The sequence below is a fragment of the Mastigoproctus giganteus genome, chromosome 6, assembly GCF_048544385.1.
Source record: "Mastigoproctus giganteus isolate SK-2022 chromosome 6, ASM4854438v1, whole genome shotgun sequence".
In the NCBI taxonomy this organism is placed as follows: Eukaryota; Metazoa; Arthropoda; class Arachnida; order Uropygi; family Thelyphonidae; genus Mastigoproctus; species Mastigoproctus giganteus.
Window position 1 is genome coordinate 109,130,741 of NC_143580.1, and position 121,896 is coordinate 109,252,636.

At 39.1% G+C, this 121,896-nt stretch overlaps 1 protein-coding gene across 1 annotated transcript; it reads right to left on the reverse strand.

The window, feature by feature from the left end:
* Positions 1–7,961: 7,961 nt before the first annotated feature.
* Positions 7,962–118,464, reverse strand: LOC150084503 (uridine phosphorylase 2-like). Its single transcript, XM_090376267.1, has 9 exons — positions 118,358–118,464; positions 79,391–79,574; positions 78,038–78,096; positions 73,346–73,463; positions 60,048–60,162; positions 42,792–42,862; positions 31,378–31,522; positions 19,272–19,418; positions 7,962–8,119 (listed from the first exon to the last, which is right to left on the reverse strand). The coding sequence occupies exons 1-9, from the start codon at positions 118,462–118,464 to the stop codon at positions 7,962–7,964; spliced, it is 1,104 nt and encodes a 367-aa protein (XP_090232393.1).
* Between the last annotated feature and the right edge of the window lie 3,432 nt (positions 118,465–121,896).

Below are 121,896 nucleotides of genomic sequence, written 5' to 3' on the forward strand. Positions count from 1 at the left end.
TAGACCTCACGGAGGGAGGAGTTAAAAGTAGTTCAGTACAAAAATAACTTAGGAATTATTTTTGTACTGACATTTTGTATTGACTTTATTTTTGTAATGGCATCCTTCTCCCTACTTTACAAGTAGGGAGAAGGATGCCATTGTTCAGCTGTATAAAACTGTGATGATACTGCACTTAAGACAATGTATTGAGGTCTGGAGGCTGTACCTAAAAAAGGGCACATAGCTCTAAGAGAAGGTTCAAAGAAGAACGAACAGATTGGCGAGGGGTACATATCTATGTCAACATGAAGAACTTAAAGGTACAGCTGCAAAGCTTGCCAACCGGACATTACAGGGTGGGGGTGACCTGACTGAGATATATGGTCTTGAGGAGTAAAATGAATTTGGAAGGTGTTTTTTATTTTCGCCAATAGGAGAGGTAAGATAACGTCTTATTTAAATCAAATATAAACTCTTACGGAGTAAGTGATGGCTGGACCTTATTAAGTTTACTTTTAAGCGGTCAGCTGTAGTTTGTTGTACACTAATATGGAAATTTCTGTTTGCACAGCAAAATATTGTTGATTTTGAATAAACAGTTCATACCGCCTCTAGGAATATTTTATCTTCCACCGATATTAGAGGCTGACATTTCTACCTGACCTGACGTGGAGTACATTCAACAGTTGAACATTTCTTAAGAGTTCAAAAGACCATTTTTAATATTCTTATGTAATTTGAAACTGGCTAAGGCAGATGTCTGCTCTTTCACTTTTGAATCCTGCAGAAGTATCAGAAGTTTCATGACTGAATAGAGCGCTACTTTGGTGGAACATGAGTCTACCAAATTACCTCTACCATATACTACTACTGCTCCACAAAATGTTAAAAGATCATTGCTGACTACAAGTTCTACTCATTTAGCCCATTACAACGTATTTGTGTATGTATTTATTTAAATAACAAGAGTAGAAAATTAAGTCTGGAAACAAAAGGAGAGCTAAGGGGAGAACTGAAGCAGTAAAAGATAGTTCTGCGAGAGTTAAGAAACAATATATATACATATACACACGCACAAACAATATATATATACATATACACACACAAACAACATATAGACATTACATCATATCTATATCTATATATATATATATATATATATATATATAATATTAAGGATAATAGAGAATGATAGAAAAAGTAAATCAATCAAATAATAACACTTTCAGGGACTTAAGAAAACGCAAAAAAAAAAAAAAAAAAAAAAAAAAAATTATTATCGCTTTTTACCCACAATCTGGATGACTTCAACTGGGGCCAACCACCCAGACTGAAGGCAAAAAGCGACAAGAGGTTCTCTGTTTCTGTAATGATCAATATATGCTAAGTAATTTAAAACTAAACCAAATATAAACCAATATAGGCCAAATATAGTAAATAGAAATGTAAGAAATATTAGAATCAAAAGTAGGAAAATATAAGTAAAATATAAATGTAAGCATATATTAATCATCGTTGACCCGACAGAGAACGTATTTGATGCAAGAAAGCAAGCTTATGCAGCATCAGCCAAAAAAAAAAAAAAAAGTAACATAAATAAATAAAAATAACCACTTCCACTTCACCCCTCTGTTCGTTCGAAATACCTGTCCAGCTGAGCCTTAAACTTATTTAGGCTATCAACTTCCACGACAAGGGATGGAAGTCTGTTCCACCCACCAACCACCCGCTGGCTAAAGGCAAATTTCCGCACATCTATCCTACATCTGTCTTTCCTCAATTTGAATTTATGCCCTCTCAGGTGATTTTTCTGAGCTAGAGGAAGAATCCCATCAGCATTGAGCATGCTCAAACCATTCAAGGCTTTGTACACCTCTATCAGATCACCCCGCTGGTGCCTAGTTTCCAGACACTGTAATTTGCAAAACTTAAGCCTTTCTTCGTAAGAGAACCCCTTTGTCCCATTCACCAATCTAGTTGCCCTTCTCTGTACTCGTTCCAGCAGCTCTACATCCTTCCTGAAATGAGGCCTCCAGGCCTGTATACAGTACTCTAGGTGTGGCCTGACCATTGCCTTATACAAGGGAATAATCACCTCCTTATCCCTGCTAGAAAAATTCCTATATATCATTGACAATACACCATGAGCTACTCTTGCAGCTCGTCTGCACTGCTCAGAGAACTTCATATCTGCCTGCACCACCACCCCCAGGTCCCTTTCATTCTCTACCACTGTCAGTGTAGTACCACAGAGTTGATACGTTGCTCTGGGGTTGCTGTTTCCCATATGTAGTACTTTACATTTGTCAATGTTAAACTTCATTTGCCACCTCGAAGCCCATCTGCTCAACCTTTCCAAATCCTGTTGCAGCAGCATAGTGTCAGTAGTGTCCTTGACAACCCTGCCAACCTTCGTATCGTCTGCAAACTTGGACATTAAGCCTGATATACCATCATCAATATCATTTATAAATACAGAAAACAATAAAGGCCCCAATACTGAACCCTGAGGGACTCCACTAATAACATTAGTCCACGATGAGCAGTGTCCATTGATTACCACTCTCTGTCTTCTCCCCCTCAACCACCCCTTTATCCATAGCAGCAACTTGCCTCCAATGCCACACTGCTCCAATTTGTGCAGCAGTCTTCCATGTGCAACAGTATCAAAAGCCTTTCTAAGATCCAAGTATATAATATCAAAGTTATTCCCTGCATCCAGTTCTTTTGTGACTGCATCATAGTATCCAATCAAATTGGTCAGGCAAGACTTCCCCTTAACAAAACCATGCTGTGTCCTAGCTATAACTGAAGTCTTGTCTAGATGATCCTGCAGTGCTTCTTTCACCAGTGCCTCCATTAATTTTCCGGGAACAGAAGTTAAACTCACAGGTCTATAATTACTTGTGTCAGCCTTTGATCCCCCTTTGTGAATTGGGGTCACATTTGCACATCTCCAGTCAATGGGTACCTCCCCTGAGTCCAAGGAAGCTCTCATAATTATGGCTAAGGGTTTGCTTACCTCCTTTGCTGCCTCCTTTAATATAACTGGATAGATCCCATCCACCCCAGGTGCCTTTCTTGTGTTTATCTTCAACAATTTCTCCTCCACTTTGCTCTCAGTTATTACAAGATTCTCTAGCTTACTGCTAGAGTTGAATACACCTCTGGCATCCCCCTCGCTGAATAACTCCTCATGTGTGAATGTCGATGCAAAATATTCATTTAGTTTGTTAGCTACCCGAGCAGGGTCATCAACAGTTGACCCATCGATCTCAAGTGGACCAATCTGATTCATCCCCTTCCTTCTAGAGTTTACATAAGTAAAGAACTCTTTGCTGTTTTTCTTCGCATCCCTTGCCAAGGATCTCTCGTAATCTGCCTTCGCCTGCCTAACCTCCTTTGTAACTTGGTTACAGATCAACTTGTATCTATCATAGGCGTCCGTGTCACGTGTTAATTTGTATGTATCCCATGCATTTTTCTTCTCTGCCATATGCCTCATTAGTTCATCTGACAACCATTTAGGCCTAAACCTTGAACAATATTTCTTAGTTGGTATGTAAAGCCTAGTAGCTTCCACGATAAGTTCTTTGAATGCTTCCCATTTTGAATTTGCTGTTGGCAATATCATCAGTTGATCCCACTGTATAGAATTTAAATACTGTCTCAGTCCATTGTAGTCGCCTTTACGAAAGCAATACCCCTTCCCTTTACCCCTAATGGTAGTTACCTCTTTGAGTAACTCCCACTTCAGCACACTGTGATCACTGCCACCAAGTGGTTCATTTATCTGCAGATTCTTAATGCATGAAGAATCACTACTGATAATCAAATCAAGAGTATTACTCCCTCTAGTTGCCTCCCGAACATGCTGATGTAGAAAACAATCATCCAATAAATCCACAAAAGCCTTGCTACTGTGTGAGTGACCAGCCCCCAAATTCCAGTCAATATCTGGGAAATTAAAATCCCCCATTATAAGACTCTCTGATTTACTGGCCCACTCTATTTCTCCGAACAGTTTCTTAATATACTCATCAGAGTCATTAGGCCTATAGCACACTCCTACTCTCAATTTTGATCTCCCAATGCTTATGTCACATAGGATACACTTTGCATCTTGGTGTCTTACGGCGTAGAAAACTTGTACCCACCGGCTTGCAAATTACAGTGTATCATTTAAAATTTTTTTATTTTTTTATTTTATATATAGTTAAATTCATTTAAATTTACTTAAGTTCACGCTGAGGTAACATGCAAATTCAGCTCAGGGTCCTACTATAGGAACGGGTTTGCGATCCCGGGCATACCCGAGCCACAACTTATATCTTGTAATGTCTTTAAACTGTCCTACACTCTTTATTTTTATTTCTCCGAAATTATTAGGGCAATCTGAGGACGTAGGAGAAACTATTTCTTATCTATACTACTATTTTTCGCCTTTGTGGAGTTCAGGTTCTATTATTCCTACTCCTTTAGTTTTTCTTCTTACTATCTGCATGTTTCTCTTTGCGTTAACTTAAATTTGATTGGCTATTTGATTAGCTAATTGATTAATTATTTATTTATATTTATTTTTACCGTATCCATCACATTGGGGGCACCACATATTATTTTGACGACTATTACATTATGTCCTAGATACGGTAAATATGTAGTGTGTATTATATATTTAATCTTATTTTAATCATTAAATTACGTTCTTTGTGGTTAACGATGCTTATATTTTCTTACTTTTGATTCTAAAATTTCTTAAATTTCTTAAAGTGTTATTATTTGACTGATTTACTTTTTCTATCATTTTCTATTATCCTTAATATTTTATATACATTATGGGTGTATCGCATGATTGCTTGTAACTGCATTTGACCCATAAACATTAGTTATAGTTGCTGTCGTTATAGCTATTGACTTTTTTTTTTATCACTAATATGTATATATATTATGTGTGTGCGTACTTGCATGTACAACTCATACAAGGTTTTTTTTTTTTTTCCTTGAGAAACTTCTGCAAAAGAGAGAACAAATCCAATTCTGTGAATCTGGCGCCATCTATCGACCATACGCATAGTTATTTTAATATGTATCAAATTATAGACTTATTAACTATAAGGGTTATGATACGAGAGACAGGATTGAAATGGATCATAACGGATCTGAACGACGTCACACGCATCAGTAATGTCACGTACATATTTGATTATTAAAAATAAGATATTTTATTAGCATGTATTTCTTTCGAAAAATTTTCCATTTCGATCCCTTCTTAAAAAGCTTATAATTTAAATCATTATTGCAGTTAATGATTTTGAATCTGAAATCAGTTAATGATTTGAAATTTTCCATAACTCGGTCTCTGACTTCTGCAGAGAAAGTAAAGTACTGATACCAAAAAAAAAAAAAAAACGGTTTCTTTTAGAAATCTTTTCTCAACGAACTTTCAATTGGCAACGAGCTACCGCATACTCTGAAGGCGGTAGAAAATATTCAGCCCAAATTTGTTAAATAGCTATGTTTAAAGCGCCATTTGATCTACCATCTTATTTCCATAAATCTAAAGTTAAGCTCTCCTTATATGCTTTCTGTACTGCTGATATTTTTACAAGTTTAACGAAGGTAAACGTGTTACTTTTGATATTCTGTATTTATAAATGATATTGATGATGGTATATCGGGCTTAATGTCCAAGTTTGCAGACGATACAAAGGTTGGCAGGGTTGTCAAGGACACTACTGACACTATGCTGCTGCAACAGGATCTGGAAAGGTTGAGCAGATGGGCTGAGAGGTGGCAAATGAAGTTTAACATTGACAAATGTAAAGTACTACACATGGGAAACAGCAACCCCAGAGCAACGTATCAACTCTGTGGTACAACACTGACAGTGGTAGAGAATGAAAGGGACTTGGGGGTGGTTGTGCAGGCAGATATGAAGTTCTCTGAGCAGTGCAGACGGGCTGCAAGAGTAGCTCATGGAGTATTGTCAATGATATACAGGAATTTTTCCAGTAGGGATAAGGAGGTGATTATTCCATTGTATAAGGCGATGGTCAGGCCACACCTAGAGTACTGTATACAGGTCTGGAGGCCTCATTTCAAGAAGGATGTAGAGCTGCTGGAACGAGTACAGAGAAGGGCAACAAGATTAGTGAATGGAACAAAGGGGTGCTCTTACGAAGAAAGGCTTAAGTTTTGCAAATTACAGTGTCTGGAGACTAGGCACCGGCGAGGTGATCTGACAGAGGTGTATAAAGCCTTGAATGGTTTAAGCATGCTCAATGCTGATGGGATTCTTCCTCTAGCTCAGAAAAATCACCTGAGAGGGCATAAATTCAAATTGAGGAAAGACAGATGTAGGATAGACGTGCGGAAATTTGCCTTTAGCCAGCGGGTGGTTGGTTGGTGGAACAGACTTCCATCCCTTGTGGTGGAGGTTGATAGCCTAAATAAGTTTAAGGCTCAGCTGGACAGGTATTTTGAACGAACAGAGGGGTGAAGTGTTTTTTTTTTTTTTTTTTTTTTTTTGGCTGATGCTGCATAAGCTTGCTTTCTTGCATCAAATGCCTCTACTAATGCTAATGCTAATATTCCAGTTTATCACACCCAACTCTTTCTTCAAGATACGGTGATTCACGATGTAGAACTAATCGGAATTTATGATATCATCGTGCATGGCCTTTATGTCACTTCAGGCTATTAATATTACGCAGTTGAAGTAGTTAAATCTTCCTTTTTTATTTCTCAGGGTTATCATTTTTGTGTTTTCTTTTTTATTAGTTTATATTTGATTATTTTCTCGTATCTCTAATCATAAGTGTTATTCTCCGCTTTTAATGAATACTACTACTTCAAATTTTATGATGAAAAGGCTCATAATTTTATTGTATTGGCGCATATTTGAATATTCATCACTACTACCTGTTTAACTGTATTTTGTTATCATGCATTTTCTTGCAGACACCTTAATTTATATAAATAAATTGATTTTCATAAAATACTGTATATCAGGAACATGTTTTAGAAGGTTATAGTTAAAACTTCTAATATCAGTACAGTAATAAAAGTTTAATATTAACAAGTATCGAAGCTCTAATTTTGTTCTACTTTTGGATCTGTACTTGTTTGTCTATTTTGCATTTTCGGACTTAACGAATATATTGCAGTAGCAAAAAAAAAAAAAAAAAAACGCCTTCCCATTTTACCTATTCATCCTTTCCAGTAGTTTGTTTACTTCTTCCTTGAACTGCTTCACGCTCTCAGCCTTCACAAGAAGATATAGAAGTTGGTTCTAACAATCAACCACTCGCTGGCTGAAGGCAAACTTCCACACATTTGTTCTGCAACCATCCTTCCTCAATTTGAATTACCACCCCCCCTCATGTGCGTAGTCTGAGTATGCGGAAGAATCCCATCAGCATCAAGGCCTCCAGACCTGTATGCAGTACTCAAGATGTGGCCTGATATAATGAAAAAAATCCTGTATATCATTGACAAAAAAGAAAAAAAAAAAAAAAACCGCATGTGCTGGCCTGTCAGCTTAGAAATTATGCATCTTGAAAATTAACTGACAAAGTCGTTTCCATATTTTTTTTCACTGTAAATAAAGCAATCAGTCGATTACGATCTCTAAAAGTCTCTTGGTGTTTAAACTCAACTCTTTGAATCCCATAAGAATTATTTAAAGAAAACTAAAGTGGCGCATTAATTGAAACTGCATCAAACAGTTTAGAACTTCGCTTTATTCCAGCTAGAACTTAATAAAATATCAAAATTTAATATCAAACAATCTAGGACTTAAACACGATATTTACACACAAGAAATATTCGATATATTGAATATACTGAATTCCATTCTTAAAAAAAAAAAAATTTTGAAACACCGTTGTGCAATTGGTATTGGAGTACGATTAATACTTTTACTTTTAAGAATACTTTCGAGCACTCTAAAAATATTTTAATATTTTTAGAGTGCTTTGTTAAGTTTCGTCTTCAGCTGGAATCAATCCTAAACGCTTTTTAATGAATTTAGAAATCAAGGTCCTTGGCCGTTTCGTCCATTCTGCTGCGGTTTCCTGGTCTACGGTTATTTGGTCAGTTTTAAGACGGTCGATAAGGGTCACACATACCACAGCAGCTGAAAGAAAATGGAAAAAGTAAATTTTTTTATTGTTTCCAAACTCTCTCTCTGCACATTTTTTATATGAGTAAAAGATGGGCACACAGATCTTTTCACTAATTTTATCATCCTCTTGAACAGAGGCGGGCCGTCCCGAGAGTGAAAGGGGTCCACTGCACCCGGGTGCCAACGTTCAAAGGGCGCCTGAAAATCTGAAACTTACACACATGAAGAAAATTTTAAAGAGGGGCGCAAAATTTCAATTTGCACCCAGGCGCCACATACCCTAGGAATGTCCTGCTCTTGAACATTTAATTTCCACAGCATATAATCCAGTTCTTTGTCCAGGGTTCTGGCAGGTGCAGAGGTCTTCGATTGGATTAGCAAAGAAACCTGTTTTCGAAGACAGTTGTACTTAAGCGAATACGTTTTTGGATAAACTTTACTATTATTACAATTTTAATTTGTCTGTAATAATAAATTATATATTTTACCATAGGGTATTTTTAAAAGTACATAACTGTATTTTGATTAATATTGAACTGAACATATAATTTAATACCCGTTTTTAGCACAATCAGATCTCATCGTTATACAGGAAAAATAATAATAATATATAAATAAACTAGGGGGCTTTGCTCGCCCATTCCGGCGCACGCGTGCATGGGCGAGCAAAATGTAGAGGTATACGGAGTAAGTCAAATCTTTTCTATGTAAAAGAGACCCCTGTGGAAACGCACTGGTTTAAATCTAAATCTAATCTAATCAGGAAATAACCTATGTAATTTACCTGTGTTTTTGTAATGAGCGGCATTCTCAAGGTCAAATAAATATCACGGTAAAATCCAGAACGGAGAAGCATTGATTGGCATATGTCACTGCTTGGGAAAGCAGTGACATTTCCCATTTTAAAACAGCGGAATGGAGGGATAAACACCCTACCTAAGCTAAGACCCCTTCTCGACGGCACAAAACTATCAGAAAAGGGAGGTGCCCTCACCTGTCAATTATCGCCGTCTTCTCGCTTTCATCGAACTACCTGCCGGTGTATACTACCCTGGACTTCAGCCAATATCATTATGTAATTATTTACTTGCATTTACATAGGTCACTTAGGAAAAGGCCTTTTGCTTCAGATTTCATAATGCATGAGGAATATTGTTGCATCCGAAAGAGCAGGACTAAAATATTTAACTGATATATTTACGAACTATACAAATATTTAAAATATTTAAAAAATGCTAAACTACATTATTTACAAATAAACAATATTCATTAATATACAAAAAACGTTACAATGGACCTTAAAATGTTAGACAGTGAATCACATGCACGAGGTTAGTGAACGTTATGGAGGCAGTTGTCAATAATTAATTGCATTTGTAGTGACGTAATTGCCTCGCCCTGTTCTCCCACTGGCTCGAATAAATATCACTAGGAGGAAAACTTTTTAATATATAGATAGATAAAATATATATATATATATATATATTTGTTTATGAAAACCCCAAACATGTTGATTGGCATCATGAACCGTGAGTGGGCTGAGAAGATACTATACCAATTTCCTTGACTTAAAACTATCTTACACAAGATTACAGATAGGTTATTAATGATATCAAGGCAAAACGTTATGAGCAGATATATAAAAATTATAATCGCACAGAAATATGCACAAATAACATATTTAAAATAAATATGTAAATAAAATACATAGAAATCATCATCTAAGCGTTTCACTGTTCTCTATTCAAAAATAAAATATTTGCAGATAACAGAACAGCCTACGATTAAAGTCTTTTTTTTTTTTAAACTCCCGAACTCTATTTTATGGTATTTGCCTTTCAGCCTGACTTTCTTTCTTTCTGACCAGAAATTTCTGACTGGAAAGTTGCCAGAAAATGGGGGCACCCCATTTTCTGGCAACCACTTGACACAACTGGATCGTTGGATATGTCTCTTTTAGAATCTGTGTTCTGCATGGTTTCTCGTCACAGTATTTTCCTGGGTCTATGCCCAACATATTGTAGAAATGCACTATTCTCAACAAACTATGTTGAAAACACAGCGAAATTGCAGAAGTGGATCGAATTGATTTGTTCCAGCTATTTTCGGACTAGAAAAGTTACTCACAAGGCTACGAGCACCAGTTCGCCCCATCAGTGCGCAAATATGTGGATGATCCTTGCGATTTTCTGTTCTCACGGGTGGGATGATCTCTAAGAGTTTGGTCTGTAACAGAGTATTTCTCCAGAAATAGTACAGAGCTTGCCGGCTACCCTGTTTATCCACACAAGGAGCGACTATTCGAAACCTATAAACTTGTTTTGACCGACACATACGACGATACTGGTACAAAAAAAAAAAAAAAAAAAAAACTGTCACATTGGACATCCGAGAACTAACCTCTCATCAGCCCATGTGTAAGAGATCCATAAACTGCACGTGTTCTTCAGCCGATTTGCTTGTTTTGCCGGACAAAAAAACCGTGTCATTCAAGCCTGAAACCCATTATCTCAACCACAGAGTGAAAAAAAAAAATCCCATAAAAGCTCTTCGTGTTATTGATAGGATTCAAATCCATGCCATTTTTAATGTATTAGTGTTGTTAATACTACAGCGTTAATGCATTACTAATACAATTAGTAATGCATTAATGTATTAGTAATGCATTATTCCATATAGTACAAGGAAGTTAGAGACTGGCTGCACGACCAAAAGAAAAAAAAAAGGAAAAAGTAGATAATAAAACAGACAAATTATGCACTTCCTTACTCACGTATGTAACTGGCCAGTTGCCCTTCGAATTTCTTCAAACTATCAGCCTCAATTACCAGAGGAGACAGCTTGTTCCAGTAAAAAAACAATTCGCTGGCTAAAAGAAAAATCTTTAGCATTAGAATTAGTAGAGGCATATGATGCAAGAAAGCAAGCTTATACAGCATCAGCCAAAAAAAAAAAAAAAAAAAGCTCCCATTTCACCCCTCCGTTCGTTCCAAGTACCTGTCCAGCTCAGCCTTAAATTTATTTAGGCTATCAACTTCCACAACAAAGGATGGAAGTCTGTTCCACCAACCAACCACCTGCTGGCTAAAGGCAAACTTCCGAACATATATTTTTTAAACTCAATTTGAATTTATGCCCTCTCAAATGATTATTCTGAGCAAGGGGAAGAATTCCATCAACATTGAGCATGCTCAAACCATTCAAGGCTTTATACACCTCAATCAGATCACCCCGCAGGTACCTAGTCTCAAGATACTGTAATTTGCAAAATTTAAGCATTTCTTCATAAGAGCAACCCTTTGTTCCATTCACTAATCTTGTTGCCCTTCTCTGTACTCGTTCCAACAGCTCTACATCCTTCTTAAAATGAGGCCTCCAGACCTGTATATAGTACTAAAGGTGTGGCCTGACCATTGCTTTATATAAGGGGATAATCACCTCCTTATTCCAGCTAGAAAAATTCCTGAATATCATTGACAAGACACTATGAGCTACTCCTGCAGGCCGTCTACACTGCTCAGAAAATTTCATATCTGCCTGCAGTGCTTTACATTTGTCAATGTTAAACTTCATTTTCCACCTCTCAGCTCATCTGCTTAACTTTTCTAGATCCTGTTGCAGCAGCGTACTGTCAGTAGTGCCCTTAACAACCCTGCCAACCTTCGTATCGTCTGCAAACTTGGACATTAAGCTTGATATACCATCATCAATATCATTTATAAATACAGAAAACAACAATGGACCCAATACTGAACCCTGCGGGACTCCACTAATAACATTAGTCCACGATGAGAAGTGTCCATTGATTACCACTCTCTGTCTTCTCCCACTCACCCATCCCTTTATCCATAGCAGCAATTTGCCTCCAATGCCGCACTGCTCCAATTTGTGCAGCAGTCTTCCATGTGCAACAGTATCAAAAGCCTTTCTAAGGTCCAAAAATATAATATCAAAGTTATTCCCTGCATCCAGTTCTTTTGAGACTGCATCATTGTTTGTTATTTGGTTTTTAGGAGCATTAGCAACTAAGGCCACATTGCGCCGCCGTAGCCTAGTGGTCAGGCGCGCGGGTGCATAAGTACACGTGCCTTGAGTGACCGGGGTTCAAGCCCGTGACTGCTGAATATGGTGCTGTTTCCTGTATTCTGTCTATCTTGTGAACTCCTCTGACCGTTTGGTCGTCCCGGAGTATAAACAGAAAATTTATTTATTTATATGCGGTGGTCATTCCCTGACCTTTCCGCATCCTCCGTATTTGGTGGTGACGGGCTCGAACCCCGGTCTAATCAAGAAGCGTGTGCTACGCAGTGTTACTCCTTCCCACCTGGCTACGGAGGAGCGGCGACTGCATCATAGTATCCAATCAAATTGGTCAGGCAAGACTTTCCCTTAACAAAACCATGCTGTATCCGAGCTATGACTGAAGTACTGTTTTATGACTGAAGCACTGGTTAAAGAAGTACTGTTCTGCAGTACTTCTTTAACCAGTGTCTCCATTAATTTTCCTGGAACAGAAGTGAAACTAACGGGTCTATAATTACTTGTGTTGCCCTTTGATCCTCCTTTGTGAATTGGGGTCACATTTGCACATCTCCAGTCCATGGGTACTTCCCCTGAGTCCAAGGAAGCTCTCATAATTATGGCTAAGGGTTTGCTTACTTCCTTTGCTGCCTCTTTTAATATAACTGGATAGATCCCGTCCACCTCCGGTGCCTTTTTTATGTTTATCTTCAACAATTTCTTTGCTAATTTATATTCTGTAATATAACATTAGATATTAGAGCTGGAAAAGGAATTAGAAAATGTGAATTGGAATATCATCGGTTTGGCTGAAACAAGAAGAAGAAATGAATCACTTATAACTTTATCAAGTGGAAATCTGCTGTACACCAATGGAAACAGTGAAAGGAGTGAAGGTGGAGTTGGGTTTCTGGTCCATAAAGATTTTAAAAACATTTTGGAATTCAAAAGTACATCACCAAGGGTGTCAAGACTAATATTCAAGATTTCTAAGAGGTACAAGCTAAAGATTATAATGATTTATGCACCAACATCGAGCCATGATGATGAAGAGGTTGAAGAAATGTACACTGAAATTGAGAGTCTTCTAGATGAGCAGAAAACCCACTACACTATTATTATGGGGGACTTCAATGCTAAGGTTGGAAAAAGGCAAAACAGCGCAGAAAGAGGGACTATAGGAAATTTTGGAATTGGTGAAAGAAATAAAACAGGTGAAAGACTTGTGGAATTTGCAAAATCTCAAGGACTGTCAGTAATGAACACTTTTTTCAAGAAAAGGGTGAACAGAAAATGGACATGGAAGAGTCCAAATGGATTAACAACTAATGAAATCGACTTCATCCTCACTAACAGAAGATATATTGTGAATGATGTTACCGTCCTGAATAAGGTAAATGTTGGAAGTGATCACAGAATGGTAAGATGTACACTTGATATAGATGTAGGAAAGGAAAGGAAAAAACTGACTCGAGTAAATAATACAAAGGTCTTTGAAATAACAGAGGAGGAGAAAAAACAGTATGTACTGGAACTTAAGAACAAGTTTGAGCTTCTGCAGACTGCTCAGGACCAAGATATCGACGAGGAATATTACAACTTTCTGAAAGTGATAAAGCCCAAGAAACCTATAGGGAAACAGAAATCCAAAGAAGAAAAAATTAGTCAAGAAACACTTGTCATGATGAACCAAAGACGACAAATGAAGAGCAAGAAAAACACTGACAGGGAGAAAATTGAGTGTACTGAGTTATGCAAAGCCATTAGAAAGAGACTCAGAGAGGACATAAGAAGATTTAACACAAGAAAAGTAGAACAAGCATTAAGGGAAAACAAAGGATTTAAATCAGCAGCCATGAGCAGTAATACAGAAAGACAAATGATACTGAAACTGAAGAATAGCGATGGTGTACTTATAAACAGCAGAGAAGGCATAATGCAAATAGCAGAAGACTACTATAGAGAATTATACAAGGAGCGAGGGAATGATACCAGCAGTGGGGAAGATGGATTGCAAAGTAGCAACACATACGACATACCCGATATTCTTCCTGATGAGGTAGAACATGCATTGAAGAAAATGAAGAATCGGAAAGCCCCAGGGGAAGATGAAGTTACTGTAGAGTTGTTAAAATTGGGAGGAAGAGACATAACACTAAAACTGGCAAGGCTCTTCACAAAGTGCATTAGAAAAGGTGTGATGCCTAAGCAGTGGAATAATGCAATCATAGTTTTGCTGCATAAGAAAGGAGATAAATCAGAAATTGGAAATTATAGACCAATTAGCTTGTTATCCCATATCTACAAGTTGTTCACAAGGGTCATTACTAACAGATTAGAAAGAATACTTGATGAGAATCAACCGAAAGAGCAAGCTGGCTTTAGGACAGGATTCTCAACTATGGATCACCTTCACGTAATATCACAGCTAATGGAGAAAGCAAATGAATATAAAACACCATTATGCCTGGCGTTTGTGGATTATGAAAAGGCGTTTGACTCCATACAGCATAAGGCAATGTTCCGGGCACTGGAAAGACAAGGCATAGATACTCCATATATTATGATTTTGAAGAAAATATATGAGAGTGCTACATCCTTTATTAGACTAGACAAAGACAGTAGCAAATTTAAAATCGAGAAAGGAGTTCGACAAGGAGACACAATATCTCCGAAGCTGTTTACTGCTGCCCTTGAGGAAGCTTTCAGAAGATTAGACTGGTTGCAGAAAGGAGTCAATATGAACGGAGAGTACCTAAACCATTTACGATTTGCAGATGACATTGTGGTCATAAGCCACGATCCCAAAGAATTAGAGGAAAATCTTAATCAGTTATGCACAGTTAGTAAGGATTTTGGACTAAAGATGAATATGGCTAAAACAAAAGTAATGATGAACAAGTATGCCACGGAAAGGGAAATAATGATTGAAGGAGCAGTAATTGAAAAGGTGGAGTCATATACTTATCTGGGACAAGTTATTAGCTGTAATAATGATAAATGGCTGGAAGTCAAGAGAAGAATAAATTTTGGATGGATAGCATTCAGGAAATATAGTCACATACTGAAGAGCAATATCCCAGTTTGTCTGAAACGTAAAATAATGAATCAATGTATACTCCCCACCATGACTTATGGAAGTGAAACTTGGGCACTCACCAAAAGAATGGAAGAGAAGCTAAGAACTACACAGCGAAGAATGGAACGAATTATATTGGGAATCAGACTGTTAGATAAGAAGCGAAACACATGGATTAGGCAGCAAACTCAAGTAAAGGACATTCTTATCAAAACTAAAGAACTAAAATGGTCTTGGGCAGGACACATAGCTCGAAGACATGATGACAGATGGACTAAGAAAATAACAGAATGGTACCCAAGAGGAGCTAGAAGAAAACCTGGAAGACAAAGGCGGAGATGGATAGATGAAATTCATGAGTTTTTGAGTAGTAAATGGATGGCCAGTGCTTAAAACAGAAGGAACTGGAAAGTTGCTGGAGAGGCCTTCATCCTGCAGTGGATTGAAAATGGCTGATGATGATGATGATGAATATAACATTAGTAAAATAATCAGAGGAGTTTACCTCACTATAGTGCGTATAACACTTCCGTATGATACCCTCCAGAAATTAAAACGGAAAAAACGAAAAAATCGACAACTTACCGGTACATTAGAGTAAAATATAAATAATTAAATAAACAATTTAACACAATTCAAATCAATATAAAACAATTAAAAATCAAATTAACGCAATTAAAAGAATCAAACGAAAATATTCAAAACGATTTTCCTTCCTTAAGATGACAATGCTTTTCGACAGAATGTCGTGATCACAGGAATGAAAATTAAAATCGTTTTGAATATTTTCGTTTGATTCTTTTAATTGGGTTAATTTGATTTTTAATTGTTTTATATTGATTTGAATTGTGTTAAATTGTGGATTTTTTCGTTTTTTTCCGTTTTAATTTCTGGAGGGTATCATACGGATGTATTCTACGCACTACATTGAGGTAAACTCCTCTGATTATTTTACTAATATTATTATCAACGTAGAACATATTGAGTAGTACAGCTCTGATTCATACTATCTGTAATATAACATAAATTAAAATTTTGTAATCTTTCTTAAGTTCAAATTTTTCCTAAATAATGGTTGTTAGAAGATCCACTTAAAATACAAAGTCAAAAATTCTGTGGTTTTTTTTTTTTTGGCCTCCATGGCTTAAATGGAGGCTTAAATGCTTTAAACTCACTTAATAATTACCAATATATTACAAATAAAACACAACATGTAGTTCAGTTGTAGGCCAGGAATGGCTCATGCGCAGCGGCAAAGAGAGTAGGCGAATGACAGTAACTACGTGCAATTGCAGAGCTACCTGGGGAAAAAATCAACAGGTAACGCTGCCATTGCACTTAAGGGCTTGCTGAAACATAAGCCTTGGTTTCAGAATTGTATCAATTCGTTAATATTTTCTCAGGGACGCTGAAGTAAACATTCAATATATAGATCAGGGCAGGAACGGGTAATCTGGCACAGTCTTATTTAATGTCAAGAAAGACTATGTCCATTAGGCCTTGCTATTGAGAGCTTGTTCTACCTTGATTAGGGTATCAGGCAGATCTGTATACGTTGGTGATATTTTTATAATTGTGATATATTTATTTTAAATGATAATTTTCTTCTATGTTGCAGAAGTAGTGAGTGCAGTAAACCTAAACTAAACTTAGTGCAATGCTGAACTATAGTTATCACTGAAGAAATGAGATTATGCCCTACAACAAGGAATTGAATTTTTTTTTTCTGAGTCAAAACAGCAAAAGCAAATTTGGCAACTGCAACAAATTTATTAAAATGGAAGTAAACAAACCTCACACTTTGTTTACTACACTGAAGTAAACAAAATTCAAAAATAAGCAAACAAAAGGAGTAAAATAAAAGCAATATCTTGCTAGTAAATTCTGTTTTTACAAAAAAAAATAAATAAATAAATAAATAAACTAGGAGTATTGTTGGAATACCAAGATTTCAAGGAGCAATGAATTTGCCCCTTAATTCTCTCACGATTGTAATCTAGTGTTTCTCACAGAGTTCATCCAACATAAATGGAGTACATCTGCCAGACTTCTGTAATGTCAGTGAAATCAGTCAACTGGACAAAAAAAAAAAAAAAAAAAAAAGGTTGTGCATGGATTTAGTTTGAAAATTTTGCCTAGATGCTTTCACCTCTTATAAGGGCTAACATAGATCTGGATGGATTCTGATTTTTAAATTAAATTTTATTAATTTAATCTGCATATGGTCTATCCATGAGTACCTGCTAATACTGCTGCTCAAACTCCTAATTACAACTTAAATAATTGTTTTCAGGGGTTTCATTCATGCCGCTTTGCACATTTTCATGCTCATCTTTTATAAGGTCCCTCATTTTCCATTATGTTCGAAGCCTGTTGATTATCCAAGTCGTCAGCACTTATTCAAAGTCTTTTATATTAACCAAAAGTTGGGGCAGGAGCTTAACAGCACACATCGCGCACTGCCCATTTCTTTTTCGAAACCAATAAGAGCGTTACGTACGTTATTCTTACAACTGACTTCACTGAATTAGTTATAACTTTGTAGTTATTTCTATAGTTATACACTGGTGTGCAAAACTTAAGAACCAACACTATTTCTAAAGGTTACAACCACAGAATCTTTACTTAAGGTACTCTTTACTGATGAGAGTAGATTCAGTCTCAGCAACGATTCTGGACGTCAGCTAATCTGGCAAGAGGTTGGCACACGGTATCACCCCGCAAACATCACTGAAAGCGATCGATATGGCGGTCGAGGTGTTCTCGTCTGGGGAGGCGTTATCTTGGATGGACGTACACAACTCCAGATAATGGAAGGCGGAACTGTAACCGGTGCACGCTACTGTACTGAGGTAATTCTTCCCCATGTGCGTCTGTTCCGAGGCTGAAGACATATGGGACGCTCTGGGGAGACACCTAGCGGCACGTCCACACCCACCAGAAAATGTTTACCAGCTGAAGATGGCGCTGATAGAGGAATGGACGATATTACCGCAAAAACTTATCAACAACATTGTTCTAAGTATGGACAGGCGGTGCAAAGCCTGCATCGACATTAGGGGTGGCCATATCTCCTACTGAGGACCACCTCTTCCCTTTGTTCCATCTTTGGCAGTGATGCATCTGTATCATGGCAGCCAGTGCTATGTCGCCATTTTGAATAAAGTCCCTCTGTACCGTATTGTTTCCTTCATCATTTCTGTACCTCACGAGGTTCCTTTGGTATGCTTTTCCCATATCCAGGCCACTCCTATGAGAAGTTACAGGTGAAAACCTGACTAGTCCTTAAATTCTGCACACAATTGTAGAAATGTAGTTATATATTCCTATAGTTATAGATATAACTACAATTAGAAATATCAAATCACATATAAGCTCATTGGGAAGGTACTAATGATTTCTGAAACTTAACAGAGTAGTGGAAAAACCCAGGTGAGACAAAACACATTTTTGGAGAAGAGAGAAATTTAATCAATCATTTTCTGAAATTTAGGTATGCTCTATGAAAGAGCCTTATAATTTTATTTCGTTTCACCTAGTGCATAGCATCCTTCGATGCTAGTAAGATTTTTCAAAGTTCTTTTGTACTACATAATTAAGATTAGAAAATTTATGAATATCATATGATATCTCGGCCTTAATGTCAGACAACGTTAACTACAAAATTGTATTTTTGTTTAACTTTATACAAATAACAAAGCATATCATATCATAGAAATGTATTTCTCTAGTAGTTTACACATTAACTTAGGCTATAGGTACATTTCCGGTAAACCAAGAAAATGTCAAATGATTTTTTCCACACAAAATTTCCATTTACATTCCCGCCAATAGTACAGTTGTACAGTTCTTCCTTGAATTTATCAACTTCACAACAGTTGCAGCTATCAACTTCACAACAACAACAGATGGAAGTTTTCTTGGTTAATTACAAAAATGTTTACTACAAAATGATTTTGTAGTTAATGCTCTCGGACACTGAACCCTCGATATTCTTCTCTCACTCAACCATGCAATACTATATCATATATAATATCATTAGAAGTAACATCTGTTGCTACATACCACTAACTCCAGCTTGGTAACAGAGAGCCCCGAAACCTAAAGATTCCATTTCAATATTCAAAACTCCGGCATTACGGAGACGATACATGAAATCTATTTTCTCTTGACGAGTGTAATTACAGAAGGCTCCATCTAACCGACCCTGACCTGAAAATAAAAACAGGCATTTAAATAAGTGGGCATTTGTGTCTGAGTCGCACTGAGTGTCTCAGTTTACGGTCTATAATTTTGAACATTTGACCAATTGCCTATTAAACAAAATATTCATTGTAATTTGGCAGTGTGATTCATCAGTTGCACTTAAGTATACGGTTGGAAGTATAACTGAATACTTGTCACGTAATGCAGGTTCGACCCTACGATCTGCGTAACTCCGAATGGACATGTTACTGCTGTCGGCTTTCTGAATTATAACAAAATAATAAAATAAAATTTATTTATATTAACACTTAATTTTTCTGTCAATGCATTTCTGCTTAATTTAGATTAGACAAACTAATTATGTTGTTTTCAGGAAGGTTACTATAGCCGATTTTATTCTCTTCAGAACAAAATATGCTGGCGCACCTCTTCTAAAATTGGCTATTAGCATTAGAAGTGGCATTTGATTCAGTCAAAAGAAAAAAAAAAAACACATTTTCCAACCCCACAAGGTCAAATGACAACAACTTGGGAACAATCAGTGGACAACATCTTGAATGCCATATTCAAGGAACCGACGGTCCCAACTCTACAGGAACAAATCCATCTCTGTCAAGAAAACCTGAACTACAATACACAAATCATAGAGCCCCCCTTCACCATGGAGGAGCTCAGTACTGCTACCGCCCGGATAAGAAAGAGAAAATGTCCCGGCCTAGACATGATAGAACCCGAAATACTTAAAAAAGTAATAGAATATACACCACAACTTCTATTGACCCTGTTCAACAGATGCCCAGAGGTAGGGAAATTCCCAACAAAATGGAAAACGGCCAACATCAAACTTATCATCAAGAGTCCGACTAAGAAATCAGAATGCCCGAAATCCTACAGGCTCATCGCACTTCTTTCTGTAGTTAGCAAATTATTTGAAAGGCTACTGCACAAACGAATCCTCCAACACTACGAAGCAGCTGGCCTCCTAGCTGGGAATCAGTTTGGATTTAAACCGGGATCCTCCACAACAGAAGCCCTCAGAAACCTAACTAACAAGGTCAAAAATTGTGACAACAAATATTTCCTCGTAATATCGATTGATTTTGCCGGGGCGTTCGACTCACTCTGGTGGCCGAGCATCTTGAGCAGACTCAGGAAAGCTAAAGTACCCATCAACCTCTATAAAATCATAGAAACCTATCTCTCACAAAGAAAAATTGAGATAAACACTCCATACAAAAAGATCGCAAGAACAGTACACAGAGGATGTCCACAGGGGTCTGTACTGGGCCCACTCCTCTGGAACTTGGTATTTGACGAGTTCTTGAGAATGGACCGAGGCGCAGTGGGGGTGCAGACCTTCGCAGATGACCTGATTTTGACAGTGCATGCAAGCAAACTCCAGAGCCCAATTGGAAATCCTAGCTAATCAGGCCCTGCAGATACTCCAAAAGGGGGCCAAGAAGAATTTCTTAACAATTTCACCGACAAAGACATTGTCGGCGCTGCTGAAAGGAACCGTGCAACTGAGACGACCACCCCAGATTAAGATTGATGGGACAACTATCAAGTTTGCTAGTCAACTAAAACACCTGGGTGTGATACTAGACAATAACTTATCCTTCCAACCACATCTCAAATTCCTAAGACAAAAGATCAGAAACTACTCTGCCATGGTAGCTAGAGTCACAAGGCGAGACTGGGATCTCAAAAAGCGTGCCCTAGCCTTATACTACAAGACAACCTTCCTCCCAATAATTATTACATACGCTTCAGCAATCTGGTATGACAAAACTGCCTTGGTCGTAAATAAGAGAACCCTGGATGCAATTCAACGCACCATCCTCCTCACTACCACCCGCGCCTGCAGAAAGGTGAGTAACCCAGCGCTTCAGGTGATAGCAGCAGTACTTCCACTTGATCTTGAAATCGCAAGAACAGGACTCCTCTACTACTTATCTAAGGGAATAACCACCACTTTCTTGGAATTTACAATAGACCCAACAAACAACCATAAGGCAGAAAAGATCCGGCTTCAGTCTCACCTGCTGCAGGTGTGGCAGGACAGGTGGGCAGAAACAACCAAAGGGGCAATCACCCATAAGTTCTTACCGCAACTTGAAAAAATCTATCCAAAATCGCCTACTTGGTTCTTTCCGGGGTTGCAAACAACATACTTGCTAACTGGACACGGCCCCTTTAACGCAAAGTTAATGGACTTCGCCCTTGTGGAGGACCCAGGCTGTACATGTGGAGAGATCGAAACCTGGGAACACCTCATGTACGACTGTCCGCAATACGAGGATCTCAGGTGCATTCTAATCACGAGTATAAGTTACATCCCCAGAGGGCAAGAGTTTCACTTACTGAATTCAGACGAGGAATACAGAGCCCTGACCAACTTCGCTCAAGAACTCTTCTCAAGAAGGAGAACACTATATGCAATACACCAGGAGTGAAAGACGACTAGCCAGATAATAAATCAAAACATCCTTTAGGACACACCCCGGAATGAAAATTATGTGGAAGCTACTAGCTGTCTACCAAGAAACCCTGCCTATGTACCAACAAATATGAGACCTAAGTGAAACTGACAAATATACTGAATGAAGATAGAGATCCAAAAACAAAGACATTCAACTTGGACGGGACACTATCCCACGAGTGACTCTACTACCGGACTTATGACTACACTACGACTGATGCAGCCTCACTGCCATGTAGCCAAATGGTGATCTCTACCAGCTCCCTTGCCTGGTACCTTTTTTCCTCTCCCTGGCAGGGGGGGAGGAGATGCTCTTCCTGTTTCCTCCCTCCCCTACCACCCCATATATTTCGCCTGGTGAGGCATGGGCATGCCTTACTGACCACCTGGGGTTGCCTTCCCTATCGACCCATACTTCTGTCTTTCCCACAGTCTTCAGTCTCTTCCCCCTACTCTGACTAATACGCCAGCGTAAACCCCACATAACTAATCAAAATTAACGATTTCTAAATTGAAAACTGAACCATATTAACCTCTCCTGGCTTTTCTAAACTTAACTGCCCCCGTTTTTTTTTTTTTTTTGTTTTTTTTTTAAGGTCCTAGCCACCGAAATCTCAAGAAATTAGGTGGCAGGACCTGCTAGAGTGTATATAAGCTACTGGGTTCCTGGTCTGCCTCCACGGGGGTAAGTGGGGCAACGTTGGGCCCCAATTGGGGTTTAGCGGCTAAACGACCAGAAGAACAACGGTACATGACACTAATCGATCCAAGACCCACACACTTTTAAATCTCTGGCATTTACAGCGTACTGTAACACACCACAATGTAAACTACGCGGAGATGGGGGAAACCCCTGGTGCCGCTTGACCCTAAACACACTTACACTTACATTCCCGCCAATACTGTCTGCGTGGGTAGCACAGTGGGACCGTCACCGTCCTCCCCACACCGCGTGGAAAAGGCCCGGGTTCGAATCCCGTCGATGACGGGAGGAACTTTAGTGGGCTTTTTTCACTCCGTGGCTGAGTTAGTCGGTCTCAGGCGTAGATAGCAAGGTTTTTTTCCTCAGAAACTGGGTTTTTTTCGTCCAGCAAAACAGGCAAATCGACCAGAGAACACACGCAATTTACATACACGAATACGGGTTAATGTATTTAATTACGGGAAACCCTAAAATAATAATAATAATAATAATTCCCGCCAATAGTTTGTACAGTTATTCCTTGAATTTATTTAAGCTATAAACTTCACAACAACAACAACAGATGGAAGTTTGTTACAGCAATCAACTACTTGCTGGCTAAAGACAAAATACTGCACGTCTATTCTGCAACAGTACTTCCTCAATTTCAGTTTATGCCCCTCATTGCGCGTAGTCTGAGCAAGAGGAGGAATTTCACCAGCATTGAGCTTGTCAAACCATTGAAAGCCTTAAACACCTCAATCAGAACACCTCCGAGGTGCCTAGTCTCCAGACGGTGCAATTTGCAGAACTGAAGCCTTTCTTGGTAAGAGCACCCCTTTGTTCCCCTCATCAATCTCGTTACCCTTCTCTGTACTCGGTTCCAGCAGCTCTACAGCCTTCCTAAAATGAGGCCTACAGACGTATATGCAGCACTCATGATGTAGATTGACCATTGCCTTATACAAGGGGATGATCACTTCCTTATCCCTGCTAGAAAAATTCCTGTATAATGACTAAAAACATCCTGAGCTGCCTTGGCAGACTGTCTGCACTGCTCAGAGAACTTCATGTCTCACTGCACAACTACCCCAAGGTCTTTTTCATTTTACACTATCCTGAATGTAGCACAACACAGTTGGTACACTTTACTTTGGGGTTTCTTCTACCCATAGGCAGTACTTTACTTTTGTCAATGTTAACTTCAGTTGCCATTTCTCAGCCCATCTGCTTAATGGTGTAGTAGCATAATACCGTCATTAGCCATCCTATCAACCTTTGTATCATCTCATACTTATATCATGTTAAGCATGATATGTCTTCATCAATATCATTGATAAATATAGAAAACAATAATGTGCCTAACGCCAAACCCTAGTACTCCATTAATAATATTGGTCCACGAACAGCAGTGTTTATTAGTTACCACTCTGTCTTCACTTTATCCATAGCAGCAACTTGCCCTTAATGCCACACTACTGCAACTTATACAAGTCTTTTATTTGCAACAGTATCAAAAGCTTTCCAGAAATCCTAGTATTTGAAATCAGAATTATTTTTTGCATCCAGATCATTTGTGACTACATCGTAGTAGCCAATCAAACTGGTAAGGCAAGATTTCCTCTTAACAAACGTATCTTATGTCTGAAGCATAACTGCAGTCTTGTTTAGATGATCCTACATTGCTTCTTTAACCAGTGACTCCATTATTTTTCCTGAAACATAAGTTAAACTAACAGGTCTGTAATTACTTGTGTTACCTTTTGATCTCCCATTGTGAACTGCAGATACACCAAGCATCTCCAGTCCGCACGGACCTCCCCTGAATCCAAGGATGTTCTCATACTTATGGCTAAGGGTTTGCCTTACTTCCTTCTGCCTCCTTTAATATAACTGGATATAACCTATCTACCCGAGATGCCTTTCTTATGTTCATTTTCAACAACTGCAAGTTCCTGAAATCACCTGAGAATAGAGATCAGAAGAAGAAAAGAAAACCAAGAGACAAACGTCCACAGGAAGTAACCAAAGCCATCCACGTAGTGAACCACACTAATAAGTTGACTCTGTTTCACGAAAGAAATGATGATATTGTACCACACAACTACAGACATGACCAAGAATCACTGACCAGAGATGTGTATCGAGAAGCAAGAGCCCCACCCCATTCCCCCCCACTAGAAGGCAACCAAAGAATTCCAACAACATTAGCAAACAAGCGATTATCAAAGACTCACCCCAGTAAACAGACGCTCGCAGAGAAATATGACATCTCTCCCGGTTTGGACCCTCAACAAACCCCGATTCCATAAAGAGAATGTTTCTTGTGGAACACAATGTCCCCATCGAAGTAAAACAGCTTAAAACCAGGCAAACTGGCGACGCCTCATTTCTAGTAAGGTGTTCATCCTCTGCCTACGAAAAAGTTCTGGATCCCTACTTCTGGCCTCCAGGCATACTTATCAGACCTTTTTCTGAAGAAAAATGGCCATCCCCTCAGCAATCCCTGCTTACTCGTCCTCTACAATAGCAATCATCTATTCCAAAAACCTCCATCCATGCCCCACAATTAGGGTCTTCTCGCAAAATGTGCGCAGTATTGTTAACAAATCTGCCCCTCTGCAATCTCTCCTCCTGATCGGCGAACATGGTTTCATCTGTATCCAGGAAACTTGGCTTAACCATGGGAGACAACTCACCCAAATGGCAACTCCCCACCATTACAGAGATGTTTGCAACGGCAGGGACCACAGACGCTGAGGTGGCGTCTCCATCATTTACAAAGACATCCATCACCTTGTGTGTGCACAACTCAGCGACTCCCCTGCTTTTGAAGCCATTTCTGCAATTTTTAAAGTCAAAGAAGTGAGAACTCAAGTTGTAGCTGTATATTTACCTCCTGACCATAATCGCGACACAAGGGATGAGCTAACTACCTGGATTATAACCCACCTCAAGCCTCACATGCTCACCTTTGTTTTAGGAGATTTCAACATGCCCTCCCCAAGACACGAAGCTGCTATGAAGGACGTCGTTCGCTCCTTCTCATCTCTAGGCCTTAGAATAACCCATACGCAACCTACAAGACGACATCAAAACCTCGACCTCTTATTCCATAACCTTGACCATCTCACTCTCACAACGCCGATTTTTAAGTTTGCATTAGATCACCTCCCAATTTCCTTTGATAGTGAAGGCCTATGCTCTCCTCGACAACTTGAACAACATGACCACAAAGAATCCCAACTCAAGATCTTCTCATTAAAATATATGCAACCTCAAATCATCCTACAAAGACTAAAAGCTACGGACTGGAAAAAAAATTGCTGCTGGCCATCATGATCAAACGCTTACCAATTTAGCTAACTTTTTAAAAGACATCGACCGTTAGGGGGCCTCCAAATCTGTACGCCTGTCTCCCAGGACCAAGAACTGGTTTACCAGCGACGCAAAATTCGCCTTCATCATGAAACAGAAACTATACAGGAAATGGCAAAGAACACGGAATCTAGCCGACTACCAGCTCTATAAAAAACATCGGGCACGCTTCCTACGCATTCAGAGGAAGGCGCAGAACGACTGGATTGCACACAGAATGAAACTTGGGAAAAGAATCTACACCAACAAGAACCAACAGTCCCCCATGACCACTGACATCTTCCTCGCGTGCTCTTGCAGGCGAGGAAGTGACTGTTGAGGTTGGCCATGGTTCATGCGCAGTTGTGACCTACCTCCCCGTGGTGTAGACGGACACTGGGCAGGCTTTCCAGGTGATCGCCTGCCTGGTGATAAAACGGCCATAAACAACACAACAAAACACACACACACTGCATGAACATAACGTTACACATATTTCTGGCCTGTTATAGTACTCTGTAACCATCACAGTGTACAAAGAAGAAGTTGAACTTTCGTTCAGGTGCCGTCCTACATAATATACTATACATGTCTACATCTTCCTCGCGTGGGCTAACTGGCTCGAAACTAAGCCCCTACCTGCCCCAAACTCCTTTATTCGGGTTAATCCACCAGCTAACCAGACATCACTGGATAAAATAGCCATCCCAAAGGAACGCCTTACTGAGGTCATCAACAGTCTTCCCAACAAGTCTACCACTGGCCCGGATGGATTCCCTGTTTTCATGATTAAACTATGCAGTGTATATATCATTGACCTCTTGCTTGACTCATTCAATTCCGTGCTCGTAACAGGAGTTTACCCTACTATCTGGAAGACATATTATGTTTCCCCAGTTCCAAAAAAGTCTAACCCAAAATCGCCTAATGACTACAGACCAATTTCCGTAGGATGTACTTTCCTCAAAATCTTGGAAAAAGCCATACTTCCTGCTCTAACCCATCACATGTTCGGCCACAAACCTCCATACCTCCATAGTATACTACCTGGACGATCCACGATCACCAACCTCTTGGACACACTGTTCAGAACTGAAAGTACCTTAAGCAACAAAGAACAACTGGATATTGTGTTCCTCGACATTAAGGCGGCCTTTGACAATCTGTCCACCCATGCATTATGTACCATACTGTACAACTACTTCCAAATCTCTGGCAATATTCTAGTTCTCCTTAGACTCCTTCAGTCCAGGACCCTATGGATCAGAAATCAAAACCATAATCGCCACATTCTCTGCTCCAGAGGGCTTCCCAAGGGGGCGTTCTCTCTGCCGCCCTCTTCGCCGCATCTTTAAAACCCTTCCTATCAAACCGTACTAATTTTACCACCTACGCAGATGATATTAAGTTCTTCATCTTCACAAAATGCCCCCAGTCTCTCCAGTCTATTACTGTGAGCTCCAACCGACAGCTACATGAACTGGAAAACAACCTTCATGCGACTGGGCTCTCCATTAATAAAGAGAAAACTTCACAACTCTCTATCACCAAGAAGATGATAGAGAGTTGTGTTCGCTATAATGATGTTCACATAATTATAGCGAACTCTTCAGTTAAAAAAGTCACCCAACATAAGGATTTGGGTGTCATCTGGGACAAAGACCTCACCTTCTTGCCTCACTTTAATGCCACTCGAACGAAAACATATTCGGCTTTATGGGCAGTAAAACAAGAGATCTCCAACTTCCATAACCCAGACCTTATCATCAAATACATTCTTCGTTGCATTTTCCAAATTCCTTTATATGCCTCGACTAATATGGTCCTCAGCACCCTCATCATACCAAGCCAGGTTCCTCTCCCTGGAATTCTGGATTTTGAAATGGCTAAATAGGGTTGCCGGGCTAACACCTACAGTTTCAAAATCTGTTCTGGTCACCAGTCTTAATACGCTTCATTGGAGGTATCACATCATCTCTAGGAACCTTCTTACCCTCTCTCAGCTTCTATCCGGAAAACTGAGCTCACCTGATATATGGGATATCATCGCCAGACCGTCCGACAGGAGAAGATGCCAGTCCAACACCTCCCCATACAGATCGAAGCTGCGTAGCATGTCCTCCCTGGACAACATGTTTCCACATAACTCCTTCCAAATATTTAATAGATTAGCCATAGACGTTGAGAAACTTTGAAAGGACAGAACCTACAGATCTTCCATCCTTGCAGACATGTATGCCTCAGTCATGCTCTAGGTGGCCTCTCTGTGATTCCGCGCTATCCACGCTCCGATGTATCCGTATGCACTTTTATTTGTTGTAACTTTATGTTTTTGTACTTGATGTAACTTTATGTTTTTGTATCTTCACCAGTGGCTGTTTAAGGCCGTATATTGTATCTGGCTCTGTATACAATGCAGACTGTATTTTATGTTTTATCTCTTTATGTAACTCATGTCCTCTAGCTGCATAGCTGTAAAGGGACATTTCTTCGGAAATAAACTGATATTAATAATAATAATAACTTCTCTTCTACTTTCCTCTCGGTTGTTACAAAATCACTTAGCTAGAGTTTAATAAATCCTGTTAGACTTTAATAAACTTCTGGCCTCCACTTCCCTAAAGAATTCCTCATGTGTGAATGTAGATACAAAATACTCATTCAGTTTGACAATAATCTGAACAGGATCATCAATAGATAAACGATTAATATCATGTGGACCAATCTGATTCATCCTCTTCCTTCTAGAATTGACAAGGCGCTTCCGTAGCCAGATGGGAAGGAGCAGCAGTACGTAGCACACGCTTCTTGATTAGACTGGGGTTCGAGCCGTCACCACCAAATATGGGGGATGCGGAAAGGTCAGGGAATGACCAGCGCATATTCCCGGATCAATATGGCCTTAGTTGCTAATGCTCCCAAAAACTAACTAACTAACTAGAGTTCACAAAACAAAGAAGTCTTTGTATCTTTTGCCAAATATTTCTCGTAATTTGCGTTCTCTTGCCTAACCCCCTTTGTAACTTCATTACACACTAATTTATACTGAAACGACAGAATTCAAGGGAGACCTGGTTCCTGGGCAACGCGACGCTGTCACCCCTCTCGCTAGTGGACGATGCCACCGCTTGGCAGGTATATAAGTACACTGTATCACTGCAGTAACGTAGACGGTAATTCGATGTCAGTATGGATAAACGTCGTGAGTTAACTGATTTTGAAAGACGAATAATAATAGGTGCCCGATGCATGAGTCACTATCGCGCGGGTGGTACAGAAATTGCACTAAGCTCGTTCGTCAAGTATCAAGACTGTATCGGGAATACGCCATTTTCAGAATAACATCTCATCGAGGAGAGCACAGTGGGCGGAAAAAGATAGATGAACGTGGCCATCGACGTCTGTCTCGCATTATTTCAGCCAACCGGAGAGCGACAGTGGCATAACTCACCGCCGTCTTCAACGAGGGATGTGCCAGAAACGTCTCCACCAAGACCATCAGGCGATCATTAGCCGCAATAGTTTAATGGAAGCCGTCGACACACCAGAGTCCCATTGCTAACATCATGACACAGGACTCTACGCCTCAACTGGGAAGAAAGAACATCGGCACTGGACTTTGGATGATTGGAGACGGGTTCTGCTCTCCCGATGAGTCCCGTTTCCAGTTATTTCAAGCGGACAGGAGGGTGCGTATCTGGCGGAAACCGCACGAAGCTATACACCCGCTATGCCAACAAGGAACTGTTCAGGCAGGTTGACGTCGGTAATGGTCTGGGGCGGGTTCAACTGGCAAACGTTGGGACCTCTGGTACGTCTGGACGCATTTCTGAAAGGCCCAGGTTACGTGTCCGTCCTTGCAGACCATCTACATCCCTTCATGGTCATCGTGCACCCACAGGGTAATGGACTCTTCCAGCAGGGCAATGCGCTTCCCCCACAGAGACGTGTTGACTAGAACATAGTTAGAAGAGCATTCCGCAGATTTTACCACCATGAAATGGCCTCCCCGTTCCTCGGACACGAACTCTGTGGAGAATCTTACGTTGGAGCTTTGGATCCTCCACCCAGGAATACGACGGAATTATGGACAGCGGCGCAGCAAGCAGGAATGGAAATATCTGTGGAACACTTTCGTGAACTGGTAGACTCTATGCCTCGCTGTGTGACTGCCCTTATCTGGGCAAAAGGTGGACCTAGCCGTTATTAGGTAGGTATCCCAGATTTATTTCTACTCAGTGTACATGCAAGTATGTATGCACCGCTTATTACTCTTCGTTAACCTGACACAGCCCATTTATTTACTTTTTCCATGACTCCCAGTAGTCCTTGAAATCCCCGGAACCTTGTTTTCCAGGCTGCTGCTCATTCCAATAGAAGCAGTACAAGAACCACTTTCACCTCTGCCTGCGGCTATTATTAATCTATTAGTCTGTGTAGCCTCAAGCTCGCAGTTTCCGACTCACCTAACGCTGTTATGATATAGCAAGGAGCAGAAAGAGAAAATATGAAGTTTGTTTTCCCTTTTTTTTTTACCTCGCTCACGATCCTCTCATACTCAGCAATTGCTATAAGGAACTGTTAAAATGCTAAGCATGACTTGGGATGTGTTATATTTCAAGCTCTCTTCAATCCTCTAACAAGAACCTATACAGGAATTCTTTCTTCTTTCAGAAGAGTGCATGGTGGGTCTCACACTAAAGTTAACAAAACTGATATTGCGCCCTCGTGGACAGAACAGTTGGTAGGATCGCCGCGTTCTCCACACCAAGTGGAAAAGACCTGAGTTCGAATCCCGTCGATGGCGACGAAACTTTTATGGATCTTTTTCACAACATTGCTGAGTTAATCTGTCTTAGGCAAGTGTAGCATGGTTTTTTTCCCTCCCGGAAACTCGAGTTTTCGTCCATCAAAAAAGAAAATCGATCTCATAACACGCAATTTACCGACAATATACACGGAGCAACATGGCCTTAGCTGCCGATCCTCCTAAAACCCAACAACAGATGCTGCAAAAATCTATTAATTCCATACATTTCTTTATTTTCAATGATAACGAGAAGTACTAAAAACTTGTTCACAAACAATTTAACATTAAAAATGACGCACTGCAAACTGCTGAAATTTGTAACCCCATAATTTATAAGAGCATAATATTTCATAGGAGCCGGAACACCGAGTGGTCACTTTATCAGTAAAGAACAGAATTTTAATCCTGTTTCTCTACGTTCTTCTCAGATATGCCTAAAGTATGTGACTCAGAACAACCTTAAAAAATCTTGCTGGTCTCAGATTTGTCTTTATTCGCTGCTTACCCCACCAAGATGCACGCATAAGTTATTTTTCTGTCGCATGTACCCCAACTTTAAGAAAAAAAAACTGGTTCTGAAACAAATAAAATAAAAAAAATGAAAGAAAATGAAAAAAGTCAATATCGAACTTACCTTCATAAAAATCATCTGAGCACATAGTTTTTCCCACGTACGTACTAAAATGGGCATTTGGATCGCTATCAGCGATGGATTTCAGTTCTCGTACCAAATTAGGATCAAAAAATGCAGTGCGATGAACCGATCTCCCTAAAATGATCTATACAAAATAAAATAAATAAACATTCACACTTTGTCGATATAATCTCAGTAAATATTAAATATTACTTAAAGTTAGAATAATTTAGAATATGTGCACATCTTCAGACTCCATAACAGTATTAGTCGTGCGGTAGTGAATTCTGCTTGAACTTTCAAAATAAATAAATTTTCTGTTTTTACTTCGGGATGACCACAGGGTCAGAAGAGTTCACAAGGTAGAGAGAATACGAGAAACAGCACCATATTTAGTGGTCACGGGCTTGAACGCCGGTCACCAAAGGTACTTCTGCACTCTTGCACTGACCACTCGGCTACGGCTATCTAAATGTTATAATGAACAAGGGATTTATTATACTCTGTTCTACATTCACCATCTGATATACGTTCATTACACAAGCCCGCAAACTGAAATATAATTGAGGTATTCTAATATATATACACACCTTTCCTAAGTTTACGACACTAATTTCAAACAAGAAATCCATGTTTTCTGAATTGCGTAAGGTTTTTTCATACACTCGGAAAAAGGGTAAAATATTAATAAAAATTTTATTTCTAAACAAAATTAAAAGAATATTTTAATATTCTTTTAAAGAAAAGAGATGAATATTAGTAAAATTTCTTTCCGTAGGAAAGAATAATATAAATCTGCTGGAGATTGTACAAACATCTCATATCTCATTTGGTTTACAAATCAGGTAAAGATTCCAATTTCAATAATTGGAAGGAATGATATAAGTATTTTGGTCTCCTCCTGAAAGACAGGAGAAATATTAGAAATCTTATATTAGCTTTAACTGTCTACCTCCATTTAGTATTAAAAAGTTTTAAAACAAATCACTTAGATTTGAATATTTTAACAGAACTGCTGCACATCTTAATGAAATCAATCTTGATCTTTTTTAATAAAACCAATATTAAACACAAATTTTATAACCAGTTTTATAATTTATTTAACTAATAAGATCTTTATTTATCAAAGCGATTATAAAACATTACTGCGTGCTTTTGTATGTTAAACGTTTTTTCTGTTTTCCTTTATTATATTATCTTAAATTTGCTATATTGCTAGAGAAGAGAAGTTGTACTAATAATTTCGATGTTTTATTACGGAATGAAGACTACGCTAATAATTATAATCGGTCAGGTAATAAAACCTGGTTTATATGCTTTCATATATGCGGAAAGGTACGGGGCGTCAATCTTTTGTGGAGATCATCTATATATTTATGGTCGAGCAAAGCTTGCAGTTTCTGTTTTACTTTCTTCTCAAAGCAGTTGGTGGAATCTGTTTTTAATAAATGAATTATGGTAAAAGGGAATAAACGTCAGTTTTGGTGAAAGAGAGAGTGACCGAGCATGAGGGAAAGAGAGAGTGAATGAGTGTTATGGTAAATGGGAATGAGTGAAAGAGCAAATGTAACTGGTCGACAGAATACATGGTTATTTTATATATACTAACAAACATTTACTAACACAAGCAGTATCACTTCCTTCTTCCATGACCTGCAAAAACTTGCGAATAGGCCTGCACAACTGAAGAATAACAGTAAGTTGGGGTGCGAAGAGAGTGCAGAGCAGAAAGCAAGAGTCGAACAAATGAAACGAAAGCCAGAAGAATGAAAGAGAGAGTAAGTGTGTGAGAGAAAGAACACAAACCATAAACACTAACCCTAGTTTTAATCTCTTATATTCTTACTTATTTAGCTTAATTATTATTATGAATGAGTATTAAATTTACTTTATACACCATTGCTTTCCCCCCTGGCGTGTGCGAAAAAAACAGATGAATGAGTGAGTGAAAAAAAAATATATATATATATACAGTGCTGTACTCGTAAAATTAGCAGAAGGCATACTCTGTGAATGTTACATATGCAGAGAGTATACAGTGCTTATTAATCGAATTCCATAGGTACACACACGCACACACACACACACACACACATATATATATATATATATATAGCATGTAGGATATATATATCCGATAATACAAATACAACAAAAGACATAAGCCAGTAGTATGGCAAAAAACGTAGAGCGAAAAATTAACATAAAAATAAAATAAAATAAACAAACAGGGAGGGGGAAGTAAAGGTAAGACATAAACAGTAGCCGATAGTCCCCTATATAATTTAGCACTTTAATTCCAATTAATAAACCAATATAAAATTTAAAATAATGCCAATTATAATATGATTTAGCGGTACCCCCCTAGAAGGTACCAGTTCCGAAAAACGTGAAATATCACCAAAAAGGGGTTAAGAACTACTAAAAGAAAAACAAAATACATGTATCAAAATAATAGACTGACCATTTATGCTCCATATCGACAGAGGACCACGAGGCCAATAATGGTCATGGAATCGCTGCATTTATTTATTTTTTTACTTTTACTTTTTATCCCCGTATTTCATATATATATATATATATATATATATATATATATATATTAATAGTTATATTAGTGATAAAAGGAAAGCAAGAAATAAAGCAAAGCAAGAAAGTTAAAAGACAATAACTAATATTTATGGGTTAATGCAGTTGCAAGCAATCATGCAATACACCCACAATGTCTACAGAATATCAATAGAAAAAGTAAATCAATCCAATAATAAGAATACCATCAAGGACTTAAGAAAACGCAAAAAAAAAAAAAAAAAAAAAAAAAAAATTATTATTATTATTATCGCTTTTTACCGACAATCTAGATGACTTCAACTGGGGCCAACCACCCAGAATGAAGGCAAAAAACGACAAGAAGTTCTCTGTTTCTGTGATGATCAATATATGCTAAGTAATTTAAATCTAAACCAAATATAAACCAGTATAGGCCGAACATAAATCGAATATAAATAAATCGAATGAAGATAATTAATTAAGAAAAATTTTGAAATATTAGAATCAAAGGTAAGAAATATAAGTAAAATATAAATGTAAGCATATATTAATCATCGTTGACCCGACAGAGAACGTAATTTAAGGATTAAAACAAGATTAAATATATAATACATACTACATTTGACCGTATCTAGGACATAATGTAATAGTCGTCAAAATAATATGTGGTGCCCCCTATGTGATGGATACGGTAAAAATAAATAATTAAATTAAATTAACGCAAAGCGAAACATGCAGATAGTAAGAAGAAAAACTAAAGGAGTAGGAAAAATAGAACCTGAACTCCACAAAGGCGAAAAATAGTGGTATAGATAAGAAATAGTTTCTCCTACGTCCTCGGATTGCCCTAATAATTTCGGAGAAATAAAAATAAAGAGTGTAGGACAGCTTAAAGGCATTACAAGATATAAGTTGTGGCTCGGGTATGCCCGGGATCGCAAACCCGTTCCTATAGTAGGACCCTGAGCTGAATTTGCATGTTATCTCAGCGTGAATTTAAGTAAATTAAAAGAATTTAACTATATGTATTAAAAAAAAAAAAAAAAAAAAAAAAAAAATGATACACTGTAATTTGCAAGCCGGTGGGTACAAGTTTTCTACGCCGTAAGACACCAAGAATGCAAAGTGTATCCTATTTACATATATACATGGCACTAAATATAACGATTTTATTGAAAATTATATTGAAACGATAGGTTCAGAAAACAAATTTTTGAAATTAATTATGCTAATTGCTTTCCTGAAGTGATATTTCAGGTAAGCGATAGGGAAATTATTATTGATCAACCTGCCGTACAACGCTGTTAAGCCCGCTGAACAATTTTTATTACTATTGCAGATATAAGCAATCCTTAAACATTGCGATAAAATTATATTAGCATGCACTGATTTTGATACATTTGATTTCCAGTTTGTAAGGCTGACTACGTTAAAATTAAATGCATCTCTTTTATTATATACGTTTACGTCTATTTTATTATTATGTAATATTTCTATATGAAGATCCAAGTAATTTGCTATAGTATCGGAACTATTAGTTTTTTCCAACACAAGCTCCCCTGGATATAATCCACTGTAATCCTGGACAAAATGTGGACAATTAAAAACACATATATCATCTACGTATCTGTATATAAGTAGGTTATCTTGAAATTCTCTTTCTGTATAATACAGATAAAGGTTTGCGATTATGCTTGATGCTGGACTTCCCATAGGGGTGCCAGTGACTTGCAAATATAACGATGTTCCGTCATATACATAGTTATTAAAGATGCATAATTTTATTAGAGAATTCCAATAGGTTAAATCAACCTTTATAGCATTTTTATTTTCTAAATATAGTTTCTGGAGGACGACTTCTAAGTTATTAAGGTTAATGCTCGTAAATAGACTGTTAAAATCAAAAGTTTGTATTTGATGAATATTATTATTTTTTAGAGCATTTATAATAGGTAAGTTATTATTTATTATAATAGTTTTATTTAAGTTATTTAATATACTTTTAAGTAACTTTTCTAACGTTTTTCCGGGAAATTTCGCATAACTATCTCTACATGATGTTATGAATCTAAAAGCAATTGGTGTTTTGTGAAATTTGGGTATGCAATATATAAATGGATATTTTAGGTTATTATACTTTAACTTTAATTTTTTATGCAATGCAATTAATTTTTTGATTATTATATTAGAAGAAGATGTTATCTGTTTATATGTACGGCTAGACTGTAGTTCATTTTTTATAATATCTATATAATATGATTTACATATGATTGCATAATTGCAAGCAGCTTTGTCAACGGGAGTTATTATAAAATGTTCATGTATATCTTTGAGCTGCCTATTTATTAATTTGGTATTATATAGATTATCCTGTACGAATTTCAATTGATTATATTTATTAGATATGATATTAAGCATTGTAAATAACCACATGTGATAAGCTTCAACCGGTATATTATGTTTGTATGCTGATCTTATGCAGTATTTTAGTAAATCTAGATATAACAATTTTTTAAAATTAGATTTATTAATAGGTGGATTAGGTCGAAATTTAAAACCCAGTGATAAAATATCTCTAAGTTCGGGATATGGGATTATATCTAAATTGCCGGTTATAATGTGATTATGGTTAGGATCCACGTATCTATGAAATGAAGGTTTGTGACAAACACATGTATCCTGTCCGATGTTAATATTGTGAAGGTTTGTAGCTATTGTTTTATAGTTACACGCTTAAAGACCAAATGGTTTAGAATATCTAAATCTGATATTAATATGTAAGTTATTAATAGGCAGCAAGTCATTACGTAAATTAATAGTTTTATGTATATCTAAATCATCCATCATTTTATTTTGAAAGTATAAGATGAGGACAGAGTTTTCAGGCTGCTTGCTAACATTCAAAATGTTAGCAAGTCCTTGATGGTATTCTTATTATTGGATTGATTTACTTTTTCTATTGATATTCTATATATATATATATATATATATATATATATATATATATTAAATAGGGGGATAAAAAGTAAAAGTAAAAAAATAAATAAGAAAAAATCTACTGGTTTACCATGCTACTGGCATCAGATAAGGTTGACACGCGTAGGTGATGACGTAATATTGCATAAGCTGTTACTTTCAGCTATTACAAGCTGAATTATAATTATATCAGTTACAAGCACGCTCTACAAGAGTTGCAGTGATTCTTCTTGTGCCTTGGATGGCGAGTTACGTGCAGTTTACGCCACGAAGAAAGAGTGCTATTATTGCTTTACGTGAGGAAGGATGTTCTTCCCGTCATATTGCTTATAAAGTGTCCCTCTGTCAGTCGACAGTGAGCAGATTTCTTTCTAAACTCAAGAATACTGGTTCTGCTGATAGGAAAAAAGAAACCAAATGCCACAAACGAGCTCTACGCCAAAACAGAACCGCGTTTTGAAGCGCTTATGCCTTAAAAACCGTAAAGCTTCTTCGTCTGAGCTGAAAAGAGAATGGGAACAACATATAGGAGTGTTTGCAAGTGCAGTAACAGTCAGAAGATGCGTCTTCAAAAATGGACTTGTAACCCGTCGTCCTAAGAAGCCCCTCCTCACACAAAATATACAAAAGGCCCGATTAATTTGGGGAAAAGAGCATGTCAAATGGACCCCCGAGCAGTGGAAGTCAGTTATTTTCTCGGATGAGAAGAAATTCAACCTGCATGGCTCTGATGAGAGACAAACGATTCGCTGTAGACGTGGTGAAGAATACCATCCAGACTGTATGGTATCTACAGTGAAATTCCCTACCAGCCAAATGATATGGGGGTGCATTCCGTTTCACCTGCAGTCTATAAAAGGTTCCGTAAATGCCAATGGATAGCTGGCTATATTGGAAGGCAAATTGCTGCCAACCATCAGAGACCGTTTCAACCTGCCAAATAACTGCATCTTTCAGAACGACTCTGCTCGTTGTAATCGGGCGAAAAGTGTAAGTAGGCACTTCTGTAGTTAGTTTAGCTTCATTTCTGCATTAGAGGTTCGACAGTAATGTGTTTACATTTGTTACAGGTGAAAAAATGGTTGGAAGAATGGTCCATTATAACTGTTAGCTGGCCAGGAAACAGCTCGGACCTGAATCCCATTGAGAATTTTGGCATCGTGTGGAACCTGAAGTTGCCAGAAAGAAACCAAAGACCCTTCATGAATTGTCAATGCCTCGACGGTGTGCTGCTGTCATCAGGGCCAGAGGCGGTTCGACTAAATATTAGTTTCACCAGGTGAACTTTTCATTTTGTTTTCCATTTAAAATGATAAACTGAAGCAAATTGAGGGCTTCTGATAACATTTCAGCCATAATTGTTGTTTTCCAAAACTGTTGTATAAAGGTTGCAAATGCATATTTTAGAATATTTTGAGAGCACCAGTCAAATATTACTTAACTTTATCTTAATAAATATATTAATATTAATTTATATTAATAAATATCTTTTGTTTATATTTCTATTTGTGATGTTGGTCATTAAGGTAACATAGCATCGAGAAAAACAGAAATGTGAAATTCCTAGGTGATGCACTTTCTTTCAACATCCGTGTGTAAATATATATATACATACACTATAGTTACTTATACGGCATATATATTAAAAAAATAATAATGAAACTATAAGTATTGCCAAAGAATCAAATTCTAATAAATTTATTTTTTAATTTTCAGTAAATATTTATTAATATTTCTTTTCTGAAGTCTTTCATACCAGAAGGTATACGCTATTCACCTAAAAAAATCCAGGGGTATACGGCGTATACCCTCCACTACAGCCGTGTATATCTACAGGGTGTCTCAAAAATATTGGTACAAACGTTTATGGGGAGGTAGGTAACATCTAAAGGAATGTGAATCGCATAGGAACCCATAACCGGAAACGTCACCGTAAGTCAGTAGACTGCGCTGTTCATCAGTTCGCGAGAGGGAAAATTTCTAGTTTACTCATTCAAGCAGTAGTCGCCGCACGTAGAGCATGCATCGATATACGAACTGTGAGCTGGCAGACATGTACCTTGTGTATGGATTAGCAGAGGGCATTGGACGAGCCGCTCAACGAATTTATAGAGAACGCTTCCCAAACAGACATGTACCGGACCACCGTTCGTTTGCGCGTGTAAGTTGTGCGATTATGGGTCATTTAGAGGTAATAGAAGCAGTGCGAGCAAACCACGTTCGACGCGAACTCCCGCCATGGAAGAAAGTGTGTTGAATGCCGTCCAGAATAATCCTACTACCAGCACACGTGCCGTTGCCTCTGCCTTAGGAGTGTCTCGTTGCAGTCTACAGCGTGTCTGGCACGACGTTTCCTTACACCCCTTTCATCCCAAAAGGGTTCAGTTACTGCTCGCCCAAGATCATCCTGCACGTGTGGATTTTGCGCAGTGGTTTCTCCAAGAAAGTGTTCAAGACTCGAATTTTCCAGCCTATGTTCACGGATGAGGCTTATTTCACTGGAGAAGCCTTATTCAATCAGCACAATGCTCATGTGTGGGCTCACGACAACCCACACGGTGTGCGCCCTCATGCAGCACAACATCGCTTCGCAATAAATGTTTGGGCAGGTATGGTCGGTGACTGCTTAGTCGGCCCATATACCTGTTACCATCCCGCATGAACTCCGCTAAATATCGGATCTTTCTTGAACAAGTTCTACCAGGGTTACTTGACGATGTTCCAGCAAATGTGAGACGCAACATTTGGTTTCAACATGACGGTGCGTCTGCCCATTATGGAAGGTGTGTTCGTGACCATTTGAACAGGCGTTTTGGGCGTCGATGGATTGGCCGTAGTGGGCCCGTTGCCTGGACCCCAAGCTCACCTGATTTATCGAGCCTTGATTTCTTTCTGTGGGGCGGGGGCCCTCAAATCTATCGTGTATGAATCGCCTGTGGAGACGGAAATGGATCTCATGGCGAGACTCGTCTGCGCTGCTGCTACTGTCAAAGAAAGTCCTGGTGTGTTCGACCGTGTCCGCCAATCCATGCTGCGTCGGTGTCACGCATGCATCGCGTCTCATGGTGGAACCTTCGAGCATCTGTTGTAACATCATGAAATGCATCCATCTCGTACTGCATTGTTAATATTATGTCAAATAAATGTTTGCCACTAATTACTGTCTTGTGTCATTTCTGCTTCTTGTGCCCCTGCTACTACTGTCCCGTGATGTTCCCGGTATGGGTTCCTATGCGATTCACATTCCTTTAGAAGTTACCTACCTCCCCTAAACGTTTGTACCAATATTTTTGAGACACCCTGTATATATGTTTCTCCCCACACCCACCTGACAACATGCAGCTCTGCTGTCAGCGCCATCTGGCAATCTGTATCGCGTTCCCTTGCGTAGTACCTTTACCCTTTACTCCCTTTCCCTTAAACTAAATTAAACTTAACTTGGCGTCTAAATTTAAACCTACCCTAACTTAAACTCCAATTTGGCCTTAACCTAATTTCCAGAGCTTAATTATCATTATTTTTTTTTTATATATATAGACCCTAGCCACTGAAATCTTAGGAAACTATGATTTCAGTGGCTAGGGCCTATAAACTCCTGCGATCCCTCTATGCCTGACATGCCTCCTCCGGAGGAAGTGTAGACAACGTGGGATCCCACTAGGGATACAACGGCTAAAAGTTCAGAGGAACAACACAAGACATTACACGACACAACAACAAACTTACACTTTTCAGTAAAATCTCTGGCCTTCACAGAGTTCTGTGTTACAGAAACAGAGTACACAATACGGAGATGGGGGTGTAACTCCTGGTGCCGTTAGGCCCAAAACACTTCACATTTCACTACTCTTTCACAAAACATCACGCTACATCCACTTCTAATATTTACAGAGTTCTCTATACACCTCACGTGCAACAGCGGCGCACTTGTGGGAAACCACCGGTGGCACCAAAACACTATGCACAACAGATTTTGGTAGCATCAGCAAGCAGGAGTCTGACAACAAGTATCAATTTAATTTTTATTAGAAATCTTTATTGCAATAATAATAATTTTACAACAATGATACAAATGGATACATGCAATGTTGCCCTTCACCGCCACAAGGCCAGGGGTTAACAGTTATGAATGTGTATTCCGTATGTATTTACCTCAATCTATCGTACAACCCTGATGTAATTTTAACTAAAAAATCCTTAGCTTGGTTTCCCCAAAATCCCTAAAATGCATTATTAATTACAAAAATTTTAAATTTAAATAAATATTCTGTTTATACTACGGGATGATCACACAGTCAGAGTTCACAAGATCGAAAGAATACAAGGCACAGCACCGAAACTAGCAGTCACGGACTTAAACCCCGGTCACTCAAAGCACGTGTACTTAAGTACCCTCGCACCTAATCAGTCGGCTAATGTTTCCAAATTGTACTTTATATTTTTTCACACTAACACCCAATGCATGAATCTCATGATAGGCAGCGGTAAGTTGCCTGAAACGTCACCTTAAATGTACAATGGTCTGGGGTATAAGCTTAATAAACTATATTATTTATCTTACGTGGTACAAGAGTGGTTATTACAACGATTAATTTAGCTATTTTACCAAGCTGGAAACAAAATTATGTTAACTTTTCTGTTTGAATCAGTTATTTAAAAAAAAAAATAAATAATAATAATAATAATAGTTCGCCTTATACCCGTCTTACGCAAACGTTACGTACATAGAATGAAATATGATTACGTAAATTGACTTGACATTATTCTCCTAAACAGGCGTACCAAACTGACCTGTCCCAGGTTCAGCGGGTATGATTTCATATATTTTCATGTTATATATACTGAAATCATTAATTTGGTAATAAAAGCCTATACCTGAGGTAGGCATTTTAAACCCCTTATAGTGGATGATGATATAATTTGGTAATAATTGTTTTTAAAAAATCGACAGTAATCACAGATAGTTCAAAATGTGTGTTATTAATGTTGAATTCGCTTATGATTGCGCATTTAGTATAGTTTTATAACCAGGGAAAATCCAAGGTAGGGTCTTAAGGTGGGGGCTGTAGCTTCTCCCTTATATTCTCAATAATGTGGATTTTTTTTACTGCCACATTGATTTTACTGCCACTTTATTGATTCCTAGGAACACTGATTTAGTCCCCTCTCCTTAACTACTTCAGTCCCCGCTCGTTTTTAATTGCTTTAGTCCCCCCTTTTAGAATATCCTGAGACCGGCCTCTGTTTACATAAGGTAAATTTAAGGGCGCCTCCGTAGCCAGGTGGGCAGGAGCAGCAGTGCGTAGCACACGCTTCTTGATTAGACCAGGGTTCGAGCCCGTGACCACCAAATACGGAGGATGCGAAAAGGTCAGGGAATAACCGGCGCATATCCCCGGAGCAATATGGCCTTAGTTGCTAATGCTCCTAAAAACCAAATAACAAACAAACAGTAAATTTAGGAGGTATGTGAGTTTTGTGATCGACTTGTCTGTAACTGTGATTCATATGAATCACAGACAAGTCGAAGTTTGGAGGAGATTTCAAGTTGTCCCTCACGGTACTTATTCAGCAGTTAACTGTAAACTAAAACCTTCATAACCATATTCTACGCCGACAGAAAAACATTCGGCGTAGTCCCTACAGAGCTAGTTTATAAAGTTTTAAATTTATAAATTAAAATTATAAATTCAGAATTACCAGCACTAGGTAATTCTGTGTAAATCAATCCATCTTTAAGCATGTAGAATCCATTGAAAAGTTGGCAAGGTTAAGGTTTATTATGTCTATTACCTCAGAGCTACATTTCGTAAAGAAATTTGCACTACATTGTATGATTTGAAATTAATTATGAAAATTTTAAACACCATATAATGTGAACCACTTACCGACTTCAAATAAGGATGAAGTTGGTTGTCTACAGAATGGCTGGTTATCACTAAACTCCCTGGTTCAATGCCTGCGAAAGAAATATTAATTAGCACCTTACCGCATACTCCTTTAAATAAAACCAATTTGGATGCAAATAGCGCTGATAAAAAAAAATATACTGATAAAATAGCTAACTTTTTAATCGTTCAAGTATTTCAGTTAATCAATAAGAATTTACGAACCAATTTCAAGTAAATTCAAATAAAATTTATATTGAAATTTAGAAGAAACTATGGAGTAGTCCTCTTCGTAAGAGATTTCACCACAAAAATTGAAGGAGGGAGGAGGGGGGATTGAAAAAAAGGAGGTGGAGATGACGGAGAAGATCTAGGCTTTCAGTCTTGGAATAGTTGAACCTCAGTCCACGTATTCCAAAGTCGAATGATAATACCTCAATACAAAAAATAACTTATTCCCATAATGAGGTCGAAAAATGTAATGCCAAACACAAGAAACAGCAACGGTTCTGAAACAAAATTCACACTGGAAGAGCTGACATCGAAAAATTTTCAGAAGAGCAAAGTGAAAAATTACAAAGGAGAGATAGTAAGAACAAATACACGCATTGTTAAAGAAAATACTCTACTCAACCCTAAAAAAACATCTCTAACAAGTACCAAAAGACTGAAATATTATAATAAATTCTCTCTTAAATCAGAAAAAAGAAAATGAGATACATAAGCAAATTAGAAACAAATAGATGAACTAGCTATAAAATCATAAGCACCAGGTTCGAAGAGTAAACTGAGTGCATATTGGAGGTCGCAATAATAGACGAAAGGAATTTAGAGATTTACCGAGAAATAAAGAGAATTGTTTTGTCAATTTATTTTATTAACATTTCAGTCAGAGCAAAATTACATTAATCAAAGCATTAAAAAAGTTTGTTTCATTAAATTAACATTACATGTTTTTTTTTTTTTTTTGGTGCCAATTTATTGTGACTAAATTTATCTGTGTGCTAAATGGAAATTGGGGAAACTGCAACCGTCGCCCGAAATTCTCTCGTGGTATTCCAACCGGGGTCTTTTACACATTATAACGAAAGGACAGTCTTCATTACGACTGCTAAGCACCAGGGAAACAACTTCAAATTCCTACCGGGTCTCGCTATATCCGATTAACATGACCACAGAATGAAAACTGAAAAAAAAAAAAAAAAAAAAATTTCGACGGCAACAATTTGTCAACTTCAGCTGGTGATGGGAATCGAACCAAGTCCTTTTTCAGTAAGTATGAGGAAAAGTGACGTTATCCACGAGTTCTCGCGAGGGCAAGAAAATTGAAAAGCTCGATGCTAGTCATAATCGGGAACTACGGTAACAGAAAAAACAAAGTCCTACAAAGTGGCAAAGTTAATAATAATAATGTACAAAAAACTCAAACTATTATATTAGGGCCACCCATAATTTCTTATATATACCCATTTATGTATTATGTCTGTAAATTGCGTGTGTTCTATGGTCGATTTGCCTGTTTTGCTGGACGAAAAAACCCCAGTTTCTGGGGGAAAAACCTTGGTATCTACGAATGAGACCGACTAGCTCAGCCACGGAGTGAAAAAAGCCCATTAAAGTTCATCGCGTCATCGATGGGATTCGAACCCGGGCCTTTTCCACCCGGAGTGCGGTGACAATACCACTGTGCTACAGCGCAGACTAATAAAAATACAGACATAATTAAAAAAAAAACATTGATGTGTGTGTGTGTGTGTGTGTGTGTGTGTGTGTGTGTGTGTGTGTGTGTGTGTGTGCGCGCGTGTGTGTGTGTGTGCGCGTGTGTGTGTGTGTGTGCGCGTGTGTGTGTGTGTGTGCGCGTGTGTGTGTGTGTGTGCGCGTGTGTGTGTGTGTGTTCGGTGTAATCTATAGCCGATTTACAGGTTAACCGGACGCGAGAGTTGCATGCTTTCTGCCTCAAAACCATTAAACCCTTGCCTGTCTCAGCAAAGTTGTGGAAAAAAAAAAAAAAAAAAAAACATAAAAGTACCTAGTGTCATTGACAGGATTCGAATCCAGACATTTTCCAACCAGTGCGGGTGAAAAGTGTTCATGTCCACTGTACTTAAAAGCGAGTTCATTGACTAGCTCAGCTACGTTACGAAAAGAGCCCATAAAAATTCTGGCCTCCTCGACAGAATTTGAACATGGTGCGGCGAGAACCGTTATTGAATCAACTTGTCACCAGTAAGATGGAGAGAGTGCCACTTCTATATACACTCAGTGATTACTGATTTAGATCTAACAACCTAATATCATGTTGGACCACTATTTGCGCAGATAACAACCGCTATTCGCACCGACTCACTAGATGTCTGAAGACGTCAGTAGAGATCTGCAGGCATGCTGCCTGGAAGGCCGTAAAGTGTCAGAATTGATGAGGCTTGCTTGCCCATATGCCTCACTTGCCGTTCCAAAACACTACACAGGTTTTCAATTGGATTGAGGTCAAGCGAATTTGGAGGCCACTCAAAATGGGTGTTATGTCCATTGTGTTCTTTGAACCACTCGTTCTCAGTGCGGCAGGATTTGGCGCATCATGTCCTCAGTCGCCTTTGCACCATAAAAATCAAAACGCCCAATGCGGGTCCAGATGACATAGCGCATTATCATCTTGGAAGATCCCGTTTCTGTCCAAAAAAAAAAATACAATAGCAGGGTGCACGTGGTATCCTAAAAGCTGCCGGTAGACTTACCAGTGAAACGTTGGGCTATACACGCCAGAGTTCCTAATTCTTTCCAACAAAACATGCCCCATATTACGCAACCACTGCCACTTCCCTGGATAGCAGGCACGATGCGCAATGGGTCCATGGATTCGTGTTGTTTGCGCCACACCCGAAGGCATCCGTCGGCGTGTTGCACCAGATAATCGGACTCATCCGACCAGCACACTCGTTTCCAGTCACCCAGTGTCCAACCAGAGTGTTGGACACTGGGGGACTGGAAACGACAAACGCTGTAGACGATGATCAACGGTAAGGAGATAATGTCTCTTAGGTTGTCTGCTGTGGAACCCCATACGTCTGTGTGCGGCGCATCGTCATTTGGGATAACTTTCTTGCATTCCCCATACTGTACTGCAATATCAACCATCACACAGTCACCTGCCATTGAGCCCATACAACATAATCCTTCGTCACCATAAACATCAATCTTCCATAATCCTTTACAGTTCTGCGAGCGGGAGGTGGTTTGATCCGTTTTATACCATTCATAATGGGCCGTGATCAACCAACGAGGCGTTCTCTTTCCGATATGGAAGCACCCAATGCACGAGCTCCCGTCTGCGTGGGTAGCACAGTGGTACCGTCACCGTCCTCCCCACACCGGGTGGAAAAGGCCCGGGTTCGAATCCCGTCGATGACGGGAGGAACTTTAGTGGGCTTTTTTCACTCCGTGGCTGAGTTAGTCGGTCTCAGGCGTAGATAGCAAGGTTTTTTCCCTCAGAAACTGGGGTTTTTTCGTCCAGCAAAACAGGCAAATCGACCATAGAACACACGCAATTTACAGACATGAATACGGGTTAATGTAATCATTTACGGGTAACCCTAATAAAGTAAAGTAAAGTAATTTAAGTGCACGAGCTCCCAGAGGTCGCTGTGTCGTCCAATGTGGCTCATGTGTAGTGAGCTCCAGCCTTTTTTAAATATTTAATGTATTCATTGACAACCCCCTTATGTGTAAATATGTGTTCCTAGAAGTTAAAGTTGTGGTGAGTTCATAGGTGATTTTTTGGTTGTTGGGACCGTGGGGTTGTGGAATTATTTGCATGAGATTATATTACAAACTGAGTAAGTGATTTCATAGTCGTACATTGCATTGCATAGTGCTTATACATATATCACTGAAATCTCCCATAGAGATACCATTATCCCCTAGACTTTGTATGGATGATAATGGCGACTTGAAATATTTCATTTTTTTAAGTTATTCATGGAGACGGAAAACATTTACTAGGGCCATCGCAGTATATTTACTTAATACCATACGTTCATTAGTTTACTTAAGCTTTCTGTTGGATAACATTGTGGTCTTGTTTGGGCTATCATTTTTCAATCTTAAAGTTGATATTTCTCCTCATCTATTGGTCCTAGGGACCCCGTTATTGGTAGGTGAGGATCTAAAGAAAATACTTCATTTCAAGAATTTTTCTGGCGCCCTCAGGCTATTAGGAACCGAGATCTAGACTGCTTTTCGAAGATTTCAGAACTTCCCTTCCACTTTCCATCCAGCTGGAAAAGTGTAAATACATACTAAACATAAGACATATTGACATAACTCTGTCTTTAGGGTACTAGTGAGTATCCTATTAGGACTGAGAAGACAAGTTTAGAACAAGAGGATAGACAATAATGTGTTTTTTTTTTTACCTACACTTATCTGACATGGATACTGACTTGGACCATGACCAAGTTAGGACATCGACACAAGATATTAACATTGAGCATTCTTCTGTATCAGAGTCTACGGATTCATCTAAGCAAAAAAAAAGGGGTGCATGGGGAAGAAAAAACTCCCAAAACTCCTAGAATTACTCAAGCTCGAGGAGATAAAAACCTTGTGATGGAGGAGAGTCCCTCTGTTTCGTTGGCTTCTGAGCCTCCGATGGGCATTGTCGAAAGTAACTCGGTTCCAACAGAATCATCTGAAGATCTTTCTCTAACAGAGGGATTGGACCTGGGTGGGTCTTTGAATGCTTGAATTGTATATGCGACAGTTGCCAAAATCAGGAAAGCTCTAGGAGAGTTTTTATCAAAGGATTCTAGCAAGATAACTAAGTCTGCCTCTAACCGCATTCACAGTCTATGGGAGGATCTAGAGGCAGTTACCACCGCAATCTTAATTGATAATGAACGACTTAAGACCAAAGCATCTGAATTGGAAATCAGAGCAGGTCTTTTGGACAAGATGATACAGATTAAACGTGATCTACATCCTCATAAGACTTTTGCGGCAGCTGTTCGTGGTAGTTCAAAGCGAAATAGACAGACTCCTGAAATAACAGAGATTCCACTGCTAACTTCTTCAGTGGAATCTTCACTTCCGGAATCCACCCTATCTTCACCAGCAGATCAACTGCTGGTGAAGATAGGGTGGATTCCGGAAGTGGGGTCTCTGATTTCGAAAACATACTGATACTTAGGCCCTCAGCAGAATCGTCCCTGGCGTCTAGTCAGGATGTCAGGAAGGCAGTTACTGAAGTGATTAAAAAAGATCACAAGGACATGAAAATCAAGGGTGTACGTCTTTGAGAAACAAAGGTGTGTTGTTAAAGACAACAAATCCTGATGATGCCAAGAAGATCTCAAGTGCTTCTGCATTACAAAAATGCAGGATTGTCAATGGAAAAACCCAGATTATCCAATCCTACAGTTTTGATCTACGCTGTCCCGAAGGACTATTCAAAGGAGGATATTTTGGAGGATTTAACTCTAATAAAAATTTAAAAGACTTTGGTTTTAGCCAGGAGGAAGTTAAGAATGAGATTACATTCAGATTTAACTCTGGCAGCGGAACCAGAATGACCAATTGGGTTATTGGTTTCAGCCCACGCCTTATGGAATACGTGATTCAGAGTGACAAAATTTATCTAGGTTTTACGTCACATAGATTTTTTAAGTTTACATTTGTATGTAAATGTTTCAAGATGTCTGGGATATGGTCACAGTGCGCAGTTCTTTTCCCATAAATCTGTATCTTGTGGCCACTGCGGGGGGGGGGAGGCCATGTTTTTGCTGACTGTATTCACAAGGAGGAACCACCTCAGTGCGTTAATTGTAAACGTAGAGTTAGGGATTGTAATCACTCGGTTAGGGATAATAAATGCCCTGAGTATCTTAAAGCTGTTGAATTGACAGACCGAAGAACCAGACATGAATAATACAACGGTAATTGATTCAACAAGTGTTAACCTGCAATACGGCGATATAAAAATTCTTCAAATTAATGGGCAGAGATCTCGTGCCGCGGCGGACGAGATTAGGAAAGCTGCTGATGATCTGGGGTTTGATTTTGTATGCTTGCAAGAACCGTATTACTCTTCTCAGGTAGGGGGTTCAGCGTATAAAGTTATAGGATATCCAATTTCGGTAAAGGATTATTGCCTCAAGTGACGATCGACCCAAGGCCGCCATGATTATCTTTAACAGAGAACTAGTAATAACAACTATCTCAAGTGAATGTTCTGCTACCACAGTTTGTATCCTGGTTTCCTCCAGGGACCAGTCGTTTTATCTGGTTTCCTAGTATTTTCCTCCCTCGGAAGATATTCAGCCAGCCTTACACAGACTTGACAGGGTATTTAGCAGATTTTCAGATAACAACTTACTAATTACAGCTGATCTCAACGCTAAGTCTACACTTTGGAACAGCGGCTTTTCTGATGCTCGAGGCGAGCAGTTAGTTGATCTGATCTTGAATCATAATCTCTGTGTAAATAACTTACCAAATAAAACATATACATTCTCGACGACAAATGGTGAATCTAATATAGATGCTACTTTAACCTCCATTAATCTGGTGGATAGAGTGCAAGATTGGGACGTCAATCCGTATCTAATTAATAGTGACCATCGAGCAATCACCTTCACGGTTTTACCGGAGGATAGACAAGTAGATACAACAATAAGGGATTTAAGGCGTTTTCAGATGGACAGGGTGAACTGAACCAAGTTTCGTGAATATCTGAATACAATTTTTAATGGAGATGAAAAAGTAATCATTAACGCCTTAACAGCAAAATAAAATGTTTTTCTGGTTCAATATAATTTATATCAGGCGATGGCCTACTACAACGAAAAGAAAACAGACAGGAAGAACTTCTGTCCCATGGTGGTCTTCAGCACTAGCTGAATTGAGACAACAAACTCAACAAGCATGAAAAGCATACCAAAGGAATAGGCATCTATCGGACGCAGACACTCAGGCTTTGAAAAATGATTACAGAGACTTGAGGAAGAGGTACCATAAAGCAATTGCTGATAGCACGCAAAATTGTTGGCAACGTCTGGTGAAGGAAACAGGAAATGCTGACCCTTGGGGTATAAGCTTTCAGGAAATAAATTTTTGTGTGGTGAAATTTACAATACGGTAATTAGAGAGAATCAAGAAACTTCGGACTGGGAATCTACAGCCAAAGGGATAGTGAGTGGCTTCTTTCCGGAAGACTTGCTGTATATGGACAGCCCTGACCAAGCGGAAATTAGACGCATTAATCGGGAATATAAGGGGACAACATTTTTAACATGCTTGAGCTAGGAGCTGCAGTAGCTAAATTGAACCAAAAAAAAATGTCCTGGCATTGACCTCATTGAGAATCAAGCGATTGAAAAATTTTATGAATTCTTCCCTGAGACTTTATTAAACTTATTTAATAAATGCTTGCTAGAAGGGCTTTTCCCTCTTGAATGGAAGCTTGCACTCTTGAAAATCTTGCATAAACCGGGAAAGCCAAAATCAAACCCCCGAGCATTCAAGATTGGCCAATCTCTTTATTGGCCAATCTTGGCAAATGATTTGAAAGGATGATTGCCCCAAGGATTTTAAAATTATTTACAGAACATAAACTCTTCTCTGATTGCCAGTTTAGATTCAAAAAAGGACGATCCACTGAGGACGCAATCTCAACCTTGCAGCAAATATGTTCTTGCTGTTTTTATTGACTTTGAGGGCGCTTTCGATTCCCTCTGGTGGAAGAGTGCTCCAGGTCACTGCAACTGGCAAAGTGTGATGACTACCTGTTCAAAGTCCTTAGATCTTACTTTAAGGACCGACAAATTAGAGTATATACAAAGCATTTATCATACACGACTACCGTTTCAAGAGGATGCCCTCAGGGTTCAGTCTTGGGACCTCTCTTGCAATGCAGTGCTAGACCAGTGGCTCACGAAGGATAGCGATGAGTTCATCAAAGTTCCATATGCAGATGACTTGGTGGTGGCAGTGCAGGGAGGATCACGACAAATTCTCGAACAAAATATTTCAGTCAGTTTTGAATAATTTAGTGGCATGGGCGGGTTTGAATAAACTAAAGATTTCTGTCACCAAGACCAATTTCATGGTGTTTAAACACCACTTCGATTATGGAAGGCCGCCAAAGGTAACCCTATATGGTACTCAAATTCTATATGTACAGAACACCAAGTATTTGGATTTAACTTTAGATAATCGTCTCAGGTTTCATGTACATGTCACTAAAATCAATGAAAAAATCAAAATGTTCGTAGCTGCAGTTATTAGAATTTCCCGCAAGAAATGGGGTTTATCCAAAAAAACTCTGGTATTATACTACAAGACGATATTTCTTCCCATTGTAGTTTATGGTGCTGGTAATTGGTTTGCGACTGCTACCAAGGTTACAACTAAAGCCAAGCTTCTGTCCCTGCAACGTACAATGCTGTTTACAGTTATACCCGCTCCCAGAACAGTGTCGACAAATGCCCTACAGGTTATTACAGGCACCATCCCCTTGGATTTACACATTATTTTACGAGGTACTGTATATAATTTAAAGGGAAGGGCATTACAAATACTGAATATCACCTCTAATCCAAATAACAACATAAAGGAGGAAAAACGTAGAATTTGGGGTGAGCTTGTGAATTGCTGGCAGCAATGTTGGGATGTGAGTGAGTACGGAACAATTACAAGAGGGTTCATTCCAGCCGTAAGCTTTGCAATGGACAGGAGTGTATCTTCTTGGTTTGCTCCCACCATGACCGCGAGTTACTTAATCACTGGACATGGCTTAAGGGCCAAACTATTTGAAAGAGGATTAGAACCTGACCCCTACTGTTCGTGCGGTAAGGTTGAATCTTGGCGACATGTCATCCTTGAATGCGGAATGTATACTTCAGACAGGCAGAAATTACTAAATAGGTCACCAAACCTCACGGAGAATAATTTACCTCTCTTGGTTCAAAGGTGGGACATCTTTGCTTTGCTTTAGGAATTATCGGCCAAAGTTTTTAAAAGAAGACAGGAGTTAAGAAATCTATTGCAGGATACCAATTAAGGGAAGTGCTGCACACTTGACGTCAGAACGCTTCGTGTACTGTCATCTTTAGGATGTTTCTGGTTTACAGTGCGAGTTGATCTTCCGCTCCTGGATACCCAAATGCAGGCTTGCATTTGTGGATGGACTCTAAGTGGAGATAATGTTAATCTAAGTGTTAATGTTAATGTTTTATAAGTGTTATTGTTAAGTTTATGTCATTCTAAGTGTGTGTATGTATGTATTTGCTATTTACATATAAATAATTGTATAATGTTGCTTTTGTTTCAACAAGTGTACATTGTTCCTAGTTGGAATTTTTTTATTATTATTATTTATTTATTTTATTTTTTTTGGCTGGCCTCCAAAAGGCCAGCCAAAAAAATATAAAGCCTCCTCTCGCTTGGGGGCGGGATTGCTGGCACCTACCAGTACTGCACTACTTCTGGTAGGTGCGGGATTTGTACATTACAGCACACACAGAGAATGGTTGATCCCTGGTGGCGAAATGGCCTGACCTAACACTCTTTTTTTCAGGCCTGTTTTGCAGAGGTTCTGAGCTTTTACAGGAGTAATAGGTGGAGAGGGGCTTATGTCTGTATATATCGTCACCGTCCTCCCCACACCGGGTGGAAAAGGCCCGGGTTCGAATCCCGTCGATGACGCGAGGAACTTTAGTGGGCTTTTCACTCCGTGGCTGAGTTAGTCTGTCTCAGGCGTAGATAGCAAGGTTTTTCCCCTCAAAAACTGGGATTTTTTCGTCCAGCAAAACAGGCAAATCGACCAGAGAACACACGCAATTTACAGACACTAATACGGGTTAATGTAATCATTTACGGGTAACCCTAATATAATAATTTGATTTTTTTTATGTCTGTATATAAATCTTATATATAAATTGATTAATATGTATCATGAGAATGTATATACAGTTGCGTGTTAATAAATAAAAAAAAATATATATGTCTAGGAGCCACCCTTCATATCAGGACACACACAAGCAAATGTACAGAAAGACTACAGCATATATAAGAGTATATGCTTTTATTGACTTATATAAAATCTCTATATAAATCTTGTATATAAATTGATTAATATGTATCTTGAGAATGTATATACAGTTGTGTGTTAATAAATAATAAAAAAAAGTGCACGAGCTCCCACAGTCATGCTCTTTTGAACGCCGAGATATCTTTACTACATCACATTAATGCTACTTTTCCACTTTAATTTGCACGACCAGGCGCCCATTCAGCGTTCAGATGGGTATCAACGAGAGTTTGAAGAGTAGGGTATATGCACGCGAAGGAATTAAAATGGGGTGGGGGGGGCATGAAGCTCTCAGCTGCCCAACTCAACGCCGGAGCTCACTCTTGTGCACCAAACTACACAGCGGCAATTTAAGGCAGAATGCACCGCTCCCACAGGAGCTAGTTATTGCTGGTAACTATTTCTAGGGAAACATTTTTGGCAAGAAGGATAGGTGGAATAGGACCAGGGTATGTCTGCCAGGGGTAAAAGTAGATGACATTATAGAGGAAATGTCACATTTTAAGGGCACAAAAGATGACATTGTTGTACACGTTGGCACTGATTAGCATTAGTAGGGGCACATGATGCAAGAAAGCAAGCTTATATAGCATCAGCCAAAAAAAAAAAAAAAAACACAGACCCTTCTCATTCCACCATCCACTCGCTCCAAATGTTTGTCTAGTTCGAATCTGTTTAAGCTATCAACATCTACAACGACAGATGGAAGTTTGTTCCAGCAATCAAACACCCGCTGACTAAAGGCAAACTTCCGCACATCAATCCTACAACTGTCTTTCTTCGATTTGAATTTATGCCCTCTCAGGCGATTATTCTGAGCAAGAGAAAGAATCACATCACCATTGAGCATGCTCAAACCATACAAGGCTTTATGCACCCCAATCAGATCACTTCGCCGGTGCCTAGTCTCCAGACACTATAATTTGCAAAACGTAAGCCTTTCTTCGTAAGAGCAACCCTTTGTTCCATTCACTAATCTTGTTGCCCTTGTCTGTACTCGTTCCAATAGCTCTACATCCTTCTTAAAATGAGGCCTCCAGACCTATATACAGTGGTCAAAGTGTGGCCTGACCATTGCCTTTTCATTTATTTTTAATTTTTTTTATTAATTTATTTTTTTCATTTTTTTTTTATTATAAGGGTATAATCACCTCCTTATCCCTGCTAGAAAATTTTCTGTATATCAGTGACAAGACACCATGAACTACTCTTGCAGACCGTCTGCACTGATCAGAAAATTTCATATCTGCCTGCACAATTACACATAGGTCCTTTTCACCCTCTACCACTGTCAGTGTAGTACCAGATAGTTGATACGTTACTCTGGGGTTACTACTTCCGATATGGAGTACTTTACATTTCTCAATGTTAAAATTCAGCAGCCACCTCTCAGCCCATCTGCCCAACTTTTCTAGATCCTTTTGCAGCAGCGTACTGTCATTAATAACACTGCCGACCTTTGCATCGTCTGAAAACTTGGACATTAAGCCTTATATATCATCATCAATATCATTGATGAATATAGAAAACAACAATGGACCCAACGCTGAACCGTGGGGCACTCCACTAATAACATTAGTCCAAGAAGAGCAGTGTCCATTGATTATCACTCTCTCTTCTCCCACTCAACCATCCCTTTTTCTATAGCAGCAATTTGCCTCCAATGCCACACTGCTCCAATTTGTGCAGCAGTCTTCCATGCGCAACAGCATCAAAAGCCTTTCTAAGATCCAAATATATGATATCAAAATTATTCTTTGCATCCAGTTTCTTTGTGACTACATCATAGTATCCAATCAAATTGGTCAGACAAGACTTCCCCTTAACAAACCTATGCTGTGTCCGAGCTGTAACTGAAGTCTTGTCTACCTGATCCTTCTTTAACCAGTGCCTCATTTAATTTCCCTGGAACAGAAATTAAACTTCTGAAATTACATGTGTCTCCCCTTGATCCTCCTTTGTGGATTGGGGTAACATTTGCACATGTCCAGTCCATGGGTACCTCCCCTGACTCCAAGGAAGCTCTCATAATTATGGCTAAGGGTTTGCTTACTTATTTTGTGCCTCCTTTAATATAACTGGATAGATTCCATCCACCCAAGGTGCCTTTCTTATGTTTATCTTGAACAATTTCTCTTCCACTTTACTCTCAGTTATTACAAGATTATCTAGCTTACTGCCAGAGTTTAATACACCTATGAGATTCCCCTCCATGAATAACTCCTCATGTGTGAATGTAGATGCAAATACTCATTCATTTTATCAGCTACCTGAGCATGATCATCAATATTCAACCCATCTATGTTAAGTGGTCCAATCTGATTCATCCCTTTTCTTCTAGAGTTTACAGAGATTAAGAACTCTTTGCTGTTTTTTCTCCGCCACATGTCTAATTAGTTCATCAGACATCCATTTAGGCCTAAATCGTGAACAGTATTTCTTAGTTGGTATGAAAAGCCTAGTGGCTTCCAAGATTAATTCTTTGAATGCTTTCCATTTTGAATTTGCTGTTGTTAACATTCATCAGTTGGTCCCACCGTATAGTATTTAAATACTGTCTGAGACCACCGTAGTCATCTTTACGAAAGCAAAACCCTTCCCTTTATCCCTGATGGTAGTTATTTCTTTTAGGAAATCCCACTTCAGCACACTGATCACTGCCACCTAGTGGTTCCTTTATCTGCAGATTCATAATGCATGAAGAATCACTACTGATAATCAGATCAAGAGTATTACTCCCTCTAGTTGCCTCCTGAACATGCTGCTGTAGAAAACAATCATCTAATATATCCCCAAAAGCCTTGCTAGTGTGTGACCAACCCACAAATTGCAGTCAATCTCTGGGAAATTAAAATCACCATTATAAGACACTCTGATTTAATGGCCCACTCTATTTCTCTGCACAATTTCTCATTATACCTATCAGATTCATTAGGCCTATAACACACACCTATTCTGATTTTTCCTTTCCCAGTGCTTATGTCACCGAACAGACTCAACATTGCACTGTCCACCAACATCAATTGGATACACTTCCTTAGATTTTGTGTTTCTTTATTAACAGCATAACCCCTCCTCTCTTCCTGTCCTGTCTATCCTTTCTGTACAGATTGTACTCCCCAAATTCCAATTCTGCATTGCTTATGTCTGTGTGACACCACGTATCTGATATCCCAACAATATCTACCTTTATTGTCTTGACTAACACTTCAAGCTCATTAAATTTATTAACTATACTCCTAGCATTGGTGTACATGCAAGTATACATGCAGCTGTTTCTACTGTTAGTTACCCTAACACAGCCCATGTATTTACTTGTTCCACTATGACTCCCAGCAGTCCTGGAAATCCCCATTGCCTTGCTTTCCAGGCTACTGCTCAATTGCATTTCAATAGAAGCAGTGCAAGGATTACTTTAACCTCTGCCAGTGGCTACTGTTAATCTATTAGTCCGTGTATCCTCCCAAGCTAACAGTTCTCCGACCTACCTAACTCTGCCTCGATAGCATCAGCAAATATTCTTGCTCCCTTTCTATTTAAGTGCATTCCATCCCTGTAGAAGCAGTCTCTCCTATTTTCAAACACAGACCATGCTACTAAAAATTCTATCCCACGAGCCTTAAACAATCTCTCCACGGTTATTACAAGATTACAAGTTATTACAAGATTACAAGCCGAATTGATTGACAAGGCTCTCATCATATACTCCCTCCTATCGAGTCTGGGCAGAATTGCAGACACTTTCAAATTCAATCCTAACTCACGGCGTTTTTTCAACCTGTACTTGTTAAGGCTAAGTAAGGGTTTGCTTACTTCTTTTGCTTCCTCCTTTAATATAACCGGATAGATCCCGTCCACCCCAGGTGCCTTCCTTATGTTTAACTTCAACCCCGGGGGCTCACATCTGGTGAGTATGGGCTTGGCACACCCAGGGTCCTGAGCTGGATATCATCATTCTTCTCTTTCTTGGTGATTCCCTTCTACTTTTGACTCTCTCTCTCTCTCAGGGTTACTCGGGAAAGTTTTTTTTTTTCCTGGTGCAGCATAAGCCTCAGGCTTCCTTGCATCATATGGATATTAATAATAATAATAATAATAATAATAACTTCAACAATTACTCCTCCACACAGATGATATTAAAAGTAGGAGATCGAAGGATTTACTTAACAAGTAGAGGGCAATGTTGGCAAAAGTCGCAAGTTAGGAATGAATTTGAAAGTATCTGCAATTCTGACAGACACGATACGGTAGAGTATAAATTGAGAGCTTTGTCAATCAATTCGACCCTGAAGAGAATGTGCAAGGCTCATGGGATAGAATTTTTTTCACCGTGTTTCTCAGCATGTTTGTTAATAGGAGAGACTGTTTTTACAGGAATGGGATACACTTGAATAAAAGGGATGCAAGAATATTTGCTGATGCTATCGCGGCAATGATAGGTGGGTCGAAAAATGCTAGTTTGGGGGAGGGATACACAGACTAATAGTTTAACTAGAGCCGCAGGCAGATGTGAAAGTGATTCTTGCATTGCTATTATTGGTAGATGCAACAGCCTGGACAGCAAGGTGTCTGGGATTTCATGTCCTGCTGTGGGTCATCATGGAACAAATGAATACATGAGCTGCGTTAGGGTAACTAAGAGTAAGAACACGTGCATGTACACTAATGTTGGAGCACTTTAAATATATTTTATGAATTCGTAGTACAGATTAAGCCGTCGAATGCTGACATTGTAGGAATAGCGGAGACGTGGCGTCACTCAGACATAAGGGATGCCGAATTTGAATATGGAGAGTACAACGTATACAGGAAGGACAGGAGATGCGAAACTGATCGAACCAGGTGCCTAACTTAGTTCACTATAAATCCCTTTCCCTAGACCATGGGGGGAGGATACGAGTTTCTGTCTCCACTCCTCCCCTGTCTCCCCTTTCCAGGCGCCTCCTTAGCCAGGTGAGAAGGAGCAGCAGTGCGTAGCACACGCTTCTTGATTAGACCGGGGTTCGAGCCCGTGCCCACCAAATACGGAGGATGCGGAAAGGTCAGGGAATGACCACTGCATATCCCTGGAGCAATATGGCCTTAGTTTCTAATGCTCCTAAAAACCAAATAACAATAACAGCCTCCCCCTTTTTCTCCTGGTGGGGCCTGCCCCACTGACTTTTTTGGGGTCGCAGTCTCTATCGTCCCCATACTTCTGTCTCTTCCCCCCAGTCTTCGGTCTCCCTTCCCCACTCTGCCTAAACTGTCAGCGTACACCCCACACAATGTCAAAATTCAACACGTACAAAATTAAACAGCATTAATATAAACCTCTTTCGGCCTTACTTTTCCAACGTTTTTTGCCCCCATTTTTTTAAATTTATTTATTTTATTATTTTTTTTAATTATTATTTTATTTTTATTTTTATTGATTATATTTTTTGTTAAGGTCTCTAGCCACTGAAATCTCAGGAAATTAGGTGGCAGGACCTGCCAGAGTGAAAATTTAAAATTACTAGGTACCTGGTCTGCCTCCACAAGGCATAGTGTGGACAACGTTGGGCCCCAGCAGGGGTCTAGCGGCTAAATGGCCAGGAGAACAACGATACAAAATACTACACTTACAAAATCCATACACTTTTAAATCTCTGGCCTTTAAAGTGAACTGTTACACCTACAATGAAAGCAACGCGGAGATGGGGGAACCCCTGGTGCCGTTAGACACGAACACAGTATACAGTGTGCCACACTGCTCCAATTTGTACAGCAATCTTTCATGTGGAACAGTGTCAAAGCCTTGTGGAAATCTAAGTATATAATGTCAAAATTATTTTATACATTATGATCCATGAACTGATCATCTAACAGTTGTTATTCAAGGTTAGCCATTTCCCCACGCTTTTAAGTACAATATCAAAAAGATAAAAATAAACTTAAAAAAGCAGTTAGGTTATGACATAATCGTTATGTTGATTCGTTGTTTCTAAATTTTGTTCTTTTTTTTGTCTTTTATTTCGCGGAAAGGACATAAGTCTGAATTTTAAAGTTCCTGCAGTCTTAAAACGAGAGGAATTTTTCTGGGGCGCTTTTCAAATTGTGACAGAGTTAGTTGGCCTTTAATAAAAGATTCAGTCGAAGTCGAGTTTCTGAAAAAATTGTGTTTCTGAATAAAAGCAGAAGTTCCGATTTTTAATTCTGAATGGAAACAGTAGTCAAATGGTTATTATTCACACGATAGGAGAAGCAAGAACTGCCAGAGGGATTTTAATCCACTGTGTAGATTAATCCCGAAATAATCAATATAAATTTCAGAATAGTCTAGAGTTGTTTAATGTTGAAGTTGTCAAAACATATGAGAATTCCGGGCAGTTCGCCGTAAAATGTTCTCACAGTTCCATTTTACAGCCCCTATTACCTTGAAGTAGTGATATTTGTATAGAAAGCAAGCATCGTCCAGAGTTCTAAGCGAACAAAATCAACACGGCCCATTCGATGTGTATTATGCTGATTGTAACGACTGCAAAGGATAGCAAGATTAGTCAGGGGGGGGGGGTGTCAGAAAAGTACTCTTACCGGGAAAGTTCTGTCAAGTTCAACTGCAGAATCTCAAAACTAGTTACCTGCGAAGAGACCTGACTGAAGCCTTTAAACAGATTAAGTAAACTAAATACCGGTGATACCCTTACTCTTTCTCCGACGAAATTTATAACAGGACATAAAATATAATTTTTTATATTTATATTGGAAAAGTATTGTTGAAAAGAGATGCTCGGAAAGTTGCTTCCAGGCAGAGTAATTGACTATTGGCGAGAGTGTTATGGAAGTTGGAAATTTAAATACATTTAAAGGACTGCACAAATTATTAGAAGGGAAAAGGCTAAATTTTATTTATCTTTTAATGGCAGATGCTTTGTAATCTTGCTTCCCTGCATCATTTTGCCACAGTAATACTAATAATCCAGTAAAGAAACATAGAAATCAACGCACAGCATGGCAGATTGAACTCAACTGGGGAAAATTGTATGTCCGATGCACTGAACAGGAAGTAAGAAAAACTTTCTGTCGGTAATAAATGTTAAAAAATAAACTTCATTTATATAATTAAAAAAGTTATCATAATCTGGTTTTCAAACAAACTGAGATATTATTATTACACATTACAAGAAAACGTGTGAAAATGTTGAACCTACCTATTCCTCCTGAAGTTCCAACACGAAAAAAGACGACATTTTTGCATTGAGCATAGTAAAGTAGCTTGAACAATTCGTGCATAAGGATGGAAATAGAGGGCACACCCATTCCATGCTGAGAAAAGAAAACATAAAATCAGTAACTTAAAAGGAAGTCGGTATTTTGGAAGTTACAATCTGCTTCTCCTTCTTAGGATTTATTCAACATAATATTTAATTAGGATAACATAATTTAACATAATTAGGATAAATTCAACATAATATTTTTAATAAAATAAGTCCATTACTGTTTTTTGAGAATAATTTTTAATAAAAACAAAATTACCAGAATTGCCAAAATTAGTTTTAGCAAAAGCTTAAACAAGACAGCAGTGACCAGTTCCAGAGTAGGAAAAAAAAAGTTTGTTTATATTCTGGGGCAGCCATGCGAGAAGGGATTCATTTATGGCAGTTACAGTGGCAGATAAAAAAAACTGCATCACTTGTGAATTTTGCAAATAAAGACTCGCTTGGTGCAAAGAGCATGCAAGTTGGACACTAGAAGACTGGAAGGTGTGCTGGTCGGATGAGTCACGTCATTTACTCCACACCGTGGATGGTCGTGTACGGATTTGGCGTCAACAACATGAGGCTCTTGATCCGTCATGCATAGTATCAAAAGTGAAGGCCGGTGGAGGCGGTTGTATAGTGTGAGGCATGTTTCACTGGCAGGAACTTGGACCCCTGGTGCATGTGGAACAACGTATCACTGATCTCCGCTATCGTCAACTGCTTGCTGACTGTGTACACCCCGCTATGTTACACTCTTTCCCGAATGGCGATGGTGTCTCCCAAGATGACAATGCGCCGAGCCATCGGGCACTTGTTGTGCAGGAATGGTTTGAGGAACACGGTTCTGACATCCAGCATATCGACTGGGCTCCGAACTACCCCGATATCAATCCCATCATAGAGCACTTGTGGGACACTATGGAAAGGCATATCAGGCGTCTGGATACACCAATCCCATCCATACCTGCACTGCTGACCGCATTACACCCAGCTTGTTTGACCATACCTCCCGAACGCTTTCGACATCTTGTTGAATCAATGCCACGTCGGATAGCTGCTGTACTGAGGGCAAAAGGAGGACCTACGAAGTATAAGGTAAAGATAAAGTGCAGCCATTATCAACCCACTGCAGGATGGAAGCCTCCTCAACAATTCATGGTGAGGGAAATGGACCATAATCTGCCACGCTGGTCCAGTGCGGGTTGGCAGATCGACCGTATTCAGCAGTCAGGGGCTTGAACCCCGGTCTACTTAAAGAGCGTGTGCTACTGCACTCCCACTCCTGACCACACGGCTACGGAGGCACTTCACTCAGTGTATATCCCATTTCGAACATTGCTGCAACCCACAGTGCAGCGCAAAACACATTATTTGTAAAACTCACAAGTAATGCAGTTTTTTTGTCCGCCACTATATATATATGTAAAGAAGAGAAAGACAAATCAGATGGGGGATAGCATTATATACCTCAGCTAAAGTTGAAGATGAACTCAACAGTTACTTTGCATCGATATTTACAAAAGAAAAAAAAAAGAATCCCTTTAGGTCAATGAGAAACTATAGTAGTGAAGTTTAAAAATATGTAATTAATGATATTGAAATTTCATATGATTATTTAATGAAAAACATTCGAGCAAAAACATTCCTGGGGTCGATGGCATATACTCTATAATTTTAAGAAAGGAGGGAAGTAAGTGCATTGAACCATCAGGGCTATTTATGAGAGCATCACTGTACTCCGGAGAAATTCCGTTTGGATTGGAAAAGTATGTATGAATTGCCAATACATAAAGGTCAATACTAAGAGTGTAGTGAGAAATTACAGACCGATCAGTCTAACTCCAGTAGTAGAGAAAATCATGGAGGCAATGATCAAGGGTGGATTTCAGAATCATTTAGATAGAAGTGGAATTCTGAAGGTACACAGCATAATTTTGCAAAGAGAAAATCATTAACAAATCTGGTTAGCTATTTTGACAGGGTCACTCATGAGCTGGATTTAGGGAAGAATTTCGACATGGTTTATTTAGATTTCAACAAAGCATTTTGCTCAGTCCTACATGAGCGGTTACTTTATAAGCTGGAACTGGTTGGAATAGTAGAGAAAATCCTTAGATGGGCAAGAGTCAGAAGGTTGTGATAAATGGTTATTCTTCAGATTGGGTTAATGTAAGAAGAGGGGTTCTCTAAGGATCACTGTTGTTTTTGATTTTGTTGTATTGGAACCATTGTTGTTTTTGATTTTATTTATTTATTTCGTATGATGTGATCAATACACGAAGGAACCAGTTTTTTCTTGCTTCGTGTATCGTGGCCGGGATATCCAACCAACCGGTTGGTTCGGCACCATCATGATATCCAGCCCGAGGCGGGAATCTAACCCGCGACCTTTGGGTTGCCAGGTAGGCACTTTACCTACCCGGCTAGCCCGGTCGGCTTAAATGACATTGATGAAGGGATAGAAGGCGTGATGTCTAAATTTGCAGATGATATAAAGATCGGTTGAGTAGTTAATGATCCTCGCCAAAAAGAGCGTCTTCAGAGTGACCTAGATAGACTTCACAGCTTGGTCAGAAACGTGACAGTTATACTTTAATCAGCAAAATGTAAACCTTACACCTGGGGAACAGGAACCCCAAAATAACTTATACACTTGGTGGAATTGAACTAAAGTTGAAGTCAGTAGCAGAAGAAAGGGATTTGGGAGTTACGATAAGGTGTCATGGTGTCCTAGAGATGATTTATCAAACATTTTCTAATAGAGATAATGACGTCATAATCCCTTAATATAAGGCTATTGTTAGACCACACTTGGAATAATATGTTCAAATTTGGAGCTGCACCCTGCACCTAAATAAAGACATGGAGCTTCTTGAGAGGGTCCAAAGACGGATAACTCGCCTGGTGAGATCGGCAAAACGGCGTCCATATAAGGCGATATTTCGAGTATGTGGGTTGCACAGCTTGGAAACTAGGCACCTTACAGGAGACTTGATTGAAGTGTTAAAGGCTCTGAGAGACAAAAGTAAAACGAAGAATGAGGACAAAATTTAAGGTTATTCTAGAACTGGGGGCCATAAATTCAAGTTACGGTGGGTGATGTTTTGACTGGATTGCAGGAAGTTTTATTTTAGCCTGCGAGTTATAAATTATTAGAAGTTACCTAATGGTTGGTTAAAGCTGACAGTTTGGGGAAATTCAAAATTCAGCTGGATAGTTACCTGCAGGAGGACGGAAATGCTATGTTGTCTATTTACTTTTCTTTTATTATTTATTAATTATTTATTTTACTATAAAGCATTTAGGGCGTAAACCTCAAGCTATGGAAAAGTCTAGACTATGAGTAAGTATAGTACGAAAGCATCAATAATACATAGCCAGATCTGAATGAACAGAATATTAGCAAAGCGGAATCGTTTTAATTTGCCATAATATTGCACTACTTCGAATAAGTAACGCTTCACCTGAATAGAAGACTAATGTTACTTCTCCTCAGGTGAAGCGTTACTTATTCGAAGTAGTGCAATATCATGGCAACTCGTTGTGAAGGTATTCACAATATGAGATATAACTTAAAACGATTCCGCTTTGCTAATATTCTGTTCATTCAGATTTGGCTATGTATTATTGATGCTTTCGCACTATACTTATTTATTTTACTTAATTTTACTATTATTATTTTACTTAATTTTACTATTATTATTTTACTGTTTTTTTTTTTTTTTTTGGCTGTTGCAGCATAAGCCTTAGGCTTCCTTGTACATGTGGCCATTACTAATACGAATACTATTTAGGACAAATAATATGCCAGTTAAGTGGGTGTTACTTGTCCAAAAATTTTTAAAAATTAAGAATTTTGATTTAATCCAGGAGGGATCAGACTAATTAATGTGACTTTATAAAGACAGTAGATGGTAACTGTAAGATTAATTACTACATAATCTAAGATATCGACTGTTGATGGACACAAACGGAATGCATATTAGCGATCGTTGATCAGATGGAGGGTTTCGAGGTAATGTAAGAATTGGCGGTTTTGAATTTCTCGATTAGTTTTTAAAGCGTTGAGGTATGCAATGGGAGGATAATTGGATTGTAGGGTTTTGTCATCTTTTTTACGAATTTGTTAGAAAAGAGAAAATTTGGAAGAAACCATTGCAATAGAAGTATAAAGACGTTAATACAAAACAGAATATTTCCCCACTTCTTCCCAAAACCTGTCATTAGAGCACAGGTCTTTGAGAAAAAGTGGAGAAATCCAATTTGGACCTAGCATCTTGTTTCGGATGCTTCAGGAGACAAACTGGGTCTTGGAGATTTCTTCACAGAATCGTTCATGCTCTAAGATTCATTCTTATAGTGGTGGAATTTATTTTCACAAAATATCATTAGACGAGTAAACAGGATGAGAACTCATTGTGGGAATAAATGGTTGTAACTTCACTTTGGGACAGTAGTGCAGTGCACTTCCATTGAAGCAGAGAACAGGCTCCGATTTATACAATGAACTGTGATCGATATTAATTAAAATGCCCGCAATTAGAAAATGGGGAAGACTTTTAGTTCAACACAAACATTGCTAATGATGTCTCTCCCTCTATCTTTGAATAGGTTATACCTGATAAAACGCCCTCTTCAGATAGTGGCCACCAAATTTAATTTTAAATACTTACACTGACAATTTTAAATACTTACACTGACACAGAGAATAGGTCCAGCTTTAAAAGTGGCGAATCTCTCAGAACTAAGACCAATATCAGTTAAACTGCCTTCCTGTGGAAGTGGTACACTTAGATCTTCACAAAAGAAAGTGGCGAGGCTACGCATCCTACCCCTTGTTCCTCCAACACACACGAACTGAAACAGCAACATTAACAGTCAGACTAAGGCGCATTTAGGGCTAGAGCCTCAAGCTGCGAACAAATTTAGACTATGTATATAAAGTGCTTAGCATCATAATACACAGCCATTTCTGAATAAACAGAAAATTTTTAAGGTGGCATCGTTTTAGGTTATATCTCATATTGTGAATGCCTTCACAACGAGTTGCCATGATATTGCACTACTTCGAATAAGTAACGCTTCACCTAAGGAGAAGACTAGTGTTACTTATTCTCAGATAGGTACCACCACCCAGACAGCACTGTTTCAGGGCTATTTGGCCCTTCGTCAGTGAGTGGGTAGGTACCCAAGTGATGCAATGATGGCAAAAACAGTTATGAAGTATATCTCCACAGTGCTGTCTGGGTGGTGGTACCTATCTGAGAATAAGTAACACTAGTCTTCTCCTTAGGTGAAGCGTTACTTATTCGAAGTAGTGCAATATCATGGCAACTCGTTGTGAAGGCATTCACAATATGAGATATAACCTAAAACGATGCCACCTTAAAAATTTTCTGTTTATTCAGAAATGGCTGTGTATTATGATGCTAAGCACTTTATATACATAGTCATTAACAGTCATTAAAAAAATTATTGCTCATTCTCATATACGACGTGGTCATAAAGTTATAAAACTGCCATACTCCGAGGTCTCTATCAGCCGAAGGAACAAGATTGCATTCATGTTTGGAATCTATATATTTCAAAGGATGTAGGAAAGGTATACAAAAAAAAAATGTATCACAGCTCGAGAAGGAAAAGGAAACATTAACGATGAATTTCAGGGCTATAGCCCTTTAGAATGGCTCTTTAGTGGCCACAATATGCTAGTAGAGAATGACAATTTTCGAAAGCAGTGTTCTGTTTTTCGACTAGATGTATGATGTTGCTTTTCAATACTCCAATGGTAAACAAATATCATATACAGTACAGAAAATCTAGCCCTTCAGGTAACTCCTAGTGGGTAGTACAATTAGTATTAACACGCCAGGTGGAAAAGACCCTTGTTCGAGTTCCATCAAAGACAAGTAATTTTTATGACCATTTTTCACAATGTGGCCGATTTAGTCGGTCTCAGGCGGGGGAAGCATGTTTTTGCTTAGAAAATCTCCCACTGAACACTCAATTTATAGACATATTGAATTTCATACTATGACCTTCAAGACATGCAATAAATATCTTGAATGTCATATTATGACATTTTGCGTTCCTGAAAGCAGACTAAGCACAGCTATTGGCATGAGAGATGACCATTTTATTCGACATACCACTTAATCACCTGTAATCCTTCTATATTTGGCAAGAGCAAATGAAGTCACTGTTAGCTGTATAAAAATAACCGATTTATACAGTTTATAAACTTATTAATAAAATTAAATCCCTATTTTGTTAGCCGTACGCGCAGCTTAACACTTTTACTGAACCCTTTGGATGAACTCATAAGCTTTTACATATATTGGTCTAATATATGTAAAAGCTTATTACGCGACCAAGCACATAACATAACCTTTTAATATTCTTTTTTCATATACATCTATTTTCAAGAGAAGGACACACCGAATGAGAGTTTTAAAGACCAAACGTATCATTGATGTGTAATTAAGAGCTAATTTTTATGACTTACTGAACTGGCATCATCAGCCATTTTCAATCTACTGCAGGACGAAGGCATCTCCAGCATTTATCCTGCAGTGTTCCAGTTCCTTCTGTTTTGTGCAATGGCCATCCATTTACTACGCACAAACTCATGAATTTCATCTGTCCATCTCCGTTGTTGTCTTCCAGGTTTACTTCTAGCTCCACTTGGGTACCATTCTGTTATTTTCTTAGTCCATCTGCCATCATGTCTTTGAGCTATGTGTCCTGCCCAAGACCATTTTAATCCTTTATAGTTTTGATAAAAATGTCCTTTACTCGAGTTTGCTGCCTAATCCATGTGTTTCTCTTCTTATCTAACTCTAATTCCCAATATAATTTGTTCTATTCTTCGCTGTGTAGTTCTCAGCTTCTCTTCAATTCTTTTGGTGAGTGCCCACGTTTCACTTCAATAAGTCATGGTGGGGAGTATACATTGGTTCATTATTTTACGTTTCAGACAAATTGGGATATTGCTCCTCAAGTATGTGACTATATTTCCTGAATGCTGTCCATCCAAAATGTATTCTTCTCTTGACGTCCAACCATTTATCATTATTACAGCTAATGACTTGTCCCAGATATGTATATGACTCCACCTTTTTCAATTACTGCTCATTCAATCATTATATCCCTTTCTGTGGCATACTTGTTCATCATTACTTTTGTTTTAGCCATATTCATCTTTAGTCCAAAATCCTTACTAACTCTGCATAACTGATTAAGATTTTCCTCTAATTCTTTGGGATCGTGGCTTATGACCACAATGTCATCGCAAATCGTAAATGGTTTAGGTACTCTCCATTTACATGGACTCCTTTCTGCGACCAGTCCAATCTTCTGAAAGCTTCCTCAAGGGCAGCAGTAAACAGCTTCGATGTGTCTCCTTGTCGAACTCCTTTCTCAATTTTAAATTTGCTACTGTCTTTGTGTAGTCTAATAAAGGAGGTAGCATTCTCATATATTTTCTTCAAAATCATAATATAAGGGGTATCTATGCCTTGTCTTTCCAGTGCCCAAAACATTGCCTTATGCTGTATGGAGTCAAATGCCTTTTCATAATCCACAAATGCCAGGCATAATGGTGTTTTTTATTCATTTGCTTTCTCCATTAGCTGTGACATTACGTGAAAGTTATCCATAGTTGGGAATCCTGTCCTAAAGCCAACTTGCTCTTTCGGTTGATTCTCATCAAGTATTCTTTCTAATCTGTTAGTAATGACCCTTGTGAACAACTTGTAGATGTGGGATAACAAGCTAATTGGTCTATAATTTCCAATTTCTGATTTATCTCCTTTCTTATGCAGCAAAACTATGATTGCATTATTCCACTGCTTAGGCGTCACACCTTTTCTAACGCACTTTGTGAAGAGCCTTGCCAGTTTTTGTGTTATGTCTCTTCCTCCCAATTTTAACAACTCTACAGTAACTTCATCTTCCCCCAGTGCTTTCTTGTTCTTCATTTTCTTCAACGCATGTTCTACCTAATCAGGAAGGATATCAGGTATGTTGTATATGTTAGTAATGTGCGATCCATCTTCCCCACTGCTGGCATCATTGAACTGGCACTGCCTGACTAATTCAGAGAAATAGAGCCGAAAGGTGAATTACAGAAAAGTATGGTGGATTTTATTTCTTTTGTTTTATCGCTGTAACTTTGATTACCAATACGGACCGTGGCTTTCGGCGAGGTGTAGTTACCATCATGGCGTTCGTAATTCGCCGGCTAACACGCTGCAAACGTACCCGCACAAGTTCTGTGATGGGAAAGCGTACAAATCTCAGAAGATACAGGACATTTACCATCAAGTACAGCTATAGCAGTTTCCTGATCAGCAGTTTCCACCCTTCAGAATGGAATCTCCATTCAACCCTACTTTGCTCCTCTGCTGAGGAGAATTAATTTGTTTTAAATTATTATATGTATTATTATGTATATGTATGTTAGTTGTATACATTACGATACATATGTATATTTATTTATATATGTATACACATGTAAGCAATGTCTATTGCTTGTCACTGTACACATGTGCTTTATATGCTTGTTGGCTGTTATTCGCTCTATTTTTGTACAAGTTAATGTTTATGTATGCATATGTTATGTACGATTTGTATGTTTATTGTCTAGGTTATAATGTACAAATGTGTATAGGCACTCCCCTAGCTGTTCAAGGGTGAAGCATATGCGATAATAATAATAATTTCGGCTCTAATTCTTCTGATAGTCCAAATAGAAACTCTGATTAATTTGCTCGTACGGCTTGCAGCAGTATTCTCTCCAGGATTTTAAGCTTTTAGTTTGCAATACCCATTAATAATTACCTATTTTGTTAAACGTGATAACGCTTTTACTCACCACCTCGAATGAACCGCCATACACTGTAGTCGCCATGTCAATATATGCAAAAGCTTATTACGCAGCCAAACACATTTGATAACTTTTTAATATCCCTTTCTTCATATAAATTATAAGCTCTTCCAAAACTTACCTAAATTACTATTGCTTCATATCATTCCCCTCAGCAGATGTAGAATTTATAAACCGCAACAGTGACTTCAGATGTTATCTCAAAAGTATAACGATCTTTAAAGTCATAGAACACCTCGTCTCTATCCTTCATTTGTAAACCTTAACACTTTTAAGGCGATGCTAATATTCTAATAGAACAATTTCATAAGCAGTGCAGCATACAGTTTAATATGAAGAGTCATGGCTGGCATCAACAATAACATCTCTCAAAAGCAAGAAGCATACTATCTTTTATTGCGTAAATACACCCAGTAATATGCAACAAAACGTCGCTGAGTTTTGGGAGTGTTAGAAATCTATTGTTCCTTAGATAATAAACAGGGCTTTACGGTATGGGAATTTTATTTATGACCACTCTGCATATACACTTCATTCTATTTTTATTAAGTTTGCATAATAGGATAAATGCTAATTACAGTGTCTGAGCAAATAATATTCATCAAAATACTTAGCATAAATTAAGTAATTTTAAGATTTTGCAATCATTTTTATATATAAATAAATAAATTGAGAATAAAACAACAAACAGACAGACAAGTCAATTAAAATTTTTACAATAAATTTTAATTTAAAGGATTTAGTATGCTGATAATGATAATGCAAATTATTGAAGTATTTGGTCTGGGAAATGAAGGGATCAATATCACAGTCACTGAGTAAATTAAACATTGTAATGTAATTGTAAGTGAGCAAATTAAGCATTGTAATGTAACTGTGAGTACATCAAATAATGTAATGTCTTCGAGTGTGTGTGTAATGCTTTTGCACATGTTGGAAGTCGTTACGCACCCCTAACAAACCTGAGAGAATCTCAGGTGGGGAAAATTATTGGACTGTCTGAAGCTGGACGTAGCCCACTGGTCAGGAGTGAGAGTGCATAGCACGCGTTCCTTGAGTGGACCGGGGTTCAAGCCCGTGACTACTAAATATGATAAATATTTGTATTGACCAATTATTGTAAACTCTACTGACTTGGTTGTCGTGCCGGAGTATAAACAGAAAATTACTGCTGATGCGGCTGTTTTGCAAGGTTTTAGAATACGAAGGTTTAGAAATGCCAAGATTTGTGATGGTTTTAGAAATACGTTACGAAAGTTTTAGAAATAGAAATGATAAAATGTGATAAGATACCTGTTTCTTTTTTCTAGGATTCTGGAGCAACCAGACGAATTCCAGCAGTGATGATCATCGGACTGCCCGAGTGCTACTGGGCGTAGATCCAAGAATACACACCTCATTTCAAACATCGTCATGCCAGATTTGGCACGTACTGTATCCATAAGCACTATTAACAGACGATTGCAAAAAGTCAGGCTGTGTTCTCTCTCAGTCCATTGCGCTATGAATCTCATCTCATGCCAATTATCATTAGTATCTGCAATTGTATCAGCAAAGATTCCATTTCGTGATAAATATTACTGTATTCTTAGGTGACAAGTTGTGATTCTATCTGGGTGCTAGCAACTGGAACATTTGCTTCTGGAATCACATAATGCCAACAGCGAAAAGTCGCTAAGAATGAATATGTCTTCTGATTTGGCAGTTTTGTCTGCACGATCATTCCCAGCCTGTGTGATCAGGGATCCAATAAAATAGGTTATTTTTTTATCATTTTTTTTCTTGTTAAAGGATCCGAAATTTATTGAGATTATGATCCTTTTTCCTCTCTGCTGTACACTTTGGACTGCTCTGATAGCGTACTTATATATGTTACTTTGCGACAGAGATTTATTCAAAATGTAGGTCTAGCCTAAAAAAAAGTATATGTTAGAACAACTTCATCCACACATATCTGTAAATTGCGTGTGTTCTCTGGTCAATTTGCCTATTTTTCTGGATGAAAAACCCGAGTTTCTGGTGGGTGGGGGATCTTGCCATCCACCCCAGAGACCGACTCAATCAGCCACGGAGTAAAAGTGGCCCATAAAAGTTCATTGTCACTGATAAGATTCGAACCCGTGTCTTTTTAGCCGGTGTAGGGGAGGGGCGGTGATCTTAATACTGTGCTATTCCATGCGGACTCACATAAAGTTCAGCAGTGTAAACTACTACATTCAGTTGGAAGTCTTCTAGCTATGGTAATGAGGAAAGACTGCAGTCGTGTCATCCCTACTTCCAGATAGGAAGCCATCTGTGTAAACTGGAGTATACTAGGCTGATAAGGTAGCATAAAATTGCTGAATGTTTTGTTAGCAGAGAACATTTAGTCCATGTTAGTAGTGATATAACACATGGTGTAATATGATAAATCCAAGTGGGAATTGCATGAGTATTAGGCATCTTATTCTACTGTATATTGATTTACGAACAGATATGCTCTATACCGTATTTTCACAATTTGGAGAAGAGTGCTCTATAGAACGGATGCCCTCTTATTTTCGTGGCACAGTTTAAAAGGAGTGATTCGCAATGAAGTTGCAGTGGGGGTTTGTTTGCTGTACTATAGGATCAGGTGTGGGGAGGGCACACGGTCTAGCTGAATTATAGACAGAAAAACCATAAACTAGACTTGATGGTATTAAGTCGCGATATATAGGTGTATAATGGGAAACTCATCGGTTCCTGAAGTTTTAACAGACAGAAATATTCAACCTTAGAATATTCAACTTTTCAATTTGTTCGAAAGGCTTTTTTGTGTTTAAGGAAGTTAACCTGTCAAAGGTTACAGGTAGAAAAAGAAATCCATGTATTGCAGGTATTGCTTGGTTTTCCAATTTAAGTTCCGGCTCCGAGTGCAGGCTGAGTTTTCCACAATAATTTTCTGCAATTAAAAGCGAAGACCATTATTTCACATGACTGTTTTGTTGATGGCTCCCTGTAATTCCCTTTCTACCATTCGCATGTTTGAGGTATAAGTAGGAATACCAGTCATCAGCGTACAAAGTGGCAGTGACTGTTATTGATAGGTACTTTATTATTGTGTCTATTTTTACAAACGCCGGGCAAAAAACTATGTAATTATTCAATTAATAATATGTATCCTCTCCTTTAGCATGAATCACAACAAACGTCACGGAACCAGGTGCAGATGTAAATTACCAAATTCTGCAGCAAAAACAGACCAACAAGTAAAGGCGTGCGACCGTTTCGTTAAGTACTCCAAAATGTCGCAGAGCATCCCATTCTTTATAGCTTAAAAAGATTATCATAAAGATGCAGGCGGAACAGCAAGAGCTCTCTCTCTCTCGTAATAGTCAACTGATGTAAAGTGATATGTATAAACCAGTAAAGGAAGGGAAGCACCTTTTCCTAAGCAATAGCTGGAATTATAAATTGTGTGTGAGAGAATACCAATAAGGAAAGAGAAAAGGAAGGGTTGTGTTAACCAATGTAAGTTATGCATACATATGAGGAATATTTGAGAATAGTTGATGATGTGTGTGAGATGGTGAATTCCCTTGTATCATAGTTCCTATATAGGTAAATATAAATTTGGAATTTGTATGTACATATGTAAACTTTGTTTATATAAGTCTCAAAAATGTTAATATATTTCTGTAAATTTTGTTATATAAGGTTAATTAAAAAGTTTGTTATTTATGAAAAATTTGTGTCGTCTTCGTGCTCTGCTAACTTACCGCTTTACACACCCTAGAATTTGGAATTTTCTGAAAATTGCAGTGAGAGTTGGCATTTGTGTCTGCCCGTGATTTCAGTAGGGAGTCAAAAATAAACAGTTATTATAAAGAAAAAAATAAATTAAATATAAAATAACTGGCGCGTACAACCTATTAAGTTAGTTTTCTCCAATTTACTATACTTTTGTACAGTAATTTGAAATATCAAATTAGAAATATCACTTATTTAAAAGCATAACTGTTGTGGAATGAGAATACGTACTATTTATTGTGTAAGTGCGATATTATTGAAGTATCAAATAAATGAAAAGATAACTTCATTAAATACACTGCAACAAGGAAGCAAGGAAGGGAGCGGCAGAAGTAACAAGCGGCCAAAACGATAAAATAATTTTTTTTCTTGAGATCTCAGAAAATCATTCATACTACTGTTTGACATTTGTTAAAGCTCAAATTCGAAAATTTAGCACATTTGGAATGATTTTCTAAAACATTTTTCTGGAAGAGTACCCCCAGACCCCACTTGTTTCCTAGGGGAACTTCCTCAGTGTTCTGAAAGTTTATATTTTACAAAAAAACCCATGATTATAAATTAGAATATTCAAAAGTAGTCAACTCACCTTAACGTCACCAAACATCTCTAGTAGGTCATGAGTTTCTGAATCAAGAGCGATATGGTGCAAAACATCTCTACTTAGATCGCCCAAATATGGATTTTTGATCAGAATAGAACCATCACTAAAATAAATAAACATATTATATATATATATATATATATACGCATGGCGTTTTTGAAAACTCTCGTAAAACTTTGAGAGCTTAAAAACATTCGTTCTTATGCACAGGGTCGAAAAAAGTTCATATGGACGTAGATTCGGAAACGCTTCCTTCGAAGTTAGTTTTTTTTCCCCCCATACAATGAACGTAAGTGTGCCTGGCAATAAATAAGATGATAGGTAAATTTGGGCATTTGCATACCTGACGTCACTGTATAATCATGCAAATCTGGAACGAATTTATCTACCTCCTTATGAGTCAAGCAAAGCTACTCGGGTTCGTAAGGCACAGGTTCTACGAAAACGGGTCGTGGATGATTGTCAAACAATTCGGAACACTCCGGAAAATTTCGAACGTGTCCAACGATCTATGAGACATAAATGAAAGATCTCATTTATTCCTTACAGTGTGCATTAATTACTTTAATAAAAAAAATAAAGTTTTCTTGACAGATATTCTCCACTCTACAAAAAAAATAAATAAATAAAATAAAAGGAGCTATAATTCGGAAGACAAATGTTTCCAGTTCATATGTCCATATGAACTTTTTTCCTTCCGATGATTAGTAAAATACGCTCCCAAATTTTGACGAGACCTTACAAAAACATTCTATATATACTCATACATAAATAGTTCTGTCAAAATATAATAAATAGTTCTATTTCACATGTGGAAACCTAAACTAGAATATCGTACTCCATCCATTTTTCCACTTCTACATACACAGTTGATAGCATGTAGAATGTTTATTTAAAGTTTATGTAATTCTGTCTAATATTGGAGCTACTCTTGCATTCTTGCTCTCTAAAAGTTGAGTTGCACTCAAGTTTTTATGGAGTATTTTTTATCACGATTGTTGTTCTAATACAATTCAGCATGATAAATATGAATATGACGTCAGAATACGATTTCATGTTGCAAATATCCAAATCAGGCGGGCTATAATATAAAGACAGCCATACGATTTCTATGAAATCCTAAGGCCAGGCACTTAAATTGTACGGAATGACTAACATGTAGGTTAGTGCAAAAGCATCATTTTAACGTAGCCATTTACCAAAGTAGTTAAATTAATTAATTAAATTGGCATCGTTTTGGTTATATCTCATATTGTGAATGCCTTCACAACGAGTTGCCATTGTATTGTACTACCTCGAATAAATAACACTTCACCAGTTTCTCCGGGAGAAGACTACTGTTATTTATTCTCAGCGGATATCACCACCCAGACGGCACCGCTTCAAAGCTTATTGGCTTCTCCTCGGTGGGTGAAGTTATTGTGAAGTTATACTTCATAACTGGGTTGTCACTATTGCAACACCAGGGTACCTGCCCACTCACCGAAGAGAAGCCAATAAGCTTTGAAACGGTGCCGTCTGGGTGGTGGTATCCGCTGAGAATAAATAACAGTATTCTTCTCCACTGGTGAAGTGTTATTTATTCGAGGTAGTACAATACAATGGCAAATCGTTGTGAAGGCATTCACAATATGAGATATAACCAAAACGATGCCAATTTAATTAATTAATTTAACTACTTTGGTAAATGCTACGTAAAAATGATGCTTTTACACTAATGTTAGTCATGTTAAACTACATGTTAGTCATTCTACCTAGTAGCATGAGGCCTTTGCCCTTAAATATTTTATTGTACGGAATGATAATAATTATGAAGAGACCGATTTATATCGATATAAGTTAAAGGCCGCATGGGCGACGAGAGCCAACAAGGACCGGTAGCAAACAAGGGCTCATCTGATAGCCGGCCTTTCTCCGCATGGACCCCGGACTCTAATTCCGACCCCCCTTCACAATGTCCGGGCATGGGGAAGCTGACCGCCCCTCGACGCACTTGCAAGGTCGAACAACAATTACAACGTGTTGTAATTGTTGGTCGACCTTGGTAACCCCCAATCTGACTCTGAGAGCGAGTGTAATTTCAGAGCAAACTACACAGATAAGGTTTCGGTAAAGGATCAAACTGTATAATTTGATCCTTTATTTCAGCTCAGCAAATGTCGATATAAACTAGACCATCAGACCACTGCCTCGACAGCTTCCCCTTTTCCTGATGTTAAAAGAATGGCAACCTGTTCGACGTTCTTTACATATGAATCGAGTCTTGAAACTTATTCTTAACATGTTCTTATCCGAATAGAACTTCGAACAGAATTCCATTCCTTCAACATCAGCCATCAGACCACTGCCTCGAAAGCTTATTTCGAGGCAGTGGTCTGATGGCCTGGTTTTTATCGACATTTGCTATTAGGTAGAAATATTCTTCGGATGGGGTGGCAGGCCAGACCCGATAAACTGAATCCAAATATCGATGAGCGCAAATTTTTCTAATTAACATTTATACAGAGTGCCCAGTATATGGATGACTTTACCCTGGATCCAGTCATCCATATACTGGGCACTCTGACGTCTATCACCTAACATCATTGCTGACCAGGTACACCCTTTCATGGAAACGGTCTTCCCTTCTGGTGGTATCGTCTTTCAGCAGGATAATGCGCCATGCCGCACCGCCTGGATTGGTCGAGACTGGTTTGCAGAACATGAGGAAGACTTCCAGGTATTGCCCTGGCCTCCAAATTCCCCAGACATCAATCCCATCGAGCATCTGTGTTTTGTGTTGGAACAGCAACTCCGATCTGCGGCGTCTCAACCACTGACCTTACAGGAGTTAAAGGATCTTCTGGTTACGTGTTGGTACCAGATACCACAAGGCACATTTAGAAATCTTGTAGCGTTCATGCCTCGTAGGGTACGAGCTGTTTTGGCTGCACGTGTAGAACCAACATCATATTAGGTAGGTAGGTGGTCATATATATATATATATATATATATATATATATATACACGTGTGTGTTGTCCAAGTACAGATGAGAATTAGTCACATATGGGGGAAAGCTCATTCAAATGTAATGAAAAAAGAAATAGCAATCTGTAGCGATTAACTACTCCGGATAGAATGTAAAATTAACATTTTCTATGACAACATAACATTATCACAAAGATACGCGCTGCCACTGCATATTAGAAGTTTCCAAGCTCAGGCGACCCCGGCGGAGACCAGCCAGAGAATTATGGGTAGCCTGGCTACCTCCTAGCAACGTATGCATGTAACATAGGGGTCCCACTAGGGCCTCTGCGGCCAAAAGCCAGAACTATTGTGTGTGTTCACATAACAGACACCAATTCAATATGTCATATACAAATCATAACACTTTCTGGCTTTCTGCTTGTCTCCACAGAGCTTATATTGCGCAGATGTGGGAAACCACCGGAGGAGCCTTTACCCTAAGGACGACAATGAACGTTATATACAGTTAGCTATTTTGAAGAAGGATGTCATGTGGAGGAATCTCTTTTATTGAATTATCTTTTATTGTTATTTCTTATATCAAGAGCTATATTGCCAAACACCATTCTCATGAATGCCCTCAATATTATAAAATGAATATCCTGTAACGCTCACTAACACTCACTCATAATATTTTAAATTGTTCTTGGAAAAAATGTTATATACGAAGGCTGTTCAATAAAGAATGGTCATAATTTTTCATGAACAACCGTACTTGCTTGCTATTTCTAGCTGGGATTCGGAATTTAAGACTAAAGCAAGCTGCATCACACACCAACTGCGCAGTTGACTAGTGCACACGGTGTGACCTTGGCGGTTGGTCAAGTTTATACCTATTCAGTTTCTCATACGTAACAATGGACGCAATACACGAGGAATAGTATGCTGCTCTGAATGTCTTACCCATCCCAAGAAAACTCAGCTGAAGCGTAGGAAATGTTAAACGAGGCTTATGGTGAATGTACGTTTCCATACATCACAGCTCGCAGGTGGTTTAGAATTTTAAAGATGGACGTGATTCAACCACAAAAATCGGCGGTCCTGGCGCTCCAACCACTGCTGTCACCACAGAAACCATAAACACTACTTCTGTAATGGTCAGAGGTCGTCGTGTAACAGTTAGGTAACTGGCAAAGATATTGAGTCACAGAGAATGGTCACATTCTCTGTGACTATTTGCATTTGACACATGTTTGTGCACGCTTGGTTCCAAAACTACTCACACCTGAGCAACAGCAAGTTCTCATGGTTGTTTGTCAGGAGCTGCAACGGATGGTTACTGAAGATCGTGAGGTTCTACACAAGATGAAAACCGACGATGAGAGATGGCTTCATCATTTCGACCCAGAGAGTAAGCAAAAAAGCTCTGTTTGGAAGTCTACATCACGCCAACGCCGAAAAAAGCAAAAGTTGCGGCTTCTACAGGAAAGGCTACGGCCACCTCTTTTGCTGACATTCAAGTTATAAAGACATCGAAGGTGATTCTTAAATGCATGTCAAAAAAATGGCAAATACCACGATATTTTTGAAGAATTACAGAAACGTTAGAGTAAGTACATTTCATAAAATGGGGACTACTTTGATAAGCACCATCAAAATAAAGGCATTAATAAAGGCTTTTATGACCATTCTTTATTGAACAGCTCTCGTATAATATAACCACTTACCTCTCTTCCCTCCTCTTTTGAAAGAATGCTTCTGTTTCTGCCTCTATAGTCATGATATCCTTAAGGGGAAAGTAAAGAATGATTAAGAAATCAGATAAACATGAAGTAAAATGCATTATCTTTGCATCTTTAAAAATGCGCTAATTTTTGAAAAAAAAAAAAAAAAAAACCTGAAATTATCTCTCCAACTGATAAAAAAGTATCCTTAAGCCCTCGTTTATAACGATAACAATACTAATATATATATATTTTTTTCTTTTAGCTTTTTGTCTCATAATATCGATTTGACGAGGCAAAGTGAGCCGAAAAATGCTTGCATAATGTTTACTCAAAACATTGATTAAATAGAACATAAAGTCTTATTTAAAGAGTATAGAACATAAAGTCTTATTTAAAGAGTATAGAACATAAAGTCTAATTGAGAACCGAATTTGTAATATTTTCAAAGAAAATGGGATCACAATGTTATCTGCTTGAGTAGACTTACACTGAACTCGCAGTCACCTATGCCGACATTGAAGCTGCTTTCGACAGCCTGAGCCCTCCTCACCCTTCTAATGTTGTTTTACCACTGGGTAGTCGTGGGATGACTAGTTGATCAACTATAGCAATGGTTCACAGTTGTGTGGAGAGAATCGGTGTTTGTGGGTTGCCCACTTTAGCTGCCAGAATTCGCATGCTCAAATTGGTTTTTGCAGTGTGTATGTGGCAGAGGGCCATAATTTACCATCATATAGGATGACAGATACACATTGTATTTAATATGTTCGGACATGATCCTCGGATCTTGAATGTTGTGTTTTGCGTTGAGCGCTTCTGAAGGCTCTTTACGTGGGCGTTAAATCTTAATTTTTTTTGTCGAAGATAATTCCAAGGTTGTGACACTTAATATTATTTTTTCTGAAAGGGTGGGGTTTCGCGACAGATGGAGCTTGAGAGAGAAGACCGGGGACGCAGCTGGGTTCAGGTTTAGTTTAAAGATCTGCAGGTACTCTTCCAGGGCTTTTAATTTATGAGAAAAGTGATGACATTCAAAGGTGTCATCACTGGTCCGCATCAATCCAAGGTTTTTGAATTGATGAGGGTTAGAAGGTTAATATCGTCTGCATAGACTATTGCGTCCTCTACAATGAATTAAACGTTAAGATTTTTTTATTATTTTCAGGTGTCCAGAAAAAATATATGCACACTTTGATTGTTAATAACTTCTATGTTTATTTTCATAAATTCGATTTTATAATTTTATAATGAAGAAAAAATGTGAGAATAAAATATGCATTAACGCAAGTGTTAAAATTGTCCTCCATTCTCATTCAGGCATCGTTGACATCTTCGAGAAACCGAATTGCATACATCACCTAAGATATCTCTTGATATTGCTTCACATTCTGCTTCAATAGCTTGCCGTAATTCAGCGATCGTTGCTGGTTTTGTGGCATCAACTTTATCTTTGAGGTATCCCCATAAATAAAAATTCAATGTCGTTAGATATGAAGAACGCGAAGGGAACTCAACGCTGCCTCTTCGTCCAATCCATCTGTTTGGGAAAGTTTCATCCAGATAAGCCCTAACATCGTGATGAAAATGGGGAGGTGCCCATCGTATTAAAAATAAAATTCATCATCATCCTCAAATAGCTCACGAATATGAGGGACGATTGGTTCTTGAAGCAAGTTGAGGTAAACAGAACCAGTAACAGTTGCATCAAAAAAGAATGGTCCAATCAAACCTAAGAATGATAAGCCACACCACACTGTAATGCCCGGTAAACTCAAATGTTTCTGAGTAGCGTGTGGATTCTCGGTTGCCCAATACGAACAATTGTGACGATTAATTGTACCATTCAACTTGAACGTTGCCTCATCACTCCAAAAGATCTTATTGGCAAACAGAGTGTCCTCTGCAGATTTTATTAAAAACCACTCGAAAAATTCAACCCTACGATAAGGATCATTTTCGTTCAGGGCCTGCACTAATCTCGGAATGTACTTTTTCCATTTTGCACGCTTTAAAATGTTAAGCACACTGGAATTGGGGATTGCCGTTTCACGAGCAGCCTGTCGGATAGATTTCCTTGGTGTTTGTCGGAAAAGTTCCAGCACCTCTTGTGATCTCGTGGGACTCGTGGATGCGCGAGGTCTTCCTGAACGTTGCTGTGTACATTTTGAACGGTGCCATCCGCTTCAAACTTATCAAGAATACGCGAAATTGTGAACGCGTTGGTGGTTCAGTGTGGTATTTACTCCTAAACTGTCTCTGGACTTCGTTGATATTTTCCGACTTCCAATACCACTTCAACACAAATTTCTGCTGTTCAAATGTAAGTCTGGTCTTCTCCATTATTACTGAGTTATGGGCTTATTTTTTTTATTTTTTATTTTATTTATTAACACACAACTGTATATACATTCACAAGTTATCTTAATCAATTTACATACAATATTAATCAATTTATATACAATATTTATATACAGATTTATATACATGCTCTTATATATACTGTAGTCTTTCTGTACATTGATTGTGTGTGTCCTGATATGAAGGGTGGCTCCTAGACACAAGCCCATCTCCACCTTTTACTCCTGAGAAAGCTCAGAACGTCTGCAAGACAGGCCTGAAAAAAAGAGCATTATGTAAGGCCATTTCGCCACCAGGGATTAACTAACACCTGGATCCACCATTCTCTATGTGTGCTGTAATGCACAAATCCTGCACCTACCGGAAGTAGTGCTATACTGGTAGGTGCCAGCAATCCCGCCCCCAAGGCTGCCCAAACTTGGAGGCCAGCGAAAAAAAAAAAATAAATAAATAAAAATAAATAAAAATAAAAATAAAATAAAAAATAAAAATAAAAATTTTCCAACTAAGAACAATGTACACTTGTTGAAAAAAAAAGCAACATTATACGATTATTTACATGCAAATAGCAAATACATACACTTACATTAACTTAACACTTAGAAACATTAACATTAACATTATCTCCACTTTAGAGTCCATCCACAAATGCAAGCCTGAATTGGGTGTCCAGGAGCAGAAGATCATCTCGCTGTAGACAAGAAACATCCTATAAAGATGACATTACACGAAGTGTTCTGTCGTCAAATGTGCAGCACTTCCCTTAATTGGTATCCTGCAATAGATTTCTTAGCTCCTGTCTTCTTTTAAAAACTTGGGCCGAGAATTCCTGAAGCAAAGCAAAGATGTCCCACCTCTGAACCAAGAGAGGTAAATTATTCTCCGTGAGGTTTGGCAACCTATTTAGTAATTCCTGCCTGTCTGAAGTATACAGTCCGCATTATGGGCTATTAAAGTGCGTATATATATATATATATTTTTGGACACCCTGTATTTATTACACTAGGCGGTCCCAGCCAGCTTTCCTGGCATCCTCGCCACTAATCAAGTGCGTTCCAATAAGTCTCCCTCCCTTTGGTTCTGGGACGGGATCAAGGCTTATTGGAAACGTGGGTATGGTGCTCCTAAGCGAACTTGGCGTCTCATTCGGGTACGCAGTACCTGCTGGTTCACGAGTGGGCGTTCCCTCGTAGGGCTCCGTGGTGGGTGAGGTACTTAGGGCATCGGAAATTTTTATTTTACTCCTATGAGTATTATAAATTCAAAATTTTCTGGGGCCCTAACAAGGCCCCTACCTAATCGAGATGATAACTCAGAAAACACCTCTGTAAAAAGAGCCAGAACTGAGGATACACTACCATCAGTGACACCACTCTTCCTCATTCTCTATTCCACCGGAGAGCAGTCAATTGGGAAGATGTCACCCTTCTTTATCCAGAAAGGATTAGAAGGATTGGCAGGGTTACTTAAATCTGTAAAAAGACTGCGTTTTTGTTCGAAGTTCTACCACAAAACAAGCGGCAAAAATCATAAACTCTACATCCATAGGGGGAATACCTATCACCGTAACCCCCCACAAAACTCTGAATTCTTCACGAGGTGTTATATCAGAGTGGGACCTTCTTCATGTCTCCGAAGAAGAAATCTGCTCTGAATTGAAAGACCAAGGAGTGACAGCTGTCAAGAGAATATCGATACGAAAGGATGGGAATCTCCTCCCTACTCGAGTTCTTATTCTCACGTTCAACACCCACGGCCTCCAAGTTCCATCAAGGCAGGCTATCTAAACTGCCCAGTGAGGATTTATATCCCAAACCTACTGAGGTGTTTTAGATGCCAAAAATACGGCCACTCACAAACATCTTGTCGTGGTAACCCTGCCTGTAAAGTGTAAAGTGTGTTTAGTGTCGAACGGCACCAGGGGTTTCCCCCATCTCCGCGTAGTTTACATTGTGTGTGATACAGTTCACTGTAAAGGCCAGAGATTTAAAAGTATGCCTGTGCTCGATGTGGTGTTAAAGACCACGAGAGCAAGGAATGTTCAGTTTCAAAACCGATCTGTGTCAATTCTCAAGGAGAGCACCCCGCCTACTCCAGAGATTGCCAGCGGTGAAAGGATACAAAAGAAATACAAAAACAGAAAACAGAGCTGAATATCTCCTACCCAGAGGCCAGAAAACGTATCCAACCAATAAATAACGGGAAACCTTCATATGCCCAGAAGGTTTCTGCTAAGTGCACTATCGGTACACAAGCTGAGATGACTATACCACCAAGAGAGTCATTCACTCTGATTGCACGCTATTTATTGAGTTCACAAAAGACCACCAAAAAAACACAATCAGCTGCCACTCCTATATCCGTACCTCATAGTGCTCCATCACTACCAAAACCAAGTGGTAAAGAAAAGCTAAAAAGTTCGGAAGAGTCACCCGTAATACCAGAAACAATGGATGTAGAGAATAAGGAGGTACCGGACGAATCAGTCTTGGAACTCTTTGCGGAGGAAGAAATGGACACGGGACAGCGTCCACACTTCCCCAAAAAAGATAAATCCAAGACTGACAAAAGAAAGCCCTCAGCACCTCGGAAGCCGCCTGATGGACCCACCAAACCAAAATAATGGCTAAATTCCTACAATGGAATTGTCGTGGATTCCGGCGAAATACTGATGACATCAAGGCCCTCCTGCAAAAGCAAGAGCTAGTTTGTTTTTGCTTGCAGGATACTTATCTAAAGGCAAATGATGACCCCACCATGCATAACATCACAATTTTTCGTAAGGACAGAATTTCGGATTGTCCTGCTCATGGAGGAGTGGCTATCCTTGTAGGCAACCAGACCCGGTTCAGGCCTTGCTACTTACAACCAGCATAGAGGCTGTTGCAATTCGCCTTACAATGGGATTTCTATTAACCGTCTGTTCAATTTATTTGCCACCTGGGACTGACATCTCCCTTGATGATCTTGTAACGCAGTTGCCTCCCCCCTTTCTTACTTCTAGGGGATTTTAATGGACATAACACCCTGTGGGGTAGTGCTAGCAATAATGGAAAGGGACGAGTCATAGAGCAACCCCAGGGGCTCACATCTGGTGAGTATGGGCTTGGCACACCCAGGGTCCTGAGCTGGATACCATCATTCTTCTCTTCTTGGTGATTCCCTTCTACTCTCTCTCTCTCTTCTCTCTCTGGGTAACTTGGAAATTTTTTTTCTTAGCTGGTGCAGCATAAGCCTCAGGCTTCCTTGCACTATATGGCTAGTAATAATAATAATAATAATAATAAATATGCTAAATGACAATGACCTCTCCCTTCTAAATGTGGGAATCAACGGGTAGGCACGCTTTCTGTTGAAAGCGTGCCTACCCGTACGCTTTCTGCCATTGATCTTTCTATCTGCTCCCCCTCTCTACTCCCTTCACTGACTTGGGAAGTGGAGAACCCATATGGAAGTGATCACTTCCCTGTGATAACCTGCTTATACAGAGGGAGACTGTGTCTTCCCTTCAGGTTACCACGGTGGAAGACTGGTCAGGCTGACTGGAATGCCTTCCAACATCAGGAAATTTTTGACCTTAATGCAGTCAGTCAGGAGCCTATCAATAATGCAGTCATGTACATCACAGAAAATATCGTCCATGCAGATGCCAATACCATACCGAAAACATCTGCCCAGTTTCCACCTTTTCCCAAGCCATGGTGGAATTCACAATGCACAACAACAAAAAAAGGCTAAAAACAAAGCTTGGGGGATATTCCGCCGATATCCTACCACTGTTAATTTAATAGCCTTATAACGTGCGCGAGCCAAAGCACGCAACATTCGCCGTCAGAGTCAAAAGGAATCATGGATCCGTTTTGCATCATCTATTAACTAGTCTACCAACACTAAGGTAGTCTGGGATAAAATCCGAAAAATGAAGTGAAAATGTACATCCCATCCCTCATCGATCCTAGACTATAATGGATGCACTATTGCAGAGCCCACTGTAATAGCCAATGCTCTTGGGGAAACATTTTCAAACATCTTTGGGATATCATCCTATTCCACAGAGTTCCTAGTCCTGAAACATAAAATAGAAAAAGAAGCACTAAATTTCCCACCAAAAGGCCTTTTTCCGTACAACGTGCCTTTCACTCTGCAGGAACTAAAAAGAGCTCTCTATCATTCCAAGGCAAGTACTGTTAGACCAGATGGCATCCATTATGAAATGCTTAAATATCTCTCACCAACATCTATGGATCGCCTGCTTGTTCTGTATAACAGAATCTATATAAAAGAGCAATTTCCGAATTCCTGGCGCATGGCATTTGTGCTTGCCTTTGCGAAGCCAGGAAAGGATCCTAAACTCCCTACTAATTACCGTCCTATAGCTCTGACTAGCTGTCTGTGCAAAATCCTGGAGAAAATGGTTAATTTTCGGTTAATGTGGTATTTAGAATCGAATGATCTTCTCTCCAGCATCCAGTGCGGCTTCCGAAAAAACAGATCAATTTTTGATCACTTAATTAGACTGGAAACATCCATACGGGATGCTTTCCTAAAACGCGAACATTTGGTGTCAGTGTTCTTTGACATGGAGAAGGCGTATGACACAACTTGGAGATTTGGCATCTTAAAAGATTTGCATAGCCTTGGTCTTAGAGGGCATCTCCCCATTTTTATTAAAAACGTTTTAGTCAATCGATCTTTCCAAGTTCGTGTGGGATTCTCACTCTCTCGTCCTTTCTGTCAAGAGGAGGGAGTACCACAAGGATCAATATTAAGTGTCACACTTTTCGTCATCAAAGTAAATTCTATCACAGAACAGCTTCCTCCAACTGTAAACAGCGCCCTCTATGTTGATGACTTTAGCATATTTTGTCAGTCATGCAACAAGAGGGTTATTGAAAGACAACTGCAACAAGCCAATCAATCGCCTTAATTCCTGGGCTCTTGCTAATGGATTCAGGTTCTCGCCAGAGAAGACCGTTTGCGTACACTTTTGTCGTAAGTGTAATCTTCATCCTGAACCTGAATTAAGGCTCGGACAAAATGTTATTCCAGTAATGTCAGACACAAAATTCTTGGGACTTGTGTTTGATAAAAAGTTGACCTTTCTAGAACATATTCGTCAACTTCGTACAAAGTGCACGAGGGGACTATATATTCTTCGCTCTCTATCCTCTACGCGTTGGGGAGCAGACAGGTACACCCTACTACGTATTTATCGTGCACTTGTACGATCCAAATTAGACTACGGGGCCCAGGTATATTCCTCAGCCAGAGACAGTGTCCTTCGATGGCTGGACCCTGTCCATCATCAGGCCCTCCGTATCGCTACTGGAGCATATCGCACATCTCCTGTCCAGAGCTTATAGGTCGAAGCAAACGAACCACCGTTATCCCTTCGACGTAAGCAGCTGTCTTTAAACTATGCTTTAAAGTTGAAATCCCTGCCAGACCATCCTACGTGGACATCCGTTTTTGAGCCACGTTGGGAAAACTTGTACAATATCCGTCAGACTGCCAACCGACCTTTTGGTATTCGTGTCCAAGAGCTACTCAGAGAGTTTAACATCATAGTAGACAAGGTTGCACAAACACCAAAAGAAACTCTTCCACCCTGGCATGCTCATACCCCATCGTGCGACTTTTCCATTAAGAAATGAGTAAAGTCTGAGACTCCATCATCTGTCTACCAGCAGCTCTATTCTGCACACCGAGCTGGGCACTCCGACTTCCTGCCAGTTTACACAGACGGCTCGAAGTCTGAATTGTGCGTAGGCTCTGCTGTTGTCTTTCCGGACACTATAATATTTCAGCAGTTTCTTCCTGAATCCAGCATATACACTGCAGAGCTGCATGCTATAGAGTTAGCCTTGGATCACATTCGAACTTGTCAATGCCAAAGGTCAATAATATATTCTGATTCTTTGAGTGTATTACAGGCTTTATTATCTTTGAGACATAACTCTCCTCCAGTTCTCTGTCGGGTTCAGCAGAAGATACATTCTCTTCATGAATACAAGTTTGATATCCGCTTCTGCTGGATTCCTAGCCACATTGGGATAAGAGGAAATGATTTGGCTGATACTGCAGCGAAATGAGCAGCTCCCACTAATAATCGTTGCCTGTCAGTCCCCTATACAGACTACAGGCAAATAATACGCAACAAGATATATTCCCAATGGCAAGAACTATGGCAAATAAATTATACCAGATAAAGCCTGTAATAGAAACATGGCAGTCCAGTCTGCGCAGGAATCGGAGCGAGGAAGTTGTTCTTGCTCGACTCCGCATAGGATACAGTCATCTGACACATTCGCTTCTGCTGAGGGCAGATGACCCTCCTATGTGCGAGTCTTGCGACACCATTTTATCAATAAAGCATATTTTAATAGATTGCGTTAATTTTACCCATGTTCGCAATATATATTTTACCGCTTTTACTCATCCGACTGAGCCTTATACACTCAGTCAGATTTTATCAAACAACGACCACGTGTCGGCAATTTTTAAATTTTTACAAGCTATTAACATATACACACATATATAAATTGGATAATTTACTTTTAAACTTATACTGCCTTTTATATATATATATATATATATATCAGTTTGACGAGGTAACCTTTTTAAAGGTTACCAGAATTTATCTTTGTTGATATTTTAATCTTTTCTTGGCACAGTATAACCGCAGTCGTTTTTGCGCCAATAAAATCAAAATCAAATCAAACCCAAGAAAGTCGGCAAGCTGCGTGGTGCGAATCAGAGCTGGAAGGTTGTGCTTCCTGTTGGCCCACTTCAGAATTCAGCGGCAAACAGTGTTTTTTTTTATTTACGGTGCCGCTGACGCCCAAATTTCAGCAGCATAGAGTAAAGGTGGAAAGATAACTGTTCTTATGTACTTCACAGTTGTCTTTTTATCTGTGATATGTAGGAGATGTTGTTTTGCTATCCACCGGAGTCTTGAAGCACGTGTGAGGAGCATGTCTATGTGGGCGTTGAATCGAAGTTTTGAGTCGAATACAACGCCCAGATCACGATGGCTGGACACAATTGGGATGAGGGTGTTGCCGACAAGGCTGGAGAGAAGAAGGAGTTTGCTTCAATGAATACATTATGAATTCGGATTTAGCAGGATTGATCTTGAGCCCAAACTAGCAGTGGTAAGATGTGACTGCGGTGAGAGTGTTGTTAATTTCCACTTTTACCAGATCAAGGTCTTTACCGGGATGATGGGAGTGAGTATCTTGATATCATCCGCATAGCTCAGTAGACATCGCGAATGTGCAACCAATGGGAAGATAATAGATGAAAACAGAAGGCCCGAAAGGACCCCTCCTTGTGGAACTCCTGCTGTGACGGATCTTGTAAGGGTGCGATCTGCTGTATGAAGCTTTATAACTCTGTTTTGCAGAAGAGAGGAGAGAAAGCATAATCATTCCTTAAATGTATTTGATATTCTTCACCCTGACGTTTACTTCTTTGGTATATCATTCTAGTTTTATTGGGTTCTTTGTGTAGCATATTTTCAACTACGGAGTACACCACTGAACATGCATAAGTTTAGTTTGACAACGCCTCACTACAACTGTAGAGGCATTATATAACAAAACCTGCACCAGCTGAACTGCTGCAGGGCCACCCAAATCGTTTAACACATGGGCTAACCCTGCAGCCTTCTGTTTACGTAATTCTTCGTCAAACAGATGAAGAATTAAGGCTAGCTGTGAGTAATAATACATCTTTGTACGAAAGACAGACGTTGTGCAGTACAGACTTGATAAACCAGAAAGTGTCGCCGTCGATTGTGAAGAAGTAGTTTGGAAGGGTCAGGAGGACTCAGGCTATCGAGTACAGCTTCGATATCAACATAAGGGACTGTGATGAACCAAAGGTTTATCTCATCAGTAATCGCTGAAGCTATCCAACTGTTCCTTCCTGGAAAGATGCTTCCAAAAATTCTGCTGCTTCAAAATTTGAGGACTTCTCAAAATATTTCCGGGCACAACAAAAGAAAACAGCATATGTTTTGACAGTACTAAGCTTAATACTAAGCTATTTGGTTTTATTTATTATTTTATTTCGGACTTATAGTTTAAGTTATAATTTAATAAAAAAAAACCAGAAAACAAATAATAATAAACAAGCACAACATAAAGTTTGTTTGCCACTTCACCAAAAAAAAAATAAAATGCAGTGATAAATTCTGTATAATAAAGAAACGTCGTAGTACGTTTCCTTTTTTTTTTTTTTTTTTTTGCTAAAGAAAATTCGGTTTCAGAGAAAATTTCACTATAACGAAAATATTTCTAGGTTCCAGACAACTACCCTTATTTTTGGTGATTCGCTAGTGTCGTTGAAAAAATATTTTGCCGAAAAAATCAATAATGAATTAATTATTTTCGAAATCCTATGAATGAAGTGAATCAGTTTATAGAGAGAGAAAAACTTTATGTAAAATTTATGAATACATTAGCCCATACTGGTAAATGTGAATGGCACGTTAGCTAAATACGACTGCATGGGAGGATTCACTTGAAATAAAACATGGAAATTTTAGAGGACCGCAAAAGAAATTTAGTATTGAACCCTCTGATACTTTTTTGTTTTTAAATTTCCCTGAAAATCCAAGGTACAACGTATCGGTACTGTCACAAAATAAAGAAATAACTAGCTGGTGCGTGATGACGACTTTGTTACCGGTAGCTGCTTTTCTTTTCTTGAAAGAATTTTAAAAAAATCGAAAAAGCATACGAAACAAAAATTGAAAAAAACGCGAGAAAAAACGTAAACGAAACTAGACTTGTTTTCATGATTTCAAGCCTTTCGTTCTAGAAACATTCATGTCAGTGGTCACTCATTCGCGGAAGAAAAAAAAAAGTTCACTAGTACAAGTGATCTATTTGAATTTATGTTTTCGACTGCACTAAAATTGAATTTTTGTATTAAGAGAGAAAAAAAAAAAAAAAAAAAAAAAAAAAGGTTAACATTAAAAACAAAAATTGCGTATGAAGCTGCAGTACTAAGCACGCACGTTTGACCTGAATGCTAAATACTGTTGACCATTGTATTCATTTTAATGTTTAGATTACAGAATAAAATTGCTGAGATCTTCCCGTGAAAGTATGATTTCTAGATTCTGTTATTAACAAACAGATTTAGATGACTCTCATCAACCGGTGCAATACCACCACTTTGTTGGAAGCTTCAAGTGGTGGAACCCATGTTGTCTCCAGAGCTAGGTTCCGGTCAACCCTTCTCCATCTCTTCCATCATGCAGTATGATTGATGTTATGATGAACATCGTGGCGAGATCCAATCTTCCTTACATTTCGAGGGTACAGCTCTAAAACGGTGTTCGCAGACCGGCCGATAGTTAGTACACCCGGCCGAACCTATTTGTAACTCTCTAGGAGGCTTCCGGATCAGCTAGTGTATAATCTTGCTACATCTACTCTGCCAGATAGTGACTGGAGGGAGTCCGAGCAGTATGTATGCGGGGGGGGGGGGGTATTTGTCGAGGCCACGTTATGTCAAGGATCTGGGTATATTCTTACCATGTGTACGCCATATCCAAAAATTTCATTACTTCATACAGGATGTCCCACCCACTTTTTCTTACCATTGTGACTGGAGGGAGTCCGAGCAGTATGTATGCGGGGGGGGGGTATTTGTCGAGGCCACGTTATGTCAAGGATCTGGGTATATTCTTACCATGTGTACGCCATATCCAAAAATTTCATTACTTCATACAGGATGTCCCATCCACTTTTTCTTACCATTGAATACACCATGAATTGTCAAACTAATAGAGTAAACTTATCTGCAAAAAGATCTAAACCTCCCAAACACTTCCTAATTCATTTCATAAATATACGTGGTCTCAAATCTAATCTCAACGATGTTCATTTCCACTTGCATTCTGCCAAACCCCATGTACTTTTTCTCACAGAATCTCAGTTATCGGTTGATTCAACTACTGCTCATCTAAGTTGCCCAAATTATTCGCTGTATGATTCCTTTCGCCTCAAAGGTGGTACTTGTGCATATATCCGTTCCGATATTCCCTGTCAGAGACTTGGTAATTCGGAATCTCCTCTTTTCGATCTTCTATGGCTTAAAATCTCTTTACCTCATTTTGTCAAATTCATCTGTTGTCTCTACCATTCTCCGAACTCCATTAATCACTTGGAGTTCTTTGACTTGATCTCTTTGCAACTTGACTTTCTCCACTCCAACATTCCTAACAGTGAGGTAAATTTCCTTGGTGATTATAATGTTCACAACTCCAGCTGGCTTCCATTTTCTAGTCACACTGACCCAGCTGATCGAGATGCTGAATCTTTTGCAATTACTAATGACCTTGCACAGATTGTTCATTTACCTACAAAAATACCGGACAATCCTAACCATACAGCCAACACAACTGATCGTTTTCTCACAAACAACCCTTCTAAGAACACACTCGAAGTGAGAGGTCCTTTAGGCACCTCAGATCACAACTTGGTGATTGTCTCTTCTCCAATGGAGCCTTTATCTCATGGCTATTCCCAACCTAGTATTGTTTGGAATTACAAGAATGCAAAATGGGATGACCTGCGAGATTTCTTTTCCCCTTTTCCTAGGTCGGATTACTGTTTCAAAACTTTTGATGTCAACGTTTGCTCAGATTGTGTCAGTGAAATTATTCTTGCAGAAATGGAATCCTTTATCCCACACTCCACTTTACAATCTCGTCCTTTATCTAAACCTTGGTTTTCCAATAAATGTGCTCAGGCTGTTCGAGAGAAGAACATTGCATATAGTAATTGGCTTGTTTCTAATTCTTCAGTTTTTCTCCATTTGCTGCCTACACCAAAGCTCGCAACAATTGTAAAGCAGTTATTAATCAGTCCAAACTAGAGTTTGAACAGGCTAAGAGTAGAAAACTTGCTTCTTGCCCTAATGGTAGCCGAGCATTCTGGTCTCTTGCCAAAGATATTGGACACAACGTTTGTCCATCTCTGCGCCCACCTCTGTCCAAACCAGATGGTGCTGTAGTCACTTCAACCAAGGATAAAGCTGACCTGCTCCATCCCATTTTTCTTCCAACTCATGTATTAATGATCTTGGTAAAACATCTCCCACCATTCCAACACGCTCAATTCAATGCCTCCTGTGATCTTCCGTCAAAAAGATGTCAGAAGGATTTTGATGAATCTTGATGCTAAGAAAGCTCCAGGTCCCAATGGTATTTCTCCACTTGTTCTCAAAACCTGTGCTCCTGAACTTACTCCTATTCTTTGCCGCCTTTTTTCACTTTCTTATTCCAAAGGTGTTTTTCCTTCTGCTTGGAAATTTGCTGATATCCAGCCAGTTCCTAAAAAAGGGTGACAAATCCCTCCCATCCAGTTATCGTCCCATTGCAATTACTTCTACTCTTTCTAAAGTAATGGAGAAATCAATTAAACGACAACTCATAAACTACCTAGAAATTCCGTCTGATCAACGATCGCCAGTATGGATTCCGTCAGTGTCGATCCACTGGTGATATTCTGGCTTATGTTACCCATTTATAGACTAATTCAATGGAATGGAAAGGTTCGGTGAAATACAAGCAGTTGCTCTTGACATTTAAAGGCTTTCGATCGTGTTTGGCATTAAGGACTTCTAAACATGCTTCCATCTTATGTTTGCCAACTGTTTTTTGTAATTTGTTATTCAGTTTTCTCTCTGATCGCTGAGTGAGGGTGATGGTAGATGGTTCACTGTCTTCTGACTTCTCAACTAATGCCGGTGTCCCCCAAAGTTCAGTTCTTTCCCCCACTCTTTTCCTCTTGTATATTAATGGCCTTCTTCCATTGAATGGAAATCCTATTCATAGTTTTGCCGATGATAGCACATTGCATTCACTTTCCATTTTGAGAAACCTTGTCCTGCTCAATCAGCTTCAACTTCTTGAAAATCTGCTACCAATTCCTTAAATGCCGATCTCCAGGTAATTCTCCAGTGGGGCAAAGACAACTTAGTTGGCATTCTTCTAAAACTCAGTCTTGTCTAATCTCGCAAAAAGGATTCTTCTGCTCCTATGCTTATCTTTGGGACACTCCGATTTGTAGGCAAAATGATATATCTCTTATGGGGATTACCCTGACTTCTAATCTCTCTTGGCTCAAGCATATTACAAATATTGTTTCCTCTGCATCTAAAAAACTTGATTTTCTCTTTCGCTCTCGGCGTTACTTTTCTTCCAAACAGCTGTTCACTCTTTACAAATCGCAAATCCGCCCTACCATTTGAATATTGTTCCCACATCTGGGGTGGTTCCCCCAAAACCTCTCTCAGGCTTCTTGATTCCGTTCAGAAGAGGGCAGTTAGGTTAATTAATGATTCATCTCTAACAGAGTCTCTGCACTTTCTTCTAAATTGGCTCCTATAATTCCCGCCTCTCTCCTTCAAAACAGTACAAAACAGTCCTGCCACCAGCCAACATCCATTTACTGTCCAATTTCAAACTCACAGAACCAACTTTTCATCCTTCTCGTTTATTCATTCAACAGTCGTTTTCTGGAACAACCTTCCTTCATACGCATTTCCTGAAAATTAGTCTACAGAAGTTTAAGTCCAATGTCAACTTTCTTTCGTATTTCTGTCAACTTTCTTTCATCTTCTTTCGTTCATGAAAAAAAACCCGCTACATATGTAAAGCGACTTGAAGTGACATCACACGATTTTATTACTGGAGGCGGAACTGCTCCAGCAGCGATCCTTTATCAAACTCATTCCATAGTAGGCAGGATTTCACATTATACAGAGTGAGCAGCTACTCATAAGAAAATAATTATTTCGATTAATTACAATTTAATTATTAAATTTATTTAATATAATTAAATTATTATTATTTAATTTAATAATTAAATTAAATAATTATTTATAAAAAAATATTTAAGTTATTGAAATCTCTACATCAGCGTACAGGTTAGTGCAATTGCATCAGTTTAATTCGTAGTCATCTACCAAAGTAGTTAAGTTGGCATCGTTTTAATTATATTTCATATTGTGAATACTTTCACAACGAGTTCTCATGTTGGGTGGAGAATAAGTAACAGTAGTATTCTCCACTGGTGAAGCGTTACTTATTTCAGGTAGTGCAATACCATGACAACTCGTTGTGAAAGTATTCACAATATGAGATATTAAAACGATGTCAACTTAACTACTTTGGTAGATGGCTACGAATTAAACTGAGGCAATTGCACTAACATATACGCTATAGATTATAAAACGCTGTACTTTATAATCAATACATTACTAATCATCCGATTATGGAAATCATTCGATTATGTCCACCACTAGTTTTTACTTGGAAACTGGAGTAAATAACATTCCTTTATAACAGATTTACAAAAAAAAAAAAAAAAAAAAAAATACCGAGAACTGCACACGAACTCTATTTCAAAAAAAAAAAAAAAAAAAAAGTTTATAAAACAGGTGGTTTCCTTCCACTTGATCATGTGATTTAATTTCACTTACCGTTTAACTTAGCGATGCTTAAGAATACAAACAGTCACTCATCAATGAAACCTCAATTTACCTTGTATAGTTGGCGATACAGTTTGCGCGAGTTTTAACTGAAAATACGGCTTAAAGAACACAGTCAGAGAGCAAGCTGGCAAAAACTTCTGTTATCGGAACGTTTACACTGCCAGTCAGATAAATATACAGATGAACTGCTCGAACAGAGATCGCTTATATATTTGTTTTTATTCCACAACTGTGAAACTACACACAGATAAGATCTCATGAAAATCACGCGCAAGCCCGACAATTGAAAAGTTGTCACCAAACTTTGCTTATCTCTTGTGAATAAAAAAGCGTTGTATGTCAATATGGCTGAGGTTTAAAGTTGACATAAATAAGTTAAACTGAAATTAACTGAACAACAGTAAAACTATATTTGCCATACTTGGCTCAATAACAGGATATGCAAGCCTTATAAATAATTTCATTTCTTTTTAATATTCCATTAGGGGAAAAAAATTATATCTACCAGTTCACCTCAAGGTTACAGCTGATATTCTGATTAAAATTAGCCTGAATACTTTCATCATGAGACATAGTAGAACCAAATGATAAGAAAAAAGAAAAAAGAATTAACTCCCTTTTTAATGTTTGTGTATTAAATACAATAAAAATATTAATAGTGATGATCGATTACTGCATTATTACTTGTGTGTAAAAAAATTAAGAGAATTTTTCTTAATTTGTCAGGTTTTTTTATTTTATTTGCTTTATTTTATTTTATTTTTATTTATTTATTCATTTTTGCTTTGAAAATTGTGGGTACAAAAAAATTAAAAAAAATGAAATATTAGGCTCAAGCTCTAACTTATATGCTCATGTGTAATATGTCTATAAATTGGGTGTGTTCTCTCGTCGATCTGCCTGTTTTTCTAGACGAAAAACCAGAACGAGTTTCTCTGAGAAAAAACTTTTCTATCTATGCCTGAGACCGACTAACCCAGCTACCGAATGAAAAAGGCCCATAACAGTTCCTCGCGTCATTAACGGGATTCGAACCAAAGATTTTTCCAGCAGATGTGGGGAGGGCGATGATTACGACCTGTGCTACCCCCAAAATACGGGTTGCAGGTAAAAGCAGTGTGGGTCGATTTGGGTGTGGTCTAATACAATGGACTCGCGCAACTCTAGCAGGTGGTGCGGCTACAATTGACGACAGCATCTAAAGCACTGTACAATATGGAAGAAGTGAAATAAGGTTGTGCCCAGAGCTCGGATCGGACCTGAGCGCACCACGATGCCATTCCGGTTTATCACACGCACTGGTGATGTGTACATACTTTGATTATTTCATTAACGGATGTTCCTTAAGTAAATTTTCAATTTCGGCCAACAGTTGTCTAACTATGCTACAAAACACAGTTCATGTAAATTCTACATCCGCTGAGGCGAATTAGAAGAAGGAAAACAAATTTAGGTAACATGATAATGAGATTATAATTTATATGAAGAAATGCATATTAAATTACATTCATTGTGAATAAAATTATCAGATGCGTTATATATTATGACATCAGCAATATTAGCATTTTCTCTGTTGGCAAAATAAATTCCTTCGATTTTTTATTTTAATGTATTTTAATGCCTAAATGTCATAAAAGTGTAGGATTGGAAGTTTAGGCCATAGTACATGCACACACAAAACTTTGGCTATCCTATCCTATAAACAGTTTACTACATCAAAATCAGTGAATGATATAAGTTAAAAAGGAATAATGTTTAATGACATACCTTAATATGTAACATAAACATTATTACATGATTATTTTAAGGAATAACATATATACTTTAATAATGAATACCATAAAACCTTAAAAGTAATTTGAATATATGTATGAGTTAACCGACTGGAATAAAAAAAGTTCTAAATGTCCGACATGTGTCCATCAGCTAAAATCTAAGCTGGGTAAATGGTTCAGTCAGACTATTAAAAAGTGCAAAACACTGAGGACGCCAACTAATAAAAGAAGGACATTCAATTAAAATGTGCCATGTATAGATGACATGTATAGATTGATTCCTAATAGCATCCAGTGAATTCTTCCAGTTGGAAATCGCTAAGCCATTATTATTAACAGGTACAAAACAGCAATCCAACGTGCCTGAGGGTGCAGCTACAAAGCATTATTACACAGCTTCAAAGCAGAAGCTTGGAGTATACATTTCCAAAGTAAAGTTATAGTTAGTTATTTGGTTTTTAGGAGCATTAGCAACTAAGGCCATATTGCTCCGGGATATGCGGTGGTCATTCCCCGACCTTTCCGCATCCTCCGTATTTGGTGGTGACGGGCTCGAACCTCGGTCTAATCAAGAAGCGTGTGCTACGCGCTGCTGCTCCTTCCCACCTGGCTACGGAGGCGCCAAAACCAAAGTAAAGAGAGAAGTAAATGTAGATAAGAAGATTAGTGAATTCAAATGTACAGATAAAATAAAAGTAGGACTCATCCGTCCTATTTAAGTGAACAGGTAGGAGTAAGGCAGAGCACTGGTATTTCTTCACACACATCACACAATCAGAGTCTTAGAACTTGCAAGAAGAGTCCATTTTAAGTCAGGTAACGGATGAGGTTAGTAATTTCAGTTGCCTCTTGAAGTGTCCGGGGGTGTCAAATATCTCCACATTTGCTTTGTACATTGATCTTGCAGTCCTGTTGTAGAAGTTGTAGTATCCATAATTTGTTCTCGCATAGGATGGTTTCAGCAGTGGATGGTTTCTTCACGCCCTTGTCGGTGCGTTGAAATTTATTTGTGAGACGAGATGAAAGCAATTCAGGGTACCATTTAACATCTGGTTAAGAAGGAGTAAGTCGGCTTTATCTCTTCTTTTTTCCAGCGTTTCGAGTCCAAAGAATACACACCACTCTTGGTAGGATTTCTCATTATATTCAAGGACACTTTTAAAGCAAACGTAGTGGATTGCTCTTTTTTGAATATTTTCAATTTCTAATTTTTGGTAAGCAACATGTGGGGACCAGACCTGTGAGGAAAATTCTAGGTCTGGCCTAACATAGATTTTGTAAAGAAAGATAAAAAGTGCCAACTGATTGAAGTTTCGGTTAATTCTTTTCAGGAAACCTAGTTTTTTGCTAGCTGCTTTCACAATGTTAGTATTAGTATTAGTAATGGCCGCATGGTGCAAGAAAGCTTATGGCTTATGCTGCACCAGCCAAAAAAAAAAAAAAAAAAAAAAAAAAAAACCCGAATAAAACAATGATAATAAATAAATAATAATAATTAATAAAAGAAAAGGAAAAATTAAACCTATCATCCTATGCGCTTCCCTCATCGGAAGGTACTATCCAGATGACCTTTGAATTCCCCCAAATTATCCCACGCCTACATGGGTGGTAGATGCTGACAAGCCTCTACCACCCGTGTAGGCAACTTATTCCAGTAATTTATAACTCGCTGGCTAAAATAAAACTTTCTGCAGTCCAATCTAAACATTCCCCCCCCCCGTAACTTGAATTTATGTCCCCTAGTTCTAGCATCATTTATAATCTTGAAAATTTCGTCCTCATTAATTTTACTGATGCCTCTCAGAGCCTTAAACAACTCAATCAAATCTCCTCTAAGGTGACTAGTTTCCAAACTCTGCAACCCACATATTCGAAGTCTTTCTTCATAAGGACGCCCTTTTGCCGATCTCACCAGGCGAGTTACCCGTCTTTGCACCCTTTCAAGAAGCTCGATGTCTTTCTTTGGGTGCGGTCTCCATACCTGAACACAGTATTCCAAGTGTGATCTAACAAAAGCCTTATACAATGGGATTATCACGTCCCTATCTCTACTTGCAAAAGTTCGATAGATCATCGATAAAACACCATGGGCCTTCCTTGCAACTGTTTACAATGCTCAGAGAATTTCAAGTATGACCGTATCGTAACACCCAAGTCCCTTTCCTCCAGTACTGGGTTTAGTTGAACTCCACCAAGTGAATAAGTTATTTTTGGATTACTGTTTCCCAGGTGTAATACCTTACACTTTGTTGGAGTAAAGCATAGCTTCCATTTTTCTGACCATTTCTGAAGTCTATCTAGGTCTCTCTGAAGAAGCTCAGCTTAGAGACATGACATCAAAGGAAAATGATTCTTTAATAAAGATACCTAAATTTTTGGCTGTACTAACTTTTTTGATTGCATTGTTGTTGATACAATAAGAAAAATTAAGTTTGATTTTCTTGTGTGCATTAGCAAAGCTCATCAGCTCACACTTATTTTCATTGACTGCCATTTTGTTCTCCTTCAGCCACTGAATAACTCGTTGAAGAGCTTCGTTTAGGATGACGCAGTCATTGGCACTGCGAACTGCTTTATAGATTTTTATGTCGTCTGCAAATATGTTGATTTTGATTTGTTAGTCTCCAAAGGTGCTTGGCAGGTCGTTGATGTAGATAAGAAATAATAGCGGGCCTAAGGATGAACCCTGTGGGACACCAATTTCAGGCTTGAAAGGATATGAGGTTTTACCTTTAAATGTCACGGACATTTCTCTACCTTCCAAGAAGTTTTCAATCCAGTTTAGTGCCTGTCCTCTGAGACCATAGTGATGCAGTTTGTTGATTAGTCTCTGATGGACTACCTTGTCGAAGGCTTTACTTAAATCAAAGAAGATGGAGTCGACTTGTTTTCCTTCGTCAAGCACCTGGGATATATTCGAGACAAACGAAATCATATCTGTGCAGGTGGAACGACCCTTGATAAATCCGTGAGAGTGATCTGACAAATTAAGTTTCATAAAGTTAAATAGTTTCATTACAATGGATTCAATTATCTTTAAGAGTGTATTCAATTGACAAACTGGTCTGTAATTGTTGGGTGAGGGTGGGTCTCCCTTTTTTGTAGAGAGGGGTAACAAAGGCCTTTTTCAGTTGAGCTGGATAGATTCCACTCTCAAATACCAATTTTATTAAGTGAAGTAATGGCTTTACAAGTGTGGTTCCACATTTTTTCCATAAGACAGTAGGGATACCGTCCGGTATCCCTATACATCAGATGGGTAGAAGCCAAAGACTTCTACCCGTCTACAGTATTTCATCGATCTATTTACTTTCTAGGGTGAACGCACTTGCTTTTATAATTATTCATGATGAAATAGTTATAAAAGCAACAATAATTATAAAAGTTCGTTGACGGGGATATAGTTAATTTTTAACAAATCCGGACAATTTTGGCAATACACTCAGTGATTACTGAATTGTGATCACCACATCAGTAATGGACTGTGCCACATAGCTGGCAGTATAAAAAACCGAACAGTTTCGTACGCTAGAGTAGTGGTAATTTGTATCAGGTCGTGCAAGTCAAAGTGATAAATTAGCAGCTATAGAACATAGTCCCATAATTGTTAATTTATCCGTGATAAGATATTACGGATAAATTAGATATCGTGGATAAGATATCACGGAGTTTCAAAACGGCATGATTGTGGGAGCGCGCGAGTTTGGTGCTTCCATACAGAAAACGGCACGTGTTGTCAGTTGCTCACAGCCCACTGTGGTTAAGTTGTACAAAGAATGGTGTCGAACGGGTCAAACTACCTCCGCCAACATAACTATAAAGGATTACAGTTCTGTTGGTCCAGTGTTCACCTCTACATCTGTCTGATGTAGAGGTGAGTGAAGGGTGCAGCACGTTGTACGGCTCAAAGGCAGATCACTGTGCGACAATTGACATCGCAATACAATATGTGAATGCAAAAATAATATTACGAATGATTCCGCACCCTTAGACGTATGGGGTTCCATAGCAGACGTCCCGAAACACACTTCTCCTTACCGCTGATCATCGTCGACGGCAAATGCTGAAGTATGAACAACACGCTAGTTGGAGACTGGAGGACTGGAAACGACTGTGCTCGTCGGATGAGTCCAAATACCTGGTGCAACATTAGTTGTGGATGTGTGGTACAAGCAACCCGAGTCGATTATCTCATCGTGCATGGTGCCCACTATCAAGGCAGTAGTTGCTTAATGTGAGACATCTTTTGCTGGCAAGAACTAGGACTTCTAGTGCATAAAGACCAATGTTTCACTGGTGAGGTCTACCGGCAGCTCTTAGGAGACCATGAACTCCCTGCTGTGTTGCATTTTTTTTCCCGGACAGAAACGGGATCTTCCAAGGTGATATCGCCGTGTCATCGGCGCATTAGTGTCTTGGAATATCGACTGTGTTTGAACTAATTGGGCCCGCACTGGGCACGAGTGGTTCGAGGAACACAGTGAAGATATCGCCCATCTTGATGGTCTCCAAATTCGCCTGACTTCAATCCAATTGAACCCGTATTTTGGAACGGGAAATAAGGCGTGTGGACACGCAACCGTCATCTATTCCGACACTGTGGAAAGCCTTGCAGGCAGCATGGCTGCAGATCCCTAGACGTCTTCAGGCATCTAATGGAGTCAATGCCTAGGCGAATAGTGACTGTTATCCCAGCGAACGGTAGTCCAACACAGTATCAGGTAGGTAGTCATAATTAGGTGATCACTGTATATCCTTTAATTTGTGAACTCCTTTAATTTGGCAACTCGTCGTGATGAGAAATTATGTGCGTCATCTGTATGTCACAATAAAGATTAATTTATTTGTTTCCCATCAAATTCTCAAAGCTGAAAATCGTACTATACTCCCTAACCAATTTTGATTGGGCCAATTTCAATCAAATCCAACTGAGGAAGTAACACATAAACTAAATAAGGAGCTAAAATTAACGCCGTATTAAGCATATGACCTTAAGGATATGATCGATAGAGCGAAAATTTTATTTATTTCTATAATGTTGTGTACATATTTGTCCTTATACGGTAATAGACTTTCTAGTGATAATGCCGTACAACCTTATTATAACTGTGAATAAATTGGTAAAAGGTAATTAAATTAAGTTCGAGTCCCGAAGTTACCAATTCATAATGATGAGAACCAACTTAATTTGGAAGTTTTACCAAAGAAAACTTTAGTTCATATATACGAAGATTCACCAGGTTGAAATATCGACAAGCAGCGAGTTCTCATGAGGGTTTCAGCCAGTGCGCTGAAACCCTCAAATTACGTTTATTGGTGAGAGAAAAATCACAGAAACCTACGGGCTTTCAAGAACTGTTCACTTCCTTTTCACTGAAAATGCCACTAGAAATGTAAGGCAAATAGAGAACTGTTCGGCGAATGGTTTCACTCTGAAATTGTCCCATCCGTAAAAACACGTGCAAAAGAAATGAAAATGACAGAAAAAGCTCTGCTAATTTTCGATAACGCTTCAAGTCATTCAGATGAAAAAGAACAGCAAAGTGGCAATGGGAACATTTTAAAAATGTTTCACTCCTAATGACACCGCACACCTCTGGAATCAGCAGACAGAAATATGATTGACCATATGCAACAAGTAACGACCATCCCGATCATCGTGTCAGATTGTAAATTCTTCTTGCTCCTATAGAAAACGCAAAACTGAAGATTTAAAAAGATATGGTATTTTCTCTCTCGCTGAAGTCTGGGATTCTGTTTTACTAAAACGCATTGAAACCTCGTGGTAAAAACTCCAGCTGAAATTGGATGATTTTCTAAAGAAGATTTATAAACTGGGAGAAATGAAGTTGAGGATAGCGAAGAACTGGTATCGGTTGTTAACTATATAAACCACATTGAGCCACGGCGACGAAATAAGGTAGGAGCTAAACAAGAAGGAGCCATTGAAACAAATTTGTTTAAGAGGATACTATATTATGTTTTAACACATGCATTGAATGAACTTTACCATGACATATCAACTCATTAAATCCTGTGTTCAAGTCAACTCTGAAGACGGGTTTTAGTAAAACACAAAAATCGGTTATTTCTTTATTGTGTTCTTCTTGAATAATAATAATAATAATAATAACTACCCGAAATCTGCCGTGGAGAGACTGACCATTACGCGGAAAGAAGGAGGAAGGGGCCTGATTGACCTGATTGAGCAACAGAAGACAGCAATAGTTAACCTGAAGGATTACTTCCAGAAACACACAGCAGCAGCACTCCAGCAGGACATAAGGAAGATAGACAAGCGGTATACCCCACTCAACCTAAGAGAGGAGTCCCCCCAACCAGGAGTCACAAACGAAGCTAGAAAGCTGGGCAGAGAAGACACTCCATGGCAGACACTACAATGACCTCCATCAAGATCACATAGATAAAACTGCTTCAATTCATGGCTCACGAGCGGGACGCTCTTCGCCGAGACTGATGAATTCATGCTCGCCATCCCAGACCAGGTAATCAACACCACGAACTATAGAAAATGCATCGCCAAGGAGCCCGGAGTGTTCGATGACATATTTCGACGATGCCACCTGGCCTCAGAAACGATCCAACACATCACCGCGGGATGCAAGGTGATCACCCAGACTGAGTGCACTCATAGACACGACCAGGATAATACATCAGAAGCTAGCAAGTGTTACCAGTTGATCGAAGAAAGTGTACCGTATTACAAGTACGAACCCCACGCAGCACAAGAGACCCCAACCCACAAGCTGTACTGGGACCGAGCCATAATAACGGATAGGACAATCCCGAACAACAGACCAGACATAACCCTTGTGGACAATAAGGAAAAGGCTACCTGTCTGATTGACAAAGCAGTACCCAAACTGCCAATCTGCAGAACACCCATGGGGTAAAAATCAGGAAGTACACGAACATAAGGCAGGAGATCAAAGAGATGTGGCATATGCAACAAGTAACGACCATCCCGATCATCGTGTCAACCACAGGTATGGTGACAAAGACCCTACATAACAGCCTAGCAGCAATAGGTCTCCCAGCGAACACCTACAAGTAACTCCAAAAAGTCGCAATCCTGAACACCTGTAGGATAGTCAGAGAGTTCCTCGACCAACAGTAACACCAGACATAACAACAACCACCCTGTGTACTTGGTAGCAATATCCGTCACGAGGTGGAACCCCCAATCAGGGAGAAATAAAATAATAATACTGAAATGTGTTAAGGGCTTTAGCCTCAGGCTATGAGAGATTTAGACAACGTGCAAGTTAGTGCAAACGCATCATATTAGTACGCAGCTAAACTCTGAATTAGCACAAATATGCAAAGGCAGCATCATTTAAGTTATATCTGATATTGTGAATACCTTCACAACGATACTTTCACATCTTTGCATCATCTACCCACCCACTGAAGAAGGGCCAAATAGCCCTGAAACGGCACCAGGGGGAACCTGATGATGTCCGGAGCTTCCAAGAATAGGTAATAACAGTCTTCCCAACTGGGGAAGCGATGCCTATTCGAGGAGTTTGAGTTTTTGAGGGGTGTGAGTTGAAGGAGTTACTGTCCCTTTCATTCTTCTACACCGTTTATTTTCCTCTTCTACACCGTTTATTTTCCTCTTCCACTCCTACTATTACTTTCCCTCTACTTTTTTGCTTTTCTAAGTCTAATAGAGATAAGTGGATAGTTGAGTTATTATTCCACACATATATAAAATAGCCCTGAAACGGTGCCGTCTGGGTGGTGGTATCCATTGAGAATAAGTAACAACAGTCTTCTCCTTTGGTGAAGCGTTACTTATTCGAAGTAGTGCAATATCATGGCAACTCATTGAAGGTATTCACAATATGAGATATAACTTAAATGATGCCGCCTTTGCATATTTGTGCTAATTCAGAGTTTAGCTGCGTACTAATATGATGCGTTTGCACTAACTTGTACGTTGTATAATAATAATAATAAACAAATACCTTCTGAATAATAAACACATATGTAAATTAACAAATTATGTACAGATGTATATCTTAGAATAGTATGCCACTAACTAGGTTACGGCTGTAATGGGAACTTGTACTTCTTATGAAACATACCCGCTATCCACATTCTTAACGGCAGCAAGCATGGATATAACCTCAAAGAAGGAAGAAAGAACCTGTACACTCTCACCCACGTGATGTAAATGGATGACATGAAGCTCTACGCGGCAACCGAGAAGCAAATCCAGCAACTACTCCGGATAACTGAAGAATTTAGCAAGGACATCAGGATGGAATTTGGTCTAGACAAATGCAAGATCCACGCACTGCACCACGGAAAATTAGTCGGCCGAATCTACCAGCTGCTGACTGGTAAAGAGATCGAAGCTATGACAGAAGGAGAGACCTACAAATACCTAGGGATGATGCAGGCTCAGCAGTTAGAGCACAAGAAAATCAAGAAGTGCCGGACCGAAAAATACCATCAGAGACTCAGAAGCCTGCTGATAGCAACATTGAATGGAGGGAACACAGTTAAAGCCATAAACACCTATGCAACTCCAGTACTAACATACTCCTTTGGGGTCATAGATTGGACTAACACCGAGCTAGAGGATATCATACGAAAGACAGGGACAATGATGACCAAGAGCCCCCAACATCACCCGAAGTCAGCAGTGGAGAGACTAACAATAGTCTCGGAAAGAGAGAGGGAGGGAGAAAGGGGCCTGATAGACCTGACAGAGCAACAGAAAACAGCGATAGTTAACCTGAAGGATTACTTCGAGAGCAACACAGCACCACTCCACCAGACCATAAGGAAGATAGATAAGTGGTATACCCCCACTCAACATAAGCGACGAGCCCCTCCCTCCAAGACGGCACAAGAAACGAAGCCAGAAAGATGGACAAAGAAAACACTCCACGGCAGACACTACAATGACCTCCATCAAGATCCCATCGATAGGATTGCTTCCAATGCATGGCTCACAAGCGGGACGCCCTTCTCCCGAGACTGAAGTATTCATGCTGGCCATCCAAGACCAGGTAATCAACACCAGAAACTACAGAAAATACATAGTAAAGGAGCCTGGAATGTCAGATGACACATGTCGAAGATGCCACCTGGCCTGAGAAAATATTCAACACATCACCGCGGGATGCAAGGTGATCACCTAGACTGAGTGCACTCATAGACACGACCAGGTAGCCAGGATAATACATCCACAAGGCTGTATTATCCTTGTGGATGTATTATCCACAAGGATACATACTACAAGCGGACATTACCCTTGTGGACAAGGAAAGAGCTACCTACCTGATTGATATAGCGGTGCCCAACTCTAGCAATGTCCAGAAAACTCATGAGGAAAAAATCAGGAAGTTCACGAACCTAAGACATGATCTCAAGGAGATATGGCATATGCAAGAAGTAACGACCATCCCAATCATCGTGTCAACCACAGGTATGGTGCCAAAGACCCTACATAACAGCCTAGCAGCAATAGGCCTCCCAGCGAACACCTACAAGGATCTCCAAAAAGTCGCAGCCCTGAACATCAGTAGGATAGTCAGAGAGTTCCTCGGCCAACAGTAACACGAGACATTACAACCAGCCTGTGTACTTGGTAGCAGTATCCGTCACGGAGTGGAATCCCCCAATCAGGGAGAAATAATATAACAGCAACAATAATAATAATAATAAACACATACCTTCTGAATAACAAACACATACGTAAATTAACAAATTATGTACAGACCTATCTTAGAATAGTATGCCACTAACTAGCTTTCGGCTGTTATGGGAACTTGTATAGGTCCCTTCTTATGAAATAATGAAAACCATTTATTTATTTATAAAATGTGTTTTCACGTTCAACCCCGCTAATTTGAACATTTCGGTAAATCGAGTATCCGCGGCATTAATTAGTTTGGATTACTTTTTTTTTTTTTTTTTTTTTTGATTTGGTAGTTGTTGGCGCATCGGCTTCTGTGGCCATATTGCACCTCCCAAGGTTTTTGCAGTAAAGTAAAGTAAAGTGCAGCCATTATCAACCCACTGCAGGGTGGAAGCCTCCTCAACAATTCATGCTGAGGGAAATGGACCATAATCTGCCACGCTGGTCCAGTGCGGGTTGGCAGATCGACCGTATTCAGCAGTCAGGGGCTTGAACCCCGGTCTACTCAAAGAGCGTGTGCTACTGCACTCCCGCTCCTGCCCACTCGGCTACGGTTTTTGCAGTACTTTGATCCAAGCCCGAGGCGGGAATCGAACCCGCGACCTTTGGGTTGCCGGGCAGGTACGTTAACCACTCGGCTAGCCCGGTCGGCAGTTTGGATTACAGCGACTTTACTGTAATAATGGGTATAACCTCCATGCACAAGCACATGGTGGGTGACCACCCAGGTGTGAACCAACGTAAGCAGGGGTCGAGGTGTGGCGCCCACACCACATGGAGGAATGCCGCCCCTCTATGTTACCAGGCAGTACTAGGTGGTAGATGACTCTCATCAACCGGCGAAATACCACCACTTTGCTTATTGGAGGCTTGAAGTGGTGGAACCCATGTTTAGTCTCTAGAGCTAAGTTCCGGTCAACCCTTCCCTATCTCTTCCATCATGCAGTATGATTGATGACTTTTGAGGTTATGATGAACGTTGTGGCGAGATCCAATATTCCTTACATTTCGAGGGTACAGCTCTAAAACGGTTTTCGCAGGCCGGCCGCTAGTTAGTACACCGGACCGAACCTATTGGTAACTCTCTAGGAGGCTTCCGGATCAGCTAGTGTATAATCTTGCTACCTCTACTCTGCCAGATAGTGACTGGAGGGAGTCCGAGTAGTGTGTATGCGGGGAGCATTGTCGAGGCCACGTTATGTCAAGGATCTGGGTATATTCTTCCCACATGTACGCCATATCCAAAAATTTCATTACTTCATACAGCATGTCCCACCCACTTTTTCTTACTATTGAATACACCATGAATTGTCAAACTAATAGAACAAGCTTATCTGCGAAAAGATCTAAACCTCCCAAGGATTTCCTAATTCATTTCACAAATATACGTGGTCTCAATTCTAATCTCAACGATGTCCATTTCCACTTGCAGTCTGCCAAACCCCATGTACTTTTTCTGACAGAATCTCAGTTATCGGTTGATTCAACTACTGTTCATCTCAGATGCCCAAATTATTCGCTGTATGATTCCTTTCGCCTCAAAGGTGGTACTTGTGCATATGTCCGTTCTGATATTCCCTGTCAGAGACTTGGCAATTTGGAATCTCCACTCTTTGATCTTCTCTGGCTTAAAATCTCTCTACCTCATTGTGTCAAATTCATCTGTTGTCTCTACCGTTCTCCCAACTCCACTAATCACTTGGAGCTCTTTGACTTCCTCTCGTTGCAACTTGACTTTCTCCAGTCCAACTTTCCTAACAGTGAGGTAATTTTCCTTGGTGATTTTAATGTTCACAACTCCAGCTGGCTTCCGTTTTCTAGTCACACCGACCCAGCAGGTCGAGATGCTGAGGCTTTTGCAATTACTAATGACCTAGCACAGATTGTTCATTTACCTACAAGAATACCGGACAATCCGAATCATACAGCCAATACGCTTGATCTTTTTCTCACAAACAACCCTTCTAAGTACACGGTCGAAGTGAGAGGCCCTTTAGGCACTTCAGATCACAACTTGGTGATTGTCTCTTCTCCAATGGAACCTTTATCTCATGGCTATTCCCAACCTCGTGTTGTTTGGCATTACAAGAATGCAAAATGGGATGACCTGCGAGACTTCTTTTCTTCTTTTCCTTGGTCGGATTACTGTTTCAAAACTCCTGATGTCAACGTTTGCTCAGATCGTGTCAGTGAAATTATTCTTGCAGGAATGGAATCCTTTATCCCACACTCCACTTTAAAATCTCGTCCTTTATCTAAACCTTGGTTTTCCAATAAATGTGCTAAGGCTGTTCAAGAGAAGAATGTTGCCTATCGTAATTGGCTTGTTTCTAATTCTTCAGTTTCATTTTCTGCCTACACCAAAGCTCGCAACAATTGTAAAGCAGTTATTAATCAGTCCAAACTAGAGTTTGAACAGGCTAAGAGTAGAAAACTTGCTTCTTGCCCTAATGGTAGCCGAGCATTCTGGTCTCTTGCCAAAGCTATTGGCCGCAACTTTTGCCCATCTCTGCTCCCACCTCTGTCCAAACCAGATGGTTCTGTTGTCACTTCAGCCAAGGATAAAGCTGACCTGCTAGCATCCCATTTTTCTTCCAGCTCATGTATTAATGAACTTGGTAAAACACCTCCCACCATTCCCAACACGGTCCATTCAATGCCTCCTGTGGTCTTCCGTCAAAAGGATATCAGAAGGATTTTGATGAATCTTGATGCTAAGAAAGCTCCAGGTCCTGATGGTATTTCTCCACTTGTTCTCAAAATCTGTGCTCCTGAACTTACTCCTATTCTTTGCCGCCTTTTTTCACTTTCTTATTCCAAAGGTGTTTTTCCTTCTGCTTGGAAATTTGCTCATATCCAGCCAGTTCCTAAAAAGGGTGACAAATCCCTCCCATCCAATTATCGTCCCATTGCAATTACTTCTACTCTTTCTAAAGTAATGGAGAAATCAATTAACCGCCAACTCTTAAACTACCTAGAAACCTTCCGTCTGATCAACGATCGCCAGTATGGATTCCGTCGGTGTCGATCCACTGGTGATATTCTGGCTTATGTTACCCATTTATGGACTACTTCAATGGAAAGGTTCGGTGAAACACAAGCAGTTGCTCTTGACATCTCAAAGGCTTTCGATCGTGTTTGGCATAAAGGTCTTCTAAACAAGCTTCCATCTTATGGTTTGCCAACTGTTTTTAGTAATTGGTTATCCAGTTTTCTCTCTGATCGCTCACTGAGGGTGATGGTAGATGGCTCTCTGTCTTCTAACTTCTCCACTAATGCCGGTGTCCCCCAAGGTTCAGTTCTTTCCCCCACTCTTTTCCTCTTGTATATCAATGACCTTCTTCCATTGACTGGAAATCCTATCCATAGTTTTGCCGATGATAGCACATTGCATTCAACTTTCCATTTTGAGAAACCTTGCCCTGCTCAATCAGCTTCAACTTCTCGAAAATCTGCTACCAATTCCTTAAATGCCGATCTTCAGGTAATTCTCCAGTGGGGCAAAGACAACTTAGTTGATTTCAACCCTTCTAAAACTCAGTCTTGTCTTATATCTCGCAAAAAGGATTCTTCTGCTCCTATGCTTATCTTTAGTGACACTCCAATTTCTAGGCAAAAGGATATATCTCTTTTGGGGATTACCCTGACTTCTAATCTCTCTTGGCACAAGCACATTACAAATATTGCTTCCTCTGCATCTAAAAAACTTGGTTTTCTCTTTCGCTCTCGGCGTTACTTTTCTTCCAAACAGCTGCTCACTCTGTATAAATCGCAAATCCGCCCTGCCATGGAATATTGTTCCCACATTTGGGGTGGTGCCCCCAAAACCTCTCTCAGGCTTCTTGATTCCATTCAGAAGAGGGCAGTTAGGTTAATTAATGATTCATCTCTAACAGAGTCTCTCCACTCGCTTTCTCATAGACGTACTGTTTCTGCTGTATGCCTCTTCTACAGATATTTCCATGGGCACTGTTCTTCTGAATTGGCTTCTATAATTCCCGCTCTCTCTTTCAAAACAGTCCGAACACGTGCCGCCACCAGCCAACATCCATTTACTGTCCAACTTCAAACCCACAGAACCAACTTTTCATCTTCCTCATTTATTCATTCAACTGCCGTTTTCTGGAACAACCTTCCTTCATACGTATTTCCTGAAAATTACAATCTACAGAAGTTCAAGTCCAATGTCAACAAATATCTTCTTTCGTCTTCTCAACCTCCAACCCATGCACGGTACTAAGTACTATAGGTTCTAATACCTCTCGTGTTTGGGGTTCACATAAAAAAAAAAAAAAAAAAAAAAAAATAAAAAAAAAGCTAAACAACAGAATGAAAATCCTTATTTTCAGACTGTTCCTTTGGAATTTTCACAGAGAGAAATTACAGATAATAAGGATATGACAGACAGCATTTCAAAATATAATTTTTTATGTGTGACAATCTGGACATTAAAACTGAAGGTCTGCATTTCATCCCACGGGGTTCGATTATAGTAGCAGTATTGAGACTTTTTTTTGTCTTTATTTTTTGTTTTTATGACAGCTATCGAAGCAAAACAGATTTTCAGTTTACATTTCGGGTCAGAGAAATTGAAAAAGAGAGTACAAAAGACACTATTTCTGTGGTATTTCGTGGATTCGAAAATGCGGCGTCATAATTCAGCACATTCACGGACCACTCGTCTCGGGTCGTGCCCTACTTTCTTACAAACATTATTATCGAAGACTGGTATTACATGCAAGTTTTGAGCTGTCGTGCTTAAAAATAAAAATTAGATATACATATACCTCTTCCACAAACGAGGAAGACAGTAAATATTTCAGATTTCTCTTCTACAGACAGTTTTGATTCACATGGTTATTTTCAGTTTCGTAGTCGTGTCAAGCAAATAATATTTATATTTCATTGCAATTTTCATATAATATATACTTTCTTCATACATACGAAGAAATTCCAAAAATAAGTAAAATAAACCATTAAAATATTAAATATTTAAGTCATAACTAAACTTACTTTTTCTGTACCAAATGCTTTCGAGGAGCATGTAGGGCAAACCTAAAACGTTTAAAAATTTAATATAAATAATACTGTATGCATAATTAAACATTTAAAAGATTTTAAAACAATCATAATAGAAGAAAGAGGTTTGTTTCATTTTGCTTCTTATAGTGTTTCAACATACAAAGACGCCCTTCAACTTAATTCGTTTGCCGAAATTTACTAACAGTGATAACATTTATTATGAGGGATGCTCTCTCGGAGCAGAGAGGAGGATGGGCCTTGTTGAGTTGTTATGGATAAGCTCCAAGGCAACTAGGGCTAGGTGGCGTTCGTGTTTCATGTCTGTAAATTGCATACAGTAATCTCCCAATTTACAAACACTAAGCATTCCTGAGAAGTAGCTCGTAAATCGCAAGCGTAAATCACAATACACATAATGATATAGTGTGGGTCTGTCTTATTGGGGACGCTCCAGTCCGAAATTATAAGCCCCCATATGTATATGTCTATAAATTATAACTTGTTTTTTATAAATTTTAGCATTAGCAAAGGCACATAATGCAAGGAAGCAAGCTTATATAGCATCAGCCAAAAAATACTGTACTGCCTATACTATACTGTATTACTATACTGTCTTTGCAGAATTTGCGCAGTCTTTGAGACTAGACGAGCCAACCAATGGAATCTCGCCCAAAGAACAGATGTAACACAGACTAAAGTTAAACCTCACAAGTACCTCTCATCCTGTCTTCACTTGGCCTCCAAACGGAACTCCTAACTTCCTGACGTATGCAAACCCCTACTCGGGTAGAAACATACTATTACTGTAGTGAGAGATCATCACGTCTACAAACCATCCTGAAGTAGGATCTTCTTGTTGGCATTCCAGTGGAATGCGGGATGATACTCACGCTGGAACGTTTACTCAGAACGGGATTGTGGGCTTTCCTTATACTGTGACGGACTAAGTCATTCGCGGGTGAGCTGCTCAGTGGGAAACCCAGAAAACTAGTCTTTTTGTACAGAAAAACATACAAACTGACCATATACCACACGCAATTTACAAATAGAATATACAACTCCTCATAGCTTTAGCACAAAACAAGAAAAAATATATAAAAATATCTTTTCAGGAATGAAAATTTCGAGAAAATGCTATACAACGTGGGACCTCTTCCATGATCTAAAATTATCTCATGAAATGTTCTTATATTACGACGGAGATCTTCTACGTCCGCAGGTAACAGAATTCGGATCCAGACTTTATCCCACACTGTGCAAAGATGCACCAAATACTATCCACAAAGGCATAAAAGGTAAAAGCAATTTATGCATCTTGTTTTAAACTTTCACAAATTTTGGATTTCTACCTGCGATGGGCATGTGAAAATCGGAATGTGCAAGGTAAGGATTACTACAACACATATCGTTAGGAAACCTGACATCTGTTCTCGTCATCCTTCCATTGGTTATAGATAAAGCCATTGCTTGCAAGTGAAAAACGCTGAAGAAACTGATATTCAGATATACTTGCCAGTCGTGTGAACCGAGCTTCGGCAAAGTCCATTCATTCTGCGGAAGCCAAATGCTCTACTTGCACTTCACGCTGGTTGGTCTGTTAGTGTAAAGTGTTTTCAGTATCTAAGGGCACCAGGGGTTTCTCCCATTTCCGCGTTGCTTTCATTGTGGGTGTGTCGGTCCACTGGAAAGGCCAGAGATTTAAAAGTGTATGGTTCTTGAAATGTGTGTTGTCGTGTACTGTTGTTCTTCTGGTCATTTAGCCGCTGGACCCCTGCTGAGGCCCAACGTTGCTCCACTTTCGCCCCGTGGAGGTAGACCAGGTACATTGCAGTTTAAGTTTACTCTGGCAGGTCCTGCCACATAATTTCCTGAGATTTCAGTGGCTAGGACCTAAAAAAAAATTGTTTTAACATCGATTGCGTAGGGTGATGTCGCTTAAATAGGAAAGACCAAAATTATGGGCGAAATTTAATTTGGACATATTTAAATTCTGTTAGTAACCGTGGGAATATCCTCCACGTGCAAGGTCCAAAAGCACTACAAACGTTATACTGAAAATTATTAATATCTTTATTGCAATCACGAATAGAAATAAGGTTTTACATGGAGGACTGATGCAATACCCATAATAGCAACAATGTTAGGGATTTTACACAATAAAAACGTTAACATGATTAGTCACATGTTATTTACAGAGGTTATGCAGTAATAGTTTTTTTTTTTTTTTTTAAACTGAAATTTTCATGCTCGCTAGGTTCGGCAGGGTAGCTTGGCCTATGCGGGAACATAACTCATAGTATCACATTGACGATCACTCAGCTGGGAACTGTCCTGGTGACAAGTCTTCTGTAGGATTTAACCTTAATGAACTTCTTGAAGTCATCCATCTCCTAAAGTTTTGGAGTATCTCCATGGGCAGGAACCTGTCGACTTTCCTGAGCCTCCAAGCCACGGTCTGAAGAGAAGAAAGGGCTCTCGGGAGTTTCGGGGGGATTCTCCAATTACACATCTGCCAAAAACTTGGCAGATGTGTAATTGGAGAATCAGATTAAGCGGAGGGCGAAGATCCGTTCTGAAAGTTTTCTGAAGTGTGTGTGTGTGTGTGTGTGTGTGTGTGTGTGTGTGTGTGTGTGTGTGTGTGTGTGTGTGTGTGTGTGAGGGATGGAGTTTATGCTTAAAGAGGATGGAACGAAGTAGCCGGTGCTCATCAGATGAGACGATTGTTAGCCCGGTTTAGGCTGTGGATTTCAGATCCATAGGTGATGACTGGCTGGAGAAACAGGTATATGTAAATAAAGATAATAATAATAAATAATAAATGTATTGAAGCGTGTTGTTTCGCACGCCGTCTCGACCTACAGACCTTGTTGTGAATATCTGCAACATGTGTTTAAAGCTGAATTTAGAGTCAAAGATGACTCCGAGATCTCTGTGCTTGGTTACTGCAGGGATGGGCGTTCTACGGATTCCCAGGTTTAGCTGAGTTGGATGTAATTTTAGTGAGAACGCCATTTGTGCAGATTTATTTAGATTTATCTTATGAGAGAACTGTACTAGGTATGTAATTAGATTCTTTAGGCTGTTGATAATAGTTTCGGAAAGAGTATTAGGCCTGTCTGTCTCGTGGATCCCACAGACGAGCTTCAAATTATCTGCGTAGCTAAAATTCCGTTTCTGGCACAGGAATGGACTGCCTTCTCCATAATCTATCCAGGCTCCTTTTAAGTTCTATCCAGGCTCCTCTTAAAAGGAGCCTGGATAGAACTCCGCCTTGAGGAACGTTCTAGTTTATACTCTGGCACGGGAGTTTACAATAAATCAATCAGTAAAAATATTAATCGTATTTAGCAGTCACGGGCTTAAACCCCGGTCCACTCAAAGAGCGTGTGCTACTGCAATCGCACTCCTGACCACTCGGCTACGTCAAGCCTGCCTTGAGGAACAGCAACTTTCCTTGCGAAAGATTTTTTATTCATGGTCAAGTGAAGAATCCTAGTCGTTAAAAACGACTTTAGGAATTCTAGAATATTGCCCTTGATCTGGTATCCTTCCTCGCACAACTGGAGGACGGACGTCGATGCAGTCGAATGCGCACTGGATATCTAGATAGACAATTGCTATCTCAGACCTAACTTGGTTAGTAATGGTGTAACTGCAATGTGTAATGTATATAGGGAGAATTACATTGCAGAACCTGATTGGTTAAGATGGGTAGAATGCACTTCTCCATAACTTTGAGGATACATAACTTTGAGGATACATGAGGCTTTTATTATTGGTCTGAACTGCGCAACTGAGGTGGTTCCTTTTGTTTCGGGAATTGGCCGTACTATATATTGGTTCCAGGCTATTGGGAAGATTTGAGTAGTGACGACACCATTTTGTATTCCTAGGAGCGCATGTATGATGTAAACACTTACTCTCTTTAGGATAAATCGTCGGATCCCATCGTATCTCGTACATGATGTTGGTGGGATGCCATTAAAGACCTGGATTAGCTCTCTTTTTGATATCATGATGGATCTGAGGGTATCTCGCTGACAACTGTTGTGTAAGTTCTTCAAGTCTGATACACACTTTGCTTAAATCTTGCGATGTAGTCAAGCCACTCGATCGGGTTAAGTTACTGGGGGAAATCATCCTGTCTTGCTTTAAACATTGTCTTTCCAATATTGATTATTTTATTGATGTATGCTTTTATGTCTTTAGATTTACTTCTATTGAACTGAGCACGGTTTTTGAGTACTGTATGCTATCCTGTCTAGCGGGTCATGTGTGGCTTTCCGGTTTGCGAGAAGCCTTTGCATATTCTGAAATTCTAGGCTGAGCTGTTCGTTCCACCAAGCTGTGCTCTAGCTACAGATTGTAACAGTTTTTGACGCTGCAATTCGAGCGATAGAATTCAGCTAGCAGTTAAGAAAGTACAGTCCGAGCTGTGGGTAACATTGATTCAGGGCTTCCCAAGGAGAAACTTCAAATGGATTCGGAAAGCAGCATTTCTGTGGATTGAGAAGTGAAGGGATTATCACGGTTTTCTTAACCGGTTCCTGATGTTCCCATGGCGCCTTGGATGTGAATGGGAGTAAGAGGGCTAGACTATTTGTAAACCGTCTGACATGAAAGCTGTTTCTGGCTGTGAAAGGTGAGGGTGTCTGTTGCACAGGATAGTGCCTCTAGTTGGGGCATAAGTGGTACAGACCACTTGGGTTCCAGTAGTCTATACCACTCCACCGCCAAATGTTGGTCACACTCAGCACTCTCGCTGCGTGGTTTTTTTATCCTCCCTGGGGTAATTCCCCCCCCCCCTTTTTTTCCTGGTGGGACAAACGTTCCATTGTTAACTTTAGCCTTACGGGATGACTTCACCTACATCCTATTACTCTAACTTTCACTCCCTCTTCTTCCATACACCCTGTACTACTGCACTCTTTCTCGTTATTTTTTTTTTTACTTGGTCTCCGCTCAGGACGCTGAGGGGACCCTGACGGAAACCAGCCAAAGAACAATGAGCAGCCTGGCTACCACCTAGCGATGTGTGCGGGCAAAGTGGGACCCCACAAGGGGCCCCTGGTGGGACCTTTGGACCAAATGCCAGAACAGAACCCAACACAATACTACACATTCAATACAGAACACTTTCCTTGCATTTACAGCAGTACTGTATTTCTTTACAGCGTACATATGGCGCATATGTGAGAAACAACATGTGGCGACTGACCCTAACACTATGCATACTATACTATACTATACTGTCCAGGAGATCGAATTCGAATCCCGTCGATGACGTGAGGAAATTTTATGGGCTTTTTTCACTCCGTGGCTAAGTTCAGACTACGCCTGAACTTAGCCACGGAGTGAAAGTCGGTCTCAGGCGTATTTAGCAACAAACCAGTCGGTCTCAGGCGTTGATAGCAAGGTTTTTCCCCCGGGAGAAACTGGGGTTTTTCGTCTAGTAAAGCAGGCAAATCGACCAGAGAACACGCGCAATTTACAGACACAATACACATGGGTAGTTGAAAGTGGCTTTCTAGGTGACCCTAATATAATAGTTTAGTTTGTTTGGTTTTAATTGTCCAGGAGATAATCTTGTCCCCAAAATGAGGTGAAAGCACTGAAAGATTCCTACAGGACTCTCAGGAACCAATACACGCCCTAATTAGAAAAAGAAAAAAGAATCCTGGCGGTACTTGGTGGAGGCATCTGGAAACGACGACCCATAGGATGCCGTGTACAGAATTGTGATAGAAACTACAGTTAAATCAGATGGAACCCAACCCTGTGTTGGGAGTCTGTTAATAACATATTAGACACTATTATCCAGACTGAGGCTGGGGATTATTCCCCTACTAGGAATGAATAAAATCAATGCTATTGATTTTATTCATTCATTCATTCAAAATCAACACACTATGGAAATGGTAACGTAGAACCTCTATTTATAATAGAAGAATTAGAAGCAGCTTTAATTAAAACCAAAAACAATAAACGCACTGTATTTGACATCTTAGTAGTGGAAATAATTTAAAAATTGCTGCCCACTGTCTAAACCGAAGTTAATACGTAGTTTGCAATCTACTCTAATTTACAATGTCGTGAATAAAACTTTTAAATTTAAAATTAATATAACTCATAACATAACATAACATACAACTCAGGAGGAACACGACCAGCCCTCGTGGGTAGCACAGTTGGTAGGATCGGCGTCCTCACCACACCAGGTTTAAAAGACCTGAGTTGGAAACCCGTCGATGACGGGAGGAATTTTTATGGGTCTTTTTCAGAACGTGGCTGAGTTAGTAGGCTTCAATCGAGGGTATCATGGTTTTTTCTCCCGGAAACTCTGGTTTTTCGTACAGCAAACTGAAAATTGACCTCAGAACACATGCAGTTCACAAACAATATACACGGGCAACATAGCCTAAGTAGCCGATGCTCCTAAAATTCAATTACAAAAAAATAATAATAATAAAAATAAAACAAAAAAAAAAAAAAAGAACATGACCACTTAGCCCCATTCTAGAGGAATTAGGCTTTGGTCGGTGTTCAACACCTCTCATCAATGCCAATGGACCGTGTTATCGACCCTGCCACTGGGTGGCGGGTTCTACTATCTATCCTCAACCTGTTCCTCCTCTTATAAACATCAGCTACAAATTTATTGAAGTAAGCGATTGGCCTTTTATCTGTGAACTGATCCAAAGACTACTACGCTCCAACTGCCCCAAATATATTTCCAGTTCCTTTTGAATATCCACATAGTTATCACAGTTCTACTTTATGTGCTTAGAAGTTTCCTCATTCCCGCATGAACACAATCCACTTTCAATTAATCCCAACTGACATAACCTGCTAGCCAAAGCATGTCCTGCCAATAGGGATGCGCGTGTTCATACCGAACTGCTACTATGGATTCTTCCTTTCTTCTAAAATTCTGACATCTGGTAGGAACATAAATGTTGCTCTACCTTACTCAGAGTGCTCCCACCTCTTGCCAAATTTTTTAAACTCATTAAGTATCCTCTCTTTTTCAATTTTGTGATTTGCTCTAGTATATATTCTACCGATTTCGCGACACTAAGTTATATTCAGAATTGATCTTATAACTTTTCTAGTACAGTACATTAATGCATTCAGTATTACTTGAAGATCCACTGAAAGCCTACCTGCAATCACTTGCACTGCTTCAGTTGAGACCGTCCGACAAGCCCTACAAAGGAGAGCGAGCCTTTCTTTCAAATAAGTACTTTTTGACAATCGTATTTAGTACATTATTCAGCTAAGCCACAGAAGCATAAATGATGATACGTGTAAAAAGACAATCATATAGGGTTTAAGTGCTCTGCCCTTAATCTTCAAACCAACTCTTATAACACTTCTGAGCTTGGCATACAGTGGGCGAATCTTGCTTCTTAAATACCTTACATGCGGTATAAAACTCATCCGCTCTCCCACACTTAGTCCCAAGCACCTGACGACAGTCTCATATATCAGTGTAGCTCCTTGAGCAGGTACAAGTGAACTTCTGTTCAGGCTTAATCGTCCCTCCTTTTAATAGAACCTGCACAGATTTTGTTTTTGAAACTTATACAAATCTGCCCACAATATTAAATCATTTAGTACCTCTGAAGCACGATCTTCAAGCTGCGATCTTGCATTCTCCTATACTGAAGTGACCAGATCATTGGCATACACTGTCAAATTAATTCCAACATAGTGTCGATTCAGAAACTCATCCAAAACTATAGACAATGCATGAGGCCCGATCACCGAGCTTTGAGGATATCCTCTTTCCACACTTTTACAGATCTCAAAGTAATTTGTTCTTACACTAATACTCCTATTGCTGAAATACTCTCAAAAAACATTATACAAATTATCAGAACTCCCAACTGCTCTGATTCTTGACAATATACCCCTCCCACCAAAACATGTCAAATGCGCTATGAAAGGCTAACAAACAAGCCTAGCACATACCGTCCTTCGTCCTGCTGAACATATTGAAGCATTCGGCTTATGGCATCCTCAGTTGATTTTCCTTTCTGATTATCAGAAGACATATTTCTTTGTTCATACTTAATCATTAAGCGGCTAATGATAACCTTTCACAGGTTTTTGCCATAACCGGTAACGGTAACAGAGCAATGGGATGATGTGGACCAGTCTCACTTGGCAAATTTATCTGTACTTTTAATTATTAATCGCAAACCGGCCACTTTCCATATTTGGGGAAAGGCAACTTGCTCAAGCAACCCATTAGAAGCTTTCTGAAACAGATCTATTCTTATTTGACATGCCCTCTTTAACCTCTATAAAATCTAGGCCAGACGAACAGCCATCTTTTGCCTGTCCTACGGTACCTATCACCACATCAAAAGTGAATAAATCTTCATCGACACCAGCGGAATACTTCGCACTGCCGGAAATCATCCGTAACTGATCTTCAGAAAACTCAACATCCTGTTCACTAGGAAACAGTTCATCTAGGATCATGCGCACAGATCCCCATTTAAAATCGTTATATTTACATTTCAAACTGTACAATTAACGTCTCTAAAATAATATTTCTCTGTTATAAGCTTAAAAAGAGAATTTCACGAGTCTCTTGATCCCCTTTTGCCCGACATACTTCTTCCAAGAAGACTGCTTTGCCTTCTCAATATCTCTAATATAACTCTTTCGTAAGCTTTTGTGGTCATAATATACATTGGCCATTTCCACATCATGCACTCGTCTATAATGACGAAGTTGCTTTCTTACATTCCTTAAATGTTTCCTCTTATTCTCTAAATTCGCATTCCACCAAAATACTGGTCTATCCCTTAATTTACGATTTACCATAGAACCCATGGGCGCTAAATACATTATTTCTTCCAATTTCTGTACAAATTCTATTGGTGTTAACATGTTCCAATTCACACTATTTAGAAGAGTATTGAAGGTCAAGTCGAATCTTGTTCATTAGCCGTTTTTACAGAGAATCTTTCCAATTCTTTCTTTTCTCGGATCAGACCTTAAACTTTAATTCAAAATAAATACCGTTATAGTCACTTGTTGTCAAATGATTAACAACGCTCCACTCATGTACTCTGTTCAAAATAGAACGTGTAGTCAGGGTAACATCGATATATGATTATCCGGATACTGTCGAATATGTGGGGATATGGCTTTACACATTGAGAACCTCTAGTGCCGAGGAAGAAAGAAAGGAAATTCTCAAGCATTTCTCCTCTTTCATCGGCTCCTCTGACCCCCCCCCCCCAGAGAGTAGCGTTCCCATTTGAGTCCATTGCTATCATTATATGGCATGCTACTAGGGATTGACAGATTCACTCTAAATCATTTATATATGGCTTAATACTTCCTAAGTGCTGACAGTACATTGAGACAAAAAAATATACTCCCAAATTTACCCATCACCGCACAAAATGTTACATACTAGCATACAAGTTAGTGCAGTTGTCATTTCTGTACGTAGCTAACTACTTAAGTAGTTATAAATTGGCATCATTAACTATATCTTATATTGTGAATACCTTCACAACGAGTTACCATGATACTGCACTACATCGAATAATTAACTATTCTGTAATCATGTTACATACTCATTTTATAAACTTGAGATTTTAGTCACACCAATTTCATTGCTTCTTACTATTATTGTTGCCTTGGATATTCTCCCTGAGTAAGAATACGATAATGACTTGATATCCTCTTATGTACCCATTTATCTCATATGGTTCCGATAATAATACAAGATCAATATTCTGTCTCTCCATTTCCAGGTTTAACTGCACAGCCACACTCTTTGAGCGTTGAGCATTCAACTGTAGTATCCTCAAGCAATTACCCATAAGTGATTTTACTCTTATATTGCTCTAAAGATCTCACATATTTCAGAAATTATTTATCTACAGCAGGGTGCACTGCTTTCTTATTTTTCACTTGCGGTTACAACAAACAGGGTTTTCTCCTTTACAAGTATAATCCTTGTATGAGTGTCAAGATCTTAAACAGTGACCACAACAAGCCTCTCTCTCTCTCTCTCTCTCTCTCTCTCTCTCTCTCTCTCTCTCTCTCTCCTAATGCTTCGCTATATGCCCGTAATTCAAGCACTTGGAGAAATGTGTCACCAAGAAAATCTCTCTGCATTTATATGCTGTCCAATTGCATATATTCTATCATTATTCCTCAATATTCTCCGTGCCTTCGACTTAACCTCCAAAACCCAATTGGAAGTTTTATTACTCTTGAATCAGTTTACAGAAATTTTGTCTACAGTGACCTTAAAATCTTGCTTGGATAGACCATAGTCTTTAAAATTCTTAAACCATCCATAAACTCCGCACGATCAACGTCCTTTTCCACATCAAACCTTACAATTTTTGGGCGAAACACACTTGGAAAAGAAAATTTCAATCCCACCTCCAGTATTTTAGAACATCCTCTTATTTTGGCAATGTCATCATCTCCTTCCGCCTCCACGAGCACACCAGAATCTCTAATTGTTCTCATATTCTTGACCATCACTTAATAACGGTCTCACTTCACTTAACACTTGTGACCTTACCTGTTCGCTAATTTTATAGTTGTCACTTACTGCTTTTATAGAAACAACCTTAGGAACTTCCTTTATCACTTTTGGCAGAACTTTTGTCGCACTAGCATATATCTTTACTTCATTCTGCTTATTACTTAACTTTTCCTTTAGCATTACATTTTCAATATAAACGTCCGTTGCTTTAGTTTCCAAAGTGTCCCAAAGATCTAATATAATCCTCATCGCCGCTGTGGGCACTTTGCTATGAACATCGAACAGGTAAGATTTCAGGCAGTTTCTAATCTCTTTCACGTACTCAAAGACTGTATACTGTGGTCTTTCTTTGCTCATATCTCTCCTTTTCTTGTGTCCAAATGTGTTTTTATTTTCTTTTTTCCCTGATGAGCCTTCATCAGCCTTAGACCTTGTCTTTGTCTTTCTTGATTCTTTTTGATTTTGGGTGCTCTGGGGAAGGCACGAAAGAGATGATAACCTGCCTCTCAGAGGAGTTCTGGGCAATGTTCGTCCTGAGAAAACTTCAATCTCAGCTAAACTTTGTACCTGTGAGAGGAGCTCTGCATCGATTCCATCTCTCTCGTCGTCTGTTATATCAGACGTGTCCTCCGTTAATTCTTCTTCCCTATGTTCTTCAGCTTCAGAACAACTCGAATTCATCTGTTACTACAATATATAATAAAACAATATATATATTTACAATAAAAGATGTAACTCAAAGGTGAGAAACAACTCAACTATATACAATATTTACAACACAAAGATCAAGAGCCCGGTCACGGCGTTCCTCGAATGAGACTAAAATGCTGAGGAAATCTATTCTCAACACAAATTAAAAGCACCACGCCCAAGTTCAACTGGCTGTGGATCCCGGGAGCTCAAATTTACAGGGCACAGAATTGGTAAATTCAAAATTTCCTCTATAACTAACTAACTCTGAAAATTGCCCGTTTAGCCTGAC

Bases quoted from the DNA above. Each gene is read 5' to 3' on its own strand.
- LOC150084503 (XM_090376267.1), bottom strand. From the start codon at position 118,464: ATGATTAAGTATGAACAAAGAAATATGTCTTCTGATAATCAGAAAGGA. The intron at 73,464-78,037 runs GTAAGTGGTTAT...TATTTATTTTAG, and splicing joins CAAAAGAGGAGGGAAGAGAG to TGATGGTTCTATTCTGATCA. The intron at 60,163-73,345 runs GTGAGTTGACTA...TTCTTTTCTCAG, and splicing joins AGATGTTTGGTGACGTTAAG to CATGGAATGGGTGTGCCCTC.